The following is a 133,296-nucleotide window of genomic DNA, read 5'->3' as shown; positions in this document are numbered from 1 at the left end:
GGTTTGTAAAAGATTCTTTGCCGAGTGTCATCCAGCTGGCACTCGGCAAAGAACACTTTGCCGAGTGCCAGCGATCTGGCACTCGGCAAAGAATATTTTAATATTTTTAAAAAATCTTTGCCGAGTGCCAGATCGCGGGCACTCGGCAAAGTCAGGAAATAAACAACCGGCCGTTCTTCTTTCTCCTTTCTCTTCTCTCACGCTCTCTTCTTTCTCTTTTTTCCCCGCCGCCACGCCGTCTCCCGCCGCCACGCCCTCTGCCCGCCGCCGCGCCGTCTCCCGCCGCCGCCCCGTCACGCCGCTCGCCGCGCCGGGCCCTCCCCACTCGCCGCGCTGGGCCCTCCCGCCGCCGCGCCGGCTGCCCCTCCCCACGCCGGCACGCCGCGGCCCCCCGCCCCACTCAGGCGCCCGCCCGCCTGCTCGCCGCGGCGGCCACTCGCCGCGTCGGGCCCCCTCCCCACGGCCGTGCCCACCACGCCCGCCGCACACGCCCGCCGCACCGTCGCGAGCACCGTCGTTAGCATTTTTGTTAGGTATGTTAGTTTTGTTGCTATAATTAGTTGTTTGTTAGTTTTGTTAGCATTTTTGGTAGGTATGAATATCGTGAATATGAATGTGATAAAAGTGAATTTGATCGGATGTGATGAATGTGAGTTGAATATGCAGGTTTTAGTATCGTCCCCGTGCAGGGGAGGTGCTGTCAAAATTTATACTTAGTTATTTAGTAGTTAGTGGGTAGTATTAGGTGGTTAGTATTTAGTCGATTGTGGTTATACTTATAGTTATCTATCTAGTTATTAGTGGGTTGTGGTTAAGCAATAACCATCCATAGTGGACATTGAATATTTAATTCGTGTTTCAAATACTTGTGTTAACATACTTGTGATTCTTTTTTACAGAGAAGATACTTGTCTTCCTAGCCACTGCGGGTCTGCCTACACCGCGTCGCGTCGCCACTGCACCGACCCGCCACAGCCCCACTAGCCTGACTCCACTGCCACCCTAGGTATAACCTCTACATCCGCATCATGGTCGTAGATCACGTAACCCTGTTAGGCGTCTCCCGTTCGAAAGAGATACGGTGTAGATATGCAGATCTTTGCATATCTACAAATGTATCAGTTTCGGATTGTCCACGTTTTTTGGACAGCCCGCGGTTGCGTAGATGGTGTTAGTTTCATGCTCTACTCCGGTCCGAGATAGAGTTTCGGCGTCACCTCCCTGTTGTTCTCCGGACAGTACACTCTCCCTGTCAGGACGTGTATCCGGAGAACAGCGGGTAGGTGCTGCCGAAATTTTATCTCGGATCGGAGTAGAGCATGGAAACTAACTCCATCTACGCAACCGCGGGTGGGATTAGGACCTATCATCACCTATTAGAAGGTACGAACGTAGTGTACATGCATTACATGTCTATATTAAACTATACTCGGTTATATATGTTAGAGGATGGAGGACCGTGAGTGGATGTACACGGGCCGCGTTCGACGTAATGATGTCACCCCAGAATGGATTAGGAAGACCGATGCTTTCGTGGAACGGGCATATGGCGAAGCTGCTAAAGGAGCTAGCCTAGTCCCTTGTCCGTGCAGCAAATGTGACAACCGGAAAAGAAAACCAAAGAAGACCATGGTAGAACATATTTGGAAGAATGGATTTACGCCGGACTATACTCGGTGGATCTTCCATGGTGAAGCGCATCGCACGAGAGAGGAGGTGGTGAGACAACGCGTCGAGGATTACGATGCTGATGCCGGGGTAGCGGACATGTTGAACGACTATCACGAGGCACAGTTCGCCGAAGGATGTACGGAGGACGAGCCAGAGGCGACCGCAAAGGCATTCTACGACATGTTTGACGCGGCACAGAAACCCCTTCACGGCAAGACAAAGGTTTCTCAACTGGATGCCATTGGGCGTATAATGGCGTTCAAGTCGCAGTATAGCATGAGTCGAGACGCCTTCGATGGTTTGTTGACAGTTATTGGCAGCCTGCTTCCGGAGGATCACGTTCTCCCAAAGAGCATGTACGAGGCACAGAAACTCCTTCGTGCACTCAAGATGACGTATGAGCAGATACATGCTTGTCCGAAGGGCTGCGTCCTATTTAGGAAAGAACACACTGAGGCAAAGTACTGTCCGAAGTGTAAATCGTCTAGGTTCATGGAGGTAGACTCTGGTGATGGACAGAAGAGGCAGCTCGACATCCCCGTGACAATCCTACGCCACCTTCCGTTCATACCGAGGATCCAGCGTCTATACATGACAGAGGAATCCGCGAAACAGATGACATGGCACAAAAAAGGCAAACGATACAATCCTGACAAGATGGTTCACGCATCCGATGGTGAAGCATGGACCCACTTTGATGTCATTCACCATGAGAAAGCTAAAGAGGCTCGTAATGTTCGTGTTGCGCTGGCCACAGATGGGTTCAATCCCTATGGAATGACCGCTGCCCCATACACATGTTGGCCTGTGTTCGTTATCCCCATCAATCTCCCCCCCGGCGTATGCTTTCAAAGACAGAACATATTCGTGTCGTTGATAATTCCTGGACACCCGGGGAATAAAATGGGCGTGTACATGGAGCCTTTGATTGATGAATTGGTCCGTGCTTGGGAGGAAGGGGTATGGACGTACGACCGAGCTACGAAGACAAACTTCAAAATGCATGTTTGGTACCAGTACTCCATGCATGACTTTCCGGCGTACGGGCTATTTTGCGCCTGGTGTGTTCACGGTAAGTTCCCATGCCCAGTTTGCAAGGAAGCTCTTAGGTTCATTTGGTTGAAGAAGGGTGGCAAATATTCGTCATTCGATAAACATCGACAATTTCTCCCTCCTGACCATGCATTCCGACTAGACATCAAGAACTTTACGAAAGGTGTCGTGGTGACAGACCGCCCACCTGCAATGATGACTGGTGCCGAAGTTCGCGAAGAGATAGATGGTCTCGTGGCCAACCCAGAAGGTGGTTTTGTGGGATATGGTGAGCAACATATGTGGACACATAAGTCGGGATTGACTCGGCTCCCCTATTATGATGACCTGCTCCTTCCACACAACATTGACGTGATGCACACTGAAAAGAATGTCGCCGAGGCACTTTGGGCAACAATTATGGAGATTCCTGATAAGTCAAAGGATAACATAAAGGCAAGAGTGGATCTGGCAGAGTTATGTGATAGACCAAACCAAGAGATGAAGCCGCCTAGTGGTGGTAAGACATGGAGAAGGCCTAAGGCTGATTTTGTCCTGAGCAGGGCCCAGAGGAAGGAAGTACTAGAGTGGATCAAGATGTTAATGTTCCCTGATGGGTATGCAGCTAACCTTAGTAGGGGGGTGAACTTATCTACTCTGCGAGTCTTAGGGATGAAGAGTCATGACTTCCACATATGGATTGAACGAATTCTTCCGGCGATGGTTCGAGGCTATGTCCCTGAGCATGTCTGGCTAGCGCTTGCTGAGTTGAGCTATTTCTTCCGCCAGCTTTGTGCAAAAGAGTTAGCTCGGACCATGATTGCAGACTTGGAAAGGATGGCACCCGTGTTACTATGTAAGCTGGAGAAGATCTTTCCACCCGGCTTCTTCAATCCGATGCAGCATTTGATTATTCATCTCCCGTATGAGGCACGAATGGGGGGGCCCGTGCAGGGACGTTGGTGCTATCCAATCGAGAGATGTCTAAAGACTATCCGAAAGAAATGTAGAAATAAATGCAAAATCGAGGCTTCCATTGCAGAGGCATACATACTGGAGGAGGTGTCAAACTTCACAACAACTTACTATGGTGACAAACTGCCGAGCGTGCATAATCCACCCCCTCGTTACAATGATGGCGACAATGAATCGAATCTCAGCATTTTTCGAGGGCAACTCGGAAGCGCAAGTGGTTCGACCACCAAGACCCTGAGACATGAAGAGTGGCGCCATATCATGCTATATGTATTGACCAACCTTGAAGAGGTGACGCCATACATGGAGCAATTTCTTCATGAATTCTGGCATCGATCAAGGGACCCAACTCCACAGGAATATGATACCCTTCTTCGAAAGGGTGCGGGAAATGGATTGCCCGATTTCATTTCCTGGTTTAAACGTAAGGTACGTGCTTAGTTTATCATTTGAAGTTGCTCTTACGTGCGAATAATATAACAATCTAGCGTGTTTGAACTTGCAGGGCCAAAGAGAGCCGTCTATGAGTGCCGAGTTGAGACAAGTAGCCAATGGCTTTGCCTATAGGGTCAGGAAATTTTCTGGGTATGACGTCAATGGATACCGTTTTCGCACAACAAGCTACGACCAAAGCCGGCCCAATCGAAAAACCACGTGTTCTGGAGTCTATACGCCCGGGCTTGACGAGGTCGAGTATTATGGAAGAATTGAAGATATATATGAACTCAATTTTTATGGTTCCAAACCTCTTACTCCAGTGATATTCAAATGTCATTGGTTTGACCCTGATGTTACGAGACGGACACATTCTAATCTTGGGCTAGTCGAAATTCGACAGGATTCCACCTTACCAGGAGACGATGTCTATATTGTGGCCCAACAGGCCACACAAGTGTATTATCTTCCATATGCGTGCCAAACGAAACAACATCTTAAGGGTTGGGATGTTGTGTATAAGGTATCACCGCACGCTAAATTACCTGTTCCAAACGATGAAGATTATAACTTAGACCCGGACACATATGACGGAGAGTTCTTCCAAGAAGATGGGCTCGAAGGGCAATTTGAGATAGACTTAACCGAAGCGATCGGAATGGAAGTAGATATTGAAATGGTTGTTGATGACGAGGATGATGAGGTGCAAAATGAGAATGACTTAGAAATACTTGAAGGCAATGCCAATGAAGAAATTGCGCCTTCAGATGATGTCGACTATGAAATGGTTGATAGTGATGATGACACTTATGATCCGGCTAACCCGGACACATATGAAGATTATTTTTAATCGATGTAATGCTATATTTCATTTATTTTGCATATGTTTCTAAATACATATTTTTTATCTGTGCTTAATTGTTTACTCTTAATTGCAGGTTGTTGGACAAAGATGGTGGGCGGTGGGACGAGGACGAGGAGGGGGAGGGGGAGGGGGAGGAGGAGCACCCGTAGGACGGAGGAGGAGGCGCAGCAGGACGACGCCGTACAGCAGCAGGTGGAGCAGCAAGCCGCTGTCGATGCAGCACAGCAGGACGACGACGATGCGGCGCAGCAGGACGACGACGACGACGACGCCGCTCAGCAGGACGTCTCAGGTTCTGGCTCCTCAGGTTCGAGGAGTATCTACCTGCGAGGTCCCGCGAGCCTCCCTAAGCGACCCATACTTCGTGACAGACGTCCGCTGATACGACCCGATGGAGAGAGGTAGGTAACTTTACATATTGTTGCTGCCTTTTCATATTATATGTTCAAATTAATAATAGAAACTAATACTTCATCTTAATCACTTGGACAGGTCTTGGATGGTTTTGGAGACTGCAGGGGGTCACGGCCGCAACCCCAATGGCATCCTGGGCCTTCTATGCCGGGAACACTTCCCTGGACTTGTCGAGTACGCCGGAGTGACGAGCCCAGCATACACCTTCGACCACTACGCCGTCGCCCCCGATGCAGTAGATCGGGACGGCAGACAATTCAACAACAAGGCGGAGCGGGTGAAGCAAGAGCTGTGGGTAAGTCTTCATCGCACTATATTGTTTAATAAGTCGCATTTGTTGCATATTCTTGAAATAATGTATGGATACATCGTCTTTGTGTATGTAGGATTTCTTCAGGTGCGATGCTGGATATGAGGCCAGGGCGGATGTGGTGTCTACGACATGCTGTAAGAAGCTCGTCGTGGACATGCACTACGAGGCGCGCATCCAGGCCATCGTCACTTACCACGGCTCCGTCCTTGGGGAGAAGGTGAACAAGAAGGATGCCCGAACCATGTCGTTGACTCCGGACCAGTACTTGCAGGTAAATACAAAACTTTATTATTGGCACTAAATATGCTTATTTTTTTTCTTCTGATATGCTGTGTACTTATATTTTTTTAGATGATTCCTCATTGGTGCGCCGCGCATCCTGAGTGCTGGGAGCAGATGGTGCAGAGGTGGTGCTCGGCTGAGTGGGATGAGGCGCACAACGCTAGCCGGGAACGGCGTTTGCTGATGCAAGGTCCCTCCCACCATCAAGGCAGCCGCAGCCTGGGCAAATACGCGGAAGCATGGGTACGCGCTCTTTTTTATTTAGGTATATAACTTTCGATTAGACATGATTTCTAACCATCTCGTTGGTTTTCTCGCAGTCGGCGGCACATGGTGGCGCGCCTTGCTCCACGTTCTCGGCATATGCCATGGCCCACAAGGGGAAGGCGACGTCCGACGTCACCTACAACCCGGATGACGGGCCCGAGGCGTACACCAACCCCGCCATCCACAGCCGACTCAGTGAGTACACCGCCATGGCCAAGGAGGTCCATGGGCCAGATTACGATCCGAGGACCGAGGACATCGACGGAGATGTCCTCATGAGGGTCGGAGGAGGCAAGAGGCATGGGCGGTACTGGATTGCCGACGGGGCAATCGACTCGTCCTCCACTCCCACTCTCTCTCAGGTGCGAGCAAGGAGCACGAGCGCGAGCCCAGCCATACGACCTCGGCAGGACACCTCACAGCATCGTATCCAGCAACTCCAGGTTATTCCTTATCTATTCATCGTTCATTGATTTTTATATATCTTCTCTTTGCATTATCGTAACATTAGGGCGAAATATTACAGACTCAGCTAGATGATGAGAGGAGGCAACGTGAGGAGCTAGAGAAGAGGATGGCGGAGATGTTCGCGTACATGCAGAGCCTTGGCGCCGCACAGGGTCATGCTCCACCACCTCCGTTGTTCCCTGCAGCTGACCCTACAGAGTTCACTACTCCTGTGAGTATCAAAATTTTAGTACTGCATGATATATATTCATATGTTCTCACACATACAATCTCTTCTCTGTGCAGGGTCAATCGGCGGCGTCGAACAACCCTCATGCTTCGTCCAGCCCTTCGCCGAACCAGTCCAGATGCCCACCTCGTTGATGATTTGTTTTGTGATGATCCAGACTTACCTTTATGAGTGTTGGTGATGTTAGTTACACTTTATCTTGTGAGATACTTGGTGATGTTAGTGATGATGCATACTTGTATCTGTTTTGTGATGATCCTGACTTTAGTGTGATCTGTTTTGTGAGACTTTGTGATATATATGGTGTTGATGATAAATGTGTTCATTCTGTGATGTGCTTGATATATAATGTGATGTGAATGATATATATCTTTTGTTTGTTTGGATGGAACAACAAAAGCAAATAAAAAAGGGACATCCTGGTCACTTTGCCGAGTGTAACACTCGGCAAAGGGTGGCTTTGCCGAGTGCTATGACCATGGCACTCGGCAAAGAAGGGAACCTGGGAACCGGTAAAGACATCTTTGCCGAGTGCTGACACTGGCACTCGGCAAAGAAGGAAACCTGGGAACCGGCAAAGATATCTTTGCCGAGTGCTTTTGCCAAGACACTCGGCAAAGATACTGGCAAAGGGGCCCACTGGAGGGTTCTTTGCCGAGTGCCAGGCCACCAGACACTCGGCAAAGAAACCTTCTTTGCCGAGTGCAGTTAGGGCTCTCGGCACAGGGACTGGCTGTGGGGTCCACTAGACCAGTCTTTGCCGAGTGTCGCCGTAGGCACTCGGCAAAGGATCCGTCACCGTTACTTGGCGCCGTGACGGTGACTTTTCTTTGCAGAGTGCCAAATGGCACTCGGCAAAGACTTTGCCGAGTGCAGGGGCGGGCCCACACTTATTCATGGGTATTCAAATGAATACCCAAGTTTTTTGCAAAAAAAATCAGTATATATAGTGTACAATACATGTGTATTTATGAAAAACAAAAAACAAAACAATATTCACTTGTTTGGGCCGGTGGAAGCCATTTTGGCCCAGCCGTGCGTGCGTGAAAAACAAAATCAGTAGACAGCCCATGCGGCTTGCCTGCGTCCTGCCGCCGCTGGCCTTTGCCTGCATCCTGCCGCCACTTCCTGCGTCCTGCACTCCTGCCCGACCTGCCGCCGCTTGCCTTTGCCAGTTTGCCGTCCTGCCGCCGCTGGCCGCTGCGGCAGTTTGCCTGCGTGGCTGCGTCCTGCCGCCGCTGGCCGCTGCGCTGTGCGCGCAACCGCACGTCCGCACGCCGGCGCCTCTCGCAGTCTCGCCCGACGCGACAGCGACGCCCGTAGCCCGCCACTCGCCAAGCGCCAGCACGTCCTGATGTCCATCTTCTGTTCTGGAGTTCTGGACTTCTGTCATCTGGTAATCTCCGAATCTCGTACTGGTATACGCCATATTGGCATATTGTGATACTGTCATATTTTTAATCTTGTTGTGCTACTGATGTGCTGCCATATTTTTATCTAATTGATGTGCTGCTGTTTGATTTGCCACTGCCAGAGCGCCACAGCTGCTGCTTGGTTTATCTAATTGACTAAACTAGTGACTGAAACTGTTGTTTTTATATGCAGTGATTGGTATTGTAACTGTAGGAGAAAATATGAAGAGGAAGAAAGGACCTATCGTTGATTTGAAAGATTTTTTGCAAAGAGCTGCTAACAAAAAGAAAACCCAAGAGCAGACTCAGGGCAATACGGATCCTATGTCCACAACCAAAGAGAGTCAAATGCAGTTGGTGGTCTATGAAGGTCGGCCTAAATATGCAAGCGGAAGTGGGGCTACTTCAGTACCACTTGAGCCAGAGAGTGAGATTGGTGATTTTGCAATTTCAGATTCTGAATCTAAATCTAGTGATGAAGGAAATGATGAGAGCACATATAACATAGAGCATGATCCAGGATTGAGATCTCCTATCTCAGGGTATCATATCAATGACCACGATTCTGTGAGAAGGGCTTACATTGCATTGGGACCATGTCGTCCTAAGATGAAGAAAGATGATTTTCCACAACACAATTGCGGAGGAATGCGTCGTTTTCAACCAAAGTGGTTTGGTGAGTTCAACTGGCTTGAGTATAGTGTGCATAAAGATGCTGCATATTGTTTTGTTTGCTATTTATTTAAAGATAGTGATCATGGAGGTGATGGTTTTATTAGCGGGGGGTTTCGGAATTGGAACATGAAAGACAGATTTCGTAAGCATGCTGGTGCTATCAATAGTGCTCATTGTGAAGCTGAAGAGAAATATAATTTGTTTATCAAACCTAAAACATCAATCCGTGAGTCAGTTGCATCAAACACTGTTGAATTCAAGGCTCAATATCTGGCTCGTTTGACATGGTCACTTAAGTGCATTAGATTTTTGTTGCATCAGGGGTTGGCTTTTCGTGGTCATGATGAGGGAAAGGATTCACATAATAAAGGGAATTTTCGAGAACTTTTGGAATGGCTTGCGGGAAACTTTGAAGAAGTTAATAAAGTGGTTCTAGGAAATGCACCCAAGAATTGTCAGTTGATAGATCACAAGATTCAGAAACAACTCATTACTTGTTGTGCTGATGAAACAACCAAATTTATTATAGAGGAACTTGGGGATGAGTGCTTTGCAATTCTTGCTGATGAATCTAGTGATGCATATCAACAGGAACAATTAGCTATTTGTTTGCGGTATGTCAATAGAATGGGACAGCCAGTTGAACGATTTCTTGGTCTTGTCAAAGTTGAAGATACTACATCATTAACACTTAAAGAAGCAATTCAGTCTATGCTTATTAAGTATCAATTGCCATTATCTAAGGTATGTGGTCAAGGGTATGATGGAGCTAGTAATATGAAGGGTCATGTTAATGGTTTGAAAAAATTAATCATGGAAGAGTCTCCTTCTGCTTATTATGTTCATTGCTTTGCACATCAACTTCAACTCACCCTTGTGGCTGTTGGTAAGGACAATATTGATTGCCAGTGGTTCTTTGGACAACTTGCTTATTTGTTGAATGTGCTTGGAATGTCTTGTAAAAAGATCTCTATGCTTCGTGTTGCTCAAGCTGAATATATGATTGAAGCATTGAAATTGGGTGAAATAGAAACTGGGCAAGGTTTGAATCAAGAGATGGGTCTAGCAAGACCAGGAGATACACGTTGGGGATCTCACTATAGAACTGTGATGCATGTTATGGCTTTATATCCTTCCATCAAGAAAGTTCTCTCCAAGATTGGGAAAGAACATAAAGGAGGTGAATCTTTAGGAGCTCAAACTATGCTACAAGTATTTCAATCATTTGAGTTTGTTTTCATGATGCACTTGATGAATGAAATATTTGGATACACAAATGACTTATGCATTGCTTTGCAAAGAAGAGAGCAAGATATTGTGAATGCAATGGATCTTCTTGAATTCACTAAGGTGGAATTGAGTGTTTTGAGAGAAGATGATGGATGGAATGAATTTAATGGAAAGGTCAATTCTTTTTGTGAGAAACACAAAGTTAAAGTGGTTGATATGGATGGGAAGTACAAGCCTATACAAAGAGATAAGAAGTTCTATAAAAATGCCATTAATTACCACCGGTTTCATGCTGATATGTTTTTGGGTGTCATTGATAGGCAACTTATGGAACTTAATAGCAGATTTGATGAGGTAAACACAGAGTTGCTTAGATGTATGGCATGTTTCAATCCTATCAATTCTTTTGCTGCATGTAACACCCGGATTTTAGGGGTCCAAAACCCGGGGTTAACATAAACACCAGGTATGCTGGGACCAAGTCTCAAACATATGATGTATAGTGGCACAGGATCGAATGTCACAACTTTATATATAACAGGAGTTCTATACAAATAAATAGTTACATTATAAGGAGACAACAGTCCAGCAACCCAAAGTTGACTGGGAGACGACGACCTAGACCTCTCACGAACTCATCACAGCATCCTCCATGAGCATCATCCTGCAGTACCTGGTCTTGACCTGTGGTGTATGTGAGACAGCAAGAGTGAGCTCACATACGTTCATCGCTCAACAAGTTGTGGGGAATAATGTGCATGAACTCGCCAAAGGTGGGAGCTCACGTGAAGTGTAAGGCTTACCAAAGAAGATGGTTAGAGCTGAGCATTGCTTTTAAAGTTGGTCAAAATTTTATTAGCAGTTACTAAGTATAAGTAAATACCAAACCCAATTAAGTAATAGAACAAAAGTAACCACATCACCTGCAATGCAATGCATATGACAAATTGAGTTTAGTTCCATAAATTAATCATGTGAGTGTCCGAGCCGCTCATGACCGTGAGCACGGCTAGTATACCAGTTTTACACTCTGCAGAGGTTGCGCATCTTTACCCACAAGTCGTGTATCCCATGTCGCCAGGGTTTGCAAGGCCCTTAGACACTTCCGAGGTGAATGGCTAGGGATCCACTACGAGGCCTTTACAAAGTTCCACTAGCTTCCGAAAACCCGCTACAGTTTATAGGAAGATCCAGTACAGGAATCCCTTGCAGGACCGCCATCGCAGCAAAATCCTCCCGAGGGCCTCCCCGCACTGACCTCTCCCCTACTGCCCTTGCCCCTTTCGGGTAAGGTAGTCTTCCACTAGCTTTCCTAATTAATCAGCCAAGGGCGTCCCATTAAACCCCTGTGGTAGCACTGTTTTCCCGGGTGGTTCTCCATGTTCCAATTAACATAATGATCTCAACATGAACAATAAATAACAACTGATAACAAAAATGTAACCATGGATAGTGTATCTCCATACCCAAAACCACATATAGCACTAGCAAGTACTACCCAGAAAGTTCAGTGGTAAACAAGGTATAAAGATAGACAAACTAGGGTAACCTATTGGGTCCCATCAAAATTAACCTATGCAGATCATTATGATTAATTAGAACATGAGTAGGTAAAAAGAAGTGATCAAGGGCACAACTTGCCTGGGCCTTGAGAATCCAGGTACCAGGATGATCTTCAGGTGACACGTGACCTCACTGCTAGTCGTAGCAATCCAAACAAACATGGCATAGGCAAAATTAACATTACACCAAACATGCAAATAGAATATACAATAATAAACTAGACATTAAAATAAGATCACAGGAAAAAGAATTATTAATTTTTGAGTTATAGAATTCAAGTTATGAATTTTCAAAGGTTTTATGTGTTTAAAATGGATTAAGTGAGAGATTAAATTTCTAATTGTTTTCATGACAAAACAGAGGCTCTAAGTGATAGATAATAAAATTACAAAATTTTAGAAAGTGGAATGGATAAATTTGGAGCAAGTATGAATTTTCTATGAATTATCTAAGTTCTAGCAATTATTTTCATATTAAAAATCCATTTTCTATTTTATTTATTCAATTTAAACGAGTTCTGGACTGGGCCTCAATTATAAGAAAGGTCAGGGGGCTCGGCGCAAGAATTCCCAGACTCAGGAAACAGTAAAACGGGGATGGCGGGTTGATTCCAGAAATCCCCAGGGTCTCTTTAACAAGAATAACCCGCGAAGGGGTATGAATAGATCTGAGCCGCACGATCTAAAGTCTATGGCCTAGATTAGATCGCCTAAAACCGAACCGGTATGCAGCCATAGTCCCAGGATCTGAATCCGACGGTCACGTTTTAATGAACCCGCGATCGGATTTCTACCGTATATCGCGAGATCAACGGTCCGAGTTCTTCCTAGCTGAAGAGGTAGCTACCATCTAATCTTGGCCGCCCATCATCAGATCAACGGCCACGGCGCATCCGCACCCCTGACGGCTACCCACGGCGGCGAGAATCCACCAAATCCCCCCTCCCACGGCGGCGCTAAGGACGGCGTGGTGAAATTCGGCCCGACCAGGGCCCCTCCGTTCGATTAACTGACATAGAACAACAATTGAACCGAGGCGAACACGGTGAGGTGAGTTACCGGGTAGATAGACCACTGGCGGAGGCAGGCCACGGCGGAGGGCGGAAATACCCGAAGTCGAGACTCCGGTGAGGAATTCGTCGTGCACCGGTCACCAATTCCGCACGTGGAGGCCCCGGTTATGTTCGCCGCACCCAGATGAGCTGCCAAGACTTCACAATGACTCGTAGACGACGGTGGCCAAGCGATTCAAGGGTGGCGGCCGAAAACCTTCCGCAAGCGTAGCAACGGCGCACGGCAATCGGTGCAAGCGGATGAGGAGGGAAGGAGGAGGCCGCGGCACGATGCTTTTATACCCGGGAGAGCACGGAATCGCTGTACCGGCTAACGGAGCCGCTGCCGAGATTCACGCGCGCGCGCGATCGGCGAGGTTTGTTGAAGACGAACCCGACAAGCGGGCCCCGCGGATCAGCGAAAGAAGCAGGGAGGAGTGAGCGCGGTCGTGGGAGGCCGACGAGTGGGGTCCGCGAGACAGTGACCAGGCGTGCGCGTGAGAGGCTGGGCAGAGGGCCCCACCTGTCGGCGCCGTGGGGAAGGTTAATGGGCTCGCGTCTGGTATTTCTTAACTGGCCAGAATTGAGTTCAGTCGGCCCATGAAGGCATAGTGTCCCTTTTTCTTTTTATTTCCTATTTTCTTTTCTACATTTTCAAATCCAATTTGAATTCAAACTTAAATTCAAACCTTTGTGAATAACTTGTCCTCATTTTGAATAGTATAATTTAATAATATTAGTGTGAAGAATTTTTATTCTGATTTTATTTTATTTTATGTAGTATTTTTCTTAGTTCTCCCCTTTTCTTTTTATTTTCTACTTTCTATTCCAAATTCAAATTTATACTTCTATTTTAGTTTTCAGATTTTTCAAATGTATCAATCGAAATCCAAGGGTGAATATAAACCATACTATTTTATTATCACCAGTTTAAGTTTTTATTCTCCTTTTTATCTATTTCATGGGATGTATAAATGGTTTCCTTTAAAAGATAAATTCTTTTTCTCCTCATTTTTCTTATTTCCCAATGATACTTTGTTTAGATTTCTTCTACCAATTCCAAATTCAGAATTTGGGTGTTACACTGCATTTAATCAAGAGAAGTTGGTAAGACTTGCTGGGTTTTATCCTCATGACTTTGAGTTTGAAGAAATGAACCAACTTCCTTTTCAATTGAATCGATACATTGAAAATATGAAGAGAGATGACAATTTCAAAAATTTGAGAAGTCTAGCAGAGTTGTCTATGATGTTTGTGAAAACACAAATGACTCTACGGTATGATATTGTTTACAAGCTTCTGAAGTTGGTATTAGTTCTTCCTGTTGCAACTGCTGGTGTTGAGAGGGTCTTTTCTTCAATGAACCACATCAAAAGCAAGCTAAGAAATAAGATGGGACAAGAATTCTTGAATGGTTGTTTGGTTACATTTATTGAAAGAGAATTCTTCTTGCAAGCCAAGGATAAAGACATCATCGCTCGTTTTCAAAATATGAAGGATCGAAAACTTGTCTTATAATGTAAGCTTCCTTATCATTTAGATATTTATTATCCTTTATATATTTCAAATATTGGCTCTTATCACTGGCATTGAAGAATTTTATTTTTTGATCAATTTTATGCCCATCTAAAACCTGATTTTGTTTGTTAGATATTATATGTATGATATAAACTTGTTGGTTGTTCCTATGTAATATATTACGGTATTATATATATCGAATAGTTAGACTTTATATGGTATTATATATACCATTTTTTTTACTTCTATCAATTTTGAATACCCATCTTTGAAATCCTGGGCCCGCCACTGGCCGAGTGCCCGACAAAAAGTACTCGGCAAAGAAGCTGTTGCCGATGTACAGTTCGCCGAGCGTTCTTTGCCGAGTGTTACACTCGGCAAAGCCGTTGCCGAGTGTAAAATAGCCTTTGCCGTGTGTTTCGAACACACGGCAAAGAAGCTGATTCCGGTAGTGCCTTCTTCTTCGTCCAACCATCTGACAGCGGCTGCCGGGCTCCCCACGGTGGCGACTACGCCGGCAAGCAGGCGTCTGACGCTCTAGTCACTTATCCCCAATACTTCTAGGTCCTACTCGAAGAGGGTAACGCCGCGAATTGATCCAGAGCTTCTTATCTCAGATTAGGGCATTAGGGTACGAGGTTCACGTGGACAACAGATCTGTGGAGAGTGGCGGCATGGTGGTGGACTCACTCCGGTGAGGAAATCGCCACGCGCCTTGACCCTCCATCCACTGCGCACATGCAAAGGCATAGTATGTGCAACCACGAACCTCCCTAACTACATTCTAGCCCCGAACGCAGGCAAAAAATGAATCCCCAGCGGCGACGGCTTCTCTTTTCTCTCCCTTCTAGCTTTGCCTACTGGTAGCTCATGGTTTCCTGGGTCCTGATGATCTATGGATTGATGCGGCCATGGGGAGTTGGCGGCTGCATATATATATACGTGTGGGGCGGTGCAAGATCTAGTGCCATGGGCGTGAGATCATTGGGGGTCTCGGAGTTCGTTTCTGTCTCGGACACGATGTGGGAGAAGCCCCCTGCCAACACAGGCCTGTAGGTCTGCGGCACACTGCCTGGGCGTGGGGAGATACCGAAAGACGGTCCACCCGTCAGTGGGGGTCGTGGGGCACGGCCGTGAGCACGCGGGGTGACGCTGGGCCGAGCGGACTGGACAATGGCCCCGCACGTTGGCACGCAGGGGTGACTGACATCGTGGCTCGCAGCTGTCAGCGCGTGGAGGAGGACAAGTTAGCTGTCACCAGGAAGCTGGCTGGGCCGATGCGAGAGGGCTTGGGCCGACTGGAATGGTTCATGGTCCAAAGTAAGGTTTTCTCCTATTTGTTTTTTTCTATTTTCATTTTTATTTTTGTTTCTAATTTCAAATCCGAATTGCAAATCCAGTTTTTTAAAATCTCAACTTAAGCTAAATGCACAACCAAAATTCCAAAATGGATGCAAAAATATAATTTTATTTAATATTTATCAAATAGGGAACATGTCTCACAAATAAAACATAAACTTGAAATAAATTCTAAATTTTATTTCTCTAATAACTACCTAATACTTTGAACCATATTTTTAAGGGTTTACACCCAGGGGTATTATTGGATCTAGTTCTTAATGTGTTCTGGGATGGTATCACATATCCCTATTTTTGTGTCGGCCAAGGTGTTTTGAAGATTGTATTTCCTAGTTGTTTGGCATCATTGAAAGGAAAGTGTACCCTTGCATTGGGCAAGTTCTAGTTGTTTTGGTGATTAAATGCTGAACACACCACCTTGAACTAACCCTCTTCATGTGAGCATGAGCATAGGTGTGGATAAATCAAATTAAAGCTATCAAGTCTAAAAGAGCACAAATATGGACCTAAATGGGCAACTTCATGGAAAATGATATAAGTGTAAGGTTTGCACTTTTAAATATGTTTCGTAGGCCCTTTACAATGTTTCTAGTACTTGTTGGTTCTAACTCTCTTTGTAGAGAAAATCACTTTTGGGACTTGAGTTTGCACATATTGCAAATCCTATTGAAATGGTGGAACAAAGGTGAGAATCTAGCACTTAGTCATTTGTTTTAGTTGCTAACTATGTTCATCTAAGTGCTACGGAACTTCTCAAGTCGAGCCAAAAAGAAGTGAAGAAGTTTGGCTAAAAAGGACCAAACATGGGCTAGACTGGGCCTCACCGGACAGTACGGTGTGCACCGGACCCGGCCTATTCAACTGGCCAACTAGCTGCTCTCGAGAAAACGTCGCGACACGCTGGCTAAAAATCACCGGACAGTCTAGTGTGAACCGGACATGTCCGGTGCGCCAGGCGACCAACGACTCTGCCCCGTGCCAACGATCGACCGCGAGATCGGCACCGACCACATCACCTTGACCACGATCGAGAGGGAGCACCGGACAGTCTGATGTGCCACTGGATTGTCTGGTGCCCACCCAAAATGGAAGGCGACCAATCATATGATTCGGTGGCCGTTGCAGACAGAGTGTTCAGTGTGCCACCGGACGGTCCGGTGCACCCACAGACAGAAGGCAATCAGCGCCTTCCAAATGGAAGAGCAACGGCTCCTTGGCCCCCGTGGGGCTATAAAAGAGGCCCCTAGGCGCCTCTACCAGTACACCAAGCATTCTAAGAGCACACTACAACTCCGAGACTCCGTGACCACATTGTTTGAAGTGTTTCAGAGATTTGAGCGTGTTTCTGAGCTGCAACTTTGTCGTATTCGTTCTTGCGCTCTCTTCTTCGCTTGTGTGTGTTGTTACTGCGGTTGTGCTCTTGTGTGTAAACTCTACTCCCTCCCTTACTCCGTTTTTTTATTGTGATCACTTGTGTAAGGCGTGAGAGACTCCAACGTGTGGAGATTCCTCACAAACAGGATTAAGTTATAAGGAAGACATGTGGCACTCAAGTTTGATATTTGGATCACTTGAGAGGGGCTGAGTGCAACCCTTAACCAAAGGAGCTCATCACAACATGGAGTAGGCATTGGTCGAACCACAGTAAAAATCATTGTGTCTCCTGTCTCTTTACTTTCTTGTGATTATTGTCTTCTTGAGTTCTCATATTCACTTGGAATACCGCTCCTAGTTTAATACTTATCTTAAGTGAGCATTCAAGTGAAGAGTTCTCATCTCTCTTCTCTCAGCTCTCAAACTTGGTTTTAAGTCACGCTGACCCACTTATTGGACCAAGTTTGTATTGTTTGGAGCAAGTTTTGCAGGATCACCTATTCATCCCCCTCTAGGTGCTCTCAATTAGTATCAAAGCCATCCTCCTCATCAAGGGACTAATCACCTGAAGAGATGGATCCTAAAGGCAAGGGTAAGGTGACCAACGAGAAGGGGAAGGAGAGGGAAATACCCTCCAACGAAACACCTAAGGGAGAGACCATTGACTCTGGTTCTAGCAAGAAGGATGATAAGAAGAAGTGCATCAAGAAGATAGTCTACTACGATAGCGACACTTCTTCATCTTCACCAAGGGAGGACGACAACTCATCCTCTACAAAGAAAAAGACGGTGAAACAAAACTATTCTAAGACCTCTTTTTAATTATTCTCGCATTCCTTATAATGCAAATGCTCATTTGCTATGTATTATTCTTGGCAAGCCCCCTCATTTTGATGGGGAAGATTATTCTTGGTGGAGTCATAAAATGTGGAATCATTTATTTTCTGTTCATCCTAGCATTTGAGACGTAGTTGAGAATGGAATGCAATGCATAGATAGTGATGATGAAAATTATAATGCAATCCATGCTCAAGAAATTATTCATAAGAAATACCTAGGCCACTACTGTGCTTTTAGCTTCCTTGTGCAGGGATGAATATAACAAAGTTAGTGGCTTAGACAACGCCAAAGAAATCTGGGACACCGTCAAGATCTCTCATGAGGGCAATGACATCACCATGATCACCAAGATGGAGTTGATGTAAGGCGAGCTAGGGAGGTTCTCCATGAAGAGAGGGGAAGATGCAACTAAAACATACAATAAGCTCAAGACCCTTGTCAACAATATTTGAAGCTATGGGAGTACAAGATGGACAGATCACGACGTGGTGCGCCTAATGCTAAGGCCATTTACCGTTATTGATCCTAATCTTGTAAACCTTATTCATGAGAATCCCAGGTACACCAAAATATCACCCAAAGAAATACTTGGAAAATTTGTAAGAGGGCGCATTATGGCAAAGGATGTGAGGTACATCAACGACATCGCCAATGGACCCCTTCCTCAATATGAGCCACAACCCGTTTCTCTCGAAGGTGGCGCAAATTGAGGTGGCTGGTCTCAATGAGGATGAGATGGCACTTGTGATCAAGCGCTTCAAGACTGCTTTGAAGGGACGCAAGGACTATCCCAAGAAGAATAAATCAAGGGGAGAGCGTTCATGCTTCAAGTGCGGTAAGAACGATCATTTTATTGTTCACTGTCCCGATAATAAAAATGACTAAGACCAAGACAAGAAGGAAAGAATGAGAAGAAGAAATTTTATAGAAAGAAGAAGGGTGAGGCGCACATCGGAAAGGAATGGGACTCGGATGCTCTTCATCCGACTCCGACAACGAAGGACTCGCCGTCTCCGCCTTCAACAAGTCCTCCCTCTTCCCCAACGAACGACATACATGCCTCATGGCTAAGGAGAAGAAAGTACGTACACATGACACTCCTAAGTACACTTCTTCTAGTGATGAGGAGTCTAATGATGATGTTGATTATATCGATCTTTTTAAGGGCTTGGATAGGTCTAAAGTAGATAAAATTAATGAATTGATTGATTCTCTTAATGAAAAGGATAGATTGCTAGAAAAGCAAGAGGATTTGCTTTATGAGGAACATGATAAAGTTGTTAAAGTACAAAAACCCCTTGCTTTAGAAATTAAGAAGAATGAAAGGCTTGCTTGTGATCTATCTACATGTCAAGCTTCTATTTCTAGCCTCATGATCTCACAAAGATACTGCAGTCGGCTGGCAAGCAGTTGACAACCGGTGACCAAACACACTAGAAATCCTAAGTCGTTACAGCACACATAGGTAACCAAGTTCAGATTATCACAGAATAGCAATCCATGCAACAACGTCTTCTCAAGGCTCTCCAACTCCACCCATCTCTCTGCATGCTCCTCCAGTGAAAGGTCATGTGCTCTCAAGAAAGTCACCCCCGGGTGGTCTGGGATCTCTAGGCTCGGTCAAACCTTGCATTGAACTTAGGGATGGCAATTTAATCCATGGATTTGGATATCCGTCGGATATCTGACTCGACGGATCAGGATATGGATATGTTTTTTGACCCATGGGTTAGACTCGTATCCGATCCGAGATAAAGTGGGCATGGATTTGGATATTAAACATCACCCGCGGGTAATCCGTTGGATATCCGAAATTAACCATTACTGTTGGCCCACACATGGGCACCAATGAACAAATCGCCAACCCACCATTGAGCCCAGCCGCCAGCCCACCAAGGCACCATTCAGCCAAAGTGCCAAACGCCCAACCCAAACCCTAATCCCCTCAACCCTCATTCGGTCATCCCCTGCCCAGCCCCCAGCCACCGAGCACGTGCAGGCAGCAGGCTGCAGCCTTGCGTTCGACGTTCCTGGCTCCTCGCCCCAGCGGCTCAGCCCCCAGGCGGCCAGCAGGAGCACGACGCGTCGCCCAGCAGGAGCATGACGCCCACGGGATGAACATGATCATGATTCCACCAGGATGAACATTGATTTAACCATTTATCGAATCTGATCATTGATTTAACCATTTAGCTATTTTGTTGTTTGCCAGGATGAACATGATTCTACTATCATTGACTAAAAAAATTCAAACATAGCTACTATAGCGCTAGCTCAAGTGCTCAACACTACACTCGGATCAGAATCAGAAGGCAAAAGGTTGAAGACCAAAAGTAGACATGTATTTGTTGTCATCTATTTGTTTTCATGTTGAGACATGTAGACATGTATTTTTGTCATGTTAAGAATGTTGCTTGTTGAAGGACATGTATATTTCTTTAAATTTTTTATTAAATTTTAAGTTGTGTATGATGTTGAATTGGGAAGAAATTTGATTAATTATGTTATTCAATTGCTGAAAATGGTTCTTTTTCATATCCGATAGATATCTAATGGATATCCAAAACCCGATGGACATGGATATAGATATGAATTTCTACCCGCAGGTATAGTCGCGGGCGGATATTGTCTATGACTGTGGATTTGACTACGGGCGGATATTTCCAATATCCGACCCGACCCGACCCGTTACCATCCCTAATTGAACTAAAAAGCTCGCCCTCCGATGATGTTGAATCGAGCATCTACAAACACCAGTCCAAGCTGAACCAGATTACCTCCATTCACATATGCCAGGACTTGCCTATAGTGTGCGTCAGATGTGCTGGGCTCCAAAGGCTCTCCAGTTACGCCATCGGGCACACAGAATTCGGAGTCCAGTCCAATGTAGCGCAATTGTTTGTCTGATCCTTCCTCTGCAGCTGCATCCAGTAGTGTGCCAATCAGTGCACACATCTCCGTCATCATGTCCTGCTAGATATTGTTGATGATCAATTGTGGAACCCCGTCAGCCCTCTGCTGCTGGTGGTGGTGGTGGAACTGAGACTCCTGCTGTGTAACCTCCCAGAGCTGTTGTTGATGCTGGAGCTGAGCCTGCTGGTCTGCAGCCCCCAGGATCTGTTACCGCTGATGCTGCACACCCTCTAAGATCTGATACCGATGCTGCAACTATGTCGGCTGGTATGGCATTGGCTGTGCCACCGCTACACCACCGGGCACAAGGTAGTAAGGGGGTCGCATCGTGCCATCGTGGACTGCGCCACCATGGCCGCATGCTGATCCCAGCTGGTGGCACCCTACCCAAGAACTGCAGCAGTGAACGGAAGCACTGAACGAACAAGAAGATGACGCCCGATCAACCAGACGACCCAATCCAACAGAAACATATAATGGGAATGGTGATCAACCATACAACGCATAAAAAGATGAGATTGCAAGAAACAAGTCGCAAATAATACTATAGAGGAGTAGAGGACTCACCTGAAACAAAATACGGAGGGTACTGAGGAAATTGCATCGTGGGCTGCGCCACCACGGCTCTATGCTGATCCCATTCCCATCCGTGGGCCCCCTCTGTCCAGGAACTGCAATAAGAACACGACGCCCGATCAACCATCGACAACCCAACACAAGAAAATGCAATGGAAACGCCAATCGACCAAGATCAACAATGCAAGAAAAAAACGGTGAAAGTAACTTGCAAGAAACAACAAAATTCAGTCAGATATGTCGCCTAACAAGGAACTACACTAGCGCAAGCATACAGAGGACTCACCAAGATATCTTTACTACTATGAAGAAGGTAAGAGGTAGGCTGCCATTACTGATTCTGCCATTCTCATTCCTGTTTCTACCGTTCTCATTCCTATTCTCATTCCCGATTCTGTCTCCACCCCCGATGCCCCTCCCCCGCGTAACCCCCATGGCTCACCGCACCACACGAAACCTCCGATCCCACGACCTCGACGACGGCCATGGCCGGCAAGCAGATGCAATACCGTGCCCCAACTCGCCCCGCACGTCGCCCATCCTGTCACCCCCACGCGATGGCCGCGACTCCGCGAGACAACCGCTGTCCGCCCCCACCACCCTCCCCCGTGACGCCCTCTCCCATGACGCTTTGTGCGCGTGAGTCTGCGACTGCCGACAGTCGTCGCCGTACTGGAGCCCAATCTGCTGGCTCCCCCTCGACCTCACCACCATGCCCCCATCGGACCCCGTCGCGCCGTGCGTGGCGGCGCCGGTGATGGACGCGGCGTTGCTAGCCGTCATCGTCCCGCCTCGACGTTCGATCCGTGCTCACCACGGTTGGTGCTCGCACGCAATGTGGCGTGGCGAGGTTACTGCGGGCGTCGCGGAGGTGGAGGGGGAAGGGGAGGACGAGGGCACGGGCAAGAGAGCGCATCGCGGTGGACGGTCTCGTGAGTGAGTGCTGCTGCCTGCCCCTCTCTCTCTGTCTGCGTTCTCCTGGTGCTGCTCTCCCTCTCCTCCCCTGCTTCGACCTCCCGCCTTTCCCCGCCGTTTCTTGGATTTCTAGGATCCAGACAACCGCCCTTGTGAGCCTGCCTTCCTGCCTACTACCTGCGTACGTACAGGAGGGACCTTGGGTGATCCGGGTGCTTGGTTTCTTGGTTCTGCGGCTTTCGCTGCTGTTGGATTTGCCGAGTCGGAGCCACCGGAGATGACCGTCGACGAGCTGAAGCTGCAGGCAAGGGCCAGCGGCGGCCACGGCCTAAGGACCAGTTCCCCGTCGGCATGCGCGTGCTCGCCGTCGACGACGACCCGACCTGCCTCAAGGTCCTCGAGAACCTCTTGTTCCGCTGCCAGTACCATGGTACTTCCCTGTATGCTTGGTTTCCTACTCTTCTCATCGGATTGTATATACATCCTGCCGTTCTTTTTCACCTTTATTGTCCCCGATTCGGCTCTTCGGTTTGGTTTTATTTAGTTTCCGTTGTTCGCGTACCAACTATCAAGAAGTCTATGGAGATATTTGGGTTGCTGTTTTTGCATTTTTTTCATCACATAAATAGCAACCCCGACTTTATGCGCCACCCCCACTTCATCCTCCTCCTGTTGTTTTCACCATGAAATATTTTTTGCCATGTAATGTCATGTCAGGCTCAGTTTCATCTTCTTTCTTCTGCAAATAATAATCGGGTTTGACTCTGCCGATCCGATTTTATTTGTACCATGCGCTGGCACACGGCTATATTTAGAACAATCTTATCTTCCAAAGCTTTTCCAACCGCCAGCTGCGCGATTTATGTACACTTGTGTGTCCTGCAATTTCTGGCTGTCCATTTCCGATCTCCACCGTGGTCTGGTTTTGTTCAACGTAAGGAAAAAAATCGTTCTCGCTAACTTTCCTCGGAGTCGAGTGATTCCACATGTATAATGTGTTCCTCCGGGGGGCTTTGACTTGTATACAGCTATACATGCGCTGAACTGTCCGGATTTGTGATGTCGCAGTGACAACAATGGGACAGGCAGCCACGGCCCTGAGCTGCTGAGGGAGAAGAAGGACCAGTTTGACCTTGTGATCAGCAACGTCCACATGCCGGACATGGACGGCTTCAAGCTCCTCGAGCTTGTGGGCCTCGAGATGGACCTTCCGGGGATTAGTAAGCTTTCACTTGCCCACTCCTGTTCGTGCCTTTATTGCAGTTGCAGCAGGCCAATGATCTCAAAATTTTGGCATTGCTTGAAAAATCATCATTGTGAATGAATAGGTCTTGTATGGTACCATCTGGTTACTTTGTTTTTTTACCTCCATTAGACAACTGAAAACCTTGCCCGATTTGTAAAGAAGTTTTCTTGTTCAATGCGGCATTGAATTTGGGAGGAATGGCAAGTCTCATGAAAACTTCTATATGCCCTACACGTGACCACTAAAAGAAAGAGTTAGACAGGACAAAAGGCTGCAGGTATAATGAACGCCAATTAGTTTCCTACAGGAACTTCAATTATTTCTGTTGGTTCAATGTACAATGTGCACAGCCTCTGCACAAAACCCCATTCCAATTGATATGGTTTTGTTACTCGATTATGCTTTGGTCCCAGGTGAAGCGGCAGAAGAAGAGCTTTTACATACCCTTACAATGCTGATTTTGATGGAGATGAAATGAATTTGCATGTCCCTCGGACGGAGGAAGCTCGCACTGAAGCGCTTAATTCTCATAGGGGTAGCATTTGCTTTCCTTCTTTTTTAAGTTGAGCAAATGTACTTTTATGTACTAGCACCTTAGCACAACTTTGATAGCTGATATTTTTTTTATTTTTATTGCTTTTACAGGTTCAAAATAATTTATGTACTCCTAAGAATGGTGAGATACTAGTTGCTTCCACGCAAGACTTCTTGACCTCATCTTTCTTAGATATGTTTTCGAATTAGATTGGGATGGAAATTCACATTTGTTTTCACATTTTCTGTTAGCAAGCACAACCATTGTGAAATTATTTTGCATGCACTCAGCCTCTCACCATGGCTATGAGAATGAAATTCAACTTTTAGATATACCAAAATGTTATAGAATCAATATAATTAGATATGTCAAGATGACAACACATATTTCCTTCAACTACTATGGATTTTTCATTGATAAAATACATGCTTGATGGCTGCTTGTCTAAAATTTATTTGTTTAATATTCTTTGTTTGTAAGCCCAAGAATTTGTAAAACCAGGAAATAATTCCAATGAAAGATCGGTGCGGGGCGGAATTTTCTTGGCTTTTTGTAGTGGTTACCGTAGTACATCAACTTGGGCACTTGGCGACATGTCTGGTGCCCAGCTCCATCACATATCAATCTGAAATTAAACATGTGTCTCAGTTCTGAATGAAAAAATTCAGCTAACAGCTAACACTACGCAGTACTAACAGACCTCAAGCATAATACTGTTGATTTGATGTCCTTGTATTTATCTTGAAGCATTGCATTCATGCAGTCATGTAAATAGTACTTTATTTATCTTCTGACCAACACACTAATAACCAACCTTTGCAGTGATGGGGGGTACTTCAATGCAATAATGAGCTTCCCACAAAATTACCCAAACAGCCCGCCATCAGTCAGATTTACCTCTGAAATGTGGCATCCAAATGGTCAGCTTTTTATTAGTGAAAATTGTATTTATTTACTCCATCTGCAGTTATGTTTTCTGACATCATGCATAATATTTGAGGAAATGCCAGTCTATCCTGATGGGCGGGTTTGCATCTCTATTCTTCATCCACCCAGTGAAGATCCAAACGGTTATGAGCTCGCAAGTGAGCGATGGACACCTGTGCACACAGTATGGCTTCGTATACTTTGTTTACATATCTTTTCCCCATTGTAATGTTACTCATCTCCCTTTTATGTGTATACTTTTTAGAGAGAAAATTACCTTGTAGTCTCATTGTTTCAGTTTATGGTCCAATTTACAATGGCTTCACTGTAAATGGGAAAACAACTCGGTAGGAATGCTTTTTTGAATTATAAATTATTTCTATTTCATACGATGCTTATAGGTATGTGATGAGTCCTCCAATCTGAGAAGTAGAGCATGGTAAAGCACTCCAAGCTGCTCTTTCATCGGGAAATTTATAGGTGACACTTGTGTCATACATTGAACTATGGAGTCAAACAAATTACATATTATCCTTCAACATTTTTCACCAGTGGGAACTGTAGTTATTGCATAGAATAGATGGTATATTAATCGTTGAGAGCCAATGTTTACATTAACTGTTATGCAGAAGAAAAATTATGTTTTATTTTATATCTAACTGTACTTTGTTGCAGCTTGTAGGTACTGATCACAGCACATTCAACTCCACATAGATTGTCCATGTTTCTTTCAGTCACCATGATTTATCACTAGGTCATTGTGTTTGTGGCCAACGAGTATTGTTCTAACAGTTATGTTCCCATAGCTAGCTGGATTCATTGTTGTGTTTTGTTCAGGGTACTTTCACCACTTCTGGTATGGTTCTGTCTGTAATGTGCCAGGGATTATTATATTGTTTTTGGTTTGGATTTGGAATGGTTTGGGGTCCACAACGATGATGCGTCAGAGCTGTTCCAAGGGTTGGATGATTTCCATTCCCCTGCTGTCAATTTGACTAGGCTCGCCGTCTCCGCTCTGCCCAACTGGCACCAAGCAGCCAATGGAACTTGAGCATCCAATGGATGATTTCCATTCCCCTGCTGCCAATTCTCCAAACTGCTTTGACCCTTCAACTCAATCCGCATGTACCCAGGTATGCACAGATGCATGGATGATGTATTCGTTTAAAAATTCTCCAAACAACCAATCAAAATCATGCATCTCACTTATAAAGATAATCAACAAAAGGAGTTCAGCAAAGGGAGCAAACCTGGCCCGAATAGTTGTCATTTTAGTTTCTAGGCTGGAGAAGGTTTGCTTAATTTTACAAATATTTTTAACTAATCTGTAAGTAAAATCACTGCCCCACCAAGTACCCAGTTTTAGATTTGATCAGAGGAGTTGCTAGGCCTGTAATTTACAGTGTTTTGGACCAAACACCAAACTTCCAAATAGGCTTTGAAATTGTTGTAAAACTTGTAAGGGTGTCATGTTCAATCTTCTGTGCACATGGCTAATTTTTACCTTCTGCCCAAATCTGGCCTTATTTGTCTTGGTTCTGCCATTCACTACAATAACACGCTAGAGTATATAATGACATTAACAATGTTTCTCAACTTAAACTATAAAGCTATAATAAAAGATCTCAAACAAAAAAAGAAAGATATACGTGAAGTAATGTCTGTATTTCTTTTTAGACCTGTAGTGCCTTTTTATGAAAACCATATGAAGGCCATAAGTGAGTTTGAATGATCTTCCCTTCAGATATTGTTTGCCTGCTGATTCTGAACAACTTTTCACTTGCAGTAAATGTTCAATCTGAATTTGGATCATTGCTAGCAGGATTCTTTGCTTGCTCTTCTACTTCTGAAAATTCGCAAAATGGATAGATAATTCCAGTTAATTTTAATCCATTACAGGTATGGTGATGCTTGCAAACTCTCTATTTTCATTTGAACTACTATACACCACTTCTGGATGGGAGTTGTTTCACTGCGTCAACTATTCTTTAGTAGCCTGTTGTGGCAGCAAACAGCGACCGGGTGCGGAAGCCGGAAGGGAGAGGCGCTTGGTTGACCCGGAACGGACGGCAAGACACCGCCGGGGGTTCACTGCAACCGCACGCGTGGTGGCCGGTGTGGGAAGGAGCCCACTGCTCAAGCAGCGACGACTTCCGCAACTTCTCAGGCCAAGGTAAGCTTTCTCTGTAAGCAAGCCCTTAGGTCCTCGGATCCCAACTGTCCCCATTTCTGCCCCCTATGCTATGCATCAACTATTCTTTTGTAGCCGAAGATATATTAGTGAATTTGAAACTAGAGCAATTAGTATATTCTTCGCAATTACCTTATGGTTGTTCTAAACAACTTGTAATAATTTGAAATTGTAATTTGAAACTGGAGGTAGTAGTATATTCTTCACAATTGGAATGACGAGATCTTATTCTCATAGAATGATTTAAGGTCCCTGACAAAAACGACAGTAATGCACAAGTAGCAATGCGTATCGGTTGAACATGGTCACACTAGCACAACAAATGACCTTCCAATCGGCCAAACCGCGATGGAGCACTACTATGGCTGCATTTATCTGTACACATCCACCAGTTCATTCTAGAGTGTTCAAAGAGAATGGCCACAGAAAGATGTAGACCAAGGGTGTCTATAGAGCCACTTCATAACCAGGGACAGACGCTTAAACCAGCGACACCACTTCATAACCAGCAGGCAGGCAGCACACTCCTTCAGATCGGTGGGATGTTCGAAAAAGATAAGCCCTTGTAACCTTTGTATGCATAGTAGGCAATCCTTGTGTAGTAGAACCTAGGGATGAACATTACAATGCCCAACATCATAAAGAAAATTCCTGATACAACATAAAGGGCCATAAGTTCAGGTAAAGGGAGTAAAAAAATCATGCATAAGCACAGCATTTCATTTGAATAAGTACTTAACTAAAAACTTCAAGAGCAACTTGATTCCAAGGTACCCTGATTTTTTTCAATCCATGATGTGAAGGGACTGGACTATTTGTGTCTGGAAAATTGGGGTTCTTCACTAGCAGTCACAATACGAGAAGAAAAAAAATGAGTTTTGAGGGTTTCCAGATATGCTCTAGAGGGATTCCTAAAGATGGAAATGTCTTGGGTCCTTTTGCTAGAGGGATTCAACAAAGTAAATAAGTCTTGAGTGATCAATAATGATCTTTTCTTAGATACCTGGTCGACCTAATTTTAGGTCTAATATGTCAACACTGATTACCAGTGTAGGAATCTTAATTCCAATTTATAGCTGATTACCAGTGTAGGAATCTTATTCTGTGCTTGGCCAGGCAAAAGCCAAGCCATGCTACCCTGTGCTTATCTACTGTGGTGTTGTAGTTGTAGGGAGGGAGGGCAGCAAAGAAAGCAAGCAAGAAAGAAGCCGATTCCACTGGTGGTTAAGGTTTTGGATTAAAGGAGAGAGGTGCAGAGAAAAAAAGGCAATCTTACTCTTAATCTCTGTGTCCACATCACTTCCGATCATGCTGTGATCGACAGAAGTACGGGTGCCATGGATAAGTGCCTCCTCCTACTCACCAAAGTAATAAGGAGCAGCTGCTGCAGGTTGCAACTCCCTGGGCCAAGCAGTAGCGCAGCAAGTTCAGCACCAATGGCAGCCATATGAAATATAAGGCAAAGCAGATAAAAAGCTTAATTTTTTTTCAAGAAGGTAAAGGCAATGACAGAAAAGTGAGGAGGGTCAGAGGTGTACAGATATGGATGAGGGCTGAAAAGAGGAGCAGGAAGGTAAGATCACTTGCACCAATAATAGGGATCACCGTGAATTAAAATATGAGTAGTGATCATGTCAGTTAAATGCTCATCATGTTTCTTCTTAGGCTTTCTTATTTATATCTACATCTGTGTGAATTTTTTGTACTATAAATTTGTGCCTTCTCGCTAATATAATGTTTTATTACTGTCAGTATATTAAGTGGTAACTGGCCAATGCAATTAGAAGTAGAAAAGCCTTGTGCATTTGTTTTTTTATCTCGGTGTTGTTTGCGCCTCTGCCGTATCTGTGTTCAAGCCTCAGTGGACATATACTCACCTATCTTGGAGATATGATATATAGTAATATAGCTCATTGGGTTCTTTCCATTTGCTGCCAAGCTTTAGTAGGGTATTGTTTACTACCCTGGCTTTTCTTGTCCTAGCAGAAGCACAAAACTAATCAGGATCAACCACTGCAAAATGTGATTGACATAGATCTCACACATATCTTCAACATTGCACAAACATGGGTGCCTTTTTCATTCCTTGTGCTAAGACAATATTTTTAGCTCATTCGGGGTACTGTACAATCCAGAGTTTCTTTTTCGATGCCATACCAATCGTTTGTCTCTGCTTGCTGAGACTTGAAGAAAACTTTGGTGCGTTGTCTCTTTTCGTTTCTGTCAGATTCATTGCTGCCTTCCAGCAATCCAGCTCTTTACCCTTTACAGTATTTCCTTTCCATTTGATAAATCTGTACTTTTTTAGGCTTGAAATCTTCTTTCTCTGTTCTGAGGACTGCTGCAAACTTGTAACAGATGGATTAATCGCTTCTTTTCTTATTTTTTAGGGCATGATGAAATCAGTGTTTGCTATTTAGCCTCCTTCACAACTAAGATCATCCTACATAATAGATTTAGACAACAAAAACTTATGGAGTTTGCTGAAATGCCCTTTCAGGCATGCCCCATCTGTGCTACAAGGGTCGGAATGGACTTGATAGGACATTTGACTATGCAACACGGAAGTTATTTCAAGATATCCTTTTTTAACTATGCTGCCGTTGCTGATCATTTGCATTTTTACATTTTTCACATTATACTACAGTTGAAGATACATAGGTGTCATGGTCGGGCGCACGTCACGGTCATGTTGAATTGTAACTTTTCTCTGGTTCTTGAGCCAGCAACATGACCGGTTTAATGGTGTTTTTGAGAATTCTGTTGATTCCTTCTAAATGTTAAAATTATGTTCACTACCAGGTTATTAGCTTTTGTACTGCACTTCCACACACATACATATTTTTTCTTTTTTCTTATACCTTCCATGTCGTCTGGTCCAGAACTTGTACACTGTGGGGTTAATTATGGATATGGATCTATGAAATATTATTAGCATGAAAATATACATGGCGTGTATGGAACAAAATGGACTCTAATGCTTTTTCTTGTGATGTAGGATGCTTTTGGCGCTGAGAGGAGGAAAGCTATAAGATGCTAAATCTCTCCATTGCATACGGAAAAACGTAGGAAGGTACAAACTTGTCAAACAAACATAGCTCTAAATTAAGCAGCAATCAACCTTAGTGTTCATTACACTTAAATATGAGCTTTGGCCTTTGGATTGGTTTGTGCTGGTCAGCTAGATACCTGAAAACAACAAACTTGTTGAGTAGCGATGTTTACAAGAAATGTAGCCTTCATGAGCTCTTGTAACCCTTTCTCTCTTGTCAGATTTTTGTTAAGGAAGCAAAAGATACACTGAAACTCTGGTATAGCAATAGAAAGAAGGTTCTGGCTTGGCAAGTGAAACAGAAACAGCTAGCACATGAGAAGTGTGAATTTTATACTTTGCTTTGGCGATCACGCCGTGTTCTAAATATGGCTCATGCGACACGCCGTTTTCTAAATATGGCTCATGCGACTTTTGGCCAAAGAGGTCACATTAAGCATGCTGCTATCAATGCTCCTGTACAGGTGGTTACTTTCTATTGCATCTCGTTGTTGGAAAATTAGTTTTGTGCTGAAATTATTTTCTTTTAACACCACAGGGCACTGCAGCTGATGTTGCTATGTGTGCAATGCTTGAGATAGACAGAAATACTCGTCTTAAGGAGCTTGGTTGGGCGCTACTCATGTGGGTAGTTTATGCATAAAGTTATGCCTGTTCGCTGCTTAAATGTTGCCATATTTTGTTTTTCTCTTTGAAACTGTGAAGGGCACAACTTTTTAACGACTTCTGTAACTTGTGTATCTAACATCTGTATTCGGTATTCTGAGTTAAAATGGGCACATTTAATTATATTTTACATAATTTGTTTTAAAGAATAGATGGATGATTATTCTGCATGTTTTTGTTATGCTCTTTATGATACATTCAACGACTTTCCCATACTTCACGCTTGTATTTGTTGTGGGGACAAACAGTAGGTGGTTACTTTTGCATCCCTTTTCTTACTTTCTTGCTTCTTCGCTGCAATACCAGTCTCCCCCTGCTTATTCAACTTCCTTCTTAAGAAAGTATTGCCAATGTAAATTGTCTGTCTTCACCCTAACAAATCGTCACAGAACATTGTAATCATTGTGAACTAACATTTTATCGAACAATTTATTTGTCGTCGCCGTCGCAACGCACGGGCACTATACCAGTACAGGATTATCTTGGGAACTGCCTCGTGGGCTGCGCCACCACGGCTGTATGCTGAGCTCAGCTGGTGTCTCCCTGCCCAAAAACTGTAAGGCCCTGTTTGGGAACAAAGTTTTTGAAAACCACAGTTTTTGAAATACTATACTATATTTTAGTTATGACAATACCGTAGTTTATAATACCGCAGTTTTGAAAACTGAGGTCCAGAGCTAAGTTTAGAATGCCTTAAAACAACTATAGTATTTGCAATACTTCAGTTTTGAAAACAGAGATTTTACCCAGCTTGCCAAACACCATTATGTATATAATACTGCAGTATTTGAGAATACTGCAGTATTCTTCAAAAACTGCAGAAAAACTTTGTTCCCAAACACCCCCTAATATTGCACAAGATTCAGAACTCCAATCAATCAGAGACAGAAATAAAAATTCTGGATTCTACATCCCTCTAAATCCAAGCGCTGCCTGCTCCTGGAGGTGCCCGGCGTGTCCTACGAAGGATGCAAAAGAGGAGGATCAAGTGTGGTCATCTTCTTTCTCACCTTTCTTCTTCCTGTTGACTGTAACCGCATGGGAGGGCATCGCCGGGGGAGGGCTGGCCGGCCACCGGCCATGTTGTCGCGCCGCGGTGGGGCCCATGGCCAGTGGGGCCCACGCCTGGGGCCACGCGAGGGACACAGGGCAGGCTTCACACGCGCGCTCCTGCGCTGGGCTGGGCATGGTCGCGGTGCAAGGATGTCGTACCGGGCTGGGGCAGGGGCCGGCTGGCCAGAGGCCGGTGGCGTGGGCATGCCTGCCCTCGGTGGCTGGGGGTGCGGCACAGGGCTTAAGGGGCGCGCGGCTCGCTGCTACAGCAGCAGGGCTGGCCGGTGGTGGCGCACAGCCGTGGGGACAAGGGAAGGCGTGTGGGGAAGCAGATGGCGCCCGCGGTCGCCGTGGAGGTGAGGATGAGGGGCTTTAGAGAAAGAGGGACAAACGGAGAAAGACAACGAAGACTTTCGTGGTAATTCACAGGAGAAGAAGACCACGCCGCGGCCAAGGAGAAAATCATCGATTGATAAAGAATCGGAGGCACGATTGATGAACTGTAAGCACTGAGATGAAACCATTGACTAGAAGAAAGCATGGGTACTCTCGGATTCTGTGAAGATCAATGGATTGAAAATAATTGCTTGTCAAAGTTGAACCGCCCTAAACTTGAGCGAGCAATTCCTAGAAACTATTTTATGATTTGAAACCTACTCGACGAGAAGTCGTACATATACATATATATAGTGGTTTGGACAAAATAAAATTTAGGTCAAATTCAGATTTTACCATTTATTAAATTTAGAGAATCCAGGATTGCATGTTTAATACTCAAAATATTCTAGATGCTTTCAAAAAAAATATCATTTTCTATCTCCCGTAGGTTCCCTCTAAATTATCCCTTATACCCCACTACAACCATAAAATAGCATTTTCTATCCCTACTTTTTATCCATTATCAATTTTTCATCAACTAACAATTACTCACGGGCACAAAACACAAGAAACGAATATTGCAAGGGGGCGCAGTTGGAGTGTGAGAGAAAAAATCCTATCGTGTGGGAACGATGTAGGGGTGACAGCTGCAATTGCTGTCGTGTCCTCTAGCCGCTAAATTGGTGAGGGGTAGCTGCTCGCGGGAACCGCTGCAGTCAGTTCGATGCGACGACCACGTGGGATAGGGGCCTGACCCTCTACCCCTCCCCTATCTTGGCTTCTTGCGTAGCTGTAGCAGCTACCGACTGAGCACGCTGGCTGACACCTCTGCACCGACCCACACCTACGATTTGTGACTCGTCCTGGTCCTCCACAGGCTTCGAATCCTCCTTTTCCTCATCATAGCTGGTGTCCACCCTGAAAGGCTTGGTCGAGCTTCCATTGGCCTTGGCACGACGACCGCGTAGGATAGGGCCCCTCTGTTCCTCTTCCACTAACACCTTGCCTGCCAGCGCAACAAAAGAAGGCGTCAGCCGAGCACGTCGGCTAGCACCGCGGCTGCCTACGTCAAGGGCCAGCTCATCATCCATGCTTGCCTCCCACTTGAGGTCCTCCACCACCTCCCTCTGCTCCTAATCCACACCTAAAACCTCCGACTCGACTGCCCGTGTGATTACAACAGGTGAGGCCAAGGGAACCGGCCCACGACGAGAGAAGACACATTTTCCCTTTTGGCCTCTCGCTTCAGATTTTGCTCTCCCTGGCCATCCTCCTCCGCCACTGCCTTGCTTAGCGGCTAAGGCACAGTAGGAACGGGCTTAATGCGTTGGCTAGCACCATGCCACCTGACGCCAGGTACCTACACATCCTCTTTGTTCGACTATTGCTTTGCATCCTTTTCCTTATCTTTGTCTTCCTTTCTCGATCTAGACCTCATACTACAGTCATAGGGTAAACCGAGAGGTGGTGGGAGGCGGCACCAATCATACTGTATGGGGATTGCGGGATGCAGAGGAGCGACGATGCGCCGAAGGCACGACAATGGATTTGGCCTGCTGCGCTGATCTCCTGCTGCAAATTGGGGTTAGGGTGGATGGGGAGCCCTGAACGGCACGAGGAGGTGCAGGAGACGTTGATCCCCGAGCTCGGCTAGGGAGGTCGGGTGCCGGAGCAGCTAGACGGCGTGGCATGGATGCGGAAAGTCAGGTAGGTAGAGGCGAAGGAGGTGGAGGTGGAGGTGGAGGGTAGGGGTTGTTGCGTGTGTCCTCTACAGCCGGTCGATATAGACTAGATTGGGCTTAACCTAACTAATCGTCTCTTTAATGGGCTCTTGATTGGGAGGTCCCACGCTAACCTCGGTTGGAGCCCTCAGGCACACGACACTATATATAAAGAATTAAGGGGTCGCAGAAAAGCCAACGCTAGTACCTCGCCCTAAAACCCTAATCCCGACAAAGGCCCCCATCGTCTAAGCGTCGGAGTGTCTGAAAGCCTGACAACCCACAACGGCTCAGATCCCGATGCCTGCTGGTCCTCTGCAGGGCCACGAAATGACGACAATAACAACGACAACTCTCCAACAACAACGAAGGTGTGTTTTCCTATTCCTTTCAGTAGCACAGATCTACTCGTCATCGAGGCTTTCCAGCTTACGAATTGGTATTCTAGGGGCTTAGGAATCGATTCTAGGCACCATAGAATCTAACAGGGGCGATCGGGGGTTGCAGATGTAGAGCTCTCGCCAGCCGGAGGGGTTTGTACGTGGGGGCGCCCGGATCCATCGTGACTCCGCTGATAACCATGTCGGGCGGGTGAGCGATGGATGTCGATGAGGAGAGTCGACGTGGTTAGCAGAGGGCACATTGATGGGTGGGGCATTGCGAGCCACACATCACGCGCGAGATGGACGAGGGTGGGCGGCACGACCTCGCCCGTGGATGCACCCCGTTTGCCCTTTAATAGGTAGTAGGGATATATCATTTGTATTATTTGTTTGAAAGAGGAATGTGTGTACTTATAGTTATAGATGGCCAAACGGGCGGCCCGGCCCGGCACGGCCCTGACACAGCCAAGCCCGGCACGATTAGGGCACGACCCGTTTGGCCTGTTTAATAGTCGTGCCATGCCGGCACGGCACTAGTGCCTAAGACCAGGCCCAAGCATGACACTAAGCCTTCTTAGCCGTGTCGTGCCGGTATGGTGGGCCCGACCAGCCCGTAGTGCCAGGGCTGGCCCGAGCACTACGCCACAGAAACTCATACATTCATAAATACAGTTAAAGCATACTAAAATAGCTAATATTAAGCTGTTTAGTGCAATGGCTGTCTCATTAAAAACCTATCTAGGTAAAAACTCACCCTTGTGAGAAAACCCTAGATAGGAAAAAAAGAGTACAACCCACAACTTATTTAGTGTTCTTAAATATCACAGACAATGTTTAGAGATTAGTTACAGGCACATCAACTGAAATAAGATGAAACTAGCTAAATAAGATCAGTCTTCGACATGTGGTTGTGGATCAGTAGGTGTCTGAGATTGAGATGCTTGAGAGGACCCTGCAGTGTCCATTGGAACTTGTTCATCATCAAGATATAGATCAGAGAATGAGTCTTCAAGTTCTTTGTTCTCAACAGTGTGTTGGGTCCTTGCATTCCCTTCCTCCCAGTCCTTTATGCAGGTCAGCATCTTGACCATCTTCGAGGTCAGTCGACGACGACACTCCTCGATAATCCTTCCAGTGACACTAAAAGCACCTTCTGATGAAATTGTAGAGACAGGCACAGTTAGTACATCCTTAGCCAACATAGAAAGAGATGGGTATGTCAGCTTGTGATCATGCCACCACGTCAACAGATTAAAGTCATCATCATACTTCTGGACAGTATCACTATCCAAATATGCTGATAACTCAGAACCAGCCCCAAGAGATGCACAATTGCTTGTTGCTTGCAGCAAAGCACTAGCTGAAGTGTGTTAGATAGAGAAGCAGATGGAGTGGGGTTGGAAGAAGAACCTGTTCCACCAACTGGGGTTCAAAACAAATCATCATCATCATCACCATATATCATACCCCAGTTAGTCCTTTTCTTACCAGTCCTTGTTGTTTGTGAGGGTCTAATTGAGGTCACTACACCAAACTTAGCTTCATACTTGTTAAACACCTTAGTTAATTGTGCTCTTACACAAGTTAAATAACCATAGTAATCATAGTGTGTGACACGAGCTAAAATAGATAGAACTCTATTGAAGCCCCTCAATTTAGCTCTAGGATCAAGAATGAATGCAAATGAATAGAGAAGTGGAATATCCCTCTAGTACTTAAGGAACTTAGTTTTCATAGGAAAAATAACAGTTCCAAGCAATCTATCATGTTCATATGAATTTAGATGTTTAGCAATCTGAATTATATGATGCATCATCAATGAAGATGTTGGATAGTAGACACCAGATAGAACACATGTTGAGTCATAAAATAGTTCAAGGAATACCAGGATTTTTTCAGCAACATACCAGTGATCATCAGACAAAAGCAAAGGCTCACCTACAACTCTAGGGTAGTGAGTTTGAATGAACACATCAAATGTGTTCCTGTAAGGCAGTAGATGCTTAAGCATAAGGTAAGTGGAGTTCCACCTTACCTCCATATCCAACCCAAACTTACGAGAATGTGTATTCATAGCAATGCAATATGATTTGTATAAAGCAATACGTTGATTAGAAGAGTTCAAAAATGATATAGCAGTTCTAAATGATTCTAGATAAGGTTGAATCCTTTATAAACTAGACTTAACAATCAAATTCAGAATATGACATGCACACCTTTGATGCAAACAAACATCCCTAACATAACCATTAAGTACAGGAGTAAGTCTAACCATGTCAGGGACCATAATTAGGGGTACCCTCAAGACTCCTAAATCTTAGCTGGTAACCCCATCAACACAAAGCTGCAAAGGCCTGATGGGTGCGATTAAGTCAAAGGTCGGTCCATTCGAGGGACGTGATCATGCCTCGCCCGAGCCCAACCTCGGGCAAGGGCAGCCGACCCCGGAGGATCTACGTCTCGCCCGAGGACCCCCTCCAGCAACGGGCACACCTTCGGCTCGCCCGAGGCCCAGTCTTCGCCAAGAAGCAACCTTGGCCAAGTCGCCACGCCAACCGACCGAATCGCAGGGGCATTTAATGCAAAGGTGGCCTGACACCTTTATCCTGACGCGCGCCCTCCAGTCGACAGAGCCGAAGTGACCGTAGTCACTTCGCCGCTCCACTGACCGGTCTGACAAGAGGACAGCGCCGCCTGCGCCGCTCCGACTGTTGTGCCACTCGACAGAGTGAGGCTGACAGCAGCCAAGTCCGGCTTCAGGCGTCATAGGAAACTCCGCTTCGCCCGACCCCAGGGCTCAGACTCGGGCTCAGCCCCGGAAGACGATGAACTCCGCTTCGCCCGACCCCAGGGCTCGGACTCGGGCTCAGCCCCGGAAGACGACGAACTCCGCTTCGCCCGACCCCAGGGCTCGGACTCGGGCTCAGCCCCGGAAAACGACGAACTCCGCTCCGCCCGACCCTAGGGCTCGGACTCAGCCTTGGCCTCAGCCGACGGTCTTCGCCTCGCCCGACCCAAGGGCTCGGACTCGACCTCGGCCTTGGAAGACAGACTCGACCTCGACCTTGGAGGAGCCTCCACCTCGCCCAACCAAGGGCTCGGACCGACCACGTCACAGGAGGCGCCATTATTACCCTACCCCAAGCTGACTCAGGCTACGGGGAACAAGACCGGCGTCCCATCTGGCTCGCTCCGCTAAACAAGTAATGATGGCGCCCCGCACACTCTATGACGACGGTGGCTCTCAGCCCCCTTACGGAAGCAAGAAGACGTCAGCAAGGACTCGACAGCCCCGACAGCTGTCCTTCCGCTAGGCTCCAGCGCTCCTCCGACGACCACGACATCACACGAACCGGGTGCCAAAACCTCTCCGGCTGCCACGATGGCATGTACTTAGGGCACTAGCTCTCCTCCGCTAGACACGTTAGCACACTACTACACCCCCCATTGTACACCTGGATCCTTTCCTTACGCCTATAAAAGGAAGGTCCAGGGCCCTCTTACAGAGGGTTGGCCGCGCGGAGAAGGACGGGACGGCGCTCGCGCAGGGCCGCTTGCTCCCTCCCGCGTGGACGCTTGTAACCCCCTACTGCAAGCGCACCCGACCTAGGCGCGGGACAAACACGAAGGCCGCGTGTTTCACCTCTCACACCTGTCTCCCTCCGGCTCCTCTTCCCCCCTTCGCGCTCTATCTCGCGCCGACCCATCTGGGTTGGGGCACGCGGCGACAATTTACTCGTCGGTCCATGGACCCCCCGGGTTCGAAACGCCGACAGTTGGCGCGCCAGGTAGGGGCCTACTGCGTGTTGACGAACAGCTTCCCGTCAAGCTCCAGATGGGCAGTCTCCAGCAACCTTTCCAGCCCGGGACGGTGCTCCGTTTCGGGAGTCTTGAGTTCATGTCCCTCGACGGCAGCTACGACATGACACTCCTTCCCCCGCCGCGCGACAGCGACAATGGCGGCCGACAACCCGCCCGCCGGCGGCGGAATCGACGACGTCTTCCCCACGTGGTGGAAGCATAACATTCGGGCTTGTCCCGTCCCCTCCCCTGCCGACGGAGGAGGAGGCGGGGCAACCAAGGCCAAGCAGGAGGCGACACCTCGTCGGCTGTCGAGCGAGTCGACGACGCCGGCGCCCCAACGGGGGGCACGTTGGGCATCGACCTCGCGTTTGAGGCGAAGACGAGCGCCGTCTCCCCGCAACACGCCAACCCCAAGCAAACGGACGACGCCAGCACGCTCGCAAATGACTTGCTGGGTGTCACCCTCGTACCTGAGACGGCGGTGCAGTCTACCCCTGACGTGACTTCGTCACTGCCCGTTGACCAAGAGGTACCGACTGATTCCCATCTCGCGCCTTTTGGATTCAGCCTCAACCCACCAAGCGACTTCGCTTTGGTGGACACTCTCATAGAGGCGAGTCCAAACCCTCTGGGGTATCGTATGCGGTCACCTTGGGACCGGCTAACGACCGTCTCGATCTACGGCCCCCGGGGTCCGAGGAAGATGACGAGCCCGACTTTAGTTGGGATTTCTCCGGACTTGGTAACCCCAGTGCCATGCGGGACTTTATGACCGCGTGCGACTACTGCATTTCCGACTGTTCCGACGGTAGCCGCATCCTCGGCGACGAGGACTGCGGCTCAAGTCGTGAATGTTTCCACGTCGATCTAGGGGGCCCCGACGAAGGCAACCATCTTGGTACGCCGGAGAACGGTGACCTCCCTAGGCCTGCACCTCACGTTGACATCCTTCGGGAGCTAGCTGTGGTCCCCATCCCAGCGGGGGGTCATGACCCACAGCTCGAGCAAATCCGCGAGATGCAGGCCAGGCTCGACGAGGGAGCAGGAACACTTGAGCCGTTCCGCCGGGACAATGGGCAGGACTGGGCGGGACAACCTCTGGCCGGAGAAGTACGTCATCTACCCCAGGGCATCCAGCACCACGTCGCCAACGATGTCAGGGTAAGGCCGCCACCGGTTTCCAGTGGGGTCGGCTAGAACCTGGCTGCAGCGGCAATACTTCTCCGCGCGATGCCGGAGCCATCAACCACCGAGGGGCGGCGTATCCAGCGAGAGCTCAAGAATCTCCTGGAGGACGCCGCGGTCCGACGGGCCGAAAGCTCCACCTCCCGAAGGCAGGGGTACCCCTCGAAACATCGCGCCGCGACTTCCCGATTCATGCGGGAAGCCTCGGTCCACACCGGGCGCACGCGCAACGCAGCGCCTGCGGCCCCGGGTCGCCTTGGCGATGAGCACCATCACCGCAACCGTCGGGCCCACCTCGACGAGAGGGTGCGCCGAGGCTACCACCCCAGGCGTGGGGGACGCTACGACAATGGGGAGAATCGGAGTCCCTCGCCCGAGCCACCCGGTCCGCAGGCTTTCAGCCACGCCATACGACGGGCGCCATTCCCGACCCGGTTCCGAGCCTCGACTACTATCACAAAGTACTCGGGGGAGACGAGACGGGAACTGTGGCTCGCAGACTACCGGCTGGCCTGCCAGCTGGGTGGAACGGACGATGACAACCTCATCATCCGCAACCTCCCCCTGTTCCTTTCCGACACCGCTCGCGCCTGGCTGGAGCACCTGCCTCCGGGGCAGATCTCCAACTGGGACGACCTGGTCCAAGCCTTCGCCGGCAGTTTCCAGGACACGTACGTGCGCCCTGGAAACTCCTGGGATCTCCGAAGTTGCCGCCAGCAGCCGGGAGAGTCTCTCCGGGACTACATCCGGCGATTCTCGAAGCAGCGCACCGAGCTGCCCAACATCACCGATTCAGATGTCATCGGCGCGTTCCTCGCCGGCATCACCTACCGCGACCTGGTGAGCAAGCTGGGTCGCAAGACCCCCACCAGGGCGAGCGAGCTGATGGACATCGCCACCAAGTTCGCCTCTGGCCAGGAGGCGGTTGAGGCCATCTTCCGGAAGGACAAGCAGCCCCAGGGCCGCCCACCGGAAGATGTCCCCGAGGCGTCAACTCAGCGCGGCGCCAAGAAGAAAGGCAAGAAGAAGTCGCAAGCGAAACACGAAGCCGCCAACACGGACCTTGTCGCCGCCGCCGAGTACAAGAACCCTCGGAAACCTCCCAGAGGTGCCAACCTCTTCGACAAGATGCTCAAGGAGCCATGCCCCTATCATCAGGGGCCTGTCAAGCACACCCTTGAGGAGTGCGCCATGCTCCGGCGCCACTTTCACAAGGTCGGGCCACCCGCGGAGGGTGGCAGGGCTCGCGACGACAATAAGAAGGAAGATCACCAGGCAGGAGAGTTCCCCGAGGTCCATGACTGCTTCATGATCTACGGTGGGCAAATGGCGAATGCCTCGGCTCGGCACCGCAAGCAGGAGCGTCGGGAGGTCTGTTCGGTAAAGGTGGCGGCACCAGTCTACCTAGACTGGTCCGACAAGCCCATCACCTTCGACCAAGACGACCACCCCGACCGCGTGCCGAGCCCGGGGAAATACCCGCTCGTTGTCGACCCCGTCATCGGCAATGTCAGGCTCACCAAGGTCCTCATGCATGGACGGAGGCAGCAACCTCAACATCATCTACGCCGAGACCCTCGGGCTCCTGCAGATCAATCTGACCTTGGTCCGAGCAGGCGCTGCGCCTTTCCACGGGATCATCCCCGGGAAGCGCGTCCAGCCCCTCGGACGACTCGATCTACCCGTCTGCTTTGGGACACCCTCCAACTTCCGAAGGGAGACCCTCACGTTCAAGGTGGTCGGGTTCCGAGGAACCTACCACGCAGTACTGGGGAGGCCCTGCTACGCCAAGTTCATGGCCGTCCCCAACTACACATACCTCAAGCTCAAGATGCCGGGCCCCAATGGGGTCATCACCGTCGGCCCCACGTACCGACACGCGTACGAATGTGATGTGGAGTGCGTGGAGTACGCCGAGGCCCTCGCCGAATCCGAGGCCCTCATCGCCGACCTGAAGAGCCTCTCTAAGGAGGCACCAGACGCGAAGCGCCACGCCGGCAACTTCGAGCCAGCGGAGACGGTTAAATCCGTCCCTCTCGACCCCAGCAACGACGCCTCCAAGCAGATCCGGATCGGCTCCAAACTCGATCCCAAATAGGAAGCAGTGCTCGTCGACTTTCTCCACGCAAACGCCGACATTTTCGCGTGGAGTCCCTCGGACATGCCCGACATACCGAGGGATGTCGCCGAGCACTCGCTGGATATCCGAGCTGGAGCCCGACCCGTAAAGCAGCCTCTGCGCCGATTCGACGAAGAAAAGCGTAGAGCCGTTGGCGAGGAGATCCACAAGCTAATGGCGGCAGGGTTCATCAAAGAGGTATTCCATCCCGAATGGCTCGCCAACCCTGTGCTTGTGAGAAAGAAAGGAGGGAAATGGCGGATGTGTGTAGACTACACTGGTCTGAACAAAGCATGTCCGAAAGCTCCCTACCCTCTGCCTCGCATCGATCAAATCGTGGATTCCACCGCTGGGTGCGAAACCCTGTCTTTCCTCGATGCCTACTCGGGGTATCACCAGATCAGGATGAAAGAGTCCGACCAGCTCGCGACTTCTTTCATCACACCCTTCGACATGTACTGCTATGTTACCATGCCGTTTGGTTTGAGGAATGCGGGTGCAACGTACCAACGGTGCATGAACCATGTGTTCGGCGAACACATTGGTCGAACGGTCGAGGCCTATGTCGATGACATCATAGTCAAGACAAGGAAAGCCTCTGACCTCCTTTCCGACCTTGAAGCGACATTCCGATGTCTCAAGGCGAAAGGCGTGAAGCTCAATCCCGAGAAATGTGTCTTCGGGGTTCCTCGAGGCATGCTCTTGGGGTTCATCGTCTCCGAGCGGGGCATCGAGGCCAACCCGGAGAAGATCGCGGCCATCACCAGCATGGGGCCCATCAAGGACTTGAAAGGCATACAAAGAGTCACGGGATGCCTTGCGGCTCTGAGCCATTTCATCTCGCGCCTCGGCAAAAGAGGCCTGCCTCTGTACCACCTCTTAAGGAAGACCGAGTGCTTCACTTGGACCCCTGAGGCCGAGGAAGCCCTCGGGAACCTGAAGGCGCTCCTCACGAACACGCCCATCTTGGTGCCCCCCGTTGCCGGAGAAGCCCTCTTGATCTACGTCGCCGCGACCACTCATGTGGTTAGCACCGCGATTGTGGTTGAGAGACGAGAAAAGGGGTATGCATCGCCCGTCCAGAGGCCAGTCTACTTCATCAGTGAAGTACTGTCCGAGACCAAGATCCGCTACCCACAAATTCAGAAGCTGCTGTACGTGGTGATCCTAACGCGGCGGAAGTTGCGACACTACTTCGAGTCTCATCCGGTAACTGTGGTGTCATCCTTCCCCCTGGGGGAGATCATCCAGTGCCGAGAGGCCTCGGGTAGAATTGCAAAGTGGGCGGTGGAAATCATGGGCGAGATGATCTCGTTCGCCCCTTGGAAGGCCATCAAGTCCCAGGTCTTGGCGGACTTTGTGGCTGAATGGGTCGACACCCAGCTCCCAACAGCTCCGATCCAACCGGAACTCTGGACCATGTTTTTCGACGAGTCGCTGATGAAGACAGGGGCAGGCGCATGCCTGCTCTTCATCTCGCCCCTCGAGAAGCACCTGCGCTACGTGCTACACCTCCACTTCCCGGCGTCCAACAATGTGGCTGAGTATGAGGCCCTGGTCAACGGGTTGCGCATCGCCATCGAGCTGGGGGTCCGATGCCTCGACGCTCGCGGTGACTCGCAGCTCGTCATCGACCAAGTCATGAAGAACTCCCACTGCCACGACCCGAAGATGGAGGCCTACTGCGATGAGGTTCGGCGCCTGGAAAACAAGTTCTACGGGCTCGAGTTCAACCACATCGCCCAACGCCACAACGAGACTGCGGACGAGCTAGCTAAAATAGCCTCGGGGCGAACAACGGTTCCCCCGGACGTCTTCTCCCGAGACCTAAATCAACCCTCCGTCAAGACCGACAACACGCCCGAGCCCGAGAAGGCCTCGGCCCAGCCCGAGGCACCCTCGGCTCAGTCCGAGGTACCCTCGGCTCAACCCGAGGCACCCTCGGCTTAGCCCGAGACACCCTCGGCCCCCGAGGGTGAGGCACTGTGCATTGAGGAGGAGCGGAGCGGGGTCACGCCTAATCGAAACTGGCAGACCCCGTACCTGCAATATCTCCACCGAGGAGAGCTACCCCTCGACCGAGCCGAAGCTCGGTGGTTGGCGCGACGCACCAAGTCGTTCGTCTTGCTTGGAGATGGGAAGGAGCTCTACCACCGCAGCCCCTCGGGCATCCTCCAGTGATGCATTTCCATCGCCGAAGGCCAGGAGCTCCTACAAGAGATACACTCGGGGGCTTGCGGCCATCACGCAGCACCTCGAGCCCTGGTTGGAAACGCTTTCCGACAAGGTTTCTACTGGCTGACGGCGGTGGCCGATGCCACTAGAATCGTCCGCACCTACGAAGGGTGTCAGTTCTACGCAAGGCAGACCCACCTGCCTGCTCAGGCCCTGCAGACCATACCCATCACCTGGCCATTTGCTGTGTGGGGTCTGGACCTAGTAGACCCCTTGCAGAAGGCACCCGGGGGCTACACGCACCTGTTGGTCGCCATCGACAAATTCTCCAAGTGGATCGAGGTCCGACCCCTAAACAGCATCAGGTCCGAACAGGCGGTGACGTTCTTCACCAACATCATCCATCGCTTTGGGGTCCCAAACTCCATCATCACCGACAATGGCACCCAGTTCACCGGCAGAAAGTTCCTGGACTTCTGCGAGGATCACCACATCCGGGTGGACTGGGCCGCCGTGGCTCACCCCATGACGAATGGGCAAGTAGAGTGTGCCAACGACATGATTCTACAAGGACTCAAGCCTCGGATCTACAACGACCTCAACAAGTTCGGCAAGCGATGGATGAAGGAACTCCCCTCTGTGGTCTGGAGTCTGAGGATGATGCCGAGCCGAGCCATGGGCTTCACACCGTTCTTTCTAGTCTATGGGGCCGAGGCCATCTTGCCCACAGACTTAGAATACGATTCCCCGAGGACGAGGGACTACGCCGACCAAAGCAATCAATCTAATCGAGAAGACTCACTCGACCAGCTGGAAGAGGCTCGGGACATGGCCTTACTACACTCGGCGCGGTACCAGCAGTCCCTGCGACGCTACCACGCCCGAGGGGTTCGGTCCCGAGACCTCTAGGTGGGCGACCTGGTGCTTCGGCTGCGACAAGACGCTCGAGGGCGGCACAAGCTCACGCCTCCCTGGGAAGGGCCTTTCGTCATCGCCAAAGTTCTGAAGCCCGGGACGTACAAGCTGGCCAACAGTCAAGGCGAGGTCTACAGCAACACTTGGAACATCCGACAACTACGTCGCTTCTACCCTTAAGATGCTTTCAAGTTGTTCGTATACCTCGTTCACACGCAAAGTTTAGTCATCAAGGAAGGGTCAGCCTTGCCTCGGCAAAGCCCGACCCTCCCTCGGGGGCTAAAAGGGGGAAACCCCCTCTGCGTCAATATTTTCCTCGGAAAAAGATCTTTTCTGCCAGAATGTCTTTCGTGCTTTTCGACTACTTCGAAAGTGGATCCTGAAAACGACGGAGTACATGTAAGCAGCCAAGGCTGACCGAGCCGAGGGACTCCTACGCCTCCGGGATACGGATACCTCACTCATCGCCTTCTGTGATAAGTAACTCACGCTCGGATAAGTGATTCTGTGGATCGAACAAGTCTTCACGCTCGAAAACTCCTCTGTCGAAACGATTTTTCAGGCCTTCTCGACTACGTCGGTGACAGAACCCTATGGACGAGCAAGAGTGCACATAAGCGGCAAGGCCAACCGAGCCAAGGGATTCCTACGCCTCCAGGATACGGATACCTCACTCATCACCTTCCGTGAAAAGTAACTCTCGCTCGGACGAACAATTCTGTTACTGACAAATAAGTCCGGATACTCGAAACAAGAGGAAAAGAAACACAGCTTTACAACACGACGACAGTGTGTTTGGGCCTCGGCGGCCGCAGAAAACATACACGCACTACAAGATGATCCGATCCTGCAGGCTCGGATCTTGACAGTTGAAGGGAGCAGCAGCACCCTCGGCGGCAACTACACCTTCGGCGAGGTCCGACCTAGCCTCGGACGGCGACGCGGTCGGAGGATCTCCACTCCGAAGGACGACATCAGCACCACGCTCGGGCCATCGCTGCCAGGGCCTTCTCTAGGAATCCGGCTCGAGCAGACGGCTCGGGCTGGTCACCCCGAAGCCTCAGCCAGCTGTCCCCCGAGGACATCGGCTCGGCTTGCGGCCTCGACAACTCAACTCTGGCGTCGGTCCCACCAGTAAACGACCTGGCCAGGCTCTAGCCGACCAAGTCTTCTTTTCGAGCCAACTCAGCCTCTGTCCGTGCCGACACCGCTGCCTCCGGCTTCGGCTCATCGAAGAGCGGCCGAGGTTTCATTTAACTAAGCAAGAGAAGCCTCGGACAGCAAGGCCGACCGAGCCGAGGGACTCCTATGCCTCCGGGATACGGATACCTCACTCATCACCTTTGCACGAGGCAACTCACGCCTGGTGAAGCGGTTCAGATAGCCAACAGGCGAGTCTTAGTGCTCGAAATGAGGAAAAAACACGGCTCCGTGCCAAAAAAACATACATGTTCAGGCCCCGACAGCCGCAATGAACAAAACACCGGCACTCAAGGTGCCATTACAAATGGAACTCCGGTTCCACCTCCGTGGGTACGAACAACCCCACATGATTGGGAGGCCTGCGGAGCAACAGAAGGCCGACGGATGGCTCGCTGTCGCCCGCTCCAGCAGCAGCGACGACGACGACTTCTGCTCTGGGGGGCCGAACAATAGCAGCGATGACCTCAGGGCGGATGCTGCTGCCGTAAGGCCCTCGCCCATGCCCTCACTCGAGAGGCAAGGACGAGCAGAAGGCCATAGAGTTGGAGGTCAGTCCGTGGGCGGCACCGGCCATCTCGTCGGCGGAGAAACCTCTTCCGGCTGCAGTGGCGGAAGGCGGCGCCGGAAGCAGCTCCGAAGCCACTCGGGTCAGAGAGCCGGGCACGCGGCAGCTGCCAGCGCCACGAACGGCGAACGCCCTTCCCCCGATCACTGAGGGAAGGAGCGGGCCGCCGCCCGCGCAGGGACCGACCCCAACTCGGCGCACTCCCCTCCCCAACACTGATGATGAACAACCTTGAAGCTGAGGGAGGGGCAGAGGCCGCATCCCGGCTTGCTTCTCCCCACCCAGGGGCTGGTGGTCACCGTCTTGGGTGACCACCGGTGAGGGGGTGCAGCCTGGCTGCCTGATGAAAATCCTTGAAGCCGAACGATGGCTGAAAGGTACCAACTTCCACGAAGTTGCGTTCCTCCAACGACAAGGCGGAAGGATTGCGGGAGTTCCCCGTCCGGGGGCTCGGAAGGAGGGAAGACGCGATGCATAAGGGGGCGCAAAGACATGGTCGCCTTTCAAGGGGATCACCCTCCTTTTAAAGGCGACTCTCCCCACTTGCGTCCTCAGCCATCGCGGGCTGAGTCTCCTCCAACACGCTCCAAGGTCCTCCCCTACGGCACGGGGGCTGGGTCCCGCGCGTCATGCAAGCTGGCCCTGGGCAGAAGAAGCCAAACCGCCGCGCGCGGTGCATGCAACTGCCCAGCGATTAGAAGCATTCCTCCACTATCGCCCAGACCAGCGGGTGAAAGGGCGGACAACCATGCAGACGGCATGCAACCGCACCAAGTGGGCGCACCCTCCGACTTCCAACGCACCTAGCATGGAGGCCCAGGCCCACACGTCACGCAACCGGCGCGCCGGTTGCTACGTGCGAGCAACTGCACCACCACTCGCGCCACTACCGCGCCTCCTCGACTGCGGAACCAGTACCGCGACTCGAGGCAACCCTGCGTATGACACAACAGTGCCAGCCAGGCGCGACGGTCAATACGACCAAAAATGGGCCGGCAGTAATGGCGGTGGCAGGCGGGCGGAAGCAGCGGTCACGTCGTCAGCCAAGCTTACGTCCCATCTAGGGACAACAAGGGAACCCTCTCCCACGGCCTGAAGACGGCGTGCCCGTGTTCCGTTCCTCGAATGGATCACGCACGCGCAATGGCTGCCCCGCGAACCACTCGCCCCGTCGCATTAACTCCGCGGCGGGACAGGCGACACCTTTGGCAGGAGAAGCGAGCGACGCTTCACCTTCGCCATAATGACCGCGTCAAAAAAGGTACGCCACGTCATTCTATTTCGTATCCTTTCCTTTTTCCTCTTTCTCTCTCTTACAACAGGGACCGGGAAAGGGGGATACCCCGAAAGGGATCCTTCTCCGCGAAGGAAACAGGCCCCGAGCCTCCCTACTGATCAGAGGTTCAAAGGCTGGCCCCTCGGAGGGGTTCAACAGCCGCCTCAGAGCGCTTGGGCTCCGCGCCCACTACTGGTCAGAGGTTCGAAGGCCGGCCCCTCGGAAGGGTTCAACGGCCGCCTCATGCCACTCGGGCACCACGCCCACTACTGATCAGGGGTTCGTAGGCTGGCCCTCGAAGTGTTCACAGCCGCCTCAGACGCAGAGCAAGGGATGACCCTGGGTACGTTCGATACATAACCAAGGCTCGGGCTACGCTCCCGAGGTACCCTAGGACATTTCTGAGACCAGCGGGAACGATCTTGTAATGGAATCCCATCAGAGGGAGGCATCGAGCCCTCGGACCCCGTCAAAAGGGGACCGGGTCCGGCAGATCACCCACAGGTACTTTTGGAGCGCGCCTCCGGGCCTCTAGCCGACCCCTAACAAATGGGGCACGGGCGTCCACTCGGATTACCCGTCAGCAGCTCACTGGAGACACCATGTTCGGCGCCCTCCGAGGGCAACATGGCGCTTTCCCCCCTCCTCCTTGCGGAAAGGCGACGCAGGGGCGTATGTAAAAAAGTCGAGTCTGTCCCTGACCGTCCTCTCGCCCTGTGCGGAGGCTCGGGGGCTGCTCTCGCGAACCCGGCTCTGGCCAAACCGTTGACAGCGTCAACATACCAGCCCGAGAACTTGGGACTCGACCGTGCACCCGGGCTACGGCCAGCTTGCATGAGGGAACAACCAGTCCGGCCGAAGCATTGCGAAATGCATTAAGACCTCGAAGGAGTCAAACCACTCCTCCGAGGCCTCGGGGGCTACACCCGGCGGGTGCGCTCGCGCGCACCCGCCGGAACAAAACGCAACCGAGAAAGGCTGGTCCCCTTGCAAAAAAGTGCGACAAAAGCCTCCAAGCGAGTATTAACACTCCCTTCGAGGCTCGGGGGCTACTGTCGGGGACCATAATTAGGGGTACCCTCAAGACTCCTAAATCTCAGCTGGTAACCCCCATCAGCACAAAGCTGCAAAGGCCTGATGGGTACGATTAAGTCAAAGGTCGGTCCATTCGAGGGACGCGATCACGCCTTGCCCGAGCCCAGCCTCGGGCAAGGGCAGCCGACCCCGGAGGATCTACGTCTCGCCCGAGGACCCCCTCCAGCAACGGGCACACCTTTGGCTCGCCCGAGGCCCAGTCTTCGCCAAGAAGCAACCTTGGCCAAGTCGCCACGCCAACCGACTGAATCGCAGTGGCATTTAATGCAAAGGTGGCCTGACACCTTTATCCTGACGCGCGCCCTCCAGTCGACAGAGCCGAAGTGACCGTAGTCACTTCGCCGCTCCACTGACCGGTCTGACAAGAGGACAGCGCCGCCTGCGCCGCTCCGACTGCTGTGCCACTCGACAGAGTGAGGCTGACAGCAGCCAAGTCTGGCTTCAGGTGTCATAGGAAACTCCGCTTCGCCCGACCCCAGGGCTCGGACTCGGGCTCAGCCCCGGAAGACGACGAACTCCGCTTCGCCCGACCCCAGGGCTCAGACTCGGGCTCAGCCCCGGAAGACGACGAACTCCGCTTCGCCCGACCCCAGGGCTCGGATTCGGGCTTAGCCCCGGAAGACGACGAACTCCGCTTCGCCCGACCCTAGGGCTCGGACTCAGGCTCAGCCCCGGAAGACGACGAACTCCGCTCCGCCCGACCCCAGGGCTCGGACTCAGCCCTGGCCTCAGCCGACAGTCTCCGCCTCGCCCGACCCAGGGGCTCGGACTCGACCTCGGCCTTGGAAGACAGGCTCGACCTCGACCTCGGAGGAGCCTCCACCTCGCCCAACCTAGGGCTCGGACCGACCACGTCAAAGGAGGCACCATCATTACCCTACCCCAAGCTGACTCAGGCTACGGGGAACAAGACCGGCGTCCCATCTAGCTCGCTCCGCTAAACAAGTAATGATGGCGCCCCGCACACTCTATGACGACGGTAGCTCTCAGCCCCCTTACGGAAGCAAGAAGACGTCAGCAAGGACTCGACAGCCCCGACAGCTGTCCTTCCGCCAGGCTCCAGCGCTCCTCCGACGGCCACGACACCACACGAACCGGGTGCCAAAACCTCTCCGGCTGCCACGATGGCATGTACTTAGGGCACTAGCTCTCCTCCGCTAGACACGTTAGCACACTGCTACACCCCCCATTGTACACCTGGATCCTTTCCTTACGCCTATAAAAGGAAGGTCCAGGGCCCTCTTACAGAGGGTTGGCCGCGCGAAGAAGGACGGGACGGCGCTCGCGCAAGGCCGCTCACTCCCTCCCGCGTAGACGCTTGTAACCCCCTACTGCAAGCGCCCCCGACCTATGCGCGGGACAAACACGAAGGCAGCGGGTTTCACCTCTCACGCATGTCTCCCTCCGGCTCCTCTTTCCCCCTTCGCGCTCTGTCTCGCGCCGACCCATTTGGGCTGGGGCACGCGGCGACAATTTACTCGTCGGTCCAGGGACCCCTCGGGTTCGAAACGCCGACAAACCATAGCAGAGGTATTAGCAGAAGCATTGTCCAGGGTAACAGATCAAGCACTTACCAAAGTCGGAGCACCAGATCAGTTCCTCACGGGTACAATCACAGAGCAAGAAGCAGTATAGTAGATTAGGGTTCGGGGTTCGAGCATAGATCACAAGAACAAGCACCGGATTAAGAAGTCTCGAACTCGTCGGAGACGTCGACTAGAGGAAGAAGAAGACGAACACCGAAAGCTTACCGTAACAGCGCAACCAAATCCGTGACCGGACAATCAGCCAAGCAGCTACTAGGTGAGGGGAAGCCCGAGCCCAGAGGTGGAGGGAGCGGTGGAGGACCCTACCGGAGGACGGAGGCTCGAACCCGGAGGCGAGGCCGCGGCGGAGTCGAACGGTGAGGTGGCGGTGGAGACGAATCGGCGAATCGCCCCCCAAAATCGCCCGGTCGCCCCCAAATCGCAGATGGAGAGAAGGAGGGCGAGAGACAACGGGCGAGGCGGGGCCCGAAGGGGGAGGGGGTGATGTGTTTTAGGTTATTAGCGGAGCGGGCTAACCATGGTTGGAGGCTAATCGGGTCGTGCCCGTGCCGGCCCAGCGTGCCCGGTGCTCGGCCCAGACACGACACTATCCATCGGACTGTGCCGTGCTCCAGGCTAGCCCGATTAGCCTGGCGCTATTGGCCATCTATACTTATAGTACGTGTTATATATGTGTGTTTGGGAGCTAGCAATGCAAGCTAGGGCCATGCATATATATATTTGGGGGTCAAAGGAATTCTCGAGCCTCGCATCTGAGCCGCGGTAGCTTGCATTGCAGCAGCTACACATGCAGTCTTGCTCCGCACACTCCCGCCCTGCACTCCAGCCAGGCTCTTGCCGTGCAAATCAATCATTGCAATTGCATGGCTTCCTTTTAGTTAGTAGTATAAGCAAGCACTCGCCTCGCTCCTCCCTTCAATTCCTCCTCCTCCTCCTCCGATAGAACAGGCAACTGCCGAGGCATATTATTGCAGGTACGTACGGTGCCGCCCTCCTTGGACGGACCACCGGTCGATCGCCATGAGAAGAGCCACCGTCTTTCTCATGGCGCTCGCCCTCGCCCTCGCCCTCATCCTCATCCCGCCGCCCACGGTGGCGACGCCGCCGCCGGGTCGTCTTCCCCTCAGGAGAAGTCGCTTCCTTGCCAGCAGCAGCGTCGACTTCCCGTCGTCGTTCTACGACTGCAGCAAGAAGCCGCCGTCCATCTGCCTCTCGCCCGGGAGCCCCGGCGCGACGTGCTGCCAGGGCGCATGCGTCGACACCAACCACAGCTTCCAGCACTGCGGCAACTGCAACAAGATGTGCAAGTTCGCGCAGACCTGCTGCGAGGGGAAGTGCGCCAACACCTTCACCGATAAGAGGAACTGCGGCGGGTGCGGCGTCAAGTGCAGAACCAAGTGCACCAACGGCTACTGCGACTACGCGGCCTAGCTGACTCATATCACCATCCAACAACGTCCACGAACAGAAATAAGAATGGTATATGCTACGTTAAATTCATATTGTTGTTATTCAACAAAAAACATTCGATTATATATATATATATATATATATATATATATATATATATATATATATATATATATATATATATATATATATATATATATTGTTGGGCTCCTGCATGCATGCTATATTAATTATATATGCATGCATATATATTACACAAGGATCGAAGAAGAAAAAAACAAGGATACTTAATTTAATTTGTGCTCGATCGATCGGGTCCTTGTCGTTGTTACCTCCACAACCACAACCGGTGGGTATATGAATAAACTCATGATTATGTGTTTGTATATGTTTTTTTATTTAATTTATTTTTAGGTCTGTAACTAATTATTACTATATCATATCCGTTCTTCTTGAATCTTCTAGTTAATTTTTAAACTAAATCACGACAAATAATAAAAAAGAACGGATGGAATGATTGGTTATTTTTCGGTCCGTGATTATCATTTTCTTTCCTGTTTTAAATATAACTGCCTTATCTACGTCGTATATATTTTGTGCTGGAGCTGGAGTGCAATGAATGCATGCATACGACGCTTAGAAACTCGAAAGCAAGTTTAGCGTAAAGATGCCTAGCTAGCTAGCTAAAAGGTCAACGAACTTATTCATTTGCATGCATGCATGCATGCATGTGTGGCATACATTTCATGCATTCTGTTTGGACGGCAGCCTACGGGCCGTACCGCTCCTAATGTGTCCACATTCTGTTTGCATTAATTATTGGTATACGTACGTGACGTGTCCGGCCGGCCATGCATTGTACGTACTCTAGTGTTGGAACCGTGTTAATTACTATACAACTAGCTAGCTAGATACTCCGACGATCCGCGGATCCTTTGCTTGACCTGCACGTACGTACGTCGCATGCATCCAAAAATTAAGCCCAATTGCCACGACCCCAAGCAATACGGAACCAGATCCGCTGCCTTACGGCAGCCTGCCGTGCGCTCGTCGATCTTCAAACCAACGGTGATCTGCTGCCCTCTCCTTTACCGTATGGAGCAGCCCAACAGAACCAATTCGGCCCACTTTTTCCTTATTTCTTTCTCCAGTCCTGTGGCTCCCGTAGGCTACACCACCATCAGCACAGCGCCAATAAAACAGAGTGCAGAGAGCAAAAATTCATAGCGATTGAGATTGTTTAAACTGGATATGAAAGAAAGTGAATACAAGTATTGATCCACTTGATATTGTTTTCACTGAACACTCCATCTATCTTGCAGTTAGCAATAACAAGATACAACAATAAACTACAAAATAGCATTGACTTGCTTCACAGCTCAAAGAAATTTTCAGTTTTTAGATCATCACTGCTTGCTCCAGTCAACAGTTGAGTGAAAGAATTGATGGTGTTATATTTTTTATGGAACTGAATGTCAATACTTGCTGGATTGCTTGTTTCCTTTACCTCTTGTGCCTTGCAAGAAACAAATTATAAAAAAATCAGATATACATGGAACTAAAATACTGAATGACATGCTAAAAAAATCAGATATACATGGAACTCACTTGTTCAGAATTTTGATATACCTTCGGTGCTTGTACATGCAATATATTTTTGCTTTGTCCTTTTTTCCTCCCCTTGTGCTTTCCTTCCCACCCAAATTTTTGTCTCTTTGAACTTCTTATGCGGACCTCTTTTTTCTTTAATTGTGCATTACTCAATGTATCATTTGGTACAACAATATCAACCTGAGTTGCATTCTTTTCAGCATTAGAAGGACCACTACATATATTAATTTTGTCTTCAATCTGTTGACCAAGAAGATCAATCGTGTTGTCCATCAGTGAGGTGCACTCTGGATAGTAGGCTGCTCGATGTGCCAAATTGAGAAGTTTTTGAGAAAAATATCTGTAACGGCGCATTGCATCAAACTTTGGATTCTCAATTACAATTCTACCATTCTTGTCCTGTATAGTGCCACTTCGTGCTTGTCGTGTCCACCGTTTCAATATATATTGTGTAGGCAATGACTTGATATTCATTAAATCAAGAACTTTCAAAGCATGAGCACATATTATACCAATTCTATTAAATAAGTTGCAACTACATATTGTTGTTTGGTCCAAAGGATTACCGATTACTATGTACTCCTCGTCAAGGACTACATCTTCACCGAGGCTCCCGGTTACAATCCATGCCATGTCTCTTGAAACACTTGCTCAATCGCCTTTCCCATTGCATAATCTTGGTCCGTGTAGATTGTTTTGGGTTGCTTTCCACTATGTGCTTGTAGAAAAGTCTCAAAGAGCCATTTGAAAGACTCAAATGTTTTATCATACATTAGAGCAGCACCAAAAACTATAGTTTGTCTAAACTGATTGAATCCAACAAAGACACCGAAAGGCCGGCTCTCTCTATTCGTCCCAAAAGTAGTGTCAAACGAAACACTGTCACCAAAGTGTATATAATCGGCAATCATTCTAGCATCAGCCCAAAATATATTTGCAATCTTCTCTTCAGCATCCATTTGTGTCGCATATTGGAACGCCGGATTCTCTGCCATTTTATCCTGGAAATATTTGAGCATGCTTCCAGCTTGACCATATACCATCTCTCGTTGTCGCTTGCCACGCAAATAGTTTTTATGGTCACGAATGGTGTAACTCAAATTAAGCGGCCCACCCACTTGGCGACATGCTAATTCATGTGATGCTTTTGGTCCTATTCCCGAGTCATCAGCTGTTTCAATTTCAAAAGCTTGCAAATCTGAAATTTTCCTTTGTGACACCATCAAGTGGAATGTTTCTGGCAAATGAAGGTTATGGTTGTGTTCTAAATTCAAATCATAAACTTTGTATCCACCAAACTCTTTATCTTTTACAAGTCCCATACGCACTTCACAATCTGTTCTAGTTTCAGCTCGATGACACTTTACTTCATACCCCTTTTTATCTTTCCCTCGATGACCTTGATTAGCACAAACAAATCTACATGACGTGACGTTTCCATCAATCTTACTTGTATTTGAGTACCTTTTTCTAACATCAAAACCTTTTTGACCACTATACGCTAACCAAAATCTCGAGCCCTCATCTGGATTTCTGAATTTCATTCCAATACGAGGAATCAAACAGGGCAACACATTCTCCCTAAAAAAGACAACTAAAATTTAAAAGAAAGGAACAAATGGACCATGATATTAGGAATAAAAATAAAGTGGTGCATCTCACATGTTTGATCCGTTGGTCGCATCTTCCTCCATCTTTGCTTCTCAGCTTTTTGCCTTGTCCGTTAGTTGGTTCCCTTCGTCGTTGTCTCTCTGTATTTGGTGCTTTTTGCCCTGTCCGTTGGTTCCTTTTGTCACTGTCTCTCTGTATCTGGCGCCAAAACAGGCAGCCTTTCCCGCTGCTTTTTCCTCCCACGGTTTTCCCTCCGTTGCGCTGTGTTCCTAGATGAAAGAAATAAGAAACGAAGAAAAGAAGTGGGCCAAAATTACTCTGTTGGGCGGTGGGCCGCTCCATACACTACTGAGGGAGAGGACAGCAGATCACCGTTGGTTTGAAGATCGACGAGCGCACGGCAGGCTGCCGTAAGGCAGCGGATCTGGTTCCAGCAATACAAGCAGCGCTATATATGCAGCCAGCAAGGCCATCGATATATATCCATATACGTACATATTAATAACTCGAGCAAAAGCAACTAACACTAATAGTTATTATTTCCTTATATTACTTCTTACTTTTATACACATATATCATCTTTTTATTAGAACATCTCCAACAAACTAACTAAATGGCTCGCCAAGCCAAATTTTAGCTATTAACTCTCAGATAGACTAGCTACCTGACTAGACAAGCTATCCGAGTCACCAAATTAGATCCCTTACTAGCCAAAATTAGCTAGCCACGCCTGACTAGCACTACAGGAAACACATAAATTTTCGTGGGCCTGGCTATTTTCGTCGGTCGGCCCACGAAAATACATAGTTATTTTCGTCGGCCCTCGGGACCGACGAAAATTTGGCTTATTTTCGTGGGCCAGTACGTATTTTCGTCGTCCTGCCCACGAAAATAGGAACGATATTTTCGTGGGCCCCGAGGCCGACAAAAATAATGTGTATTTTCGTCGGTCATAGCTAGGCCGACGAACATAAGTCAATTATTTTCGTCGGCCTTCTCCCGGCCGACGAAAATAAGGCATTAACTGACCACTATTTTCGTCGGCCTCAGTGAGGCCGACGAAAATAGAGGCCCGTTAATCGGCCTCAGCGCACCTTCTCTCTCGCTCGTCAATCTCTCGCTCGTCTTTGCGCCGCCGCCCGCCCGCCCTCCGTCGCCGCGCCGCCGTCGGCGCCCGCCCGCCCGTCCTCCCTCGCCGCAACACCGCCCGCTCTCCACGCGCCGCGCCGCCGTCGGCGCCCGCCCGCACACCCGCCCTCCCGCCCGCCCACCATAGCCGTGCCCCCGTCCACCATCGCCGCGCCGCCGTCCGCCATCGCCGCGCCAGCGTCCGCGCCCGCCCTCCCTCGCCGCACCGCCACCCGCGCCCGCCCGCTCTCCACGCGCCGCCCCGGGGCACGCGCCTGACCGCACGCGCCGCGCCGCCGCTCGTGGCCCGCGCGCGCCCTCGCCGCTCCGCGCCGCCGCGCGTGGCTCGCCGTTCGTCCACGCCGTTCATAGGAGCAGACTCGTCCACGCCGTGCCCGCCGTCCACGCCGTTCGTCCACGGCCGCCGTCCGTCCACGCCGTGCCCGCCGTCCGTCCACGTCGTCGTCGTTCCCCGCGGTGAGCCTCCCCGTCTCCCTTCTTTCCCGACATATTTGATGCTCATGGCGGCCGTGGCGTGCCATGCGCGTGCCGTGCGCGTGCCGTGGCGGCCGTGCGCGTGCGGCGTGCCGTTCGCGTGCGGCGTGTCGTGGCGACCGTGAATGTTATTTGTCTTTTGTTTAAGTTATTTATTATGGACGGTGATCGTTAACCGTAGCGAACCGTATGCGTCACCCGTTCGGGAACGGCGAACGTCACATTGGCTTGTGAGGTTCGCCGTTCCGGAATTGTCCACGTATTTTGGACAGCCTGAGAGTGTAAGCCGATGCTTGTGATTTGTGACATGTGCCTTACGATTGACGCGAAATTTCGGTTGTATAACCCAGTTGTTCTCCAACACACCATGTTTAGGCGTGTGCTTGGAGAGCAGCGGGGTTATGCTGCCGAAATTTCGTGGCAATCGTAGGGTACACGTCACAAATCACAAGCATCGACCTACACTCTTAGGTGGGTTTAGGGCCTTTGCCTAATAGGGAGTTCACCTAAGCCACGGACGATCGTTGATGTTCTTTGTCTTTTGTTTAGCCTTTGAAATGGACGGTGATCGGAGGGTGATGTATGACGGGTGGAGAAAGGATGGGGCACATTCGAATGAATGGATGGGTGTAACAAATGCTTTTCTTGAGCACGCTTTCAAAGATAGAACAAGTCGTCTAGTGAACTGTCCTTGCAATCGCTGCGAGAACAAGTGGCCTCAGAAGATAGAAGAAATGGAGAAACACCTTTGCAAAAGTGGGTTTATGCCGAACTACCTTGTATGGTACCGGCATGGAGAGTCTATTAGACATGTTGACGCGGAGGTGGAACTTGATGACGATCATGATAGGATGGACGACATGTTGCATGATCTTGGTAGGGATGTTGAAATGAACGCTGAGGAGCCGGGGCAGCTTCCACGTGATGCTCAGGAATTCTTCCGGCTACTCGCCGTGGGAGAAGAGAGACTGCACGAGCACACTCAGATGTCAGTTCTTGGGACTCTCACAAGACTAATGGCAATAAAGTCAAAGCACAACATTTCAAACAGTGCTTACAACGACATCGTCCAACTGATGGGCGAGGTTCTCCCGGAGAATCATAAGTTGCCAAAGAATATGTACTTCGCAAAGATGTTGGCTGGTCTTGGGATGACATATGAGAAGATCGACGTGTGTCCCAACAGTTGCATGCTATTCTTTGAGGAGGATGACAAGCTGGACCGTTGTAAGCATTGCGAAGCTTCTAGATATGTCGAGGTGACAAATGATGAGGGTGAATTGGTAGTTACGAAGGTCGCAGCTAAGCAACTTCGTCGGTTGCCCATCATTCCTCGGCTTTCAAGGTTGTTCCTCAACAAGGAAATAGCTCTGCATATGACGTGGCCAAAGAATGGTGTACGTCTCGTCACTGATCCAGACATAATGGTCCATCCGTCGGACGGTGATGCGTGGAAGGCATTTGACGAGTTTGATCCCGAATTTGCAAACGACCCTAGGAGTGTACGGCTTGGTCTATCGACGGACGGATTCACACCTTGCAAACGACCCTAGGAGTGTACGGCCTGTCTTCATTGTGCCATATAATCTTCCTCCTGAGTTGGTCAATAAAGAAGAGTTCATGTTCCTTGCACTAGTCATCCCAGGCCCCGAGCATCCAGGGCCAAAGCTGAATATGTTTGTTCGCCCTTTAATTGAAGAGCTGAAACAATTGTGGAGAGGTGTGAAGGCTTATGACAGCCATATTGAAAAGGAGTTTACCATGCGCGCTGCTTATTTGTGGTCAGTGCATGATCTGCTGGCGTATGGAGATTGGTCTGGATGGTGTGTTCATGGTTGGTTGTGCTGTCCCATATGTATGAATGATACGGATGCATTCAGATTGAAGCATGGTGGGAAAGTGTCATTCTTTGATGCTCATCGACGTTGGACTCCATTCAAGCATGATTTCAGGAGTTCGCTTACTGCATTTAGAAGTGGAGCCAAAATTAGAAATGGGCCACCAAAGAGGCAAACTGCACCGCAGATAATGGCATGGCATGCTTGTCTGAAGCAAGGAGAAAATGATAGGTTCCAAGGCTTCGGGGAGGACCACAACTGGACCCATATTTCATCAATATGGGAGCTTCCGTATGCAAAAGCCTTGATCATGCCGCACAACATAGACTTGATGCACTAAGAGTGTAACGTTGCTGAAAGCATCATAAGCACATGTTTCGATGTGACTGATAAAACGAAAGATAATATGAAGGCAAGAAAAGACATGGCTGAAATTTGTAAGAGGCCGATGCTCGAGTTGAAAGTAAGCGATAAAGGGCATGAGAGTAGGCCACGAGCTGATTACTGCCTCAAGCCGGATGAAAGGAAAGAAATATTTAAGTGGTTGAAGAATCTGAAATTTCCAGATCGATATGCGGCAAATCTGAAATGGGCAGTCAATCTGAAGACCGGTAAATTGATCGGTTTGAAAAGCCATGACTACCATATTATTATGGAGAGGCTGATGCCCGTGATGTTTCGAGGCTATTTTAAGGATGAGCTTTGGAGCATATTTGCAGAGCTGAGTTACTTCTATAGGGAAGTATGCGCAAAGACGGTATCGAAGAGGTTGATGTAGAAATTTGAGAAAGAAATTCCAATTCTTATTTGTAAATTTGAAAAGGTTTTCCCGCCAGGATTCTTCAATGTGATGCAACATCTAATTGTGCATTTGCCTTGGGAAGCTTTGGTAGGCGGACCAATGCAATTCAGGTGGATGTATCCTATAGAAAGTGCGTTGAAAAAGCTCAGGGCGTCTGTTCGCAACAAGGCTAGAGTCGAAGGGTGTATTGCGGAGGCTTTTGCCTTAAGGAGATATCTCAATTCTCAACCAGGTATTTCGCTCGAGCCAACAATGTGTTTGCGCCTTCAGTGTGACTTCATGTCGAAAATGAATCACCCCAAAGCACCCTTCAAATTTTTGCGAATCCGGGTAAAGCAGTTGGAAAAGGGAGTATACGTCACATTGAAGGATCAGATTTGAACACGCTAATGCTATATATGTATAGCAATATTGACAGCACACAGGAGGCGTTCGAGTAAGTTTTCCTCATATTTACGTCGATTTTCTCATCTCATAATTTCTATAGTGTGTAATCTCCATGTTTCTAATATGTCCAGCATGTTTGATGAAGAATGTTGGAAATCTACTAGTAAACCTACGGCCATCCAATTAGAAAATCTTCGACGTGATGGGTTGAAAGGTGGACCAAACTTCGTGCAGTGGTTTCGTAATTATGTTAGTAATTGTCGTTCTCTCATTGTCCATACTTAATATTTGAATTTTGGACTTGGAAGATATAATGCATATACTAATTCCTTGTATAGGTTTCCAAAAACTCTGTGCACCCGGACTTGCAGCAAATGGCACATACCTCTGTGTCCGTCCGGAACTATACTCGCTATGATGTAAATGGATATCGCTTCCGAACCACGAAATTAGAGAAGAGTCGACCATTGGCAGCCACCACCAATAGTGGTGTGTTGGCAAGTTCATATGTTGACGATGACAAAGTAGTGGACTATTACGGTGTTCTTCAAAACATTGTACAGTTGATTTTCGATGGCCCCAAGGAACTTAAAGTCGTGTTTTTCGAGTGCGACTGGTTTGATGCTCATAGTGGGACTCATGTCGACAAGTATGGTAATGTCGAGGTGAAGCATAGCTTTAGGATTCCGAGCAGTATGTGCGATGTTGTCCTTGCAAATCAGGCAAAACAGGTGTACTACCTGCCATATCCTCACCCAAGCCTTAGGGCTTGGTGGGTTGCAATCAAAGTCAACCCACAAGTCATCGCTCCAGAGAGTGCTGACTACGTGAGTACGAGCAGGGACAACGATGATGCTGTTTTTCAACCAGAAGCGGCGTCGAATCAAGACATAGCTCACCGATTCCATGTGACCAATGGAGAAGGCCTAGAAAATCTCTGTTGCAATTCAAGCGACTTAATTGAAGAACCTAGGTCAAAGCGCAAACGATCTGTCGTCGTTAGAAGATCAGTAAGGATCCAACGAAATCAAGAGCGTATGAATAAACAACGAGCCGAAGAAGCATCATCGGATGCGGATGACTTTTGATTAGTATGTTTCTTTTAGTTAATAAATTAAGCTATGTATTCCAATTTTCACATTATTAATTTTCATATTATTTGTTTCATATACTGTGGTTTGACATTAATTTATCTACAGTTGAACATGTTCAAGCATAGGAGATCGAGGAGGAGTGGGGGCAGCGCGGCCAGCGAGGACAGCTCGGGCAGTGGGCTTTTTCAGGGCACCTCAAAGAGCCGACAGAGGTAGCAGCAACTTCTCGACTGTCTAGACGAAGTGCATGGTGAGGAGGGTGAGCAGGAGGCTCCTCAGCAGGATGGTCATGTGCAGGGTGAGGAGGGTGAGCAAGATGAGGAGGGTGAGCAGGATGAGGAGGTTGACCCTATGGGGGCAGGCAGCGTGGGCGACACGTCAAATGGTTCTACATCCTTCAGGTATTATTATGAATATTAGTTTAATTGATATTAGTTTTAAATCATTTCATCATATTTAATTTACTTGTATACTTAGGTATAAGAAGAGCAATGCGCTTGGTCCGAGGCCTGCTGAGAGAAGGCTCATCCGGCCACATGGAGAATGGTGGGGCTTATTTCTGTTGTGTTAATTTTTTAATATGAACGTGATTGCACTGGTTTACTTGTTTTATTAATGTTTGTAGGTCATGGGAAGACTTGACTTGGGACGGTACAGGCAGACGTCCCAAGGTGAACGCGGTGTTGGGTAGCCTCTGTCGCTTCTACTACCCTGGCATGGTGGAGCTCAATGGCGAGAGGTTCGCGGCTATGCAGTGGGCCGACTGGGGTCTGAAGGACTATGTCCAGCCAGGGGAGCCAGGGGAAAGCAGTAGCGGAGGGGGAAGTTCAGAACAAAAACGAAGGACTTGTCAGGTGGCTGTGTGGGACGAGTTCTGGGTGAGTTTACTTTCGTATATAAGCAATTCACTGCATTATTGCTTCTCCTAATCTTACTTTAACTTAACTTCTCCATTGATATGTAGGGGAGGTTCCAATTGCCGGATGACATCGAGGCGGATCAGGCTCAGTGGGCACGTGTGAAGAGACACTTTCGGAAGTGCGCTGATAAGGTCATCAAGGATGCCATGTACAATGCTCGCATCGCGGCCGTCATCTACTACTACAAGAACATAAAGGGGCAGAAAATGAGCAAAGCATTAGGGGCCAATGAGATCTACCTCACAGAGGAGCAGTACTTGGAGAGCATTGTGGATTGGCTGGCGAAGGACATGGAAGCCTGGAGGTGGTTGGCTAAGAGATGGGCGTCACCTGAGTGGATTGCAGAGTCCAACAAGCACCATGCCAACCGTGGCACTGAAGGGCCAGGGCACAGGTACGGCGCCGATGGACACCTTGGTACCGCACGCCGCATGGTAAGTGTATAAATCAAACTTGTATGTTACATCTATTACAATTCTATGGTTTAACTCTTCTTTTTCATGCAGGAAGCTGAAAGTAGAGTTGCTCCAAGTTTTATGGAGGTTTACGTCCGTGGTCACCGTGGCCCTGATCCGGCGAACCCTGATGAGCTATGCAGCGAGGCGACAAGGGAGAAAATGGTAAACAAGTTTGTATTTACGAATTAAATTGCATGTTTTGTGTCTAACTCCAACTCTAACTTTCTTTGCAGAATGCATATGGGGAGGAAATGACTCAACGCCATGGGCCTGATTTCGACTGGATGCATTCAGACTTAGATGCCTCGGCGTTGTACCACAGTGGTGGGGGTAGAAAGCATGGCAGGTGAGGTGGTTGTCTTTGATTCGACAATTTCATTAACAAGAATGTGTCCACTTAATGGCTCAACTATGTGTATCATGCAGGTTTGCCTTTGGCACCGGCGTTGTGGAGTACAACAAGACCATAGGTCAAGGGAAGACATCGTCTTCGGCAGGGAGTTCTCGCTCCTCCAAGTCTGCTCGAGAGGCTCAGCTGGAGGAGGAGACTCGGGCAGCACAGGAGCAGGCTCGAGCAGCACAGGAGCAGGCTCGAGCAGCGCAGGAGCAGGTCGGACAGCTGACGCAGTATATGACTTCTTATTTTCAGGTAATTCGTCTATCTCATCACGTGTCATTGAATTCAAAGTATAGTGTTGCGATTCTAACGTTTCATCCATTTGCAGGAAATGACTACTCGACTCGGCCCTGATATGAACTTGCCCGCTTTTCGCCCTCCCTAGGTAACACTATCTGAACACTTCAATTCCATAGCAACTCTTTTTTTATTATCAAAAATGGCTCGCAGGCACAAGGATGGGGACAGTGGCCAGGACAAGCTCCAGCGTCGCAGCCACAGTGGACCGGTGTTGGGTGGACGCAGGCACCTCCAGGCACTTGGACGCCTCCACCACCCCAAGGATCGCAGCCATTTCAAGCGTGGATGGCACCACCACCGACAGGGTGGGTGCCACCACCTCAGGGGTGGCCAGCACAATAGTACCCGTGGATGCATGCACAACCTCCTTATCACCATGGATCACAGGTGGCGTTCCATGTTTAGTTTTATGCAAATAGTGACCAAACATAGCCAGTATAGGTATAGGGATAGCAAAACACAGCCTTATTTGAATGATTGATGAATTGCAGGGTTCAGCGTCACATGCTCAGGAGGGTGCTGTCAACGTCCACGACTTCCTCGTCCATGGTTCTGGAGGGAGTGGCCACCTTCCTGGTGGTGGAGGGAGTGGCCAAAACTCCCACAGCCCGCAGGAGTGATTAGTGAGTAGTGAGTTTGTTTGAAACTATGGACTTATGGTATTGAAACTATGTATGGACTATGGACTTATGGACTATTTATGTATATGTGAATGTGTTTTGTGATATGTATATGTCAATGTGTTTTGTGATATGTATATGTGAATGTGTTTTGTGAATTATGTATTTTGCTTGTGAATCTGTATATGTGAATTGTGATATTGTGTACTTTGCTGTGAATTATTAATAGGTGCAGAAAAATCTGTTTTGGGGGGGGAACCATCAATTTTCGTCGCCCTCGGTGGTGGCCGACGAAAATATCCTGGGAACATATTTTCGTCGGCCATGAGCGGGCCGAAGAAAATATCGGGCACGTATTTTCGGCGGCCCCACCTGGCTGACGAAAATAGCCTGGGCGTATTGTCGTCGGCCACCACCGGGCCGACGAATATAGTCAGTCGACCAACTATTTTCGTCGGCCTTGGGAAAGCCGACGAAAATAGGTATTTTTCGTCGGTACCGACGGAAATAGGTGCCTATTTTCATTGAACTTATTTTCGGCGGCTATTTTCGTCGGCCTGCCGACGAAAATTGTCTATTTTCGTCGGTTTAGGCTTATTTTCGTGGGCTTTTGGCCCACGAAAATTTAGGTGTTTCCTGTAGTGTAGCCAAACTAGATAGATAGTCTGTTGGAATGAGATGCTATATATAAAGTATAATCTTTATGAAAAGACAAATAGAGAGTCAAATAGAGAGCAAAAAATGAAAAGTCCCTTGGAGATGCTCCTAATGGTACGGTGGGCCAGCCCGCGCTCGGTAGGTTAGCCTCGAAAAACGACTACGTATACCACGTTCAACATATGAGTACATAGATTGTTATCACTAGACGCATAACGTAGCGGAAAAAGAACATGTTGATATAGTAAAAGTACTTAAATGTTCTTACGTATCAGCACACACACAGGGTGGATCCAGAATTTTTCTATGACCCGAGTCAAATCTACTAAATTTCCTTCTCTTCATTTTATCTTAACTATTTTATATTGTATTAAATAGAAATTTATATAGAGTTATATGAATCAAGAACCTAGGCCATGGCCCTAGGTGTAGATCCACCCCTGACAACACATTCATCGTCTAAGTTCGCTACTGACCAACGACGACACCAACAACATCTCCAAGGTATTGATAACAATAGTGATCTCGAGTCTACAGATCCAACAAGTATACCACTCCGGAACACTTGATAGCATATTTTTAACATAATTATTCTTGCAAATTCTTGGAGTGGATCAATCCAAAACCATGAACTTTATTATGTGCCCACATTATTGATTTCATATCTCTATATCAATGATCTGTGAAACATGATCGACAACCAATATATGTGCTAGTGTATAAAATCCCACATAATGATATAAGCCTAATGATATTTTGAATAACAATACAAAACATAAAGTTTCACAAACAAGTCACGTACTCACCAATTAATGTAATAATGATAATTCAAGAGACTCGATGACACTTTATTCAACACTCATAAGCATAGGATGTTTATACGATTATATTCCACTTACATTAAAGTCAACCATGTAGGTATCTAATACCAATGGCACTCATGTGTGCCTCATTTTTTGGTTGTGCAAGAGTCATCGTCAATGAATCACCAACAATCATATCCATGTGCACTTTGCAAATCTTCACATCACCTCTATTAACGGTCTCACGAATAAGGTGGTAGCACTTAAGTATGTGTTTGGATTGTTGGTGCTATCTAGGTTCCTTGGCATGTGCAATGCCACCATTATTATCAAAATAAAGGTCCAAAGAATTTGGCAAACTTAAAATCACACCCAACTTAGAAATAAACTTTCTGATGCAAACAGTCTACTTAGCAGCTTCTCACACCGCTATATATCCGTCTCCATCATAGAATCAACTACCATCTCCTGCATGGAACATTTTCAACTTATTGATTCTCCATTGAGGCAGAACACAAATACATATTATGATTGACTATCATCTCTATCGGTTTAGAAGCGAGCATCATAGTAATCATTTATAATAAGCTCTTCCTCAACTCAGCCACCCAATGATCCTCACTAGGATTAGATTGGTACCTACTCGCAACATTTAGAGAGTATAAGCAACATCTAAGCATGTACATAGCATATCATACATAATGGATCCAATCATGGAGGCATATAGAGTTGCGCTCAACCTTTTTTTGCTCACCAAATGTCGAAGCACATAGTGAGATCTCTTAGGGTAATACCATGTGACATTGGCAAGAAACCTTCCTTGGATTCTTGAATATTAAACCATTTCAATACATTATCTATGTAGGTACTTTGACTTAACCCAATTTGCAATTTGTTCTATCTCTATAAATCTTAATGCTTGAAATCTAAGTTTCCTTTCCTAATTTTTTATAGCAAAATTATTTGTTAATAAATACTTGATGGCTTGCAACATCGGAATATCATTTTCGATCAACAATATCTCATCTACATATAGCACCAAAAACACATGTGTGCTCCCACTACCTTCTGTTGGGGACTTGTTCTCAAATGCTATGAATTAATAACAAGGCAACACAAAACATTAATGGTTAAAGCCCTTCGTCCTCCGAAGCATTATCTCCCTTAGGATTTAATGATCTTCAGATGAAGGTTATGAAGGATGTACTTTCATAATCACAGTGTATAATAATGGAAGTAGAAGCATATGAAACATGAGAAGTATCACGAATAATCATATGACATCATTAATATAGCATCATGAATGAATATAAACAATATTGAATTACAATTATACCTTCGGCTTGACAGAAGGCAAAAATCCAAGTGTGACGTGCAAGTGAATACAAGTCAGCATGAACAGTACGAGGTTACTGTTCATCTATTTATAGGCACGGGAAAATTACATTCATGCCCTCGACAAATAACTATAAACATGACACAAACTATCACAGACTGATTGGTCTTTTCCTCTTTAGGTCGATGCAACCCTTCGTCTCAAGGCATGCCACTATGCCGAAGCTCCCTGGATCGTAGCTTCGGCCTGTACCTTCGTGGTGTGTCTGCTTATGTGGCAACTTTCTTATAGGACCTTCGGCGGTGAAGCAGGTCCCCAACAGTAGCCCCTTCATGGTGCTAGATCATTTTTTCGTAACGAGCTTGATCCGTGAAAAAATCTCATAGGCTTCAGAATTCCGAAGGTCCGAAAACACCTTCCCTGAGCTCGTTGCCGAGAAACGATTAAAATATTTCGAGCGCGAGGTGGCCCACCACGCAGCGGGTATGAGCGATCTGGTGATTCACTTCCCAGGCACTGAGTGGTCCACCGTTCAGCGGGTGCGGGCGACTGTTCAGCGGTTGCGGGTGACTTGGCGATTCACCTTCCCACCTGCAGCACTATATAAACAGACGAGTAGGTTTGGAGTTACCACATCATTCATTGCCATTGCACTGTTGTGCTGTTGAAAAATTTAACCATAATCGAAGCTTTTTCACTGCATTCTCGAGCGAACCATCATTTTGAATTAGCTTCATCAAAACTGTAAAAGTCATCAACTTCGTAAAAACCGCAAAAGATCCATCAGATGGCCAGAGTACGCTCGACTGCAAGGGTAACTCATGAAGGAGAGGAGACCGAGGCCACCGAGACAGCTCCGATTTCTAAAGTCATGAGGCAGTCGGGCTTAGTTGTGACAGAGGGAACCGTTGACGAAGGTACTTCTGCTGCCGAAGCTGAGCAGGCTGATATTGAAGAAGAAAATGCTGATGAAGAAGAGGAAGATTATAGCATTTTGATCCCATCAAAACCCTGCCACCTAGATTTTGAGAAATCTACTTTGTCTGAAGCCGACGTGCCCATGATGATGAAACTGGGCTACTTCGGAGAAGCTGAAAAAGAAGCTTATTTGTTTTGCCAGTGAATAAACCACTCCAATGCCGAAGAATGATGAAGTAGTGGTTTTCAAAAGCTTTTTCAGAGCGAGATTACGGTTTCCCCTGAACGAGATGATAGGAGAAGTTTTGGAAAATTTTGAAATTTATCTTCATCAGTTGACCCCTAACGCTATCGTTAGGCTCAGCATCTTCATCTGGGCCCTTCGAAGCCAAGGGATGGACCCAAATGCCGAAGCATTTTGCCGAGTGCATGAGTTGCACTACCAAACGAAAGCCAGAGCAGACGGGCTGCATGAAATTTTTGGCTGCTATAATTTCGCGTACCGCAAGGATACGAAGACTACGGCTCTTAGCCACCGCACCAAGTGGCCAACCAACTGAAAGAGTGAATGGTTTTATATTAAGGCCAATGAGAAGAAAAGGGGGAAACTGATGACGATGGTCATGTGCCCGTTGGCATTGAGCTTCGGAATGACCAGACCTTTGTGCAACATGAAGCCAGGATCAGCATGCCAACTATCTGTATCAGAATTCAGGGTGGTGGCTGAACAAATCAGCACTAGAGATCTAGTTCAAGAATACTTGGCTAACAGAACATCTCCGACGTTAAGTGAATGGAGCATGTTGAAGCTAAAGGGAACAAAGAAAGCACTTGAGCTTGTGCGATTGCCTTATCGTTTTAAGTTTAAAAAACAGTTCAAGGAGCCTTGCCAAGAGTGGCTAGAAATGATTGAGACAATTTGCAATGAAATTTTGGGAAACTACACCAAAAAAGAAGATCAATTAATGACTGCAGCCTTCAGCACCCGACCAAAATGAAGGTTGAACCAGGTAATGGACACTCTAAATTTTGAATACCCTGATTACGAGCGACTCAACAGAGGTGCTGAAGGGGCAAAAAGGAAGAGAGTTGTCAGCGTTCTGAGCAGGCAGGCTGCCAGAATGGTAAAGGAGGAAGAAAAAACTTTGAAAAAGAGAAAATCCAGTCCCGAGCCGAAAGCAGCGGCTTTGAAGAAGAGAAAGGCTGCAACTCCAGAGCCGAAGGTGACTGAGGTGGAAGAGGAAACTCCTTCAACACCTCCCACTGTCGAAGTAGAAGAGATTTTAAAGGTAATGACCGAATCTTTATCTATCAAGCTGCTAAGTCCTCTGGGACCGCATCTGACGAAGCTTTTTCAGAAGAAACAAGAACCTTCGGCTAGAAAGAAGGCAGATGGGCTGAAGAAGCGAAGGATTGGTAGCGTGATGCAAGCTATTGAAAAGACGCCTCCTTCGGCCTCGGTATCTAAGATAGCACCTACTGCAAGTACCGAAGCCACTGCCGAAGCAAACACGTCTGTCGAAGCTGCAGCTGCCACCGAAGCTACCAACTTGGAGACTACCTCATCTGGGATTGATAAATTGTTATTGGATATTGGCATAGAAGAAACAGTTGCAGCTGCAGAACAAGTCATGGCCCAGTGCCTGACAAAGGAAAGAAAATTGTCGAAGCTGCTTCGGCTAAAGAAGATTTTGAGCTTCGGAACCGGATCGGACAGGAACTATCTGAGGCTGAAAAGAAGGAGCTACAGGAATACGACATTTCCTATGGCTACTAGCCAGGAGCCATGCTCTTTGGTGGAACCAATGAAGAGGCCTTGGGATGTGTCCGTGACCGTATCGGGGCGAAGGTAATCGGCACTCTGTCGAAAAGTGTCGGTTTTCCGAAGCTTGAAGCTGATATTAGCAGCTACCGACGACAACATATCGCCGGTAGTTTATTTTATTCCAACTTTAAGGTAAGATTCTTATAATAAAATAAAATTTTATTATTTGTTTGAATCAATGAAGTTAGCTGATGAAGGTCTATTCTGTACAGAGTATGCTGCTAAGTAAAGCGCTGCAAATGCAACATGACCTCGAGGATAAGAAGAATGAAATTATAATCGAGGGTCTGAAAAGCAAAATCAAAGAATACGAAGCTTCTCTTGAAAAGAAAGATTTCCGAATCCAAGCAGTGGAAGGTTCCCTTGCAGAAGCGTAGGCCGAGAATATCAGATTAAACAAGGAACTCCTGCAGAAATTAGAGAACTTCGAACAGGAAAGAAAAACTTGCAAACAAAATACGAAGCTAAAGCTGCTGAAAACACGAAGCTGAAACAATCTTTGAAAGAGCTTCGGAACATGTGTTTGGATTTTGGCCACCGCTGCATACATCGACTAAAAAAGGTTTTTAACTCGGTTGGGGCCAGCGCTGAAAAGTTTACTCCTTCGGCCGAAAACATTTCCAGCACCTTCGAACATATCGAGGGCGAAGTAGAGGCGCTCGACGAAGTAATAGCCGGGCATGGAGACTTCTGTGCCCTGCTAGCTTCTCGTGGCACAGCTGCAGTATTTCTAAAGGCTGGTTGTACGCACGCAAAAATTTTAAATAGACCAAACTTTAGCCTATCTGCATCGGATTTGGTTGATCTCCCCAATATAGCCCGAAGCATAGGAAGCAGGTTTATAACACAAATTTGGGCGAAGGGTGGTCGAGAGTTGGCTAGTGACGAGGCCCAAAGCCTGCTAAAGCCGGTACGATACTTATACCTGTTGCTTGCTTTCTTGTAATTACTCTTTACCTTATACTGCTTTGTTGTGTATAGGATGACGATGCCGAAGGTCAATAGTCCGAAGCTCATTTCGAAGATTGCTGAAACTGCTGAACAAAGCTTAGAAACATTTGAAATATCTTTGTAAAAGACATTGTAATTGGGAATCGAACATCACTTTGTAAATTTGTCCATACCTTGTAATATATTTTTACCTTTCCATCCGTGTGTGAATTGCTTGGCTGTGGACGAAACTTGTATCTTTTGAGCCGAAGGCGAAAAACACCTTCCCTTCTTTTCATACACAACGAAGCGTATTCTTGCTTCTTTATGCTCATCGAAGCATTGTTATCAAAGCTGAAGCATCTGCTTGTGCTTTATGTTATGCTGATGATGAACCTACGAATGTCTACATGGATGTGTATGAATGCAATGAATGATGAAATGTAATGTGCAAATGAATGTCCAAATACACACACGAAGCCACACCCAGACTCTGCATCCCCTTAGGAATGTCTTTTGAGTCTTAAGCTCTGCATCCCCTTAGGAACGACTTTTGAGCTTCTTCACCTTCTATTTCGGTGGTATAAGTTCTGCATCCCCTTAGGAACAACTTTGTAACTTCTTTGCCTTATATTTCGGCGGTATAAGTTCTGCATCCCCTTAGGAACGACTTTTGAACTTCTTCGCCTTGTATTTCGGCGGTATTTGGCTCTGCGTTCCCTTTGGAACGACTTTTGAGCAGAAAACTTACGTTGCGCTCCCTTAGGAACGACTTTTTGTAGCTTCGTCATGCTCTGCATCCCCTTGGGGATGACTTTTGAGCTTCTCCTTGTTTTTCTTTTTGCACTCGATGGTGCATGCTCAGATTTACATATTACATCTTTTTTTGGGGGGATTTGGCCCTCATGGGGCTAAATAAGAGAAAAATTACAAGCTATGGCCCCATTGAAAACCTTTCTCCCCTCTTGAAAGGAAAAGGGTACCATAGAAAAAATGAAAAAAGATTACATCAATATTACACATAGTATCGCCGAAGCTCATCCGCATTCCAAGATCTAGGTATGTCGTTGTCGTCCATATCCTTCAATTTATAAGAACCGGGCCTTGACAAAGATACTACCAGAAAAGGACCTTCCCACTTCAGTTGCAATTTGTCCACTGTGTCTGGATTGGCCACTCTCCGAAGCACCAGATGTCTAGGCTTGATATTTTTCAATTGAACTTTTCTGTCACGCCATTTTATTGTTTTGACCTAATATTTATTGATGTTCTCTTTTTCCTGAAGTCTGGTCCCTTCTATAGTATCTTTTGTTACGTGATAATCAGCTTCGTCTTCTGACGAAGCTATTGTTCTTATTGATCCTGCTTTTGCTTTTTCTGTAGTTATAGCTTCATCACCAAATAATAGGTTGAAGGGTGTAAATCCTGTTGATCTTGACGTGGTTGTATTGTGGCTCCACACCACTTTAATCAGCTCGTTTGGCCACTTTCCTCTGGGCTGATTAAAGATTAGCTTCATTATTCCTATCATTATGATGCCATTTGCTCTTTCTACCAGCCCATTTGACTTCGGATGCCTAATTGATGCAAAATGGATTTTCGTACCAATCTGGTCACAGAAATCCTTGAATGTTTCGACATCAATCTGTGTTCCATTGTCCACGGTTATTGCCTTCGGCACGCCGAAACGACAAACAATATTCTGCTAGAAGATTTTTTGGACTGTGGCCGAAGTTATTGTAGCCAAGAGCTTTGCTTCAATCCACTAAGAAAAATATTCTACTACCACCACAATATACTTCAAATTACCTTGTGCCGGTGGAAGTGGACCTAACAAATCCATGCCCCATCTTTGCAATGGCCAAGTAGGTTGTATCAGCTGCGTGAGAGATGAAGGTTGCTTCTGGTCTCTTGCACATTTTTGACAATTCTCACATTTTTGAACCAGCTCTGCTGCATCCGAAGCTGCCTTTGGCCAATGAAATCCTTGTTTAAAAACTTTTCCCAGCAAGGGCCTAGACCCAATATGAGATCCACACAGACCTGCATGTATCTCCTTCATTAATTCTATACCTTCGGTTCTAGATAAACACTTGAGGAGTGGAGAACAGACTCCATGTTTGTATAATTCCTCTTCTATTATCACATACGATCTTGTCCTTGCTTCCATTCTCTTATTATAAGCTTCGTCATCCGAAAGACAATTACCTTAGAGGAAAGATCCAATCTTCACTATGTACAGGGGATATTGCAAGCACTGCTCTCTCCATGAGTTCAACCGAAGGTGCTTTTATTATCTCAAAAAATACTTCTGAAGGTAGAGGGAGCCCATGTGCCGCTGATTTGGCTAACAGATCTGCATGCTCATTTTCTCCTCTTGGAATATTTTTGACAGAAAAACCTTCGAAAGAAGCCTCCAGCCTTCGAACTGTATCTAGATATTTTTCAAGCTTCGGATCTCTTGCCTTGCACCCCAACATGTTGCACTCTTCTCTGTGCTTCCTTCTTCTGCTTCTTGTTAGCTGGCTTTGAACTTGAACCGCCCGTGATTGGGAGCACCAGCTTCGTAGCTGAAGGTGGTATGACTTGGTTGTTGAACGAAGCCATTAGCTCAACAGTGCAAGTGAGTTCACCGGAGGTGGGCTCCAATGTTGGGGACTTGTTCTCAAATGCTATGAATCAAGAACAAGGCAACACAAAACATTAATGGTTAAAGCCCTTCGCCCTCCGAAGCATTATCTCCCTTAGGATTTAATGATCTTCAGACGAAGGTTATGAAGGACGTACCTTCATAATCACAGTGTATAATAATGGAAGTAGAAGCATATGAAACATGAGAAGTATCACGAATAATCATATGACATCATTAATATAGCATCATGAATGAATATAAACAATATTGAATTACAAGTATACCTTCGGCTTGACAGAAGGCAAAAATCCAAGTGTGACGTGCAAGTGAATACAAGTCAGCGTGAACAGTACGGAGTTACTGTTCATCTATTTATAGGCACGGGACGCAGCCCGGTCGAAATTACATTCATGCCCTCGACAAATAACTATAAACATGACACAAACTATCACGGACTGATCAGTCTTTTCCTCTTTAGGTCAGTGCAGCCCTTCGTCTCAAGGCATGCCACTATGCCGAAGCTCCCTGGATCATAGCTTCGGCCTGTACCTTCGTGGTGTGTCTGCTTATGTGCCAACTTGCTTATAGGACCTTCGGCGATGAAGCAGGCCCCCAACACCTTCTTTTAAACATAAGGATCTTATTCATTCATGATAAAGACAAATCTTTTGACCTCTTCATCGACATGAAGATCCCAACTCTGAGATGCTTACTTCAGTCCATAAATATACTTCTAGAGTTTGTATATTTTACTATTATTTTTAGGGTCAACAAAACCTTAAATCTATGTCATGTATAAATCCTCACTTAAGTTTCCATTCATGAAAGCCGTTTTGGCTCCATCTATCAAAATTCATAATTAAAATAGGCAACAATTCCTAGGAGGATTCAAATAGACGTACTTTAGCATTAAAATGGGAAAGATGGTTTCATTATAATCAACACCATGAACCTTCTTGAAACCTTTTACTTCCAATCATGCCTTATGGATGTGATCATTTCCATCCATATCAATCTTTTTCTTAAAATCCATTTGCAGTCAATGATTTGAACCATCTTGTGGATTAACCAAGTTCCAAAAAATATTATTGTCAAGGATTATTCAGTAGTGAATTTGTGGGTTATATTGCGAGATCGAGAATTAAGGGTAAATGCACAAGAGACACGAAGATTTAGACAGGTTTGAGCTCTTGAGACGACATAATACCTTATGTTCTACTAGTAAAAATGCTCGTCAAAGACCAAGATGACGACGGCCAGGTGCCATCCCGCTAGAAGGGTTCCTGCCAGCACTCTGTCAAGCACGTTGTCGCCTGCAACCGCAAGCTCATCGACGCTAGATTCTTCAATAGGGACATGCTGCTCAGTAACTCACCCATGGTAGATGCCAACTAGACGTGTCACACTGAGGGCCACGGCACCCACACACTCTCCATCGCCGCTGGCATCTTTGTACCCTGTGTCAGCCTCTTTGGCTATGCCATTGCCACCGCCAAGGGCGGCAAACTGTAGGCAGCGATGTCGCCTACAAGGTCTACTAGTCGGCGGAGTGCGCCGCCGTCGTCGTCCTCGTGGGCTTCAAGTCTGCCTTCCACGACGACATCGATGTCATCTTTGTATCCTTCGGCTTGGACGTGCCCCTCGCCGATGACGCCAAGTCCCTCTTCCATGAGCCTGTCATGCCCGGTGCCCTCCACACCGCCATCTACGACATCTCTGTCATATGCTCCACCGACAACCCTGGCCCTACAATGACACCATCATCAACACCGCGCCATGGGTCACCACCATTGCCACCACCACCATCGATAGCGACTTCCTCAACGTCCTCACCCTTGGAAACCCTGTGCGCCTCAAAGAGTCAAGCCTCGAGTCCACCACACTGCACTCTAGTGTGCTCTACCCAATGGTCAACTCTATCCGCGCCACCTACGCCACTCCAACCCATATGATAGTGCCAGCTGCGGGCTCGACAACCTCGACCCTATGAGGGGATCACGGGTGGAAGCATGATTGATGAGGGAGGGATGATCCAAACAAGCTAGACCATTGGGTTTGAGTAAGAGAAATAAGAGATTTAGACTAATATCGTCCCTTGGTTTCAAAGGTGGGATAGTTCTGGGTGCATTTATTTGGGTGGTTGTTGCAAAGTTAGAAGTGATGCTTTATATATGGGTATAGATATGTAGGTGGCTATTAATTATAATCTGATGATCTATCCTCTTAGTGTATGTTGTCCCTCCTTTTATAGTACAAGGAGGGGCGGCAAATCAGATACATAATACGATATATATCATCTTAACTGAGTCTAACTAGGACTCTCAATTCTATCTTTAAAAGCATGTTCCTTTTATCAACCAGACTCTACCATATTACATGGACATCGATCTTATCTATTGATTTGATAAGATCATGTGCCTCCATCTTTCCTAGATGATCCTGGTATCTTTATGGCATGTGGGTCGAGTCTCTAGATAACATGGCCAAGTGCTCGGGCCCACCTGTCTAGATCTTGTAAGTTAAGGTGTCTTTAGGTGCCCCTAATATATATCCTTTCTAATAGCCCCTGAGTCAAATTTGGTTGAGTTAGAAACTCGGTAGATTGGACTCCTGAATTAAATCATATTTGTGAAGTCTTGCCTCTGATGTTCTGAGTTGTTCCTGATGATAGCTGAGTCCTTTGCTTCAATTCACAGCCCCAAGTCCTTAGACTCAACCTTCCTCTACTACTTATTAAGGCAGTAAGGGGTTGGCTGCCATTCCATGTTCCTCCATTCCCATTCCCTGTTCTATCATTCCATTCCCCCTCCCCGCACAGTTGTCATTCCCATTCCCTGTTCTGCCTTTCCCATTCTCCTCCCCGCACAGTCCATTCTTCTGCCTTTCCCATTCCCCCTCACCGCACAGTCCATTCTCATGTTCTGCCACCATTCCCCCTCCCCGCAAAGCCCATTCCCATTCCCACGTACATCCCACGCCTAGCTAAAATTAAATTAAAAAACACAAATGGCTCCAAGGGGATTTGAACCCATGACCCCTCAAGCAAATGTGCTCGTAGCTACCACTACACCACATGTGTGTTTATGTCTACATCTATTACAGTAAAAACATCTACTACATCTCTCCCAAAGCCCACCTGCTACCTGTGCACAATGTGTAGTAGTAGATAAGTATCACCGAGATTCTTGAATTATATTTTTGGATGCAGGGAGTAGTATTTAAAAAAGAGCCTTGCATGCAATTTCTTTTGTTTGAATAATGTTTTCAACTTAAATTCCTTTTTTGCATGTGTGACATTTATTCTCCGTAATATTTTTTCCATGGATCTGACTTGTGAGTCATTTTCATAAACCAACGCCAAAGATGAATACATGTTTCTTACTTGGAAACCCTGAACAAACACCACTAGCAGGAGGCGCTCGCGTTGGCGTCGCTCATCGACGACGAGAAGAAGCTTGACGACTGCCAATTCGACCTCTGGAAGCAGTCCTACGTGGCCGCATGCGCCGCTGTGTACGGTAAGCTCTGACGCAGCCGCCGCTTGGACGTGGTCCAGAGCGGCTGTACCGCACTGTCCATCGTCAAACAGGGGGACCTCATGGTCGTCGTCAACGTCGGCGACTCTTGGGTTGTTCTAGGCACCGCATCCAACGACGGCGCCATCACGTCGTCCAGTTTATCATCCACCTAAAGCCCAACCTACCACGTAAGTTGCTACTAACCGTCCATGAATTCTTGTGTGCTGGGACGACGGTCGTCGCTGACACTGTGTGAGTGTCCTCGAACAAGATATATGTAGAGGAGTAGCACATCTGGTGGTGCAATGGCCAGGTGTATTACCTCGCTGATGAGCTCGGGGTGCACTTCATTTGGCAGCCCAGCCAAGAGTCATCGATACTCGTCATGTCGCGCGCGTTCGATGACTACTATATCAAGGACTGTGGCCTCACACCAGGCCGCGGACCGTTCGGCCCCTGCGCGCGGACCGTCCGCCCCTGTGCAGAGGGCACCACCACTGGTTCGTGTTGAGTGTTTGGCGCCCTAAAAAGGTGTCAACATACTTTTTGGCGACTCCTCTGGGGAAAACACATTCAGACTCATCAAATCGGCCCTCAATGGCCGGTTCAAGGGATAGCTCTGAAGTCTCCCCCAGCAACATTATAGAGCCAACTTGGGAAACCTTGCCGGCCGACGAACAGCTCCACTTCGAGGAGCACAAGGAGCAGATGATCCAGGAGGCAAAAGCAAAGTTCTTGGCCAACTTCAAAGTGGACAGGAACAACAAAGTCGTCCGACATCGGGCGACGGATCCGGCTTCACTCCGACCCACACCAGATATCCCCAATGTAAGTAATACTAACGAGCTGCAATCTCTTAAGAATTATGTAGATGAGCAGCGAGAACAAATGCAAAATATCATATGGGGTATGCAAAACGACTATAGGAGATTAGCACGTGCATTTGATAAATCTAGCATTGCAAATTTTTCTTCGCACGAGGTTGAGTTAGGAGGTAACACACGTAATATATCGGTTGTAGGTTGTCACAACCAACCCCTTTATGGGATGCCAATGGACACGTACCCTGAGCAACCGCAAATCGGTAGTAAATCAACCGATCTGCACTTACCCGGACCGTTCGCACGTGAGCGCATACCGTCCGGGCCAGCCACGGCCGGGCCCATTTTTAATGAGTTACCCAGACATGCACCCGAGCCACCACATATGGCACAGAATCTGAACTACCCAGTCGGACCGTCTGCATACAACGACGGACGGTCCGCATATAATCACGGACGGTCCGGGCCAATGTCCGGACAGTCCGCACATGACCTATTTGAGGAGGATTGTTACCTGAATCCTCACCCGTCCCAGCAACACTTCCCATCACACTATGCAATGCATCAGCCCAATAATTCAAGATCCAGAGCCCAGGAAAGCTTTCCGGCCCCACCTAGAAGGCCAGAAAGGAACGATCAAACCTATGAACTATATAGGGCAAGTGGCAATGCACCACGTAACTCAAACCAATGGGGGGAAAGACAACATGCTAATGTCCAGCCAACCCCACCTATGTTTGACCAGAGAGCCGGTGGTCTTGCACCGGCCGCCATTGATATAGTGAGGGAGGAAATAGTCGGGGCGTTCCGAGATAAGCTCGGAGTAAGCATGGTACCTAGGGGGCAATCATATCGGAAACCTTATGACAGCCGATTTGATCACCACCCATACCCCTAGGGAACCAGGATACCCGAATTTGCGAAATTTTCGGGTGACCAAGGAAAAAACACGCGTGAACACATAGGCCAGTTCTTAGCACAATTAGGAGAATTGGCCGACACAGAAGCATTTCGTGTACGTTTATTTTCATTATCTTTAACAGGAACCGCGTTCGCGTGGTACGCCACTTTACCTCCTAATTCTATTTCATCATGGGGGGGGATTTAGAACAAAAATTTCATGACCACTTTTTCTCCGGTGATTATGAGTTAGATTTGGTAGACTTAGTGGCCCTGCGGCAGGGGAAGGATGAATCGGTTAGTGAATATATCCGGAGGTTCCGAGATACAAGAAACCGATGCTTCCAAATTCATTTAGCAGAAAAATAACTGGCAGGATTAGCCTTTAATGGATTGTGATATTATTTAAAAGAAAGATTAGAAGGCATCCAATTTTTCACGTTAGCATAATTACACTAGAGAGCTTTGGCCTGTGAAAGCCGAAGCAAAGAGACTGCCAAAACCATTCGTCACAATGTCCATATAGTAGAGTGCGACCAAAGTAGCTCGGACGACGAATCAACAGAAATATATGCTGCTGAAATGGTTTGGCCAAAGCAGGCCAAATCTTCGGCTTGTTCTTCCTTACAGCCGGTTCAAAAGAAACGGCAAGAGGAGGTCAAGTTTACATTTAATGTTGGTAAATGTGATAAAATATTTGATGAGTTACTCAAAAATGGCAACATTAAAATAAATCACACTGTTCCATCCGCCGACGAGCTAAAACGTCGTGCATACTGCAAGTGGCATAACTCATTCTCTCATGCCACTAATGATTGTAATGTGTTCCATCGACAGATTCAATCGGCCATTAACTGAAAGTCGCTTAGAGGGGGGTGAATAGGGTGAATCTGAAATTTACAAACTTAATCACAACTACAAGCCGGGTTAGCGTTAGAAATATAATCGAGTCCGAGAGAGAGGGTGCAAAACAAATCGCAAGCGAATAAAGAGTGTGACACACGGATTTGTTTTACGAGGTTCGGTTCTTGCAAACCTACTCCCCGTTGAGGTGGTCACAAAGACCGGGTCTCTTTCAACCCTTTCCCTCTCTCAAACGGTCCCTCGGACCGAGTGAGCTTCTTCTTCTCAAACAAATGGAACACGAAGTTCCCACAAGGACCACCACACGATTGGTGTCTCTTGCCTCAATTACAAGTGAGTTTTGATCTCAACAAAGAATGAGAAAGAAAAGAAGCGATCCAAGCGCAAGAGCTCAAATGAACACAAAAAATCACTCTCTAATCACTAAAGCTTTGTGTGGAGTTGGGAGAGGATTTGATCTCTTTGGTGTGCCTTGTATTGAATGCTAGCTCTTGTAATGTAGTTGGAAGGTGGGAAACTTGGATTACTTGAATGTGGGGGTGGTTGGGGTATTTATAGCCCCAACCACCAAACTAGCCGTTTGGTGGAGGCTGCTGTCGCATGGCGCACCGGACAGTCCGGTGCGCCACCGGACACTTTCCGGTGCGCCAGCCACGTCACCAGGCCATTGGGTTCCGACCGTTGGAGCTCTGACTTGTGGGCCCGCCTGGCTGTCCGGTGGCGCACCGGACAAGCCCTGTAGGCTGTCCGGTGTGCCACCCGCGCGTGCTCTGACTTCTGCGCGCGCTGGCGCGCATTCAATGCGCCTGCAGTCGACCGTTGGCGCGAAGTAGTCGTTGCTCCGCTGGCTCACTGGACAGTCCGGTGTGCACCGGACATGTCCGGTGAATTATAGCAGAGCGGTTTCCTGAAGCTGGCGAGTTCAGAGTTGCTCTTCCTTGGTGCACCGGACACTGTCCGGTGGTGCACCGGACAGTCCGGTGAATTATAGTGGAGCCCTCTGAAAATTCCCGAAGGTGAAGAGTTTGGCTTGGAGTTCCTTGGTGCACCGGACACTGTCCGGTGGTGCACCGGACACTGTCCGGTGGCACACCGGACAATCCGGTGCGCCAGACCAGGGCACACTTCGGTTATCCCTTGCTCTTTTTTTGAACCCTTTTCTTGGTCTTTTTATTGGCCTTTTGTGAACCTTTGGCACCTGTGTAACTTATAGACTAGAGCAAACCAGTTAGTCCAATTATTTGTGTTGGGCAATTCAACCACCAAAATCAATTAGGAAATAGGTGTAAGCCTAATTCCCTTTCAATCTCCCCCTTTTTGGTGATTGATGCCAACACAAACTAAAGCAAATATATAAGTGCATAATTGAACTAGTTTTGCATAATTGTAAGTGCAAAGGTTACTTAGATTTGAGCCAATATAACTACTCATAAGATATACATGGATTGTTTCTTTATCTTTTAACATTTTGGACCATGCTTGCACCACATGTTTTGTTTTTGCAAATTCTTTTGTAAATCCTTTTCAAAGTTCTTTTGCAAATAGTCAAAGGTAAATGAATAAGATTTTGCGAAGCATTTTCAAGATTTGAAATTTTCTCCCCCTGTTTCAAATGCTTTTTCCTTTGACTAAACAAAAACTCCCCCTCAATAAATTTCTCCTCTTAGTGTTCAAGAGGGTTTTAAGATATTGATTTGAAAATACTACTCTCCCCCCCTTTTGAACACTATGAGATACCAATTTGAAAATCATACCAATTGAAGAACTCTTTCTAAAATTAGTACCAATTGAAAAACTAAAATTTTGAAATAGGTGGTGGTGCGGTCCTTTTGCTTTGGGCTCATGCTCTCTCCCCCTGTCATAAATCGCCAAAAACGGAATCGTTAGAGCCCTTGATAACTACTTTCTCCCCTTTGGCAAATAAAACATATGAGTGAAGATTATACCAAAGCCGGAGAGATGCTCGGAGCGACGGCGAAGGATGAGTCATGGAGTGGAGTGGAAGCCTTTGTCTTTGCCGAAGACTCCAATTCCCTTTCAATGCACTTATGACTTGTTTTGAAATTTACTTGAAAACACATTAGTCATAGCACATGAAAGAGATATGATCAAAGGTATATTAATGAGCTATGTATGCAAGACATCAAAAGAAATTCCTAGAATCAAGAATATTTAGCTCATGCCTAAGTTTGTTAAAGGTTTGTTCATCAAGCGGCTTGGTAAAGATATCGGCTAATTAATCCTTAGTGTTAATATATGCAATCTCGATATCTCCCTTTTGTTGGTGATCCCTTAGAAAATGATACCAAATGGCTATGTGTTTAGTGCGGCTATGCTCAACGGGATTATCCGCCATGCGGATTTCACTCTCATTATCACATAGAAGAGGAACTTTGGTTAATTTGTAACCGTAGTCCCTAAGGGTTTGCCTCATCCAAAGCAATTGCGCGCAACAATGACCTGCGGCAATGTATTCGGCTTCGGCGGTAGAAAGAGCGACGGAATTTTGCTTCTTTGAAGCCCAAGACACCAAGGATCTTCCCAAGAACTGGCAAGTCCCCGATGTGCTCTTTCTATTGATTTTACACCCCGCCCAATCGGCATCCGAATAACCAATCAAATCAAATGTGGATCCCCTAGGATACCAAAGCCCAAACTTAGGAGTATAAACTAAATATCTCAAGATTCGTTTTACGGTCGTAAGGTGAGCTTCCTTAGGGTCAGCTTGGAATCTTGCACACATGCATACGGAAAGCATAATATCCGGTCGAGATGCACATAAATAGAGTAAGGAGCCTATCATCGACCGGTATACCTTTTGATCGACAGATTAACCTTCCGTGTCGAGGTCGAGATGCCCATTGGTTCCCATGGGTGTCTTGATGGGTTTGGCATCCTTCATCCCAAACTTGTTTAGAATGTCTTGAGTATACTTCGTTTGGCTAATGAAGGTGCCTTCTTGGAGTTGTTTCACTTGAAATCCTAAGAAATACTTCAACTCCCCCATCATAGACATCTCGAATTTTTGTGTCATGATCCTACTAAATTCTTCACATGTAGATTCGTTAGTAGACCCAAATATAATATCATCAACATAAATTTGGCATACAAACAAATCATTGTCAAGAGTTTTAGTAAATAAAGTAGGATCGGCCTTTCCGACTTTGAATCCATTAGTGATAAGGAAATCTCTAAGGCATTGATACCATGCTCGTGGAGCTTGCTTGAGCCCATAAAGCGCCTTAGAGAGTTTATAAACATGGTTAGGATACTCACTATCTTCAAAGCCGGGAGGTTGCTCAACATAGACCTCTCCTTGATAGGTCCATTGAGGAAAGCACTTTTCACGTCCATTTGATAAAGCTTGAAGCCATGGTAAGTAGCATAGGCTAATAATATACGAATTGACTCAAGCCTAGCTACGGGTGCATAGGTTTCACCGAAATCCAAACCTTCGACTTGTGAATATTCTTTTGGCTACAAGTCGGGCTTTGTTCCTTGTCACCACACCATGCTCGTCTTGCTTGTTGCGGAAAACCCATTTTGTTCCTACAACATTTTGATTAGGACGTGGAACCAAATGCCATACCTCGTTCCTAGTGAAGTTGTTGAGCTCCTCTTGCATCGCCACCACCCAATCCGAATCTTGGAGTGCTTCCTCTACCCTGTGTGGCTCAATAGAGGAAACAAAAGAGTAATGCTCACAAAAATGTGCAACACGAGATCTAGTGGTTACCCCCTTATGAATGTCGCCGAGGATAGTGTCGACGGGGTGATCTCGTTGGATTGCTTGGTGGACTCTTGGGTGTGGCGGTCTTGCTTCTTCATCCTCCTTGTCTTGATCATTTGCATCTCCCCCTTGATTGTTGCCGTCATCTTGAGGTGGCTCATCTCTTTGATCTTCTACTTCATCAACTTGAGCCTCATCCTCATTTTGAGTTGGTGGAGATGCTTGCGTGGAGGAGGATGGTTGATCTTGTGCATTTGGAGGCTCTTCGGATTCCTTAGGACACACATCCCCAATGGACATGTTCCTTAGCGCGATGCACGGAGCCTCTTCATCACCTATCTCATCAAGATCAACTTGCTCTACTTGAGAGCCATTAGTCTCATCAAACACAACGTCACAAGAAACTTCAACTTGTCCAGTGGACTTGTTAAAGACTCTATATGCCCTTGTGTTTGAATCATATCCTAGTAAAAAGCCTTCTACAGTCTTAGGAGCAAATTTAGATTTTCTACCTCTTTTAACAAGAATAAAGCATTTGCTACCAAAGACTCTAAAATATGAAATATTGGGCTTTTTACCGGTTAGGAGTTCGTATGATGTCTTCTTGAGGATTCGATGTAGATACAACCTGTTGGGGGCCTTCGGCTTCCGAAGGTCCTCAAAAACATGATTTGACAATGTTTTCCAAGTGAAATATGTGAACAGGTATCTTCGGAATCGGGTTATGAGTATACAAGAGTATGGTCAGGACGAAGCTTGAGTGAGACGGAAGGCGATTATGACGAAGGATAAGATGATCACGAAGCTATGCGCAGAAAAGCTTCGGCATGACAGCAGAAAAGGGGAACCGACTTAAAGATGAAAAGGCAAATTAGACCCCGAAGAATTACTATAGAGTTATTGATAAATGTAAAGGGCATTAATGTAATTCTACACGGGCTGCGTCCCTTGTCTATAAATAGATGAACAGTACTCTCGTACTGTTCACACTGACTTGGCATTCGCTTTTCGCATCACGCATGTACCTTTACTTTCTGTCAATCCGAAGGTACATTTATAATTTGTTATTATGATAATAAGTTGATGATAATATCTATATTATTTTTCGTATTTCATATACAAATTCTTCCTTATCATCTATCTAGTTTACGAAGGTTTCTTCTTTCATAACCTTCGTCCGAAATTCATTATATTCGAAGGGACATAATGTCTTGAAGGACGAAGGACCTTTATATTTAACACTTTTTATGTTGCCTTGTTCTTAACTCTTAGCATTTGAGAACAGGTCCCCAACATTGGCGCCCACCTCCGGTGAACTCACGTCCATTCTTTGAGTTTTGAACACCTTCGGCAAGCATCACCTTCGTCATGCCGACGAAGAAAGCTTCAGCCACAGGGGCTGCCACTCTGCAGCCATTGGATCCCAATCAGGATGTCCTTTCTCTTAGGGAGGCCCGAAGCCAGAAGAGGAAGGCCACCAGTCCAACGCCTCCGGAGGACGACTTGGATCAAGAAATCCAAAACTTGGAGATGCTCCATCAACAGGTCCAACGAAAGAAGGAAAAGATGGCTCGTCTAGCTGACCTACAAAGGCAGATAGACGAAGCCTCGGAAGAAGTTCGTCATCTTGCTCAAGATGACCAGAACCGAAGGCCTCCGCGCAGAGAGCTTCATCAGGAGGGCTTCTACAACAAGGACGACTGGTATGAAGATTTCCATCATGGAAATTTTGCTTTTGATGATGCTTCTCCTCTGTCAACAGAACTGCAGGCTACACCTTGGCCCCAGTCTTACAAGCCACCCCAGCTCCCCATGTACGACAGTCATTCAGACCCGAAGCAATTCTTGATGAGCTATGAAGCAACCATATCTTCGTATGGTGGCAATACTGCAGTCATGGCAAAGTCTTTCGTCATGGCTGTCAAGAGTGTTGCACAAACCTGGTACTCCTCTCTTCGGCTAGGAACAATCACCTCATGGCAAAAGCTGAAGGACATGTTGATAACCAGCTTTCAAGGGTTTCAAACAAAACCGGTCACTGCTCAAGCTTTATTCCAGTGCACCCAGGACCACGAAGAATACCTTTAGGCGTATGTCCGAAGGTTCCTGCGTCTGAGGGCGCAGGCACCAACAGTGCCCAATGAAATTGTCATTGAGGCCATGATTAAGGGGCTTCGGCCGGGACCTTCAGCTCAGTACTTTGCCAGGAAGCCTCCTCAAACTTTGGAGAAGCTGCTCCAGAAGATGGACGAGTATATTCGAGCTGACAATGACTTCCGCCAAAGAAGGGAAGAAGCATACAGGTTCTCTGAAATGACCAGGGGCTTCGGAGGAAGATTCCATCCGAGGCACGTCAGGTCAATTCACAACTCTGCTCAGAGTGATGATAGAGGGAGTCAACAGCAAAGGCCACAATACTCCTCGCAAGCTTCGGGGCAGCAGCAAAGCTCTTTCCGGCCGCCAGCTCCAAGGGGCAGAGGCGCCAGGGGCTTCGGAGGAAGATTTGGGGATCAGCCAAGGAAAATTTATTGTCTATTCTATGGTGAGGACAAGGGCCATACCACCAGTATGTGCCATGTTACCATCCAGAAGCAAAAGGAGATAGCAGAAGCTGCAGCGCAACAGAGTCAGCCGAAGCAAGTCATGCATACTGCTTTGTACCATTCACCTTATATTCCAGAATATGTAGGCAACCACCCTGCAGCTTCTGTTGCTTCGGCAAGCCAACCCCAAGCATCTTGGCAACAACCTCCACCTCCACCACCAACGCAACGAGGCCAGCAGCCAGAAGGGAGTCAGCACACTCACCTTCAACGGGACTTCAGAGAAGAGTCCGAAGCTCGCACAGTCAATAGCACTGTGCCAGAGTTGAAGCACATTTACTGACAAATATCCTACCCCGACATCAGTTTTTTGCATTCAGTATTATTTTCTTTTTAATAAGGAACAATTATGGGAGGCTTAAGTGTTTTTTGTTGTTTTTAATCTCTTGTAACAGTTTCGCTTTTTACCATAATGAACATATATCTTCTCCATAGGCTTAAGTTGCCGAAGCATAAGAATTTATGGTGGCAAGGAGGACCTTCGAATTATCAAAAATTTTGTTCTAAGGAACGCAGCGTAATTTCTTCGAAGCAGCAAAAGTCGTTCCTAAGTGAGCGCAGTGTAAGTTTTCTGCTCAAAAGTCATTCCGAAGGGAATGCAGAGCTTACAGCGAAAAATAAACGCTGATTCCGCTGAAAGTAAAAGGCGAAGAAGCTCCTAAGGGAGGCTTACAGCGAAAAATAAACGCTGATTCCGCTGAAAGTAAAAGGCGAAGAAGCTCCTAAGGGAGGCTTACAGCGAAAAATAAACGCTGATTCCGCTGAAGTAAAAGGCGAAGAAGCTCCTAAGGGAGGCTTGCAGTGAAAAAACATCGACCTTCGGCAAATATCATTTTGCATAACATCACATCATTACATCATTTACATCATTTACACAGCACAACATCATTCATCATGTTGCATCAACAACGCAAGAAGGGAATCTCAGTATTGATATTCGAAAATTGTTTCGAAGAAATAGTGACAAGGCACAAAAAATAGCTATTGAAGAGTTATACCTTCGTCAAACTCTAAAGTGGAAGGATCTATTGGTTATTGATTCTACGAGGATTGGTTACTGATCTTATGAGAGCACGAATATTGTTTACGAAGCATGAAAAGAAGGGAAGGTGTTTTTTCGCCGAAGGCTCAAAAAAGGCATGTATAAGAAATTTCATGCATCGTAAAGAATAGAACCATAAACAGCTAATATATTACATTGAAAGTTACAAAATATTACACATGTTTCTCAACAAACTTTACATTCTAAATGTTTTTGCAGCAGCATCTAATCTTCCCTTAGAACTACTTCTGCAGCTTCATTTAGCAGTTGATCAACAACCTTATCCATGATGGCTTCAGCCATTTTCCTAATTTCGTCATCCCCTTTCCTGTGGGGGCCCGCAGATGTCTCAGCAGGTTCTGAGGGAGGAGAAGATACGGCTATATTACTATTACAAACCATAAACAAGTTCGAAATCAAAAAATTACAACAGAGCCAAAAACCACTAGTTAGTACCTATTTGCCCTTCGAGCTCTGCACTTTTTTCAACGGCCTCTACTACTTTTGTAGCGTCATAGATGCCTTTTTCGCTTTTTCGTATAATTTCTTGGGCCATTTCCCGGCCACCGTTGTCCCAGATGTCGGTGAAAATTTTTCCACCGACCAGGCTTGCTTCGGCCGAGGGGTCTTTTATATCTTCGGAGGATAAGGCGGCTTCGAATTGTGCTAGAAATTTCACATGGTCACAGTCTTTCCTCTCCAAAATGGTAGCAATCCCCCTGGCACCCGAAAAGGCACACATGTCTCCGCGGCTATTCAAAATTTCTTCAAAGGCCTCAGCTTCGTGGCTGATCCATTCGATTGGGCCTTCGGGGTCACCCCTTACAAAGTTCTCTTCACTTGAAAAAGCACCAACGCTGGCGAAGCTAGTTTTTACTTTTTTAACACATTCTATAGATTTTTCATAGCATCTTTTCTTAGATGCACGAAGCTCTTCAACGCTTTTTTCCAAATGGTTTGCCCATTGTTCACTGATTTCTCGTTTTGTTTCTTCAAGTGTGCGTTCCTCTTTAGCTCTGGCTAGTTGTTTTCGGAGATCTTCAATCTCACGCCTCTGAGCCTCAGCTTGAACTTTAAAAGTAGCTTTGTCTTCTTTTATTCTGTTTATCAATGAATGCAATATTTTATCTTTTTCGAGACCTTCATTCCTTAGTTCAATTACTTCGGAACGAAGGTTGCTCAAGGCCATAACACACCCTGCGTCTTCGGCATCTTTTTGGGCCCTGAGGGCATTGCTAAGTATAAGGCCCTGCAAAGAAAAATGTGTGTGCGTCAATAAATTTAAGCAAACGAAAAATTTTTGTTTCAAGAAAAAAAATACGAAAATCTCATTTTTTGCACCTTTAAGCTATTATACGCCAGGCTGTCGGCTAGCTCGTCTTTTGACAGCACCGAAAGCCCGTCTTCTAGTGTTGGGAATCCGAAGCTCTTGCTCATCTCCCGACAGACAGAAATCTCCTTGCTGTCAGGGAGACAATACAAAAAGTCTTCTTCTCCACTGCCGTTGAATATTAACGCCCCCTTTGGATATTTCAATTTTTGGGCGTAAACTGGTCCTCTTGCTTTTCTTTTTCAGACAATTTTTTCCCCGAAGCATGACATAAAATGTAATCGAAGGCTTCGGAAGAAGCTTCGGGGGCGGCAGTACCAGTTTCTTCAGCCGAAATTTGTTCTGTTATTTCTATTTCTTCGGCTTCCAAGGATTTCACCTTGGTGGGCTCTGAAGGCCTAGCTTCAGTCTCAGATTGATGTTCCCTTGAGGCTTCGGCAACAAAGGCTTCAGTGTGCACTTCGGAAGTTTCAACAATTTTCTTCGGAGTTGTGCTTGAAGACTTAATTGTCTCCAAAACATCCATCACATTAACCATCCTTTTTCTTTTGGGGGTCACTGCTGGACCCTTTTGGCTTGCCTCAATTTTTTGCTGAAGGACTTAGAACTTCAGATGTCTTTGTTTCTTCAGCCCTCGGTTCTTCTATTTTTTCCGTCGCTGGCACTTCGGCCAGCCCTTCAATATTCGGTAGGGGAGTTGGTTCTTTAGCTTCGGTGGCCGAAGAGGTCTCATCGACAAACTCAGGCACTGTGGCCGGTTCAATATAACGTGGCCGGTGTGTGAGAACCTTTACCCTTTTCCTCTTCGGCGCCGGCTCGCTAGGAGCGGCTGAAGCAGCTTCTTTCGCAGAAGATGTATTCTTTCTTTTTTGACCCCGCGTTGGATAACGGTAGTCGGGGTAGACGAACCCAATTGCATCAAATACTCGGTTGAGTCTCTTCTTCTTTCGGCCTCCGAAGGCCGCTGATAGTGCAGTGTCTTCGGCCTTCGAGTATAATCCAAGCAATTCATCACTTATGGCCTCAATACTTTTTAGCTAGTCATCATCTGGCTCGACGAATTTATCTCCATATTGGAATGTGTATTTCAGCCTAACTAATCCACCTTCGTCAGTTTCTCTAACGGTCTCCTTCGGCATTTCCCACTTTTCTACAAGTGGCCATATTCTGAAGGCAATGTGTTCTTGGACCAAATCCCTTGTCCCTATAAAAGAGCAAACCACGCCGAAGGCTCTCTGGCATTCTTCGGCTGCTTCATCCATTTCCACCTTCGGCCTCCGGAGGCCGAAGCGTTGCCAGATAGGGCGCATAATGATATCTTTAATATCTTCCCGTGTTTTCAAGTCATTCTTCACATAAAACCATTTCGTTATCCAGTCGTCGGGCCATCTCTTTCGAAAGGTTGGCACGGGACAGCTTGACCCAGATCGGGCACTGAAGCTGTAGCAGCCAAAATTGTTGTGATACTGCTCTTTACCCCAGGGTTTTGTCTCATACAATAGCTCATGTATGTTGCAGAAACTTTTTGCATTTGGTTCTAAACCTTGGCTCCTCACGGCCCAGACGAAGATGCCCATTCTTATGATTGCTTTGGGAGTAAGTTGATGAAAGTAGATTTCAAATATCTTCAGTACTTCCACGACAAAACTGCTCAAGGGAAACCGCAGTCCAGCCTTTAAGAAGCTTCGGAAGATCACGACTTCATTCTCTTCGGGAGTAGGCACAGTCTTCTCCCCGTCATCTGCCCTCACAGTAGACATGTCTCAAAAATATCTTCCCCTCATGTTATCAAGATGACTCTGCTTAATGCTCAATTTTCCGAAGACTGTGTGACTTGGTCGCCACGGTCGATCTTCGGAGTCTTCACCCCCACTTTCTACATCATAGCTATCACTTTTACCAGTGTCTTTAGATAAACCCTCCAAAATCTCCCTAGTGATCTTCTCTGTATTGGTCTTTGCTATTGATTGAAGAAACTCGAGATGCATCTCCTCAGAAAGGCTCAGCTTCGATTCAGCAACAGTTTTCTTATCTTCAGACATCTTCGCAAACGCTGAGAAAGTCCTCTCAAATCCGAAGCTTAAAAATTTTAAAAGCCAAGCAAGTGTTGTTGCGCGCAGGCTAAAAGTCGAGTGAGCAAGAACAGATGGCAAGAAAGCGTACCAAATAAACTCGTGGTGAGCTCTTATTTATACACCTAGTGCGTCGAAAACTGGAGGGTCCCACTTGTCAATGACTGTTGCTATTCTAGCAAAGGGAAGGTGTTTTTTCGGACCTTCGGCTTAAAGCCTTCGTCCATGTCGCAATATGAATTTATTATTCCAGCAAATTAATATTGCGAGGGGCTACTGTTGGGGGCCTTCGGATTCCGAAGGTCCTCAAAAACATGATTTGACAATGTTTTCCAAGTGAAATATGTGAACATGTATCTTCGGAATCGGGTTATGAGTATACAAGAGTATGGTCAGGACGAAGCTTGAGTGAGACGGAAGGCGATTATGACGAAGGATAAGAGGATCACGAAGTTATGCGCAGAAAAGCTTCGGCATGACAGCAGAAAAGGGAAACCGACTTAAAGATGAAAAGGCAAATTAGACCCCGAAGAATTACTATAGAGTTATTGATAAATGTAAAGGGCATTAATGTAATTCTACACGGGCTGCGTCCCTTGCCTATAAATAGATGAATAGTACTCCCGTACTGTTCACGCTGACTTGGCATTCGCTTTTCGCATCACGCCTGTACCTTTACTTTCTGTCAATCCGAAGGTACATTTATAATTTGTTATTATGGTAATAAGTTGACTATAATATCTATATTATTTTTTGTATTTCATATACAAATTCTTCCTTATCATCTATCTAGTTTACGAAGGTTTCTTCTTTCATAACCTTCGTCCGAAATTCATTATATCCGAACGGACATAATGTCTTGAAGGACGAAGGACCTTTATATTTAACACTTTTTATGTTGCCTTGTTCTTAACTCTTAGCATTTGAGAACAAGTCCCCAACACAACCGGTTGATGGCGTAGTAGGCGGTGTTGACCGCCTCGGCCCAAAACCGATCCGACGTCTTGTACTCATCAAGCATGGTCCTTGCCATGTCAAATAGAGTTCTATTCTTCCTCTCCACTACACCATTTTGTTGTGGGGTGTAGGGAGAAGAGAACTCATGTTTGATGCCCTCCTCCTCAAGAAAGCCTTCTATTTGAGAGTTCTTGAACTCCGTCCCGTTGTCGCTTCTAATTTTCTTGATCCTTAAGCCGAACTCGTTTTGAGCCCGTCTCAAGAATCCCTTTAGGGTCTCTTGGGTATGAGATTTTTCCTGCAAAAAGAATACCCAAGTGAAGCGAGAATAATCATCCACAATAACTAGACAGTACTTACTCCCGCCGATGCTTATATAAGCTATCGGGCCGAATAAATCCATGTGGAGTAGCTCAAGCGGCCTATCAGTCGTCATGATGTTCTTATGTGGATGATGAGCACCAACTTGCTTCCCTGCTTGGAATGCGCTACAAATCCTGTCTTTCTCAAAATGAACATTTGTTAACCCTAAAATGTGCTCTCCCTTTAGAAGCTTATGAAGATTCTTCATCCCAACATGGGCTAGTAGACGGTGCCAGAGCCAACCCATGTTAATCTTAGCAATTAAGCAAGTGTCGAGTTCAGCTCTATCAAAATCTACCAAGTATAGCTGACCCTCTAACACTCCCTTAAATGCTACTGAATCATCACTTCTTCTAAAGATAGTGACACCTACATCAGTAAATAGACAGTTGTAGCCCATTTGACATAATTGAGAAACGGAAAGCAAATTGTAATCTAAAGAATCTACAAGAAAAACATTAGAAATAGAATGGTCAGGTGAAATAGTAATTTTACCCAAAACTTTGACCAAATCTTGGTTTCCATCCCCGAATGTGATAGCTCGTTGGGGATCTTGGTTTTTCTCGTAGGAGGAGAACATTTTCTTCTCCCCTGTCATGTGGTTTGTGCACCCTCTATCGATGATCCAACTTGAGCCCCCGGATGCATAAACCTACAACACAAGTTTAGTTCTTGACTTTAGGTACCCAAATGGTTTTGGGTCCTTTGGCATTAGATACAAGAACTTTGGGTACCCAAACACAAGTTTTTGATCCCTTGTGTTTGCCCCCAACATACTTGGCAACTACCTTGTCGTATTTGTTAGTTAAAACATAAGATGCATCAAAAGTTTTAAATGAAATATTATGATCATTTGATGCATTAGAAGTTTTCTTCTTAGTCAATTTTGCATGGGTTGATTGCCTAGAACTAGATGTCTCACCCTTATACATAAAAGCATGATTAGGACCAGAGTGAGACTTCCTAGAGTGAATTCTCCTAATTTTGCTCTCGGGATAACTGACAGGGTATAAAATGTAACCCTCGTTATCCTGAGGCATGGGAGCCTTGACCTTAACAAAGTTAGATAGTCTTTTAGGGGGGCATTAAGTTTAACATTGTCCCCCTTTTGGAAGCCAATGCCATCCTTGATGCCAGGGCGTCTCCCGCTATAGAGCATGCTTCTAGCAAATTTAAATTTTTCGTTTTCTAAGTCATGCTCACTAATCTTAGCATTAAGTTGAGCTATGTGATCATTTTGTTGTTTAATTAAAGCCATGTGATCATGAATAACATCAATGTTAATATCTCTACATCTAGTACAAATGGAAGTATGTTCAACGGTAGATGTAGAGGGTTTGCAAGATTTTAATTCTACAACCTTAGCATGCAATATATCATTTTTACTTCTAAGGTCGGAAATGGAAGCATTGCAAACATCTTATTCTTTAGCCTTAGCAAGCAATTCTTCATTTTCATTTCTAAGGTTAGCAAGAGAAATGTTCAATTCTTCAATCTTAGCAAATAAATCAACATTATCATTTCTAGGATTGGGAATTGAAACATTGCAAGCATTTGAATCAACCTCAACAATAAGTTTAGCATTGTCATTTCTAAGGTTGTCAATAGTCTCATGGCAAGTGCTTAGCTCACTAGATAGTTTTTCACATTTTTCCACTTCTAGAGCGTAAGCATTTTTAACCTTAACATGCTTCTTATTTTCTTTAATAAGGAAGTCCTCTTGGGTGTCCAAGAGATCATCCTTTTCATGAATAGCACTAATCAATTCATTTAATTTTTCTTTTTGTTGCATGTTTAAGTTGGCAAAAAGGGTACGCAAATTATCCTCCTCATCACTAGCATTATCATCACTAGAAGACTCATATTTAGTGGAGGATTTGGATTTAACCTTCTTCTTTTTGCCGTCCTTTGCCATAAGGCACTTATGGCCGACGTTGGGGAAGAGAAGTCCCTTGGTGACGGCGATGTTTGCGGCGTCCTCGTCGGAGGAGGAGTCGGTGGAGCTCTCGTCGGAGTCCCATTCCCAGCAAACATGGGCATCGCCGCCCTTCTTCTTGTAGTACTTCTTCTTCTCCTTTCTTCTCCCCTTCTTGTCGTCGCCCCTGTCACTGTCACTAGAAATAGGACATTTTGCTATAAAGTGACCGGGCTTACCACACTTGTAGCAAACTTTCTTGGAGCGGGGTTTGTAATCTTTCCCCCTCCTTTGCTTGAGGATTTGGCGGAAGCTCTTGATGACGAGCGCCATCTCCTCATTGTCGAGCTTTGAGGCGTCGATTGGTTGTCTACTTGATGTAGACTCTTCCTTCTACTCTTTCGTCGCCTTAAATGCGACTGGTTGTGCTTCGGACGTGGAGGGGCCGTCAAGCTCGTTGATCTTCTTTGAGCCTTTGATCATCAATTCAAAGCTCACAAAATTCCCGATTACTTCCTCGGGAGTCATTAGTGTATATCTAGGATTGCCACGAATTAATTGAACTTGAGTAGGGTTAAGGAAAACAAGTGATCTTAGAATAACCTTAACCATTTCGTGGTCATCCCATTTTTTGCTCCCGAGGTTGCGCACTTGGTTTACCAAGGTCTTGAGCCGGTTGTACATGTCTTGTGGCTCCTCCCCTTGGCGAAGTCGGAAGCGACCGAGCTCCCCCTCGATCGTTTCCCGCTTGGTGATTTTGGTCACCTCGTTTCCTTCGTGCGCGGTCTTTAGCGTGTCCCAAATTTCCTTGGCACCTTTCAAACCTTGCACCTTGTTATACTCCTCTCGACTTAGAGAGGCGAGGAGTATAGTTGAGGCTTGGGAGTTGAAGTGTTGGATTTGGGCCACTTCATCCTCATCATAATCTTCATCCCCTACTGATGGCACCTGTACACCAAACTCAACAACATCCCATATACTTTTGTGGAGTGAGGTTAGATTAAATTGCATCAAATCACTCGACCTAGCATAATCTTCACCATCAAATGTTGGTGGTTTGCCTAATGGGACGAAAAGTAAAGGTGTATGTTTAGAAATGCGAGGATAGCGTAGGGGGATCTTACTAAACTTCTTGCGCTCATGGCGCTTAGAAGTAATGGATGGCGCGTCGGAGCCGGAGGTGGAAGGTGATGAAGTATCGGTCTCGTAGTAGACCACCTTCCTCATCTTCTTTTTCTTGTCGCCACTCCGATGCGTCTTGTGGGAGGAGGATTTCTTCTCCTTCCCCTTCCCTTTGTTGCGGGATTCTTCCGATGAAGCTTTCCCGTGGCTTGTAGTGGGCATGTTGCCGGTCTCCATCTCCTTCTTGGCGTGATCTCCCGACATCACTTCGAGCGGTTAGGCTCTAATGAAGCACCGGGCTCTGATACCAATTGAAAGTCGCCTAGAGGGGGGTGAATAGGGCGAATCTGAAATTTACAAACTTAATCACAACTACAAGCCGAGTTAGCGTTAGAAATATAATCGAGTCCGAGAGAGAGGGTGCAAAACAAATCTCAAATGAATAAAGAGTGTGACACGCGGATTTGTTTTATCGAGGTTCGGTTCTTGCAAACCTACTCCCCGTTGAGGTGGTCACAAAGACCGGGTCTCTTTCAACCCTTTCCCTCTCTCAAACGGTCCCTCGGACCGAGTGAGCTTCTTCTTCTCAAACAAATGGAACACGAAGTTCCCGCAAGGACCACCACACGATTGGTGTCTCTTGCCTCAATTACAAGTGAGTTTTGATCTCAAGAAAGAATGAGAAAGAAAAGAAACGATCCAAGCGCAAGAGCTCAAATGAACACAACAAATCACTCTCTCTAATCACTAAAGCTTTGTGTGGAGTTGGGAGAGGATTTGATCTCTTTGGTGTGCCTTGTATTGAATGCTAGCTCTTGTAATGTAGTTGGAAGGTGGGAAACTTAGATTACTTGAATGTGGGGGTGGTTGGGGTATTTATAGCCCCAACCACCAAACTAGTCGTTTGGTGGAGGCTGATGTCGCATGGCGCACCGGACAGTCCGGTGCGCCACCGGACAGTAGGTGCGCCACCGGACACTGTCCGGTGCGCCAGCCACGTCACCAGGCCGTTGGGTTCCGACTGTTGGAGCTCTGACTTGTGGGCCCGCCTGGCTGTCAGGTGGCGCACCGGACAAGCCCTGTAGGCTGTCCGGTGTGCCACCCGCGCGTGCTGGCGCGCATTCAATGCGCCTGCAGTCGACCGTTGGCGCGAAGTAGCCGTTGCTCCGCTGGCTCACCGGACAGTTCGGTGTGCACCGGACATGTCCGGTGAATTATAGCGGAGCGGTTTCCCGAAGCTGGCGAGTTCAGAGCTGCTCTTCCTTGGTGCACCGGACACTGTCCGGTGGTGCACCGGACAGTCCGGTGAATTATAGTGGAGCCCTCTGAAAATTCCCAAAGGTGAAGAGTTTGGCTTGGAGTTCCCTGGTGCACCGGACACTGTCCGGTGGTGCACCGGACACTGTCCGGTGGCACACCGGACAGTCCGGTGCGCCAGACCAGGGCACACTTCGGTTATCCCTTGCTCTTTTTGTTGAACCCTTTTCTTGGTCTTTTTATTGGCCTTTTGTGAACCTTTGACACCTGTGTAACTTATAGACTAGAGCAAACCAGTTAGTCCAATTATTTGTGTTGGGCAATTCAACCACCAAAATCAATTAGGAAATAGGTGTAAGCCTAATTCCCTTTCATTAACGAAGGACGATTGAAATTTCAGGAAATGCAGGTGGACTCGGAGCCCTTTTCGATAAACATGGTCGACTTTGAGGGCAAGAAAGTCCTGATTCGGCCAAACACATCCGATAAAGGCAAAGGCAAAGAGATAGTCATCGACGATGCAGGAGAGGCCGATGGGAATCATAAAAATTCCTGCAGGAAAGTGGTGGCCGAGAAAACTCCTGATGGAGGGGAGACCCTGAAGGTGACCATCACAGCCTCTGCACTAAGGGGCAAACACAGACAGGGAGACAGGCGCAAGAACCCATTCTGCGCATCACGGACGGTCCGCCATCCAGACGCGGACGGTCCGAAGCTTCTCCGGACGGTCCGAAGGCTGCTGGCGAACGGTCCGGCTACACTCAGGGCCCGCAACAACTACGTACATTCAAACCATGACGACCAGAGATAGGTACATGGAAAACAAATACATTTAAAGCAGCTGGTCAACTGGTCAAATCCGGCCCGACTTTCGATCAATTGTTGTCCAAATATGTGAAAAAGAAGGTCGGCCCCAGTGACCGGCCAGCAAAATGACCCCGCTCACCCATTCATGAGCAACGTCAGGTCAGGCCGATTGGACCACCCCACCAATCGGAAGAAATGAAAGGTCATACTGTACAAGTGAGACCTAACATACCTACATGGACACCTCCACCCCCTTATCTGCTTATGCCATATCCATACACATATTTACCTCCAACATATGTCCCAAATCAAATGTGGGGCATGCCACCATATCCATTTGGGATGCCACTGTACCCCGCTTGGGGGGCACCCCAAACATCTATATTCAATAGGTTGGCACCTCCAGTACAAGACCGATTGAGCGCCGCTCAATCCGATCATCTGGCACAGGCCCAACAGGAGTGTCAGAGTACTCGGCCTCAAAGGCCGACTAATCCGGCAGGGGGGCATATACCTGCAGCAACCAAAAGAACAACAAAAAAGGACATCATCAAGATAGGTACTGTAGATGTTGTCATACAGGAAGATAATGAAGGGCTGATGATTTTTGGTGAATTGGCCAACGCAACCAAAAAAGAAGATACGGCTACCATTAAAACAACCGATCCAAAATTCTCCATGCCTCGATGGTGCCCAGCGGGATTGACACGGTCCCAAAAGCAAAAACTACAGCGCTTAAGGGCGAAGGAGAGCCAGGAGAAGGAGGCGGAAAAGATTTTCAATGACACACATCCACAGTACCTGCCGTCGCAAAAGAAATGGAGACCAAAGGCCGCTGAGGAAAAACAAACGGCCACAAAAATAGAAAATAAAACAACACTTGTGCAACACCCTGCAGATATGGCAAATAGCTTAGCCAGCAAGGCCAGACAATCTACACCAGGCGCGGATCGTTCGCCTTCAGAGTCCGGACCGTCCGCACCTCACCAAGAAGCCTCCAACGACACGCCAACATCAATGGAAGAAGACGACCTACTGGGAGAAGACTTGGTCGACTACGAGGCTTCTCCAGAGCGCCCAGGTATGGACGTAAATATTATTACATTTTCCGTCAATTGTACTATTGTTGGCGACGATGAACCTGTTGTTGCCCAGTTTGATTTTGGTCCTAAAGAAGCCGCCTTTACTAAGCCAAAGGAATCAGTAAATCATTTAAAGTCGCTCTTCGTGCGCAGTCACATTGATGGGATACCGATTTCTAAAATGTTGGTAGATGGAGGGGCGGCTGTAAATCTAATGCCTTACTCATTATACAGAAAATTAGGTAAACAAGATGACGAACTTGTCAAGACCAACATGACCCTCAGTGGTGTTGGAACTGATAGTTCAATCAAAGCCAGGGGAGTCACGTCCGTTGAGTTAACCATCGGGACTAAGACCCTTGTTGCTACATTCTTCGTCGCTGATGTAGAAGGAAATTACAGTTTAATCCTAGGCAGAGATTGGATTCATGCCAATCAATGTATACCTTCTACATTACATCAAATGCTAATACAATGGGTAGGCGATGATGTAGAACAAGTACATGCTGATGTATCGGCCTGTATTGCTGTGGCCGATGCCCCTATACTCTGGACTTATGAGACTGGTACATGTCTCACAGGAGTAGATTTTTCTGATTATCAGTTCATAAGTATAGATAGGAAGTGTTTCATTCCTGTAATGCTAGAGCCGATGGAGAATCGGCTAAATCCTAAATAAAGTTTAAATGATGAGTACACACAAAGTTCATGAGTCTTTGGTCACGGATAGTTCGGTTTCTAAGGCCGGATGGTCTGGTCTTTCACAAAACAGTTCGGGCTTTAAGACCGAACATCTACCGCAGCGTAAAGACAGTATTACGGACGATCCGGTCCCCGAGACCGGAAAGCCCGCCATCACACAAGGATCATCTGATTCCTCTGTAGGGGACATGATAGAGGAATTCAGAGATCTTGATAAACTAGGACATGGGTTTACATCGGCTGATCCTTTGGAGGAGATTGACATAGAAGATGGTAAAACTCCAAGGCCGACTTTTGTAAACAAGATCCTGGAGACCGATCCTAGAAATGAGATGATCGGTCTATTGCAGGAATATTCAGATTGCTTTGCTTGGAATTACACTCAGATGCCTGGATTAAGCCGAGAGATCGTAGATCATCGGCTGCCTATTAAATCCGGTTTCAGACCTTTCAAGCAGAAAGCTAGAACATTTCGTCCAGACCTTCTCCCACGAATCAAGGACGAAATCCACCGGCTGCTAGAAGCTGATTTTATTAGACCTTGCAGATACGCAGAATGAGTCTCCAATATTGTGCTGGTAGAGAAGGAGTCAAGTAAGCTTAGAGTATGCATTGATTTTCGCAATTTAAATAGAGCAACTCCTAAAGATGAGTATCCCATGCCCATAGCCGACACATTAATCAATAATGCATCAGGAAATAGGATTATTAGCTTTCTTGATGGTAATGCCGGATATAATCAGATTTTTATGGCCGAAGAGGATGCGTCTAAAACGGCCTTCATATGTCCAGGCTTCATTGGTTTATTTGAATGGGTTGTCATGACATTTGGTCTTAAAAATGCTGGTGCTACTTATCAGAGGGCTATGAATTTGATCTTCCATGAGTTGTTAGGAAACACTGTGGAAGTTTACATTGACGATATTGTAGTCAAATCAGCTGAGTTCAATTCTCATCTAGCTGATTTGCGCAAAGCCTTTGATAAAATGTGTCGGTATGGTTTGAAAGTGAACCCACGTAAATGTGCTTTTGGGGTGTCGGATGGTAAGTTTTTAGGATTTATCATCCATGAACATGGCATAGAGATAGACCCTGACCGAATTAAGTCTATTAGGAATGTGGGACCTCCGACCTGTAAGGTTGAAGTACAGAAGTTTCTCGGCAAGGTGAATTATTTATGGAGGTTTATTTATAACCTAGCCGGGAAGATTGATGCCTTCACCCTATCCTTCGGCTTAAGAATGATGCCGAATTCTCTTGGGGGCAGAGCAGCAGGAAGCATTTGATCTCATTAAAAAATACTTGTCTTCGGCTCCCGTATTAAAAGCACCACGAACAGGAGTACCATTCCGATTATACATTGTAGCCGAAGATAAGGTTATTGGGGCTGTTCTGACACAAGAAACTGAAGGAAAGGAGCATGTGGTGACATATCTAAGTCGGAGGTTGGTGGATGCTGAAACGAGGTACACTTTTATTGAGAAGTTATGCTTATGCTTGTTTTATGCATGCACCAAGTGTAGATGTTATTTACTGTCTAGTCATTGCACTGTTTCTGTTCAAGCCGATGTAATTAAATACATGTTGCATAACCCAATTATGAGTGGTAGAATTGGTAAGTGGGCTTATGCACTCATAGAATATGACTTGGCCTATGAACCATTGAAATCTATGAGAGGCCAGGTCGTAGCGGATTTTATTGTAGAACATCGGATTAATGATACTCATAAACGAGACATGTCATACCTCACTATTACTCCTTGGACTTTATATTTTGATGGATTGGTTTGCAATGAAGGGCAAGGGATTGGCATTGTGCTTGTTTCACCAAGTGATGTCTCCTTCGACTTCTCTAGCCGTTTGAAAACTTATTGCACTAACAATCAAGCCGAATATGGAGCCCTTTTATTCGGCTTGGAACTTTTAAATTGTATGGGAGTAAAACATGTGAAGGCATCTGGTGATTCTCAGCTGGTCGTCCAACAGGTGTTAGAAGAATATCAATGTTTTGATGGTACTCTAAATAGTTACCTTGAAAAATGTTGGAGCATAATCCATTCTTTTGACGAATTCAGTATTCGGCATATTATTCATAGATTCGGCATTCCCCAAACCTTGACTACAGATCAAGGGACTTCTTTTATGTCAAAGGAGGTACGCGAATTTGCTGAATTATATAGAATTAAGTTGCTTAATTCATCTCCATATTATGCTCAGGCCAATGGACAGGTCGAGTCTAGTAATAGGACATTGATTAACTTGATAAAAAAAAGAAGATATCTGATAATCCTAAGAATTGGCATAATATTTTGTCCGAAGCTTTATGGGCTCATAGAATATCTAAACATAGTGCTACAAAAGTGTCTCCTTTTGAGCTTGTCTATGGGCAGGAAGCAGTGTTGCCTGTGGAAATAAGTTTGAATGCTGTCAGGTTCGGCAGACAAAATGATCTAACTCTCACTGATTATTACAATGCAATGATGGATAATATTGATGAGGTGACCGACAAGAGGGTGATAGCTTTGGGAGCAATAGAAAAAGACAAGATCATGGTAGCCAGGGCCTACAACAAGAAGTCAAAGCAAAGTCATTTCAAGTAGGGGACCTGGTGTGGAAGACCATCCTGCCTTTGAGGAATAAAGACCGGAAGTTTGGAAAATGGTCACCAAGCTGGGAGGGTCCTTATAAAGTAAAACAGGTCATATCTGGTAACGCCTATTTACTACAAACATTACAAGGCAAGGATTTACCCAAAGCTTTGAATGGGCGTTTCCTCAAGCGGTACCATCCTAGTATGTGGCAAGATACTTAAGAAAACCGATGTGATCACATCGAGTTAAGATGCTTTTGGTTTGCCCAGCTCCACCAAAAGGCAGGGGCATATGTTTGGCACCAAAATGAGCGTGCGGACGGTCCGGCCCTGAGGCCGGACAGTCCGCGGTCCGGACAGTCCGCGCCTGTGGGCCGGACGGTCCGCGCGTGCGCAGAACAGATTAGGGTTCCGAATTTTGTGCTACGGTTGTTAGCTAGATTCGCGGAATTAGCTCGGAATCAGTTGTGTAAAGGGTCCAGCCCACCTCCTCTATAAATAGAGAGGTCTACGGCCGATTTGTAATCATCATCAATCGAATCAATAACACTTCTATTTTGTATTTATTTCCTAGGAGTAGTTCTAGTCTAGTTCTAGTTTAGCCTTCCGATCCCCAAATTCTTCGCTTCTCTTCGACTCTACGTCGATTAGAGGAGTCTAGGTCGGCCTGCCCGAGCCTAGACAACTCCTAGGATCTCTCCTCCCCGACGGGGTCCCTCCCGGGAGCGAGATCCAGGCACCGCCAGCGATCTTCCGCCGCCCCTGCGCACGCGCGGACCGTCCGGCTCCAGGGCGCGGACCGTCTGGCCGTTAGGCAGGAACCCTAGCCTCGCACCAGGCCGCGGACCGTCCAGCCCCTGCGCGCGGACTGTCTGCCCCTATGCAGAGAGCACCGCCGCGCCTCGCACCAGGCCGCGGACCGTCCGGCCCCTGCGCACGGACCGTCCGCCCTTGGGCAGAGGGCATCGCCGCTGGTTCGTGTTGAGTGTTTGGTGTCCTAAAAAGGTGTCAACACAGTGTTTTCCATTCACCCCTGCTTGGGGTCAAGCAGACTCTCAAGGGCCGAGGAATGCCACACAGCCTGTGTCACCGGACCAACTATGGACGTGTTTGGTAGGCTGCATATGGGCCGGCCAGGCTGGTGAGATACAGCGTACGCTTGTTTGGTTGCTTGTCTCTGTATCTGGTGGGCTGAGGGGCGGTGTTTGGTTGCCTGTATGTCTGTGCTCACCTGCACTGCGGGATGCAACATCTTGCTGTGAGCCAGGCTGTGGAGAAACGAGTTTCATTTCTGTATCTCGGGAGCCAGGCCCTGGCTAGCCTGTTTGGAGCGGCTAGGCTCCACTGCGAAACGAACCAAACACGCCCTATAGGTGCCACCGGACTAGCTACATATGCATAGAGCAACAAGCTAGTGAGCCACAATAGGGTGCAAGTAGCGTTCGCATTCGCCGCGCCAACTCTCGTGTCAAGGGACCATAGTGCGTCTGAGGTTGCCTCTGCCTTGTGGGGTCGGCTGGGTAAGATAGGGTATAAATAATAAGAACTTGTCTTGGAGAAGGGTGTGAATTATGTAAGAAACAATATGAATTATCAAGAGAATATCCTGGTTTCGTGTTCTTCTCCTCTCCCTGCCTAGTTCCGACCTTCCTCTTCCAATCTCTAGTACAAGTAGCTAACATACTGACACATCAAGCACGATGCATTATGAAGAGGCCGATTATGTATCATCCACTCATTGTAGCTAGTTTTTTATGTTCCCAAACCAAGTACAGAACAAGGATCATCTGGCTTGAACCAAACAATAAATAAGAGAAGTCTAGGTTAGGATCATGGCATGCATCCCTAGCTAGAATGTTTCTAAACCAACACAACCTTAGGCTGTCTCCAGCAGAGACGGTAAATGGTTTGCTACCGTAAACTCTAGCGTTCTCCACAGCCTGTATCGTGTCCAGGAATCTCGAATGTGTCCTAAAATAGAGGAGCGCTTAGGTGTCCTCCAAATATACCGATTTGATGTACGTTCTGTAAACGTGATGCTGCCTACCGAGGGCCCGCTACGTCAACATCAACCACCTGGTGCATTATATTAATATGGTCGGAAAATACAAGGAATGACATATAGAGGACGAATTTAAAGAACGCTACTAGAAAAGGTGAAGATATAGAGGATAGAAACTTTTAAAGTGTGCTGTAAAGGGCGAGGAATATTCTTTTAGGATTAGTTTGACAACCCCATTTTTTCAAGAGATTTTTTTGTCTTAGGAAAATAAGAATCTATTAGAAAAATAAAGTTACCAAACAAGTCATTAGAGCATCTCCAATAGACTAGCTAAATTTTAGCTAATTAATAACATAATAGCTCTCCAACAGAGTAGTCATTTAACTTGCTAAGCTATTTAGCTCTCTAAATTAACTCTCTCACTAGCCAAATTTGGCTAGCAACTCTCGCTAGTCAAGCTAAATTGCATTTTGAAGAGTCTGTTGGAATGATATGTTATATATAGAGTTTAATATTTATGGAGAGACAAATAAAGAATCAAATAGAGAGTAAAAAATAAAGAGTTTCTTAGAGATGCTCTTAGGGGATAAAATTTACAGAACGTTGTTAGATATAGCCTTAATAGTAAAATAGTTCTCTAACAGACTAGCCATTTAACTTGCCAAGCTATCTGGCTCTCTAAATTGACTCCTTCACTAGCCAAATTTGGCTAGCAACTCTCGCTAGCCAAGCTAACTTGCATGTTGAAGAGTCTGTTGGAATAATATGTTATATATACAGTTTAATCTTCATGGAGAGACAAATAAAGAGTCAAATAGAGAGTAAAAAATAAAGAGTCTCTTGGAGATGTTCTTAGAGCAACTCCAAAAGAAACCTTAAACTAACCTCAAAATCAATATTAGGGAAACAATCACTTTTTTGTAGCTCTAACAGGTCCCTTTTCCTTCCCCAAAAGCTTCACGTCCCTCATTTGTGGCCTCCCTTCCCTCATATTTGCGCGTCATTATTCCTTCCCCAATCTAGACGCACATGGACCTGGACCACTGTTTACTATCCCGCACCGGAATCACCGAATCTCGGTAATTTTTCCCGTTTTCGATACTAACCGAAAAACGAATTTTGGTCTGAATTTAGATGGATTTCGGTTCAAAATATAAAAACACAAAAGTCAAAATTTAGTCAATAAAACAAAATTCGGATGGTTCAAAACGAAATTGTTACACCTGACCTAGACTGGACGGGTGTGCTGGAGCGGCTGTGGGACCAGAGGCGAAGCCAGCTGCCCAGCTGAAGAAACCAACGGTGTTAGTTCTACTAGACACTGATGTCAGCTCTATAGATGATTAGTACATATCAAAGATTTTCCATTGATTTTTTAAAAAGTCACCGGTGTCAGCTGACACCGGCAAACTGGTCTAGCTCCGTCCCTGTGTGGGACCACCTCCGCGCACGGCTCACCATCGCCAACATCAAGGCCATCGCGACGGACTATGGTCGGAGCTGCGCCGACTTCCTCCTCAAGCTCAGTTGTGCCTTAGTGCAGTAGCTGCCGCCGCCGTACCACCGACCCCACCTCTTATGTTAGCTTTCTCCAAATGACTTTAGCATTAGATACGGTTGCATACATGCGTAGAAATTATCAGTTTGATAGATTGTTCTTTCATCCTGCTACATGTTTTGTTTAGAATCGTAGATGTCATTTTAGTTTGTTCAGAATGCTCGAGGCAGGGGTTGTTCCAAATTTTTTAGAGAGCAGTTATTAGCAGTCTGGTGTGGATTAAGATTTTTTTGGAATAATTATTTTAACAATAGCTCCCAATAAGAGGGTTTGGGGAAGAATTTTTTAGTACTCTATTGGAGTTGCTCTTATAAAACCACCAGCACTGGCTCCGCCGTAACAGTTGGGAGCTTGTTAGAGCATGCAGCACCCACCTGACAAGTTCTTACATAAAATAATTCGTCACGCTTATTTGTCTTGTTAACAGACATGTAGCTAGCTTATGGCAGCAGGACGACGAACGCCTTTAAAATCCAAGCCAAATAACTGCAGATACAGACGTGGACCGTTGTTTGCATTGCAATGGCCGCTGCGAGTTGGAGGACGGGGCACCAACTCCCTCGCCGTCCCGCGCCGTGCTCCAAGCAGAACCGGACCACCAGCAATAGCAAGCCGCCGGTGGTGATCGCGCACGAGTGCCCCAGCGCGATGCGTGCCCACGTGGTGGAGGTGCCCGCGGGGCGCGACGTGCTGTCGTGCGTCTCGGCGTTCGCGCGGCGTGGGCGGCGCGGCGCGCTGGTGCTGGGCGCGGCCGGGCAAGTCACGGACGTGGTGCTCCGGGAGCCAGCAGCGCTGGTGCTCCGCGGCACCATGGAGATACTGAGCCTGGCCGGCTGCTTCTTCCCGTTCCCGGCTCCAGCCACGGGGACGGCGGTGTTCCTGGCGGGGCCGCGGGGCAGCGTGCTGGGCGGTGGCGTCGCGCTGGGAGGGCTGGTGGCCGCAGGGCCGGTGGTAGTGATGGTGGCCACGTTTGTGGCGGCGGCGCTGGACAGGCTGCCGTTGGGCAATAAGGGTTGTGACGACGTGCATGCCATGGACACCACCGGGCGTGCGGCTGGGCCTGGGCGGCAGTGTGCCGAAAGCACCAGCAGCGTGGCAAATAAGGATCCATTCCTGCCTGCTGCTCTTTACTAGCATCCTTACAACTCTAGCTAGTAATGAACAAACTCCATAAGGATCTATGCTCCTGTTAGTTGATGAGAAATGGAAGAGGGTCGGCGGCACTACGTGCACAGCTCTCTCACATTGCATCTTTCTGTACTTGTTTACTCCTCCAACATGCATGTCATGACATCCATCCTTATTCTCAAGTCTTAAGATTTAACTCCGCGGCCGCAAAGCAAATTAATTATAAGAAAACATAACACGTACAACAACAAAAAAAAGGCATGCAAGAAATCCAGCCAATAAATAAGAGAAAGGTTCATCGTTCGTCAACTAGCTAAATCCAGCCATTCAACGACGATGAGCACAGCGCTTGCACGCCAACGCCCAAGAAATCCCTGGTCTCCTCCCTCCCCACGGCAACGGCGGCATCCTTGAGGCCGGCATGGCGCACGGCCGACAGCACGTCGTACGGCATGTTCCCGCCGGTCGCCGTGAGCTGGCTCGTCGTTAGCGTACTTGTTCCAGAACCGCTGATGAGATTAGTAGCGTTCTGCTGGGTTAATGCGCTAAACAGCAGACCTGCACCACAGTCGGATGGCTGATGATGACCACCGGCCGTCGTCGTCATAATCACGCTGCCGGACCCGGACGTGACGGCACCCATCTGCGCGGCCTTCTGCAGCAGCGCCGTCGCGGACATGTCGGCGGCGCCGGCGCCTGGCACCGCGAGATTGGCGTGCGGATACCCGCTGAACACGGACGGCACGCTGTCCGTCTTCTGCTTCCCCGACGCAGCGGCTGACGATGAGGCGGCGGCAGCGGCGCTCGTCAGCTCGCACGGCCAGCTCAGCTGCGGCGGTGCGGGTGCGAAGAGATCCGCGTACAGCTGCGGGGGCGCACCGGGCAGCAGGATACTACCAGTAGCGCCATTAATGTGGCCCACCATGGACGGCAGCGAGAGGCCGACGACGACATGCGCATTATTGTTTAGGTGCGACGTGGCGGCGGCGGCGGCGTTGAGCTGCCTAGCCGTCTCCTCGGCCAGGGCGTCGCAGAAGGCGCGGTGCGTGATGAAGCTGTCCCTCCTGGAGAAGAGCGTGCCGCAGTCGCATCGGTACTCCCTGGTGCCGCAGGTCTTGGCGTGCGCCTTCCAGTCGGACTGCACGGCGTAGCGCTTGTTGCACTTGTCGCACTTCCACTTCTTCTCGCCGTGCTTGCGGCAGAAGTGCTTCTTGATGCCTGTGAGGTCGCCCAGCGCGCGGCACGGGTTGTGGTGGACGCACGTCTTCTCGGGGCACACGTAGACGCGCTTCCGGGGCTCCTTCCCCGCGCTGCGCTGTCGGAGCTTCCAGGGGAGATTGTGGCCGCGCCGGTGCAGCTGCAGGTTCTGGTCGCGCTGGAACCCCTTGCCGCAGATCTCGCACACGAACCGATTCGTCGCCAACAGCGTCCGCGGCGAAAGCGCGATCACCTCCGCGGCAGGGTCTGTGAATGCATGGTATAGCTTGGATGACGAACGATGGATGACCAATGCAAGAAGAAGAAGCTAGAAGCTTGCCTGGTGTGCCCGGGAGGTTGCGCTTCTTCTTGGCGGGAGGAGGGAGAGGCATCTCCTGCTGCGGTTCTTGATGAGACGGCTGCTGCTGGTTGGTGATAAGAGGAGGAGCGAATAGGCAGGGGTTTCTGGAGATGACGGATGCCGCCGCCGCTTCACTTGCCATTGTTACTTAGGACTTAGGAGTATCTTCTTGCCCTACCTTAGCTTGCTGCTTTATATATGTGCTTGGGATTATATTGATTTGATGGATCTATCGTGCAACCAAACTGGCTGGCAACCTACTGAGAGCGATCGGAATTTTAAATATAAAAATTTGTAGAGGTACCGTGCAAAAAAAGGTGAAAGGTGTAGCGTTTAGCTTGGTGTTTGTGCAGACAGAGATTGTGGGCTTCAACTGCAATGGGGAACAGTAAAAAAGCTGTGGCTTGTTGCCTTTGCAATTGGCATCATTAGCCCATAATGTGATGCTTTGCTGCTCATCTGTACGTCTTATTCTCACGCACATATCCCCGGTAGATCCTTCCAATGCATCCCATTCCTTGTTATTATTAACTTGTTATAAATCTTCAACGAGTCTTTTGACATCTTTTTACATATGAGGCCGTGTTTGGATTGAGTGACTAAAGATTAGTCGTTTCATTTTAGTCTCTAAATTGACAAACGGTGAGACTAAAACGGGGACTAAACTGTTTTAGTCTCTAGTCTCTCAAGAGGTGACTAAGAGACTAAACCATATAGATTCCACTTTTTGCCTCACCTTTATTTCAGTTGCACTAATGGTGGGGGAATGCTAAAGAGTATTTTGGTTCTCTTATGATTCATTTAATCCGTTTTGAATACTTTTAATCTCTAGAACCAAACAGGGTAATGACTAAACTTTAGTCTCCTAACTAAACTTTAGTCCCTAGACTAAATAAACCAAACACGCTCTTAATCATCTTGATCACCACTTTGCCTCCGTCATAGGGGCCCTACATCCCCGTATGACATCTGGACCCCCGGTAAGCGGGACACAAGACTCTAGGCCAGCATGCGCTCTTGGTCTCTACCCTCCGCTTAGGAAGGGGTGTAGAGCTTGAAAGGGAAATGGCCTCAACATTTCCTATAATCGATTTTGGTGTTTGACGTCCATCACAAACCACGTGGACTAACTAGTTTGCCTAGTTGTCCTTTATCTCATGTGCATAAAGTTCAATATAAATCAACAAAGAAAATAAGTTGGGGAACTCTACAAAGTTTGGAGCAAAAACAAGTATTAGTGCAGCCGGTGGCGCATCAAACATTGTCTCGTTCCCAGGCCGAGGCGCCTCACGAATTGGCGCTCCCGGGTTTTTCTCAGAGTCACTCCGCTATAATTCACCGGACTGTCCGGTGTGCACCTGATTGTCCAGTGAGCCAACGGAGCAACGGTCAACTGTGTCCAACGGTCAACTGCGCTGACGACGGTACAGTGAACAAAGCAGAAGTCAGAAGTCAAAACTGCAAAGTCAGAACGCACCGGACTGTCCGGTGTGCCACGGGACTGTCTGATGCCGCAAGAGGACAAAGGACTTCAACTATCAACCGCTCCAAACCCCAACGGTCGGCTGGCGTGGCACGCACCCGACAGTGAACAGTGCCATGTCCGGTGCACCACCGGACTGTCCGGTGTGCCCATCGACGGCAACGACTAAATAGTGGTTGGGGCTATAAATACCTCCAACCACCACCATTCAATTCAAGCCTCTCACACTTCTCATTCATTTCGATCACGGAAACCGACCCTTTTGTTGACATATTTGGACAGTAATTGATCAAAAGTTGGGTCAGCTTTAATCAACCGATCAGGTGCCTTTATTGAACTGTGCTTCCACGTACCTATTTTGGGATGTTGTGGCTAGAAAGTACACATTTGCTGCTGTCCCTGGGCACTGTTCGACAGTCCGCAGGAGCTGCCCGGACTGTCCACCGGCGCTCCAGACCGTCCGCATTGACTAGCCAGACCGTCCGCGATGCGCAGAACAGGGAGCTTGCCTCGGTCGCTTGTTTGTGTTTGCCCCTAGCACTGTAGGACTGTATGGTGATCTTTAGGGTCTCCTTTCTATCTAGGGTCTTCTCAGCAACAACTTTCCTGCAACGGTATTTTTCGTTTTCATCAGAAGCTTGAGGGTCATCGATGATGATACTCTTGCCTTTGTCTTTATCGGCCACATTTGGTCGAATCAAGACCTTTTTTACATTAAAATCCATTACATTGATAGGGAATGGCTGCTTATCAACTGCATTTCTTGGAAATTCAACTGGTCCTTATTTACGGTCGATTGTACCTGTCGACGGAATACATTACAGGCATTGGTGGCATGGAAAAAGGAGTTATGCCACTTAAAATAAGTGTGTGGCTTGAGCTCATCAGCAGATGGGATAGTATAATTAATTTTAATATTGCCACTTTTGAGTAATTCATTTAATATTTTTATCATATTTAGCAACATTAAAAGTAAGCTTAACCTCTTCCTGCCATTTTTTCTGAACCGGTTGTAAAGAGGAGCAAGCTAGTAGTTTGGCCTTTGCTGACCAAACCAATTCAGTAGCATATGTTCTTGGAGACTCATCTTTTGAACTACTTTCATCACACTCTAATATGTGAACATTGTGATGAGTCCCCTTAGATGTATCTTCGCTTCAGCTCTCAAAAGCCAAAGCCCCGTTGATGCAATTGAGATAGAGTAAAGAAATTGAATGCCTTCTAATTTCTCTTTTAGGTATGACCGCATCCAATTGAGATAGTTGTTTTTCTATGACTTGAATTTGTAAACATCAGTTCCTCGTGTCCCGAAACCTACAAATGTAATCGTTAACCAACTCATCCCTTTCTTTTTGTAGTGTTGCTAAATCTATCAGGTCTAACTCAAACTCTTTGGAGAAAAAATGGCCAGTGAAGGTGCAAAAAATGTGTTGCCTCTAATTTGGGGCCAAACACTAGGGGTTGTACCGCCTGGTGGTGCTCTCTGTGACAGCGTGGACAATGCACGACACAAGACCAGACAGTCCACGACCCCGGTGCAGGAGTAGGTCTCCTCTGCTCGTCAATTGGACGGTTCGCACTCTAGGGCTAGACGGTTCGTGCACGCGTAGAGGGTCTATGAACCCTAGATCTTGCCTCCTGGAGGGACTCCATCAGGGAGGAGAGTTTCTAGGGGGTGCCTGGGATCGGTAGGCCACCCGGGATGTCCCTAGACGACATAGAGTCGAAAAGGAATGAAAGATTGAAGGTTAGGGAAAGCTAAACTAGGTTAAATTATGCCTACTAATGCGATGAAGAACGAAGGAAATAAAGTAGATTTGATTGATTGGTTCGATTGGTCATGGAATTTTTGCTCTAATTCTCCCCAAGAGTAAATGGAATTTGGTGGAAGGGTGGCATACCATGCAAACACGGTATCAGTCAGTGATAATAAAAATAAATGAATGTGGAAAGCCTCCATATCGGCCAAATTCCCTGAGTTATGCTAGGAATTTTCCTATGAGTTCATGTGTGCTTCTACCGTTCTCACTCAAAAAATTTGAAAATTCAGGTATTCTTGTACCCTAAGGATATGGGTTATAGTCAAATCAGTTGCCATAGGGTTTTCGATATGAATGCTCCCCACGGGTCATGCTAACTTCGAGTTTGTCTCAGAATACTCTATCTATTTTTCCCTTACTATATCAATAGCGGTCGGTGGTACCCTTTGGTCTAATTTTGTGGTTGCTTGTGTTTCTTTATGTCATCCCCTTGCACATGGGTTTGGATTCTGTGAGGGCATTAATACTCGCCCTAGGCACCTCATAAGATATGCTAAAACTTTTTGACCTTCTGGGGGCCGAAAACTACTGACCCCACACGTTCGTGGGGTCGTGCCATGATGTTGAGGAGCCATGGGAGATAAGGGTTCTACCTGGCTGAGGCAGGTGTAAGGATTACTAGTAATAACCAGTATCTTGTTCTGCGTACCCCGCGTTGGACGGTCCGATGTGATATGCGGACTGTCCGAATGTGTGCTCGGATGGTCCGGTGTGATACACAGACTATGTGTGCTCGGACCATCCAGTGTGATATGCGGATTTTCGAGCGTGTCAATTAGCCCTCGTGCGGATCTTGACTGCTCATCACGAAAAATAGAGCCAACCGCCACTGGGTCGAACGGTCCGAGCTCAGGCCCAGACGGTCCGGCCGTGCGTAGATTTGTGGGTTTATCCCAAATTGGTGGAGGAGGCTACGATGCTCGGCATAGGATTTCATCGGCATACCATACAATAGTTGGGGTTGCAAACACCTATTTGCAGACGATGAATTTGGCATACTGTTTCTAGCATCAACATCATATGATGGGAAATTGGGAATGGTAGATTTTTCAAACACATGCTCTAGTCTCCTATAATCCTCCTACATACCCCCCAATACTTGTTGTATTTGCTCTCGCTATTCACCTACATACGGTCGAAGAGATTGGATGTCATATGTTTTACTTACATTGGGGATGGTTGCAGTAGGTCGGAGCGATGCCAGGTCAGTTTCCCATTGTCGAACGACTTTCTGATGCCTGCCCACCTTGAAATTGACCAGGTACTTTGCCTCGGCCTCCTTGATCAGCTACTTCTTGTGCTCCTCAAATTCCTGCTGATCTTTAGTCGACAGGCTCTCCATAGCCAGCTTGATGGTGTTGCTAGGGGAGATGTCGGAGTGATCCTTTGAGCCGACCATATGGGGCCAATCTATGGTAGGTCACACCCAATTTGCTCCCTAGAAGAGTCATCAAAAAATGTGTTGGCTCCGATTCGGGGCCAAACACAGGTTGTGCTGTCTAGCGGTGCTTCCTGCGGCGGCGAGAACGGTCCACGACACAGGATCGGACGGTTCACGACCCTGTTGCAGGAATGTCCTCTGCTCACCGACCGAATAGTCCATGCTTTGGGGCCGGACGATCCACGCACGTAGAGGGTCGAGGAACCCTAGATATCGCCTCTTGGGAGGGATCCCGTCAGGGAGGAGAGTTCGAGGAGGTGCCTTGGGATCGGCAGGCCACCCGGGACGTTCCTAGATGACGTATAGTCGAAGAGGGATGAAGATTGAAGGTTGGAGAAAGCTAAACTAGGTCTAAATTACGCACACTCCTAATGCGACATAGAACGAAGTAAACAAAGTAGATTTGATTGATTGATTTGATTGGTCATGCGCGCAATCGGTCGTACCCTTCATATATATATATATAGGGGGTCTAGATCAGTTCCAAGCATTCCCCAACAAACTACACGTATTTAGATGGATAAACATGTATGAAAAATGGAGATATCTCGCCTGATCTGATCTAATAACCAACCGTCTGGATCACTTGGCCGAATAGTCCGGCCTTCTAGGTGCTATATATGGTGCTCAACAATATGGTATTAATTTTATCACGTAGAAAAGTAGAATAAGAAAAACGACAACCGAACTGTGCAATGCAATACATAGTTTTGGTAATTGAAAACTCGTGAATGAATGAATAAATTGAAGAGATGCAAACATTGCTCTTTAATTTGAAAAATGATGACAATGGATGGAGTGTATGGCCAATACATGCATGGGAATTGGGAAGTGGGTTACAGGACTTGCCACGCCAAGTCGTGCTTATTAACAGAACATGTATATGTTTATGTAAAACAATGTTTTATAATGTTCTTTATAGAGTTGAGTTTAAAGTAAAAAGTGTGATAAAAAGCTTGTTGGACACAGACTCAGTGTGGCGCATACAATACACTATATGCCGGAGAGATGATATGAGATGAGATGCGATGCGATGCGAAATCCAAAGCGAGAGCAGGTGAGAATCAGCTGATCGAATCGCGAGCGAGCGATGCAAATTACTAGCAGTAGCCTTTGAGTTTTGTTTAACGCTAATCCCTTGGATTCTAGCGTATGAACTCTAGCAGGCCCTAGTAGGATTCTAGCGGCCATCCGCCTCGTGCATGCATTTCCATTGCACTGTGCACTGTGCATGCATGCCCCAAGGCTAGCCTAACCCTCCTACTACACAAGACACAGCCTTTCCAAAGGGACACAAAGATTCCTTTCCAAAGTCCACAGGAAAAAAAAACATTTCGCTTTCTTTACTTCTCTCTATGTGTATGCTGGCTCATTGTACGCATCGCCAGAACTATACAGTGAAAAACTGATATATTTGCATGTAAACTATCTCATGATAATCAATCGTGACATCGTGTTAAGGTAACGAAGAACAACTAGTTCTCAGATAAATTAACAAATAAACTGGCAAAGGTGGCGTTTAAGGCATATATATAACCCCATTTAATATCGTGTCTTCTTGGGTTAAGTAAAAAAAATATAAGAAACAGGCTATTCGGGAAAAACTCGTCTCTTCACGACTTTTCATACGCGATATCTCTTAGCTGTATTTTTGATCTAGGATTTTAAATTTATATCATACAATCGTTTAACCATCTCTTGTATTTGAAAAAACTTTGTTTCATGTTGTATATGCCCTTATTCTTTGAGAGAGATCCTTTGGCTGGCCTTCGCCTGCCATGACCTCGTGCCTTGCAATGCTAGCCTGCTGCAAGGGAAGAGGGAATCAGGGAAGTGAGATACTCTGATACTTCGGGAGAAGTGAGGTTTGGGAAAAAGAGAAGCCTTGTCAACATGGGTATGTTTGCTTTTGCTTGAATTGCTTGGATTGACCTTGGCCAATGGACCACGGCGGTTTCTTCTAGGAGTCGTAGGCTCCAACTACTAATAAATTTCATTAGATATTAAATCAGTATAATAACGAGCTATATATCTCACTTCCTTATTTATACAGCCTACCTAACTCGTCCTACCTTCCATAATCTTATTGACCTAAACTAAGAACAAGTATAGTAACGATCTCAAGCCTATGTGTTATATGGCATCTTTACTGACAGCAAGGTTAATAATATAGTTAACCGCTGGCTATAAAGATCCTTATAGCCAATGTCTTAACCAGTATGTATAGTAGTTAGCTTTTCATTATTAATATATGACCCACTTGTCTCTCTCACATAGTTTTTTGTTCTTGAGTCTAAGCACTGGCGGTAAGTTTACAACTCATTTCTCCTCTTCTCTCTCCTCCATATCATGATTTAGCCTAGTGACAGCCTATTATTATACTTGCTCTTACGTGGATGAGAGGGACATCAAGAAGCAGGGAAAGTTGGCTCTCATGCAAAGTCAGCTACTACATGGGCTCCTAAACAAAAGGATGAAAGAGAAAGAAACAAGAGAATAATTTAAAAGCCAACTTTATTATATGAATGTTGTTATTGTTGACTTTTATTGGGGGCGTGCCATTACCAAAGGTCCTCAAGCTGACAGTTTTCAGCTGTTTTCGAGTTTGTTTCAAGGATAGCGGACCCGCTTTCGTTGTTATAGCTTCATTTTCATGGATGGCGACAGAAGTAATAGCTTTGTCATAATGGCTTAAACGAAGCACCTCGCCACGACCAAGTGATGTCCCCACAACATGGATATGAAGGAGCACGAAAGAGGCATGTGTGACACATCTTGTGGAGCATATTACCCTTAGAAGTAGAAATGGCAAAATACACATTTTACACGTGGGCAGTGGCGGATCTAGGATTTTAGTTAAGGGTATGCCGTCAAAATATATTCATATATAAGGGCATATATCCTGTGCAAACGGATATAGTAGTGCAAACGTGCAAAAACACAATCTTAGCCATCAAATCTACATCCACCAGTAGATGCAAAATTCTCACTTAGACCCTCCCAGCTCGCCATCTACCCTTTTATCTACTCTCCCTAGAATTTCAGAATAAAACCCCCCATACTCTTGTTCAACTTGACGATAGAACCACACCTGTTCCCATCACCCTCTCCAATTTGCACGTCAAAGCACCCTGCCGCTGCTATTCCGAGCAGGTTTCCAGCACTATCGGAATCAGTCTCTTTGCCGAGTGTCTGAAGCACTCGACAAAGCCTGGAAAACACTCGGTGAAGGCTTTGCCGAGTGTCACACTCGGCAAAGAGAGGTCGACGAACTGTACATTGGCAACGGCTTTTTTGTCGAGTACTTTTTATCGGGCAATCGGCAAAGTTTTTGCCGAGTGTCACAAGGTACTTGGCAAAGAAAAGTCACGCTGTCACTGCGGACGGTAACAGAGACAGAACCTTTGCCGATTATACTAGGTGACACTCGGCAAAGAGTGTCCCTTTGCCGAGCGTATTAGGTGCCACTCGGCAAAGCGTTTCTCTCTTTGCCGAGTGTCCGCCGGACTAGCACTTGGCAAAGAGGTCGCCAGCGGGTCCTTTTGTCAGCACCTTTGCCGAGTGCACTAGGAGACACTCGGCAAAGGTTGCTTCTGTGCCGAGTGCCGAGGCCATAGCACTCGGCAAAGAAACTTTACCGGTGACCAGGTGTGCCATCTTTGCCGAGTATTATGCCCTGGACACTCAGCAAAGCACCTCTTTGCCGAGTGTGACACTCGGGAAAGTGACCAGTATACCCCCTTTTTAATTTGTTTTTTCTATTCCATCGAAACAAACAAAAGATATATCACATATACATCACAGATATCACATAATCATCACATACATAATAGAGACCACATATTTCACAAATCTACCAAGTTTTTTCACAAACATGTCTCTGTTCATACGAAGTTTCACCAACATAAGTATTACCAACTCTCAAACATAAGTTTAGGACAAGTTATCACACAAGTCTCACAATCACAACTAAGCTAAGAGATCATCAATGAGGTGGGCGCTTGGACTGGTGCGGCGATGGGTTGGGCGATCCATGAGGGTTGTTGGATGCCGCACCAGATTGTCCCTGCATAGAGAAGAGATTGCATGTGTTATACTAGATAAATATATATCATGCAGGACTAGAATTTTGATACTCACAGGAGTATGGAACTGAGCAGGGTCAACTATAGGGAACAACAGAGGTGGTGGAGCAAAACCCTTTGCTGTGCCAAGGCTTTGCATGTACTGGAACATCTCTGCCATCCTCGCCTCCATCTCCTGTCGTTCGCTCCTCTCTTCTTCTAGCTGGGCCTGTAATATTCCAACCCAATGTTATAGTAACTCAAAGAGAAGGTATATAACACAAGGAATGACGAGTTACAAAAGCACTAACCTGGAGTTATTGTATCTGATTATGTGAGTTGTCTTGCTGAGGTCATATGGCTGCGCTCGAGCTCATGCTCCTTGCTCGCACCTGAGACAGAGTGGGAGTGGACGATGAGTCGATTGCCCCATCGGCAATCCAGTACCGCCTATGTCTCTTGCCTCCTCCGACCCTCATGAGGACATCTCTATCGATGTCCTCGGATCGTAATCTAGCCCATGGACCTCCTGTGCCATGGCGGCGTACTCATGAATGTGTCTTTAGACGGTGGGGTTGCTATACGCCTCGGGCCTGTCATCCGGGTTGTAGGTGACGTCGGACGTCTCCTTGCCCTTGTGGGCCATAGCATAAGCCGAGAAGATGGAGCAAGGCTGGCCACCATGTGACGCCGACTACAAGAAAACCAATGAGATAGTTAGAAATAATATCTAATCCAGTGTTATATACCTAAATAAAAAAGAGAGCGTATCCATGCTTCTGCATATTTGCCTAGGCTGCGGCTGCCCTGGTGGTGGGGGGACCTTGCATCATCAGACGTCGTTCCCGGCTAGCGTTGTGCGCCCCATCCCACTCAGGCGAGCACCGCCTACCCACCATATGCTCCCATCACTGAGGATGTGCGGTGCACCAATAAGGAATCATCTACAAAGTAAAACAAGTACACTGCATATCAGAAGATAAAATTAAGGAAAATTTTTGTCACGGATATTAAATTGTTGTATTTACCTGCAAGTACTGGTCCCTGGTCAACGACATGGTTCGGGCTTCCTACTTGGTCACCTTCTCCCCAAGGACGGAGCCGTGGTAGCTGACGATGGCTTGGATTCGTGCCTCGTAGTGCATGTCCACGACGAGCTTCTTATAGCTCGTGGTGGCCACCACATCCTCCCTAGCCTCGTATCCAGCCTCGCATCTAAAAAAATTTTGCATACAAAGATGATGTATCCATACATTATTTTACATTATAGTAAGACTTACCCACAACTCTTGCTTCACCCATTTCGCCTTGTTGTTGAATTCCCTGTCGTCCTGGTCTACTGCATCGGGGGCGACGGCGTAGTGCTCGAAGGTGTAGGTTGGGCCCATCACTCCGGCGTAATCATCCAGTCTAGGGAAGTGTTCCCTGCACAACAGACCGAGGATGCCATTGGCGTTGCGGTCATGACCCCAGCATTCTCCACAACCTTCTAAGACCTGTCCAAGTGATAAATAAAAAGTATTAGTTTATATTATGAATTTGAACACATAATATGAACAAGCAGGGAGAACATTAAGTTACATGCCTCTCTCCATTCGGTCCAATCAGCGGCCGTCTGTTGGGGACTGAGGGAGACTCGCGGGACCTCGCAGGTAGATGTTCCACGAACCTGAGGTGCGAGAACCTGAGGCGTCCTACTGAGTGTCGTTGTCGTCGTCCTGTTGCGCCGCATCGACAGTGGCCTGCTGCTCCACCTACTTCTGGACGTCGTCGTCCTGCTGTGCCTCCTCTGCCGTCCTGCGGGTGCTCCTCCTCCTCCTCGTCCTCATCCCACCGCCCACCATCTTTGTCCAACAACCTGCAATTAAGAGTAAACAAATAAGCACATATAAAAAAGATGTATTTAGGAATAGATGTGAAATAAAAAAAATATAGCATTACATAGTTTAAAAATAATCTTCATATGTGTCGGGGTTAGTCGGATCATAACTCTCATCATCAGTATCAACCATTTCAGTCAACACCATCTAAAGGCGCAAGTTCGTCATTAATGTCATTGCCTTCAAGTATTACTAAGCCATTCTCATTTTGCACCTCATCATCCTCCTCATCAACAACCATTTCAATACCTACTTCCATACGATAGCTTCAGTTAAGTCTATCACAAATCGCCCTTCTAGCCCATCTTCTTGAAAAAACTCTCTCTCATATGTGTCTGGGTCTAAGTTATAATCTTCATCGTTAGGAATGGGTAATTTACCGTGCGGGGATACCTTATACACAACATCCCAACCCTTAAGATGTTCTTTCGTTTGGCACACATATGGCAGATAATACACTCATGTGGCATGTTGTCACACCTAGTTTTGGAAGGCAAATCGAATGCGAACCATGTACGTGCCAGGATCAGAAACTCATGTAACAACGATTACATAATTGGACATCATCACACATTGCTCAAAGTAAATAGCGGAAAATAATACTTTATTACATTAAGATGTCCAAGACATCCACAAAGTCATTAACATAACATTGTCTTTACTAACATTAAAGTGCGGAAAAGCGAACGTAGCAGATAAGGCCTTCATAGGCAGCTGACTGGGGTTTGCCACTATCATAACTAGAACTCGTCGTAGTCCTGGAACTCCTCAAAGCCCTCCATGTTGCCTGCATATCCTCCTGAGCACTGAATACAGTGGGGACAACCTAGGGTGGGTGGTTTTTTTAAAGCAAGGGTGAGTACACATCAACGTACTCAGCAATGTCCCGTTTGGCTAAAGTGGACTAGTTGTATGTGGGGTTAGGGTCAAAATAGTTCCTTTAGTTCATCAGGTATTTATTATTAGTAGTAGAGCCAAGTTTTAGTAAAAAACCCAGTTAATACCCAAAAGTACTTCCTCTAAGAGGAAATACCAGAGATCAGAATTATAATCATCATCATTAACCATCATCATAAAAGTATCCAAAGTTGTTCTAATAAAAGAGGATCCCAAGGCTGCTCTTAACTGTGAGCATGGCTACTATACCAGTTTGTAACACTCTGCAGAGGTTGCACACTTTACCCACGAGTCGTGATTCCCTTTCTGCCCGGAGAGCGCTACTCTCCATTGACCACTACCTAGGTGGTCTGGCAGGGTATCACTACGTAGCCTTTACAAAGATTCCCTAGAGGTCATAGCCATCCGTTAGGTTTCTCCAGTTTGATAAACACAATACTTCTCCCCACATGAAGGGTGACTAACAAAACCAAATCGAAAGAACCTCGGCAACCAGCCTCTACAGAGCAAGTACTGTGCCCGAACCTGAAAGGGAAATGTGCCCTTGGGCCATTTCTATAATGTTTTGGTGATTAAGTGTCCAACACATTTTAAGTGAGTTGATTATATGCCAAACAAACAAGAAGTGCAAATCATGTAACAAGGTACGTTTCTAGACTTAGTACATTGTTTTGAGTACTAACATATATTGTCTAAGTGCTAGAAACAGAGAAAAGAAGAAAAGAAAAGAAATGCAAAAGACTTGGCTGGGTGCAGCCGAAGTCCAGCTCGGCTTGGCACACCAGACTGTCCGGTGGTGCACCAGACAGTGTCTGGTGCGTCAGGCCAGCCTCCGGTGAACAGGCCACTCTCGGGAAAAATCGGCGGCGTACGGCTATAATTCACCGGACTGTCCAGTGGTGCACCAGACTGTCCGGTGAGCCAACGGTCGCCAGCGCAACGGTCGGCCGCGCAATCCACGGGCGACACGTGGCCCGTGCCAACGGTCGGCAGGGGGCACCGGACTGTCTGGTGCGCCAACTGGCCCGGTGCTGCAACGGTCGCCTGTGCCAGAAAAGGAAGGAGATCAGCACCGGACTGTCTACAGTGATTGTCCAGTGGCGCACCAGACTGTCTGGTGCGCCACTCGACAGAAGGCAAGGATGGCCTTCCTTGTTGGCCTCCAACGGCTCCTAGCTGCCTTGGGGCTATTAAAGGGACCCCTAGGCGCATGGAGGAGCTACCAAGCTTACAAGAAACAATCTAAAACTCCAAGACTCCAACTTCACGCATTTGATTCTTTGAGATAATGACTTGAGCTCCTTTTGAGTTGTGAACTCTGTGCGTTGTGGTTTGAGCTTAAGTTGTGACTTGTGTGCATGATTGTGCTGTGGATTTGAGTCTTGTGTGTGTTGCTCTCCCCTCCCTTACTTCTGTGCTTCTTTTGTGATCATCATTGTAAGGGCGAGAGGCTCCAAGTTGTGGAGATTCCTCGCAAACGGGAGAAAGACTAAGAAAGGAAAAACCGTGGTATTCAAGTTGATCATCAGATCACTTGAAAGGGGTTGAGTGCAACCCTCGTCCATTGGGACGCCACAACGTGGAAGTAGGCAAGTGTTACTTGGCCGAACCACAGGATAAAAATCGCGTGTCTCTTGTGTGCTTTCTCTTTGATTGTTTGTGTTCACAAGAGCTCGTTTCAAGCTACTTAGTCGTTCTAACATTAATAACTAAGTTTTGTGGCTATTAGTGTTGAATTTTACAGGGTCACCTATTCACCCCCCTCTAGGTGCTCTCAATTGGTATTAGAGCCGTTCTCTTCACGTAAGGGACTATTCGCCCGAAGAGATGGATCCTAAGGGAAAGGGGACTGTGGTCAACGACAAGGAGAAGGAGTCCTTCCTCAATGAGCCTAGAGACGACAAGCCTACTGACTCAGGCTCAAGTCACAAGAAGAGGGATGGGAAGAAGAAGAGGCGCATCAAGAAAATTGTCTACTACGACAGTGATGCCTCTTATCTTCACCAAGAGACGACGATGACGACGACTCTTCATCGAAAAAGAAAACGGTTAATCAAAATTATCCATTTCATTATTCCCGTATTCCATTCAATTATAATGCTCATTTACTATCAATTCCACTTGGGAAACCTCCACACTTTGATGGAGAATACTACTCATTTTGGAGTCACAAAATGCGTAGTCACCTATTTTCTCTCCATCCTAGTATTTGAGAGATTGTTGAAAACGGAATGCATTTTGATAATACTGACAATCCCGTTTTCATAAACGAGCAAATTCATAAGAATGCACAAGCTACCACTGTTTTGCTAGCATCTTTGTGCAGAGATGAATACAATAAGGTGAGCGGCTTGGACAACGCCAAGCAAATTTGGGATACCTGCAAGATATCACATGAGGGAAACGACGCCACCATGATCACCAAAATGGAGTTGGTGGAAGGCGAGCTAGGAAGGTTCGCGATGATCAGGGGAGAGGAGCCAACACAAACATACAACAGGCTCAAGACCCTGGTCAACAAGATTAGAAGCTATGGAAGCACAAGATGGACGGACCACGACGTCTTCCAACTAATGCTAAGGTGATTTACGGTAATTGACCCCCATCTTATCAACCTTTCGTGAGAATCCCAGGTACACCAAGATGACGCCCAAGGAGATTCTTGGGAAGTTTGTGAGCGGACACATGATGGTGAAGGAGGCTCGATATGTGGACGATGCTCTAAACGGTCCACTACCCGTCCACGAGCCTCAAACCATTGCCCTCAAAGCAACCAGCAATAGGGAGATGCTACCAAGCAAGGTGGCACAAGTAGAGGCCACAGGCCTCAACGAAGATGAGATGGCGCTTATCATCAAGCGCTTCAAGACCGCATTGAAAGGACACAAGGAGTACCCCAACAAGAACAAAGCAAGGGGAAAGCGCTCATGTTTCAAATGTGGTAAGACTGGTCATTTCACAGCACAATGCCCCGATAATGATGATGACCAGGAACAAGAAAAGCATGGGAAGAGGGAGAAGAATGTTTACAAGAAGGCGAAGGGCGAGGCGCACCTTTGTAAAGAATGGGATATAGACTGCTCTTCATCCGACTCCGATGATGAAGGACTGGCAGCCTCGGCCTTCAACAAGTCTTCGCTCTTCCCCAACGAACGACACACTTGCCTCATGGCCAAGGAGAAGAAGGTAAGCGTTCGAAATACCTCTAAGTATACTACTTCTAGTGATGATGATTCTAGTGATGATGAAGTAGATTACTCTAGCTTATTCAAAGGTTTAGATAGAGCTAAGGTAGAAAAGATTAATGAACTAATTGATGCTTTAAATGAAAAGGATAGACTTTTAGAAAAGCAAGAGGATATTTTGTATGAAGAGCATGATAAGTTTATTATTGTTCAAAAATCTCTTGCTCTAGAAATTAAAAGAAATGAAATGCTATCTTCTGAGTTATCTGCTTGCCATGAATCTATATCTAGTTTAAAGATTGTGAATGATGATTTAAATGCCAAGCTAGATGTAGCTAATAAATCTAGTTCATGTGTAGAGCATATTGCAATTTGCAATAGATGCAAGGATTTTGATATTGATGCTTGTGATGAACATATTGCGTCTATTGCTAAATTAAATGATGAGGTGGCAAGTCTTAATGCTCAACTTAAGACTTGCAAAATTGACTTTGATAAACTTAAATTTGCTAGGGATGCCTACACTATTGGTAGACACCCCTCAATTAAGGATGGGCTTGGTTTTTGAAAGGAAGCCAAGAACTTAACAAGCCAAAGGACTCCCATTCCCAACAAGGAGAAAGGGAAGGCCCCTATGGCTAGTAGTTTTCAAAAGAATCATGCTTTCATTTATAATAGGAAAGTTGCTAGTCATTTCAATTATAATAGGAGTTATAATCATGATGCTTTTGATTCACATGCTATGATTGCCTCTAGCTCTACTTTTGTGCATGGTAGAAGTAGGCCTAGGAAAAGTAATGTTGTGCATCATGTGCCTAGGAGAGTATGTAATGAACCTTCTACCATTTACTATGCTTGCAATACTTCATTTGCGCTCTTATGTAAGAATAAAAAAGTAGTTGCTAGAAAGTTGGGATCCAAATGCAAGGGAGACAAGACTTGTATTTGGGTTCCAAAGGCTATTGTGACTAACCTTGTAGGACCCAACAAGAGTTGGGTACCTAAAACCCAAGTGTAAATTACCTTGCAGGTTTATGCATCCGGGGGCTCAAGCTGGATTATCGACAGCGGATGCACAAACCACATGACGGGGGAGAAGAAGATGTTCACCTCCTACGTCAAGAATAAGGATTCCTAGGATTCGATCATTTTTGGAGATGGTTACCAAGGCAAGGTCAAAGGTTTGGGAAAGATAGCCATCACAAGCGAGCACTCTATTTCAAATGTATTTTTAGTAGAGTCATTAGGTTACAATCTCATGTATGTAAGTCAATTGTGCCACATGGGCTACAATTGTTTGTTTACAAATGTTGATGTTTCTGTCTTTAGAAGGAGTGATGGTTCATTAGCGTTTAAGGGTGTATTAGACGACAAACTCTACTTAGTTGATTTTTCGAAAGAGGAGGCCGATCTAGATGCATGCTTAATAGCTAAGACTAGCATGGGCTGGCTGTGGCATCACCGTCTAGCACATGTTGGGATGAAGAACCTTCATAAACTTCTAAAGGGAGAACATGTGTTAGGACTAACCAATGTCTGCTTTGAGAAAGATAGACCTTGTGTAGCTTGTCAGGCAGGGAAACAGGTGGGAAGCACTCATCAAAGCAAGAATGTGATGACAACATCAAGACCACTGGAGCTTCTTCACATGGATCTTTTTGGACTCGTTGCCTACCTCAGCATCGGGGGAAGTAAGTATGGTTTAGTAATTATTGATGATTTTTCCCGCTTCACTTGGGTATTCTTTTTGTAGGATAAATCAGAAACCCAAGGGACCCTAAAGCGCTTTCTAAGGAGGGCTCAAAACGAATTTGAGCTCAAGGTGAAAAAGATAAGAAGCGACAATGGGTCCAAGTTCAAAAAACTTCAAGTGGAGGAGTATCTTGAGGAGGAAGGCGTCAAGCACGAGTTCTCCGCTCCCTACACACCACAGCAAAATGGTGTGGTAGAGAGGAAGAACAGGACGCTTATCGACATGGCGAGGATGATGCTTGGAGAGTTCAAGACACCCGAGCGGTTTTGGTCGGAAGCTGTGAACACAGCCTGCCACGCCATAAACCAGCTATATCTGCATCGTCTCCTCAAGAAGACCTCCTACGAACTCCTTACCGGTAACAAACCCAATGTTTCTTACTTTCGTGTATTTGGGAGCAAATGCTACATTTTGGTGAAGAAAGGTAGACATTCAAAATTTGCTCCCAAAGCAGTAGAAGGGTTTTTACTAGGGTATGACTCAAATACAAAGGCGTATAGGGTCTTCAGCAAATCATCGGGTTTGGTTGAAGTCTCTAGTGACGTTGTATTTGATGAGACTAATGGCTCTCCAAGAGAGCAAGTTGATCTTGATGACATAGATGAAGATGATGTTCCAACAGCCGCAATACGCACCATGGCAATTGGAGATGTGCGACCACAAGAACAACAAGAGCAAGATCAACCTTCTTCCTCAATGATGGTGCATCCCCCAACTCAAGATGATGGACATGTTCCTCAAGAAGAGGCGTGTGATCAAGGGGGAGTACAAGAAGAACAAGTTATGGAGGAAGAAGCACCACTGGCCCCTCCAACTCAAGTCCGAGCGACGATTCAAATAAATCACCCCGTCGATCAGATTCTGGGTGACATAAGCAAGGGAGTAACAACTCGCTCACGTTTAGCTAATTTTTGTGAGCATTACTCGTTTGTCTCTTCTATTGAGCCTTTCAGGGTAGAAGAGGCCTTGCAGGATCTGGACTGGGTGTTGGCCATGTAGGAAGAGCTCAACAACTTCAAAAGGAACGAAGTTTGGAGCTTGGTGCCACGTCCAAAGCAAAATGTTGTGGGAACCAAGTGGGTGTTCCGCAACAAACAAGATGAGCACGGGGTGGTGACAAGAAACAAGGCTCGACTTGTGGCAAAAGGTTATGCCCAACTCGCAGGTTTGGATTTCGAGGAGACTTTTGCTCCTGTGGCTAGGCTAGAGTCTATTAGAATTTTATTAGCCTATGCTGCTCACCACTCTTTCAGGTTGTTTCAAATGGATGTGAAGAGCACTTTCCTCAACGGGCCAATAAAGGAGGAGGTGTACGTGGAACAACCCCCTGGCTTTGAGGATGACAGGTACCCCGACCATGTGTTTAAGCTCCCTAAGGCACTCTATGGACTTAAGCAAGCTCCAAGACATGGTATGAATGCCTTAGAGATTTCTTAATTGCTAATTCTTTCAAGGTTGGGAAAGTCGATCCCACTCTCTTCACTAAGACGTGACGATGATCTTTTTGTGTGCCAAATTTATGGCGACGACAAAATATTTGGTTCTACTAACCAAAAGTCTTGTGAGGAGTTTAGTAGGGTAATGACTCAAAAGTTTGAGATGTCGATAATGGGCGAGTTGAACTACTTCCGTGGGTTCCAAGTGAAGCAACTCAAGGACGACACATTCCTCTCCCAAACGAAGTACACTCAAGACCTTCTCAAGAGGTTTGGGATGAAGGACGCCAAGCCCGCGAAGACATCAATGGGAACTGATGGGCATGTCGACCTCAACAAAGGAGGTAAGTCCATTGATCAAAAGGCATATCGGTCTATGATAGGTTCCTTGCTTTATTTATGTGCTAGTAGACCGAACATTATGCTTAGTGTATGCATGTGTGCTAGATATCAATCCGACCCAAGGGAATGTCACCTTGTGGCCGTTAAGCGGATTCTTAGATATTTAGTTGCTACGCCTTGCTTCGGGATCTGGTATCCAAAGGGGTCTACCTTTGACTTGATTGGATACTCAGACTCCGACTATGCTGAATGCAAGGTTGATAGGAAGAGTACATCAGGGACGTGCCAATTCCTAGGAAGGTCCCTGGTGTCTTGGAGTTCAAAGAAACAAACCTCTGTTGCCCTATCCACCGCTGAGGCTGAGTATGTTGCCGCAGGACAGTATTGCGCGCAACTACTTTGGATGAGTCAAACCCTCCGAGACTTTGGCTACAATCTGAGCAAAGTCCCACTCCTATGTGACAATGAGGGTGCAATCCGCATGGCAGATAATCCTATTGAACACAGCTGCACTAAGCACATAGACATCCAACATCACTTTCTGAGAGACCACCATCAAAAGGGAGATATCGAGGTGTACCATATTAACACTGAGAACCAGCTAGCCGATATCTTTACCAAGCCATTAGATGAGAAAACCTTTTGCAGGCTGCGTAGTGAGCTAAATGTCTTAGATTCGCGTAACTTGGATTGATCTATAGCGTACATGTGTTCTATGCCTTTGATCATGTTACTTATGCATTTATGTAATTTGTTGCTTATTTATGGTGCTCAAGTTGTGCAAGGGATCCCCGGACCTCACAAGTCCATATGTGTATGATGCACATATTTAGGGGGAGATGTGCTACAACTTGACCCTTTGAGACTAATCCGTTTGTTTGAGCATACTTGATGTAGTCTCAAAGGTGAATTGAAAGGGAAAGGTGAACTTGGACCATGCAAAGACTTCCACTGCACTCCGGTATTAGTGTACTCACCTCTAAGTTCATTCTTATGCTCTTATTGCCTTTTTGCTCTTAATTGACATTTTTGGTGAGGCAATGGGGTTCAAGGGCCAAAAATGATCTCGTTTAGGAGCTTAATGCCAAAGGGGGAGAAATTAAGGCCAAAGCAAACGGATCAGCTACCACTTGTGAATTTTGAAAACAATAGAGTTAGAACTTTTGATTTGTCAAAACACTCTAATTGCAAAATTTGGTCTCTTGTGGGGAGAATTTATGATTATGGGAAAAGGGGGAGTTTTTGTATCTTGATCAATTTCACTCTTGGAATATCTCTCTTTATGCCCAAATAAGTGAGTTTGACTTAGAGATAGGAAAATGAATTTGATTTGAAAAAAACAAACCAAGTGGTGGCAAAGAATGATCCAAATATACCAAATTAGAGTCAAAAACAATTTGGTCCTTATTTGCATCGATGTTGCACTTAATTTTGTTGCTTTTTGATGTGTTGGCATAAATCATCAAAAAGGGGGAGATTGAAAGGGAAATGTGCCCTTGGGCCATTTCTATAATGTTTTGGTGATTAAGTGTCCAACACATATTAAGTGAGTTGATTACGTGCCAAACAAACAAGAAGTGCAAATCATGTAACAAGGTACGTTTCTAGACTTAGTACATTGTTTTGAGTACTAACATATATTGTCTAAGTGCTAGAAATGGAGAAAAGAAGAAAAGAAAAGAAATGCAAAAGGCTTGGCTGGGTGCAGCCGAAGTCCTGCTCGGCTTGGCACACCGGACTGTCCGGTGGTGCACCAGACAGTGTTCGGTGCGCCAGGCCAGCCTCCGGTGAACAGGCCACTCTCGGGAAAAATCGGCGGCGTACGACTATAATTCACCGGACTGTCCGGTGGTGCACCGGACTGTCCGATGAACCAACGGTCGCCAGCGCAACGGTCGGTCGCGCAATCCACGGGCGACGCGTGGCCCACGCCAACGGTCGGCAGGGGGCACCGGACTGTCCGGTGTGCACCGGACAGTGTCCGGTGTGCCAACTAGCCCGGTGCTGCAACGGTCGCATGTGCCAGAAAAGGAAGGAGATCGTCACCGGAACGTCTACAGTGACAGTCCGATGGCGCACCGGGCTATCCGGTGCGCCACTCGACAGAAGGTAAGGATGACCTTCCTTGTTGGCCTCCAACAGCTCCTAGCTGCCTTGGGGCTATAAAAGGGACCCCTAGGCGCATGGAGGAGCTACCAAGCTTACAAGAAACATTCTAAAACTCCAAGACTCCAACTTCACGCATTCGATTCTTTGAGATAGTGACTTGAGCTCCTTTTGAGTTGTGAACTCCGTGCTTTGTGGTTTGAGCTCAAGTTGTGACTTGTGTGCGTGATTGTGTTATGGATTTGAGTCTTGTGTGTGTTGCTCTCCCCTCCCTTACTTCTATGCTTCTTTTGTGATCATCATTGTAAGGGCGAGAGGCTCCAAGTTGTGGAGATTCCTCGCAAACGGGAGAAAGACTAAGAAAGGAAAAACCGTGGTATTCAAGTTGATCATCGGATCACTTCAAAAGGGTTGAGTGCAACCCTCGTCCATTAGGACACCACAACGTGGAAGTAGGAAAGTGTTACTTGGCCGAACCACGGGATAAAAATCGCGTGTCTCTTATGTGCTTTCTCTTTGATTGTCTGTGTTCACAAGAGCTCGTTTCAAGCTACTTAGCCGTTCTAACATTAATAACTAAGTTTTGTGGCTATTAGTGTTGAATTTTACAGGATCACCTATTCACCCCCCTCTAGGTGCTCTCAGAACCCCATTGACGGCCCTATGGCGAAGCCATCTACACCTCAAGTTCCTCTAATTAATCAACTAAGGGTGTCCCATTCCACCCTCATGGTTGTACTATTATCCCGAGTGGTCACTCAACGAACAGGTCCTTACGGAGAGGTACTCAGAAAATAGACTAAGTCCCCTAAAGTATCACAAGATCATCATCAGGATAACATCATCGTATCATAAATATTCACATCATATTCGTTGATTAAAGTAAAGCAATAGCATGAAGCTAACCATAATAACCCAAAAGGTAACAAGGACAGGATAAATACAGACTAGTCAATTCCTTATGTTTCAATAGAGTAAAGTGGGGCAGTGAATTATAAAGTAAGTAGGACATAATAGGTCAGAGGACACTTTCCTTCACCAGGTTGTTGCTCAGGAAGGTCTTCGATAACACACTTAGGAACCATGGGCTGCTCGTAGTCTACGCAAAGCGATCATGCATTCAACACATTTGAATAACCACAAAGAACAAAACACCAAACATGTGCAAGCAAGTGAACACAAGTTTGATAGAACATTGTATACACCAAAAGGTGGACTTAGTTTCTAGGGTGAACTAACACACTTAGCAGTTTGTTATTCCCTAAATATTATCTATCTCCATGTTTACATAATTTAATTCCACATATTTTGATAAATCCATACATTACATATTATTAGTCTCACAAGGTTAAACATCTAATTATCATTAGGGTTTCCTTTTATTTATCTTATTAAGTAAATAAATTATTACATAAAATAACCTATAGTCTAGGCATAAAATTAGAATGCGTACACAGTGAATGCTTATAATTTATTTGGACAGAGAATAATTCTATGAACATTTTGCAATTTGAATCACTCAATTTGGAGTTCATATGCAAAAGATATGAAATAAACAAGTTTTGAAATTTAAAATACAAAATTAGGCCAAAATTTGTAATTAATTAAAAGGTCAAGGGTCTGTCTGTAAGAAGACAAAGGCCTGCGCACAAAACTGAGGGCCGGCGGGTTGTTTTCCGAGAAACTGTCTCTTTTACAAAAAGACCACGCGAAGGGGTATCGGGTCTCCTCAACCGTCAGATCCATGATCAACGACCGAGATTAGATTCGAGCGCGAGCGCGAATGCGCTGCGAGCGCTGACAGGCAGGACAGGGGCGTCAGCCACCAGAGGTAGGGCTGATCGGCCAGGTCTAGCTGCAGGGGCATGGGCGAGGGCACGCATCTGAGTAGCCAAATCTACATTGGACGATTGGGATTAGCTCGGATCTAATTAAACCTAGGCCACCCGATCTCGGATGAACGCCCGATATCTAACGCCAAGCGTGAGCATGGTGGATAGTCTAATCGCGGCGTCGCCGCCCGTCTCCGTGGCGAGGGCACGGCCACGGCCACGGCCACGACGAAGGTCTAGTGTAATACTCAAATAATTGGAGTTGTAGAATGCATAATTATTGGGAATTATAAAAAGGATTATTTGATTACTTGTTTGTTTTTTCCCATTTTTGCATATTCAATTCATGAGGTCACATAGCTACTAACAATTATATTAAATAAAGGGAATAGTGCATCATGTTAGAGTTTATTTGTTTGTGCATATAATAATAATAATACATTAATGATGAGAATGAGGTTAAACCTAATTGGAAATCTAGAATTTGGAAATGAAAAGAGGAAAGAAAAGAGAAGAAAAGGAAAACCATATACAAAGTGAAGAAAAATATATAAATAAAAATGTTTTTTTCATACTGGTATCTTTAATTGGTACATTTCATCTAAGTACAAACTTCACAACAAATTTGAATTCAAATATTAGGTTTGAAATTGTGAGGGAATGCAAATCAGAAAGTATAAAAGAAAAAGGAAAAGATATGCCTTTGGGCCGAAACCCAGCACTAGGCCCATTCACTCACACCGCGCGGCCCAGCTCCTGTGTTTGTGCACGCCGACGTCGGTAGGAGGGCCCGGTCTGTCAGCCCCTCGCACGCGCACGTTCGTCTGTGCCTTTTGCCACTACCACACGGACCCCGTACGTCAGTCAATGCCCTGTAGATCTTCCCCACATGCGTGGACTCCCCCGTAAAAGGTCCGCCGAGCTTTCCGCCATGCGTGGCCTCACGGGTGCCCCACCAACCTCCCTGGCAGCCATAAAACGCGCACCAAACCCTAGCACACCCCCACTCCCTTTCGCCTCGCGCACTTTTCTCGCCGCCAGCTGTAACACTACCAAAACCATCAACTAAAAATAATGCATTTAGATTATTAGTGGTAAATATGGTAATGAATTTTTCTTTCAAGTGTTTGATTTTTATTTCCATTTAGAATAATTTTGTTTGCTCATATTTGATTTATGGATGTTTAGTAGAATTTCTTTTATATTAAAAATCCAATTAATTAATATAGAAATATTGGTCCAAAAATAAATATTTTAGTTATAAATACTTTGGTATAATTATTATGATTTTTAGAATTATTTAAAAATATATTTATTTATATTTTTAAATAGAAAAGAAAAGAAAAAAGGAAAAACCCTAACCCTAACCGGCTAAACCGGTCCACTAAGGCCCAGTCGCGCGCCCCCATCCCCCTCCCCTCTCTCTCACCAACTAGAAGGGCCCACCCGTCAGGGCCCCTCTCCTTCTCCCTGGCTGCGCCACCGCCGCCTGGCACGCCCGCGCCGCGCCGAGCACCCGCGCTTGCGCCTCAACGCCCCGTGCCTCGACGTCCGTGCCCGCGCCCGCTCGCCTCCCCCGGACCGTTTCCCCTTCTCCCTCTCTCCCCATTACCTCCCATTAACGAAGGTCATCAACGGCCAAGTTATTGGTCGCCACCATTGATGGCGTTGAAGGCCGGTCGTTCATCCCCGGCTCTCCCTCTCCCTCTCTTTCCCTCTCTTTATAAAAGTCACCGAGCTCCCTCCTCTCTCCCTACCCAAGCTCCCTCTCTCTCTCTCTCACGCTATCCTCTCTCTCCATGCTCGTGCACTGCTCTTCGGACCGCGCCGCCGCTCGCCGCAGCTCCGCCGCGCCGCGTGTGGGGGACAGATATCCCCCGGGTCCACTAGAAGGCGAGAAGGACTCGCGTGGGGCCACAGGCCAGTTACCCTACAAGGCCATCCCTTCGTGGGCCGAGCTAGAGCTAGTAGCAGAATGGGCCGACCGGAGAAGGCAACGGACTCAAGCCCAAACAATCCGTCGACTCGTACGCTATCCACAGAAACCACCTGACTTTCTCGCACATGGCGTCCTCAAATATTGGGGTGGATTAGGGATAAGTCGGCAAGATTGTAGGGAGATCAGTTGAGTCGGTTCACTATTTTTTAGGAGACATGTGATCCTCATGTACGTATGGAGTGCTCCACGGTATGTATATAAGGCCCAGGGGAAACCCCATCATTTTCATTCCCATCTACCTATCTCATTAGCTTTTCTCCATCCAGGAGACATCGCTTGTAACCCACCACATATAGATCCGCCCCAGGAAGTAGGGTATTACGTCTTTCCAAGCGGCCCGAACCTGCAAAAAATCGACTATCCCTCTCTCGTGCATCCAGCATGAACCATTGAGTTACAATCAACAGCACCGTCCTACCCAAAAGCACCGCAAGGGTAACCCTGGGTGTGCGGTCGGACTCTAAACATCGATAGCTAGCGCGCCAGGTAGGGGGTGTGTCATTGGTGCAAGCTAGCTCAATGGCCATCACCTCCAAGTGCAAGATCGCCCTTCGCCCCAGGACCATGTTCTGCTTTGGAACCATCTCGTCCATAGCGGATGAAGAGGGAACTCTACACCGCGTAGCAGACCCGCTGGAGAAGAAGCTTTCCTCGGAAATCCCGAGGGGATCTAGAGCAGAATAGCGGGTGGCGCCACTACCCACATCTCGAGCGAAGATGACCTCTTACAAACCGAAGGTCGGAAGCTCACCTACCCGAAAAACTCCACTGTCCACCTTGCCCACAAAGGAGTGGGTACAGATCACTCGAAAGAAGGAAGCAAACTTCTCGAGTCAGGGGACAAGAACACGCCGAGCCATCTTTCTGACGCCTTCGCCCTCAAAGGAGGACGGAAAGAAGAGCGCCATCACGCTAGCTCCATTCTACCTCGACGTCCTCTTCATCGGGGGGAGATTGGAGTCAGCACCCATCCCTAACGATGAGCCAACCATGCAAGGGGAAGAACCTCCCGAGCATGAGGCACGCCGACGGAGGAACAGACGCCGGAACATGCGGCGACATCACGAGGCTAGGGAACACGATCTGGCGCAGCCCGTATCCCGGGACGAAGCTTCAGAAGTAGGAGAAACTCCCGACAAGCGAGTACACCGAGAAAGGCGGAACTCTTGCCGTCGTGATTGCCGACAAGCTCAGGACCGAGAACGAGAGCAAGCCGAGCAAGGTGCAAGGTTGCATCGAGAGAATCCTCTCTTTGGTTGGAACCTGTACTCCGACTTCGCTCGTGCAATGAACACGCCGAGTGAAGTCGGAGGGGTGCTGGCCCAGATAGCTGACGACCTCCCGCGAACCCCAGATGCGGAAGGCTACCAGCGGCTGCTTACTCGAGCAGCTAATCACCTTCTACCCATCACTCATCTTCCGAGCGACCTACACCACGCCATCAATAGCCGACGAGACATGCGGAGCTCCATCAACGCTTCGCACAACCGACGACACGAAACTGAGATAAGGCGCCAGGAGGAGTATGACCGGGATCACGACGTCCCGGCACAAAGTCGCACCACCCGAGCTGAGGCGGCTGCGGCCTCGATTAGTGGCCCATTCCGGGGACGGTCGAGACGACACACTACCGACTCCCCTCCCTGGGACCAACCTCACGAACGCCGACAGGAAGACACGTGCGGAGTCTCCGCGCTTACTCCGCGTCTCCGGGCCATCCAGTGGCCCCCCAACTTCAAGGTCTCCAACGTCGACAAGTACGAGCCCAAGCATGACCCGGTGGCTAGTTGGCCGTCTACACAACAGCCGCCCGGGCCGCCCAGGCGATAGAGGACGTGATGACAACGTATTTGCCCATTGTCCTAGGGCAAGGCATGCTGCAGTGGCTCTGACATCTACCCCGACACTGCATCGACGATTGGAGCGACTTCAGTCGGCGTTTCATCGCCAACGTCCAGTCCCTCTCTAAGAAGCCGACGTAGCCATGGGATGAAACACTCCGGTCATACCTCAAGAGGTTTTAGACCATGAGGAACCTCATTCCCGAAGTCGCCGAGGCGGCGGTGATTGAAGACTTCTACCAGGGATCCAATGACTCGGCCTTCGTCTCAGCCATACTCCAGAAAGCACCCATCACCTCGGAACAATTGTTCCAGGAGGTAGACCTCTACATCACCGCGGATGAACAGGCCCAGGACCTCATTGAAGGTACGAAACCTGCGCCACGGCGCGACACGAACGAGCAGCCTAACAGGCATTGGGAGAAGAGGCCCCGCGAGGAGGTGCACACCGCCGGGCCACCCATCGCTCGAGCCCGCGGTGCACCCCGTGGAGGGGTACAGACACTAGATGAAATCCTCGACACCCAGTGCCCGTATCACAAGGACATGCACCACACCCTACGGAACTGTAGGGACTTCAAGCACTCTGTCGGGCATGGCTGACCATTCCAGCCTCTACCGCCTCCCCCACCGCGAGGAGAGCCTAGCGAGCCCAGGCAGCCTTAGTAGCAGGAAGGGGGGGTGGAGCTTTTCCACGTGTTGACAGGGAGG

At 47.2% G+C, this 133,296-nt stretch overlaps 6 protein-coding genes across 34 annotated transcripts; 3 read left to right on the top strand and 3 right to left on the bottom strand.

Moving 5' to 3' along the window:
• Positions 1–11,909: 11,909 nt before the first annotated feature.
• Positions 11,910–32,676, bottom strand: LOC100381574 (uncharacterized). 6 transcript variants are annotated; one of them, XR_002264656.2, is made up of 4 exons: positions 28,553–28,642; positions 24,722–24,783; positions 21,454–21,557; positions 11,910–11,963 (listed from the first exon to the last, which is right to left on the bottom strand). XR_002264656.2 is itself a non-coding variant. In XM_020543402.2 (4 exons), exons 1-4 carry the CDS (start codon positions 24,915–24,917, stop codon positions 20,981–20,983), a joined length of 546 nt encoding a protein of 181 aa, XP_020398991.1. In that variant the 5' UTR covers positions 24,918–24,973; the 3' UTR covers positions 20,061–20,980. The 6 variants fall into 6 exon arrangements, 3 of the variants coding, with proteins under 3 accessions (XP_020398991.1, XP_020398990.1, XP_035817547.1); XM_020543402.2 differs by lacking the exons at positions 11,910–11,963; positions 28,553–28,642 and adding exons at positions 20,061–21,301; positions 24,859–24,973; XM_035961654.1 differs by lacking the exons at positions 11,910–11,963; positions 28,553–28,642 and adding exons at positions 20,080–21,301; positions 26,765–26,898.
• Positions 21,622–31,145, top strand: LOC103635029 (uncharacterized). Of its 24 annotated transcripts, none has more exons than XR_002264682.2 (15): positions 22,671–22,807; positions 23,446–23,597; positions 23,753–23,900; positions 24,043–24,158; positions 24,269–24,299; positions 24,981–25,078; positions 25,169–25,269; positions 25,761–25,767; positions 25,923–26,218; positions 26,872–26,984; positions 27,078–27,258; positions 28,442–28,849; positions 29,667–30,349; positions 30,550–30,792; positions 30,867–31,145. XR_002264682.2 is itself a non-coding variant. In XM_020543403.2 (5 exons), exons 1-3 carry the CDS (start codon positions 22,175–22,177, stop codon positions 24,099–24,101), a joined length of 441 nt encoding a protein of 146 aa, XP_020398992.1. In that variant the 5' UTR covers positions 21,826–22,174; the 3' UTR covers positions 24,102–24,158; positions 24,269–24,299; positions 25,126–25,150. The 24 variants fall into 24 exon arrangements, 1 of the variants encoding a protein (XP_020398992.1); XR_004851943.1 differs by having other exon boundaries at positions 25,761–25,839; positions 29,777–30,349; XR_002264681.2 differs by having other exon boundaries at positions 25,761–25,839.
• An 18,491-nt stretch (positions 32,677–51,167) lies between the features above and the next one.
• LOC103635026 (Stigma-specific STIG1-like protein 4) lies at positions 51,168–52,209 on the top strand. The gene has a single exon (XM_020542569.2). It carries the CDS (start codon positions 51,434–51,436, stop codon positions 51,842–51,844), a length of 411 nt encoding a protein of 136 aa, XP_020398158.1. The 5' UTR covers positions 51,168–51,433; the 3' UTR covers positions 51,845–52,209.
• Positions 52,210–52,368: 159 nt separating this feature from the next.
• Positions 52,369–55,279, bottom strand: LOC103635025 (protein FAR1-RELATED SEQUENCE 5-like). Its single transcript, XM_023300872.2, has 4 exons — positions 55,097–55,279; positions 54,321–55,015; positions 53,453–53,919; positions 52,369–53,339 (listed from the first exon to the last, which is right to left on the bottom strand). The coding sequence occupies exons 1-4, from the start codon at positions 55,126–55,128 to the stop codon at positions 53,196–53,198; spliced, it is 1,338 nt and encodes a 445-aa protein (XP_023156640.2). The 5' UTR covers positions 55,129–55,279; the 3' UTR covers positions 52,369–53,195.
• Positions 55,280–104,316: 49,037 nt separating this feature from the next.
• LOC100284596 (uncharacterized) lies at positions 104,317–105,063 on the top strand. Its single transcript, NM_001157491.2, has one exon. It carries the CDS (start codon positions 104,343–104,345, stop codon positions 104,952–104,954), a length of 612 nt encoding a protein of 203 aa, NP_001150963.1. The 5' UTR covers positions 104,317–104,342; the 3' UTR covers positions 104,955–105,063.
• A 70-nt stretch (positions 105,064–105,133) lies between these two features.
• On the bottom strand, positions 105,134–106,698 carry LOC103635024 (zinc finger protein NUTCRACKER). Its single transcript, XM_008657590.3, has 2 exons — positions 106,486–106,698; positions 105,134–106,412 (listed from the first exon to the last, which is right to left on the bottom strand). The coding sequence occupies exons 1-2, from the start codon at positions 106,646–106,648 to the stop codon at positions 105,262–105,264; spliced, it is 1,314 nt and encodes a 437-aa protein (XP_008655812.1). The 5' UTR covers positions 106,649–106,698; the 3' UTR covers positions 105,134–105,261.
• Between the last annotated feature and the right edge of the window lie 26,598 nt (positions 106,699–133,296).

This window comes from Zea mays, chromosome 8, assembly GCF_902167145.1.
Source record: "Zea mays cultivar B73 chromosome 8, Zm-B73-REFERENCE-NAM-5.0, whole genome shotgun sequence".
Taxonomy (NCBI): Eukaryota; Viridiplantae; Streptophyta; class Magnoliopsida; order Poales; family Poaceae; genus Zea; species Zea mays.
This window is presented reverse-complemented; position numbering and strand designations above follow the sequence as displayed.

Bases quoted from the DNA above. Each gene is read 5' to 3' on its own strand.
- LOC103635029 (XM_020543403.2), top strand. From the start codon at position 22,175: ATGCCCCCATCGGACCCCGTCGCGCCGTGCGTGGCGGCGCCGGTGATG. The intron at 22,399-23,445 runs GTGAGTGCTGCT...GTGATGTCGCAG, and splicing joins CGCGGTGGACGGTCTCGTGA to TGACAACAATGGGACAGGCA. The intron at 23,598-24,036 runs GTAAGCTTTCAC...CTTTGGTCCCAG, and splicing joins GATGGACCTTCCGGGGATTA to GTGAAGCGGCAGAAGAAGAG.
- LOC100284596 (NM_001157491.2), top strand. From the start codon at position 104,343: ATGGCCGCTGCGAGTTGGAGGACGGGGCACCAACTCCCTCGCCGTCCC.
- LOC103635024 (XM_008657590.3), bottom strand. From the start codon at position 106,648: ATGGCAAGTGAAGCGGCGGCGGCATCCGTCATCTCCAGAAACCCCTGC. The intron at 106,413-106,485 runs GCAAGCTTCTAG...ATGCATTCACAG, and splicing joins CAACCTCCCGGGCACACCAG to ACCCTGCCGCGGAGGTGATC.
- LOC103635026 (XM_020542569.2), top strand. From the start codon at position 51,434: ATGAGAAGAGCCACCGTCTTTCTCATGGCGCTCGCCCTCGCCCTCGCC.
- LOC103635025 (XM_023300872.2), bottom strand. From the start codon at position 55,128: ATGGAGGAAGATGCGACCAACGGATCAAACAT. The intron at 53,920-54,320 runs GTGACAGTGTTT...ATGCTTTGAAAG, and splicing joins TGCCGATTATATACACTTTG to TTCTTGATTTAATGAATATC. The intron at 53,340-53,452 runs GTATATCAAAAT...GTTTCTTGCAAG, and splicing joins TGCATGTACAAGCACCGAAG to GCACAAGAGGTAAAGGAAAC.
- LOC100381574 (XM_035961654.1), bottom strand. From the start codon at position 26,898: ATGATCCAAATTCAGATTGAACATTTACTGCAAGTGAAAAGTTGTTCA. The intron at 24,784-26,764 runs GTCTAAAAAGAA...GTTTAATTTCAG, and splicing joins TTCATAAAAAGGCACTACAG to ATTGATATGTGATGGAGCTG. The intron at 21,302-21,453 runs GTGAGTCCTCTA...TTGTTCGTTCAG, and splicing joins CCCTCCGTATTTTGTTTCAG to TGCTTCCGTTCACTGCTGCA.